Source organism: Triticum aestivum, chromosome 6D (assembly GCF_018294505.1).
Source record: "Triticum aestivum cultivar Chinese Spring chromosome 6D, IWGSC CS RefSeq v2.1, whole genome shotgun sequence".
Taxonomy (NCBI): domain Eukaryota; kingdom Viridiplantae; phylum Streptophyta; class Magnoliopsida; order Poales; family Poaceae; genus Triticum; species Triticum aestivum.
Window position 1 is genome coordinate 355,322,041 of NC_057811.1, and position 144,179 is coordinate 355,466,219.

Sequence of the window (144,179 nt, forward strand, 5' to 3'; positions counted from 1 at the left end):
TATATCCTTTGGCCGGACTGTTGGACTATGAAGATAGAAGATTGAAGACTTCGTCCCGTGTCCGGATGGGACTCTCCTTGGCGTGGAAGGCAAGCTTGGCGATTCTGATATGTAGATCTCCTCCCTTATAATCGACTCTGTGTAACCCTAGCCCCCTCCGGTGTCTATATAAACCAGAGGGTTTAGTCCGTAGGACAACAAATATCATACCATAGGCTAGATTTTAGGGTGTAGCCTCTACGATCTCGTGGTAGATCAACTCTTGTAATACTCATATCATCAAGATCAATCAAACAGGAAGTAGGGTATTACCTCCATCGAGAGGGCACAAACCTGGATATGCCAGGAATCCCACGCAGGCTGGCCGAACATAGTCTCTATATACTAAAGGGGTACAAACCAGTCAAGCAAACGCTGCGGCGATTTTCCGAACCCAAACGACAAGCTATGGGAGAGGAGCTAGCCAAGCTACTTGAAGCCGGGTTTATCAGAGAGATCAAACATCCGGACTGGCTAGCAAACCTGGTCATGGTGCCAAAGAAGAATAAATCATGGCGCCTGTGTGTCGATTTCAAAGACCTTAATAAGGCCTGCCCTAAAGATCCCTTCCCACTTCCTCGCATTGACAAGATTATTGATGCAACCGCAGGACACGATTCACTGTGTTTCCTCGATGCATACTCTGGATACCATCAAATTAAGATGAATGAATCCGACCAGGCCGCAACGGCATTCATCACCCCGTATGGGCCTTTCTGCTTCAACACTATGCCTTTCGAGCTCAAGAACGCCGGTGCCACTTACCATCGCATGATTCAAACATGCCTGGAAAAGAAAATCGGCAAGACTGTTGAGACATACGTAGATGATGTAGTTATCAAAACCAAGCATGTTGAATCATTGGTGGATGACTTACGCCTTACATTCGACAACCTCTGAACATATGACATACGACTCAATCCGGAAAAGTGCGTTTTCGGCGTTCCCGCCAGAAAATTGCTTGGGTTCATTGTGTCCAATAGAGGAATCGAAGCAAACCCAGCCAAAACCGAGCCCTGTCACAATTGGCAACACCAACAGACCTCAAGCAGGTCCAAAAACTAGCCGGGTGCATGGCAGCTTTGAGCCGTTTCATCTCCAGATTAGGAGAAAAGGCATTGCCATTGTATCACCTACTCTGACGCACCGACCACTTCGCGTGGACTGACGCTACAACAGCCGGACTGGAAGAAATAAAAACTTTGTTAGCAAGCAACCCAATCCTGGCCGCACCAAACGTCGGTGAACCTATGTTGCTCTACATATCCACAACTCACTAGGTGGTGAGTGAGGGAGTCCTGGATTAGGGGGTCCTTGGATAGCCGGACTATATCCTTTGGCCGAACTGTTGGACTATGAAGATAGAAGATTGAAGACTTCGTCCCGTGTCCGGATGGGATTCTCCTTGGCGTGGAAGGCAAGCTTGGCGATTCTGATATGTAGATCTCCTCCCTTGTAACCGACTTTGTGTAACCCTAGCCCCCTCCGGTGTCTATATAAACCGGAGGGTTTAGTCCGTAGGACAACAAATATCATACCATAGGCTAGCTTCTAGGGTGTAGCCTCTACGATCTCGTGGTAGATCAACTCTTGTAATACTCATATCATCAAGATCAATCAAGCAGGAAGTAGGGTATTACCTCCATCGAGAGGGCCTGAACCTGGGTAAACATCGTGTCCCCCGCCTCCTGTTACTATCCGCCTTAGACGCACAGTTCGGGACCCCCTACCCGAGATCCGCCGGTTTTGACACTGACATTGGTGCTTTCATTGAGAGTTCCACTATGCCGTCACCATAAGGCTTGATGGCTCCTTCGATCATCGGCAACGATGCAATCCAGGGTGAGGTTTTCCTCCCCGGATAGATCTTCGTATTCGACGGCTTCGCACTGCGGGCCAACTCGCTTGGCCATCTGGAGCAGATCGAAAGCTACGCCCCCGGCCATCAGGTCACGTTTGGAAGCTTGAACTATACTGCCGACATCCGCGGAGACTTGATCTTCGACGGATTCAAGCCCATGTCAGGTGCGCCGCACAGTCACGACAGGCATGAGTTAGCTCTGCGGACGGACAGTGTTCGGGAGATCCCACCTGCAGCTACTCCGGCCCTCGATCCGGAGCAGATTGCGCCGTCCGAGGACGGGTGGATGGACCCCACCACGGAGGCCGCACACTCAGGGGCGATAGAGCCGAATACTGACTTCGCCTCTTGTGAGACCCGTGTTGCCGGATACTTGGATTCGTCCCCGGCCACGGGCTCCGAACCACCTGCATCCATGCCAATCGAATCTGATTGGGCACCGATCATGGAGTTTTCCTCCGCGGATATCTTTCAGCACTCGCCCTTGGGCGATGTGCTAAATTCATTAAGGTCTCTCTCCTTGTCAGGAGGCCCTTGGCCGAATTATGTCCGGCTCGAACGGGAAGCGGACGACGAAGAAATTCGTTCCCCACCCACCACCCACTTAATAGCCATTGTCGACGATTTAACCGACACGCTCGATTTCGACTCCGAAGACATCGACGGTATGGACGACGATGCAGGAGAGGAACAGGAACCACCGCCCATAGGGCGCTGGACAGCCACTTCATCACACGATATATATATGGTGGATACACCCAAAGAGAACAATGACGAGGAACGGAAGGATGCAGCGAAGGATAGCTCCCTCGAGAAGCAACCAAAGCGACGGCGTAGGCGCCGCTCCAAATCCCGCCTCGGCAAAAACAACGATAACAGCGCAAGAAAAAATAATACCCCGGCCGACTCCAGAGGAAACGACGACCACACGGACCCAGCGACAGAGCAGGATGAACCAGTGGACGGCGAACACAGTACGGAGCCGCTGTCCGATCACGGCGACGCCGAGGATAAAGCTCATCAACCTCTCTCCGGAGAGGAAAACAGTCCGGACGATGATGCAAAGGCTTATTGCCACCGCGAGGAGTCTGAAGAAGCAAAGGCTTAAGGCCGCGCAGAATACGTTCAATAGTAGATGGAACAAAGTGCTTGACACTGAAGAAAAGTACGGTGGCAGTCACCACACAAAGAGCTATCCAAAGCGCAAGCTGTTGCCTGAATTCGATGATGAGGCCTTAGAGCCTACACAGCCAAAAAATAAAACGGCCGACCGGTCGGACCGACCACCTCGTGGCCGCGATAGGGCGGCTAACGAGGCCACACATAAGTCAGCACACGATTCACGCAAGGACATGCATAAAAAAGCCGGTGTGACAAGATCCATCTACGGATCTAGGAAGCACGCTCCAGCGCAGAATCAAAACCGAACACTACAACCGTCAGAACGCCATGACATATTCAAATACAGGGGTGCCGCGCACCCCCTATGTTTCACCGATGAGGTGCTGGATCACGAATTTCCAGAGGGATTCAAACCCGTGAACATAGAGGCGTATGACGGAACGACAAACCCTGGGGTCTGGATTGAGGACTTCATCCTCCATATCCATATGGCTCGCGGAGACGATCTCCACGCCATCAAGTACTTGCCCCTCAAGCTGAAAGGACCAGCTTGGCACTGGCTGAAGAGCCTCCCCGAAAACTCAATTGGAAGTTGGGAAGAGCTTGAGGATGCTTTTAGGGCTAATTTTCAAGGGACCTATGTCCGACCTCCGGATGCAGACGATTTAAGTCATATAATTCAACAGCCCGGAGAGTCAGCCTGAAAACTTTGTAACAGATTCCTCACTAAGAAGAATCAAATCGTCGATTGCCCGGACGCCGAAGCTTTAGCAGCTTTTAAGCACAGTGTCCAGGAAAAATGGCTCACCCGACACCTCGGCCAAGAAAAACCGAGGACAATGGCAGCCCTAACAAGCCTTATGACCCGCTTTTGCACGGGCGAAGATAGCTGACTGGCCCGTAGTAGCACCAGCGACCCAAGCACATCTGAAGTCAGGGATGGCAATGGAAAACCACGACACAGTAAAAGCAAGCATTGAAATAACAAAGACAGCCCAGACAACACGGTGGTAAACGCCGGATTTAGGGGCTCTCGACCCGATCAACGAAAAAAGCCTTTCAAAGGCAACAGAGATGGACCGTCTAGCCTAAACAAGATTCTAGACAAATTATGTCAGATTCATGGCACCTCCGATAAACCTGCAAATCACACCCACAGGGAATGCTGGGTCTTCAAGCAGGCCGGCAAGCTAAACGCCGAACACAAGGGGAGGGAGACAGCAAGTGAAGACGAGGATGAGCCTCCCAGCAAAACACTGGGGGACAGAAAAAGTTCCCACCAGAGGTCAAAACAGTGAACATGATTCACGTGACGACGAGGAGGAGCAAACACGCACTCCGAGACATATGCGCCGTAGAGCCCGTCACCCCTAAGTTCAACCCTTGGCCGGCCTGCCCGATCACTTTTGATCGTAGGGATCACCCGACTAGTATCCGGCACGGAGGATTGGCTGCCTTGGTGCTAGACCCAATAATTAACGGATACCATCTCACCCGAGTCCTCATGGATGGCGACAGTAGTCTTAATCTGATATATCAGAACACCGTCCGCAAAGTGGGATAGACCCAACGAGAATTAGCCAAAGCAATACTACCTTTAAAGGAGTAATACTAGGCCCAGAGGCCCGTTGTACAGGCTCTCTAGTACTAGAGGTTGTATTCGGTTCTCCCGACAACTTCCGAAGTGAAAAGTTAACCTTCGACATCGCTCCATTCCGAAGCGGCTATCAAGCACTACTCGGAAGAACAGCCTTCGCTCGTTTTAATGCAGTACCGCATTACGCTTCTCTTAAGCTTAAGATGCCCGGTCCACGTGGCATCATCATAGTTAGCGGAAACACTGAGCGTTCCTTACGCGCGGAAGAACGTGTGGTGGCTTTAGCAGCCGAACACTAAACGGCCTCTCCAACCAGAATAAATGGTCTGTCGTCAAGACCGCGGACACGGCTAGACGAGTCTGACGCACCACTAGCTGTAACAGCTTAGATAAACCTGAGATTGGTTTGATGGATATACCCCCATAGGTGGTACCAGGGGCTTCCCGCATATGACAATCGTGCTACACCCTTCCAGGATACGGCACAACGGAGACACAGGCGCAGACGTGCAGCAGGGGCCCGCTCAAAGGTTTCTTTTTTAGATTAAGACCCTATGTAAACCTTTCTTACTGTCTCTTGTTGCTTGACACCCCTCGGATACCTAACACAACCGTGAGGGATGCTGGCGTTGTTGGCATTTCTCCACATCAGACTAATGCACGTACCTGGAAATTCAGGGTTCAAGGGCGTTACTAAGCCCGGTATATGTTGTAAAGACCGAATACCTTAGGGAGTGTTCGGCGTCGCGAGTTTGGCCTTATATGCATCAGCTCCGAATCATGTCTTTGGTCAAATGTTGGGTTTGCCTGGCTCCCGTGTTCTGCTACCTTACGTTCCGCTCTATCGGCTAAGGCGGCACTGGGAGAACTGCTGCGATTGTGCCCTGGTTCATCTGGACGAGCACCTCAGTAGAGAAAGCTGAAAACTGACTGTCATGATAAAGCGCGAGACTGGTCAACCACTCGATGACTCATCGGAATCTTCGTGATTCCTCCGCATTAACGAAGGACCGGTTTCCCGGTCATGTACGTACGCGCCCCGTACTCGGATGCGCGCGGAAGTACCAGGGGCTATATAGTAGCCCCACTGTCAAACTCCTATGGTTAAGTGAAAGTGTTAAAGCAATATAGTCTGATTGCCTTGTTCGCCGCGCTACCACCTCCTTAATGGACCAAGACGTTGGATCAAGTGTGAACACACGCTTTTGCGAACACCCCGCATTATATGCGTGGGGGCTGAAGCCGACGACTGCAAACTTTCAGGTTATATATATATATACATAAACGACCGCACAGGAGGCATAATAATACTTTCAGGCAAAAGTATAAACACAGCCTTTATAATTCAAATAGAATTGCTCTTACAATCGGGATACATGTCACTCAAACATGACACTCTTCGAGCACTGAGCCTCTATTAAACGAGCACCTTCTAGGACTTCTTCAAAATAGCGCTCGGCCGATACCCGGCCTATGGCCGAACTCTGGGTTGCAATAACGGTGGCCTCCATCTCTGCCCAGTATGTCTTGACACGGGCAAGAGCCATCTGCGCACCCTCTATGCACGCCGACCTCTTCACAGCGTCGATATGTGGCACAGCACCAAGGAATCGTTGCACTAAGCCAAAATAACTATTCTGCCTTCGTCCTTCCGGCCAAAGATGATCCACAACAGACCTCATGGCAAGCCCGGACAACCTATGGAGCTCGGCCCACTCGGCCATTTGCTCATTTAACAACAGCGGACGCACTGGAACATTGAACTGCGACCAGAACAAATTTTCCACTTCGTGATCTTTTTGATCTTTGAAAAACTCGGTCGCATCAGCAGCACTCGCTGCCAAATCCAAGTACGCGTCTACAGAACTCCATAATTGATCCAGAAGGGCATACTTAGGATCTCCGAACGTCGTCCGCAACAAAAGGGGCTTCCCAGCCGCGATATCTCTGGCTTGACGTAGCTCCTCCTTTGTCGCTCTAATTTTAGAGCGGGCTTCCTTGGCTGCTACCATGGCTTTCTCCAGGTCTGCCGTCTTCGTTTTGCTTTCCTTTTCAACAAGCTCATAATGGTCGGCGGCATCTTTTAGCTCAGCCATCTTGGCTATTTCCTCTTTGCTTTGGCAATGCGCAGCCTGTTCGGTTCTTAGCTCTTCGACCGCCTTTAGGGCGGCCGCATCACTCCTCCTGGCTTGCTCCTTGGCTCGGGCAAGTTCCGCCCGAAGGGTCTCCACGGCGGCAACTCCATCTGCAGTTACAACATATTATAGATATTAGCATCATGTTCCTCTTAATATATGTTGACCACCGGAGAATACATACCCTGTGCCTCGTCAAGCTGCCTGTTTACAAGAACGATGTCGGCATCCGCCGCATCAAGTTGCCGCTTCAGTTCGGCAAACTCTCCAGTCCGGCTAGCCACCGGACCCTCAGCCGCCTGCACATGAAAGCGGCATGATCATTACCTGGGACTATGATCCTCTGTTTGCCGCCTTTTACGACAGCAACCAGAGTCTCAGGGGCTACTATCTGCATAGGGCACACCTAGCGTGTGCAGTACCGTCAAAAATATACATATTATTTTGCGTACCTCAAAGCCTCTCAGCAGGCTCATAAAAGCTTCATGCAACCCACTTTCGGCGGATGAAATTCTCTCAAACACCGTACCCATTAGAGTATGATGCACCTCTGAGATAGCCGCTTGCTCCAGAAGACTCATCAGTGCGCCCGGTCGTGCGCAGGACAGTCCCAGACTCTTTTTGTGGCTCTCCTTAGGAGCCGAATACTCCGGACTTCGGGTGGCCGAAGGGTTACCTTCTGGCCTTGGCGGGTCAGGAGAAATCCTCCGTGACGACACCTCAGGGTCGCCCGCCTCACGAGGCGGGGAGGCACGGGGAGGTGTTTCGCTCTCCATCATCTCCGGAAGAAGATCCCTCGAAGACGAACTCTGTCGAGAAGGGCTACGATCCGAACTACAAGACATACGTCTCGGTTATTGTCCTCGGAAATAAAGTAAGATATATTTACTATAAAGTGTTTTTGTTTACTTACAGCTCGGTGGAGGGCTGGTCCCCTTGCGGGCACTGTGCGGTAAGGATGCCCTCCGGGGCAGGGCCCCCTGACAAAGGTTTCTTCCCTCGTTTGGAAACCATTGTTTCCAAGTCTTCAGAGGCGGCCCTCTTCTTTCCTTGGGAAGAGGGAATGTTAGATTCTTCTCCCCGGTTATCCTCCTTCGCGGAGGCACTAATTCCCCCGGTTTGGATGAATAATGAGTGAGGCTCGCTTTCGGCTTCTTTGTTCCTCCCTTTATCTTCCCTGATGACGCTTGATAAGGCGCAAGCTCAAGCATCCTGGCTAGTACAGGATCCGGTGAGCCTTCGGGAAGGGGGGCCGAACACCTGATCATCTTTGCCTTTTTTATCCAGTCCTGGTCAAAAGGCGACTTTTGAAAATGATGTTGTGATAAATTAAAAACAACGTGTTCGGCCGCGGAATAACTTACTTGGGTGCCTGGACGATTGCAGTTCAGACCCGCATCCTCGGTGGTGTCCAGACACTTTATTCGTGATCCAAAGAACAATCCATACATCTCTTCGAGCGTCGCGCCGAAGAATTGCTGAATAGTTCGTGGTCCTTCCGGCTTGAACTCCCACATACGGAGAGATCAACGTTGGCATGGCAGGACCCGACGAACTAGCATGACTTGCATTACCTTGACAAGGCTGACATCTCCATTGAAGAGATCTCGGATGCGGCTCTGCAATGTCGGCACATCATTAGCTGGCCCCCAGTCCAGCCCTTTGTTGACCCATGACGCCAATTGTGGAGGAGGGCCCGGACGGAAGGCGGGGGCAGCTACCCACTTAGCGCTTCGGGGAGCGGTGATGTAAAACCACTCCCGCTGCCATAACTTGGATGTCTCCGGGAAGGAACCCTTTGGCCATGGAGCACTGGCGCCTTTGTTTATTATGGCACCTCCGCACTCTGCGTGTCGCCCCTCAATCATCTTCGGCTTCACATTGAAGGTCTTGAGCCATAAGCCGAAGTGTGGGGTGATGCGGAGGAAGGCTTCACACACGATGATGAACGACGAGATGCGAAGGATGGAATCCGGAGCCAGATCATGGAAATCGAGCCCGTAGTAGAACATAAGCCCTCTAACAAAGGGATCAAGACTAAAGCCTAGCCCTCAGAGGAAGTGGGAAATAAATATGACACTCTCGTTGGGTTCGGGAGTGGGGATGACCTGCCGTTGAGCAGGCAGCCTGTGCGAGATTTCGGCGGTCAGATACCTGGCTTCTCTTAGCTTCTTGATGTCCTCCTCTGTGACTGAGGAGGCCATCCACCGGCCTTGAAGGTTGGATCTGGACATGATTGAAGGTCCGAAGTGCTTAGCCTGAGCTTTGAGTGTTGGAATTCAAGGTGGGGGGAAGGGAAGGATCGAGCGCGAGAAGAAAAGGACAGGCCTTGGCCCCTTTATAAAGAGGCTGAATATCAAGCGTCCTCCGCGTGGCCGTTTGGAACTTGCCTAAAATCGAGGAGTCATACCAGCAGGCACGATTGGGTTACCCACACCCGTATTGATGAGAATCCCGTGAAAAGCGGGACACGATCTCTGCTTTGATAGGACGTGCCAACAAAACCGCCTCGCAACACGTGCAGTGGCAGGCTCGGAGAAACGGTTCGTCATGACCAGACCACGGCAGAACGTCACGTTATGAAAAGCTGTCAGCAGATTAGATTTGTGGAAATATTATTCTCTCTACGGTGGTATGTGGAATTTGTTTTGCAGAGCCATACACTATCCTCGTGTTCAAAATCTTCTATGGAGTATTCGGAGGAGGAACCCGCCCTGCAATGCCGAAGACAATCTGCGCGCCGGACTCATCGTCATTGAAGCCTGGTTCAGGGGCTACTGAGGGAGTCCTGGATTAGGGGGTCCTCGGATAGCTGGACTATATCCTTTGGCCGGACTGTTGGACTATGAAGATACAAGATTAAAGACTTCGTCCCGTGTCTGGATGGGACTCTCCTTGGCGTGGAAGGCAAGCTTGGAGATTCGGATATGTAGATCTCCTCCCTTGTAACCGACTCTGTGTAACCCTAGCCCCCTCTGGTGTCTATATAAACCAGAGGGTTTAGTCCGTAGGACAACAACAATCATACCATAGGCTAGCTTCTAGGGTTTAGCCTCTACGATCTCGTGGTAGATCAACTCTTGTAATACTCATATCATCAAGATCAATCAAGCAGGAAGTAGGGTATTACCTCCATCGAGAGGGCCCGAACCTGAGTAAACATCGTGTCCCCCGCCTCCTGTTACCATCCGCCTTAGACGCACAGTTCGAGACCCCGTACCCGAGATCCGTCGGTTTTGACACCGACAGTGAGTGCGGTGCTCGTCGTCGAACGAGAGGAAGAGGGACATAAATTCCCACTCCAAAAGCCAGTATACGACGTATAGACGGTCCTTACGCCATGCAAATCCCGATACCCACATTATCAAAAGATAGCGTATGCGGTCTTTATGGCATCACGAAAACTGCGACACTACTTTCAAGAGTGCTCGATCACGGTGGCTTCCGAAGTACCACTCAATGACATCATAAAAAACCGTGACGCCACCAGACGGATTGCCAAATGGGCCATTGAGCTCTTACCATTTGAAATAACATACAAGCCACGCCGAGCTATTAAATCTTAGGTGTTGGCTGACTTCGTCGCAGAATGGACAGAGGCCGAACTCCCTAGAGAGTACGACACATACTCCAACTGGGTGATGCACTTCGATGGCTCTAAAATGCTAGCCGGACTGGGGGCTGGTGTCGTCCTGACATCCTCCACTGGAGACACAGTCCGTTACGTGCTCCAAATATTGTACACGGACTCTAACAATGCAGCCGAATATGAGGCACTATTGCACAGTCTCCGGATGGCCGTCTCTATGGGCATTCAACGCCTCGAAGTGCGCGGGGATTCAAACCTCGCAATATCCCAAATGAACAGAGAATTCAACGCAAAATATCCAAAGATGGCAGCTTACCGCAATGCCATGCTCAAAATATCAGCTCGGTTCGAGGGGCTTGAGTTCCATCACGTTGCCCGAGATAGTAACCAAGCAGCGGACATCCTTGCTCGAATGGGCGCTAAACGCGACCCCATTCTGCCTAACACCTTTGTGGAGCAGCTATTTAAGCCATCCATAGTATGGCAGGACGAGAGCGGAACCACTAGTCTAGCGCCGAGCACGCCCCCAGATGCCAAACACGATTCAGATATCATCGGGGGCTCGGGCATAAAACCAACACCTTCCGCCCATGTAATCATGGCAGTAATCGCCCCATGGACCGAACCCTTCCTGGCCTACCTTAATAGGCGGGAGCTCCCTGAGGACCAGAATGAGGCTCGTTGCATCGTTCAATGCTCGAAAGCCTACAAGGTTCATGAAGGAGAGCTCTACAAGAAAAGTACTACAGGAGTCCTTCAAATATGTATCTCCGAAGAAGAGGGGCGACAGCTCTTGGCCGAAATCCACGCTGGTCTTGGCGGCCATCACGCTGCAGCTCGGGCCCGTGTAAGCAAGGCCTTCCGTACTGGTTTTTCTGGACTACGGCCCGAGCGGACGCACAAGACCTTGTCCAACGTTGTGTAGGATGCCAGATTTTCGCCAATCAAAGCCATATGCCGCCTACCGCCCTGCAAACAATCACCTTTACTTGGCCTTTTGTGGTTTGGGGGCTTGACATGGTCGGACCCCTTAAAGGGGGAAGCCATAAGAAAAAATACCTGCTGGTCATGGTAGATAAATTCACTAAGTGGATAGAGGCCAAACCAGTTAAAACGGCTGAAGCTGGACCAGTGATAGATTTCATATCCGGTGTCGTACACCGTTATGGTGTCCCACACAGCATCATCACCGATAACGACTCTAACTTTACAGCCGACGAGGTAAAAACTTGGTGTGCTAATCTGGGCATCAAGCTCGATTACGCCTCTGTGTATCACCCTCAAACAAACGGTCAAGTCGAACGGGCTAATGGCCTGATAATGAGCGGCATTAAACCCAGACTCATGCGATCCTTAAAGGAGTCAGATAAACAATGGGTTGAGGAGCTTGACTCTGTACTCTAGGGGTTGCGGACCACACCCAATCGCACGACCAGATACACACCGTTCTTCATGGTGTACGGCGCAGAGGCCATCTTGCCCTGCGATATTATTCATGACTCACCTTGAGTGCGCATGTACGAAGAGAGAGAAGCCGAGCTCGATCGGCAGGACGATCTAGATGGCCTGGAGGAGGAGCGCGATGTCGCGAAGGCCCGTTCTGCATTATACCAATAGCAGGCTCGGCGATACCAAAGCAGAGAAGTACGGGCAAAGACTTACAATGTTGGGGAACTCGTTCTACGCCTACCAGAGAAGAAAAAGGACAAGCTGGAGGAGCCTATCCCCTTCGCAATGCTCCGGATAATCGCTTGGAGCCAAACCCATGGAACGCTGCCTGGCTCCGAAAATTCTACGCCTAAGTCCGTACATATACCTTTTGTCTTGTTCCTTCTTTTCTCCTTTTCATCTTTTTCATTTTTCTTGTTTTTATACGAATTCCAGCTCGTGTTCGGACAAACCGCACACTTAAGAGGTATACATCCTTAAATGTACATACCCCACAATACCTGGGGGCTTCTTTTCACAGAAGCTTACTATTATTATTATTTTTCGAGCATCAAGCTCACCGTATATATGTGTCGTTTTCTCATATATGTCTTTTCTTCGCCATTATATGCACCTTTATGACTTAAGTTTTGGCCTAGCTGGGTTGCCTAGCTCCTGTGCTTATGCCCTAAGTTCCCGCTTGTTCGGCTAGTGCATAAAGCGAGCACCTCTGCGATTGTTACAGCCGGGTTATCCGGACGTGTACCTCAGATGGGTGAAGCCGAAAGCTAGCATTCTTAAGGGAATAATTGGTCGGCGGACAAAAGACGAACTGCCCTCGTTGCAATATAAGCCCCCAGAATATAACGTGTACTGTGATTTTTTAGCATCACAGCTCAGGCATGCGCAAAATGCATGCTGGCCCAGGGAGAGGAACCCTTAACGAAACTATTCTCTTTGGAAGATGTTTCTTACGATCAAATATAATATAACATAACTCCCCGAATACAACTTGTCTGTTCAAGCAACTATGACCAGACTGCCTGGTTTTCGAACATACTTTGGTGTTTATCGACGGTATAGTATTCGGAGACACTCCAAACCTTGGGTTTCGGAGGTTGAAGCAGAAGGTCTGCCATGACAATTGTTTTACAATTCGGCTGGAGATAAGTTTGCCGATAACAGTACATTGCTACTTGGACTCAAAGGTCTTCCTCCTCTAGACCATCTAACAGGTTGTCTAGTTTACAATCCTGTTGTGAAAACTTAGCGGCTATCTTTACTTGGTCGTACACCAAGCTAACAGGAATTTCTTGTCCATCTGGTCCTCGAGGTCCGACCCAGGCCATATGATTCGGATCAAGTCCGGTGTACCGCATTTTCACCATGGCCTAGGCCTCTCGTGCGCCTTCGTGGCATGCCGAGATCTTCCATAGCCCAAAACAGCGACAAGCTCCCTTGAATAAATTCACGAGTTACTCCATACTTCCTGGAGGAGAATCAAATGGCCATAAAGCCTTAGCGATATTCCTCATCGCCTTCCAAGCTCACTCATGCACTTTGGTCAGCTCTTGTAGCAGGTCGCCTTTGAATTCGGACACCTCTCCCTCGGGCCGCCCAGTCAGCACACCTACAGCAACAAACTTGTTAAGTTTTTCATCAGGGGACCGTATGAAAAGTAAGGTTAAAGAGCATACTGAATATGCCGCCTTTCAGCTTTCTGTTCTCCTTCAAGGCATCCGCCAGTTGGGCTCGTATGTCCTTCAGCTCTTTGGCTTGCCTGATGTTTGTGTCTTGTAGTTTGTTCTTCTCATTAATGGTCTATGTTAATACATGTTGACCAGCGGCTTCTTGCCCTTCGGCATGTTTTTTGTCCGCCTGAGCAGCCCTTAGCCTCTTGCCTAACCAGTCTGACGATCTTGCTGTTCCATACAAAAACAATGCATAGTAGGAATCATTGTGGGTACGGACTAATATTCTCCGGATACTGTTGTGCTTACCATGGGGTGCCCCCTTGGATTTCTTTAAATCTTCAAGTTCGGCGGTGGCAGCAGATAGCCTAGTTCGGCATTCTTCCAACTCCTGGGATAATGTGTTATTCTTCTCCGTGAGTACCTGATGACGTAACGACCCTTAAATCAGTTGGGCCAACTGCTTCAAGGCTCGGGGGCTACTGGCATATGATTATTAAATCTACACAAAAAGTTCTTATCCGCATATCCTTTGAAAGCTGGTGAGTGGCTCCGGCAATCCCATCCCAAGCAACTCGGATGTACGCATCCAATGAGCTGAAGGCATTGAACGCTTTCTTCAGTAAAATTTGGGTCGCGCATAGCCGCCCTTCGGCGCCGATGGTTCACTGCACTGTCCACTTCGGAGTTGGTGACAGATACATTATCCGAATCCTCGGGGAGAGGACAATTCGGCATTTCACCCGTATCAACCCTAGTCCTTGGGGCAGGGTCCGGGGTCGGATTGGTTGATGCATGACCAGCGAGGTCCCCGGATATAGTCTGGCATATGCTCTTCCTAAAGATGTGGCACAACAAGAAACGTCACAATTCAGTATGTCAGCCTAGTGCATATTAAAAACCATACCTCTTTGGTAAAGGTGGGGGCTCGGTAGTATCGCCGTCCACCTTTTTTTTGAAGACCCTCCCTGCACAGGCGTCACCCTCTTAAGGGACGCCTCCGATACGGCGTGGCGAGACGAGCGCCGCCCCTTTGGAGCACGAGATAGTGCGGTGGGTGAGGCGCAATCAGAAAACTCTTTTGGAGGAGACGTCTCCTGGGTAGTTACGTGGGAGGAGGGGAGAAGTCCGGGGTAATCGGCTATAATGGCCACTTCTGTGCCGTCGTAGCTCGCCTCATAGAAGACCCCCTTGAGGGAGTCCTGGATTAAGGGGTCCTCGGGCATCCAGACTATGGTACGAGGGCCGGACTAATGGGCTATGAAGATACAAGACCGAAGACTCTCTCCCGTGTCCGGATAGGACTCTCCTTGGAGTGGAAAGCAAGCTTGGCGTCGTGATATGAAGATTCCTTACTCTGTAACCGACTTTGTACAACCCTAGTCCCCTCCGGTGTGTATATAAACCGGAGGGCTTAGTCCGTAGAGGGCAGAAGAATCATAATCATAGTCTTACAGGCTAGACTCTTAGGGTTTTAGCCATTACGATCTCGTGGTAGATCTACTCTTGTAATACTCATACTCATCAAGATTAATCAAGCAGGAAGTAGGGTATTACCTCCATAGAGAGGGCCCGAACCTGGGTAAACATCGTGTCCCCCGTCTCCTGTTACCATCGACCTTAGACGCACAGTTTGGGACCCCCTACCCGAGATCCGCCGGTTTTGACACCGACATTGGTGCTTTCATTGAGAGTTCCGCTGTGTCGTCGTCAAGAGGTTCGATGGCCCCGTCAATCATCTACAACAATGTTGTTCAAGGAGAAGTCTTCCTCCCCGGACAGATCTTCGTATTCGGCGGCTTCGCACTATGGGCCAACTCGCTTGGCCATCTAGAGCAGATCGACAGCTACGCCCCTGGCCGTCAGGTCAGATTCGGAAGCTTGAACTACGTCGCGGACATCCGCAGAGATTTGATCTTCGACGGACTCGAGACCGCGGCAGCCGCTCCCTGTTACCGCGATGAACATGACTTAAATCTGTCATCGGACCATACCCAGGAGATAGCGCCTGCAACTGCTCTGGCCCTAGATCCGGAGCAGATCACGCCATCCGAGGACGGGAGGCTCAACCCCGCCAAGGAGGCCGCAGATTCAGCGGCATCGGAGCCGCACACAGACCCAACCTCAAGTGGGATCTGTGTTACCGAAACCTCGGACATGTTTCCGGCTACATGTTCCGAAGCATGTGCGTCCGTGCACGATGAGCTTGATCGGGCATCGATCGTCGAATTCAGCTCCGCGGACATCTTCCTTCACTCGCCTTTAGGCCACGTGCTAAACTCATTAAAAACACTCTCCTTAACGGGGGGCTCATAGCCGAATTATATCCGGTTCGAACTGGAGGCTGATGACAGAGAATTTCACTTCCCACCCACCGCCCACTTCATAGCCACTGTCGAGGACCTAACCGACATGCTCGATTACGGCTCCGAAGACATCGACAGTATGGACGATGATGCCGGAGAAGAGGAGGCCCAAAACCTGCCATTTACCGGACGTTGGACGGCCACTTCCTCGTATGACGAATACATGGTGGACACACCCAAAGAGAATAGCGGCGACGACAAGAAAGACCCAATCGAGGACAAACCTCCTGAGATACAACCAAAGCGCCGACGTCAGCGGCGCCGCTCCAAGTCACGCCATGGAAAAGACAGCAATACCGGCACCGGAGAAAACAATACTCCGGACGATGCCGAAGACAATGAAAACCCCGTTGAGGCAACTTCCGAACAGGACGAACGGGAAGACGGGCAAGTTAGCCTTGATGAACAGGCCATACACGAAGACTCGGAGGACATTAATTATCTTCCGCTCTCCGAGGAGGAGGTGAGTCTTGACAACGAGGATTTTATCGTGCCTGAGGAACCTCTCGAGCAGGAGCGCTTTAAGAGCCGGTTAATAGCCACTGCAAGGAGCCTGAAAAAGAAGCAGCAGCAGCTTCAAGCTGATCAAGATCTGCTCAATGATAGATGGACTGATGTCTTGACAGCCGAGGAACACAACCTCAAGTGCCCAACCAAATGTTACCCGAAGCGTAAATTGCTACCTCAGTTCGATGATGAGGCGCCGGAGCCTATGCCATCATCGAGCAATGCGGCTGACTGACCACCACGTGGTCGGGACAAAGCGGCAATTCAAGCCGAACACCAGCCCACCCCACCTCACCGCAAAGGCAGAGATAAAACAGCTCGGGGACATACCTACGACCTGCGGCAGGACTTGGACAGTAGAGTAGGTCAGCACAGATCGATCTATGGATCACGGGGACGCGCCCTGACACGCGACAACGGCTACTAGCCGGACGCAACAATCACACTCACGCCCGGGCCAAGAACCGCAGACGGACTCCATCCGAGCTACGTCGCGACGTGGCCCGATACAGAGGCACCGCACACCCCCTTTGCTTCACTGACGAGGTAATGGAGCACGAATTCCTAGAAGGGTTCAAACCCGTAAACCTCGAATCATACAATGGGACAACAGACCCCGCGGTATGGATCGAGGATTTTCTTCTTCACATTCATATGGCCCGCGGCGATGATCTCCATGCCATCAAATACCTCCCACTAAAACTCAAAGGACCAGCTCGGCACTGGTTGAACAGTCTGCTCGAAAACTCTATCGGCAGCTGGGAGGACTTGGAAGAGGCCTTCCTTGACAACTTTCAAGGTACATATGTAAGACCTCCAGATGCCGACGACTTAAGTCACCTAATTCAACAGCCCAGAGAGTCAGCCAGGAAACTCTGGACTAGGTTCTTAACCAAAAAGAACCAGATCATCGACTGTCCGGATGCCGAAGCCCTGGCGGCCTTTAAACACAACATCCGGGACGAATGGCTCGCCCGGCACCTCGGCCAAGAAAAGCCGAAGTCCATGGCAGCCCTTACGGCACTTATGACCCGCTTTTGCGTGGGCGAAGATAGCTGGCTAACCCGTAGCAATAACAATGCAAGCGAACCTGGCACCGCGGAAGCCAGAAATAGCAACGGCAAGCCCCGACGCAACAGACACAAGCGTCGAAACAACGGTGATAATACTGACGACACGTCGGTCAACGCCGGATTCAGTGGCTCCAAGTCCGGCCAGCGGAAGAAGCCGTTCAAAAAGAACAATTCGGGCTCATCCAGTTTGGACCGAATACTCGATCGCCCATGCCAAATACATGACACCCCCGACAAGCCAGCCAATCATACCAACAGAGACTGTTGGGTTTTTAAACAGGCCGGCAAGTTAAATGCCGAAAACAAGGAGAAGGGATTGCAAAGAAAGGACGATGATGAGGAGCCCCGTCCACCGAACACAGGGGGACAGAAGAAGTTTCCCCCTCAGGTCAAAACGCTGAACATGATATACGCCACCCACATCCCCAAGAGGGAGCACAAGCGCGCGCTTAGGGACGTCTACGCGATGGAGCCAGTCGCCCCAAAGTTCAACCCATGGTCTTCCTGATCGATCACTTTCGATCGCAGGGACCATCCGACCAGTATCTGTCACGGCGGTTCAGCCGCACTGGTCCTCGATCCAATCATTGATGGATTCCACCTCACGCGAGTCCTAATGGACGGTGGTAGCAGCATGAACCTGCTCTATCAGGATACAGCGCGCAAAATGGGCATTAATCCCTCAAGAATTAAGCCCACCAAGACTACCTTTAAAGGAGTCATACCAGGTATAGAGGCCCGTTGCACGGGCTCAATCACACTAGAGGTTGTCTTCGGATCCCCGGATAACTTCCAAAGCGAAGAGTTGATCTTTGATATCATCCCCTTTCGTAGTGGCTATCACGCACTACTTGGACGAACCGCATTTGCTCGATTCAACGCGGTGCCACACTACGCTTATCTCAAGCTCAAGATGCCCGGACCACGCAGTGTCATAACATTCAATGGAAACACGGAATGCTCCCTCCGTACCGAGGAGCACATCGCTGCGTTAGCAGCAGAAGTACACAGCGGCCTTCTCAAGCAGAACCTTAATTCGTCGGCCGAGCTCCCGGACACCGTCAAACGAGTCCGGACTACTCCGACGCTGGACAGCCCAGCTCGTCAAGAGCTCGACTAGCAATTTGGCCTCCGTCCCAGTCCCAACCAAGTGGCGGCATTCGTACCGCGCGTACATAACTACGCACTCAAAATACCATGGGCATAGACGGAGGCATAACTAGCCTGTGATCCATAATACGGCTCGACCGCTCCTGGACACACATACTTTCAATTTTTCTTTTTTATCCTTTTCAGGTTTCTTTTCCGCAGGCTTCTTCCGACGACCTGATCATCGGTCCTCTCGACAGGATGGGTACACCAAGATGGCAAGAAGCACTGGCGTACAAGGGAATTTCTAGGTGGTCTCTTTAACGATCACTCTACCTGTTTTCAGGACCCGCACGCAGCTCTCCCTTGGTCGTGGCATGTTAAATAGCCCGGTTTCTTATCGCACCACTTGTACAAATACGCTTTGACATATTAATCAAACTATAATGGAAACAGTTTGCGGCCCAACTTCTGCGACACTAGCCTACTACACCCTTTTTACTTTTTTGGGTAATCTTCTCAAGTTGTACCCGTACACTTTGGTACGCTTTACTCTGCCAAGGGCTTCATTGCGACCCATAATACGGCAACAAAGTCCAAACACTTTTTACAATATAGTTTGGCACCTCGAGTTTAGCATTATATGGATTGGCTCCGAATCATGTCTTTGGTCAATAGTTGGGTTGCCCGGCTCCTATGCTTACTACCTTACGTTCCGCTATATCGGCTAGGGTAGTAAAGGGAGAACTACTGCGATTGTGTCCTGGTTTATCTGGATGAGCACCTCAGTAGAGAAAGCCGAAAACTGACTGTCATGATGCGGCGAGAGCCGGTCAGCTCTTCGGGGGTTTCAAATCTTTAGCAATTTTTTCCGCATTATGCGATGAATCGTCTCTTACCCGATCAGGTGTTTACAGTACCCTAGTTCGGATACTAGGGGCTGCGCCTAAATTTTCATTGTCAAGCTCCTATGGCTAAGTGAGGGTGATAAAGCCACATAGCCTGATTGCCTGGTTCGTTGCGCTAAACACCTCCTTCAAGGACCAAACAATTGGATCAAGAGTGTTTAGATTCCATCCCGAACACCCCCGTACTACCTATGTGGGGGCTGAAGCCGACGACTGGCCAACTCTCAAAATTTCACAAACACGGCCGCACAGGAGGTAAAATATTAAACAAACATTATATTACATAGCCAAACTTGTTTCATAATACAGGGTGAGACAATATGAATGTATTCATTCAAAGATTACATCCTTCGTACATTGCTCCGCCACAATGCGGGATCCCTCCAGGACATCGCTAAAATATCGCTCGGGCGTGTGGTACTCCTTGCCCGCGGGCGGTCCCTAGGTCATGACCGTGATGGCGTTCATCTTAGCCCACTGCATCTTGACATGAGCAAAGGCCATCCGCGCACCTTCAATGCAGACCGACCGCTTGATGGCGTCAAGCCGAGGGCAGGCATCGACTAGCCGCTTCACGAGACCAAAGTAGCTGCTGGGTATGGCTTCGGCAGGCCACAGCCGGATTATTAAATCCTTCATGGCCAGTTCGGCCACCCTATGCAGCTCGACCAGCTGTTTTAGCTGATTGCTAAAGGGCACCGGATGTTCTGGCGCAAGGTATTGCTACCAGAACAGCTTCTCCGTTGAGCTCCCCTCTTCGGCTCGAAAGAATTCAGCAGCGTCAGAAACGCTGTGCGGCAGATCCGCAAATGCCCCTGGAGAACTCCAAATCCGGGTCAGTAAGAGATACCTCTTCTTCACAAACTTGCTTTGCATAATAAAAGCCTTACCCGCCGCGATCTTCTTGGCCTCTTGGGTTTCCTGGAGGGCGCCTTGGGCTTCGGCCCGGGCTTCTTGTGCGCTTTGGCGGGCCTTTGCGAGTTTGGACTCTTGGTCCGCATGCTGGCGCTCCAAGGACTCATATTTCTTCAAGGCGTCCTGGAGCTCCTGCTGGACCTCCCCAACCCTGGCCTCATGCTTTTTCCAGGCGGCTTGTTCCTTCGCCGCCCTCTCCTCGGCCTCGGTCAGCGCTTTCTTGAGGGTTTCAACCTCAGTAGCTGCTCCTACAAATATCATAGCACTATGGTTAGCACACATCATTTATTCTTTCCGAATATACACCAAGTCACCACATACCTCGCTTGTCCTCCAGCTGCCTTTTTACAAGGCCGAGCTCTTCTTCGGCCCTCTCCAGACTCTGCTTCAGTCCGGAGACCTCAGCAGCATGAGAGGTTGCAGCCAGCAATGACGCCTGCTTATTCACATAAGACATATTTAGTTAGTTTCCTGCGAAAATTACTTGATCCTCTGTCCGACTTTTCTTTCTGAACACCGGACAGTGTCTGAGGGGCTACTGTCTATACTATGGCTTTCTCTTTTGCGTAGCTTACCTCAAATCCTGTTAGCAGGCTGGTGCAGGCTTCGGTCAGCCCGCTCTTGACGAATTGAACCCTCTCAACCACCGTACCCATAAGGATACGGTGTTCCTCCACAATGGAAGCGCCTCGTAGCGCTTCCAGCAGATTATCCGGTGCCTCTAGATGGACAAAGGTCACCGGCGGTATAGGCACATCTCCTCCCTTCGAAGGAGGCTGCTCGCTTGACTCCGAAGCCGTGTAGGTCTCTGTGATGGTATCCGGCTGGGGGACGAATTGGATATGGCCCCCATCGCCAGTCTCCATGGGGGCTTTCTCCCCCATTTGTCCGGCGGCCGAGGAGTCATCCTCTGGCGCCACCCTGACGGCCTCCTGAACCTCTCCCTGTCTGGGGAAGGTCCTACGTGACAGCACCTCAGCGTCGCCCTTGGCCTGGGAAGAGTGAGCCATCAGTGGTGACTCGCTGGCCATCGCCTTTGAATCCAGCGAATCCACCGATGAGGACCGCAGGGAGCTGTCGTGGGCCGGACTGCAATTGCATAATTCAACATGTTAAAACTATGAAGTAGAGAGGTCGGATATATGGACGCATCAGGGTTTCTTAGTACTCACGATGCGGCCAGGGGCTTGTTTCGGGGGTGCGGCTCTGGGCTGCTGTCAACGTCCCACGCGGAGTTATCCGTGAGGGAGCTCCTCCCCCTCTTGGACGCCTCCGCCTCCAGATTTGTGGAGGCCGCCCTCTTTGTCCTTCCCCCCTCAGGGGGAGAGCTGCTTTCCTCCTCCTTGTCGTCGTCATCTTCGGCGGTGGAGGAGTGAGTCTCGTTGTCTTCGGACGTCATGTACGAAGTTCCTTTGCAGCGGGGCCACTCTGGACTCCCTTGGCCTTTTTATTGGCCTTCTTCTCCGGCGCCTGGTAGGGCGCCGGAACCAGCATCTTCGTCAGAAGCAGAATTGCTGGTTCCTCGGGCAGCGGAGCCGGACACCGAATCCACTCCGCCTTCTTTATCCAGCCCTGGAATAATAAATAGTGAGGTTTAGGTATCCTCCACGACTAAGCAAGTAAAGTATGCGCCCTGGAACGTGAAATACTTACCGCACTGGCGGGATGGGCCAGGGCGTGCCCGTGGTCCTCGGTTGTCTCCGGCGGCATCTCGTTCCCCTTGAAGAGCAACTTCCAGATATCTTCGTGCATGGTTCCTAAGAGCCTTTCCAAGGTCTGGTGCTCCTCCAGATCGAATTCCCATAAAGGGCAGGCCCAACTCTGGCATGGAAGGATACGGCGAACTAGCATCACCTGGATCACGTTGACGAGCTTGATGTTTTTGTCCACCATGCTTTGGATGCGCGTTTGCAGCGCTATCAGCTCGTCCGACGAAGACCAATTTGGGCCCTTCTCTATCCAGGAGGTTAGCCGCCTTGGAGCTCCGGACTTGAATTCGGGAGCCGCGGCCCAGGTGGCGTCGCGTGGCTCTGTGATATAGAACCACAATTTCTGCCACTCTTTACGGTCTCCACAAAAGTACCTTTGGGCCATGTGACATTGGGAATCTTGCTCACCATGGCACCTCCGCACTCCACGTGTTGGCCATCCACCACCTTCGGCTTCACGTTGAAGATCTTAAGCCACATTCCGAAGTGGGGTGGAATGCGGAGGAAGGCCTTGCACACGACAATGAATGCCGAGATGTTGAGGAAGGAGTTTGGGGCTAGATCGTGGAAATCTAGCCCGTAATAGAACATGAGTCCGCGGACGAAAGGGTGGAGAGGAAACCCTAACCTGCGGACGAAGTGGGGGATGAACACCACCCTTTCATTGGGTTTCGGTGATGGGGACGGTTTGCCCCTTGGTTGGAAGCCAATGGGTGATTTCTTTCGCCAGGTACCCGGCCTCCCGAAGATTGGTGATGTCCTTCTCCTTGACGGAGGAGGCCATCCACTTGCCTTGCGCTCCAGATCCGGACATGGTTGAGTGTTTTCTCAAGGTGGAAAAGATGAGGACTTGAGCGGTGGAGAGAATGGAAGGGGAGAGAGAGAAGGCGTGGGTGAAAGAGGGGAATCACTTATCTCCTTATAAAGGCAGTGAATATCAAGCGCCTCCCCACTCGCCTTAAAACTCGCCTGTTCCCAAGGGTCATGCAGACGACACGCTTGGATTACCCTCGCCCGTATTGATGAGAATCCCGCAATAAGGGGACACGATCTTTTCTTTGACAAGACGTGCCAGTGAGACCGCATCTCAAAGCGGCAAGCTGAAAAACGGTTCGATATAAGCACCGGGCGGTGACGTGACGTCACACTACAAAAAGTTGTCAGCGGATTGGACTCGTGAAATATTATGCTCTTTGCGGTGGTGTGTGGTATTTGTTTTGCAGAGCCGGACACGTTCGTTGAGTCCGAAGACTGCGCCTTGCAATGCCGAAGACAATTAGCGCACCGGACACATCGTCATTGAAGCCTGGTTCAGGGTCTACTGAGGGAGTCCTGGATTAAGGGGTCCTCGGGCATCCGGACTATGGTACGTGGGCCGGACTGATGGGCTGTGAAGATACGAAACCGAAGACTCTCTCCCGTGTCCAGATAGGACTCTCCTTGGCGTGGAAGGTAAGCTTGGCGTCCTGATATGAAGATTCCTTTCTCTGTAACCGACTTTGTACAACCCTAGTCCCCTCCGGTGTCTATATAAACCGGAGGGCTTAGTCCGTAGAGGGCAGAAGAATCATAATCGTAGTCTTACAGGCTAGGCTTTTAGGGTTTTAGCCATTACGATCTCGTGGTAGATCTACTCTTGTAATACTCATATTCATCAAGATTAATCAAGCAAGAAGTAGGGTATTACCTCCATAGAGAGGGCCTGAACCTGGGTAAACGTCGTGTCCCCCGTCTCCTATTACCATCGACCTTAGACGCACAATTCGGGAACCCCAACCCGAGATCCGCCGGTTTTGACACCGACACCCCTCCTTGAGCTCTATAAATATATCTGGATCTTCTTCATATCCGGGATCTAGGTCTCTAATGTGGACCTCTGGCTGCGGAGCGGGGCTGTGGATCCCCTCGACAACCTTTCTCCACTCCTGTTAAAAATAGCTGGATTAAATTCGACTAGTGCAACTCAGGAAGGAGATTAAGTGGAGCCGATGATCGACAAAAACTCACCCAGGGGATGGTATTGTACATGGAAAAACCTTCCCGACATTTCAAACGAGCGAAGTCCTCCATCTCCCCTTTAAAAGGATTGGCCAACATGGCGGCCAGGGCGGCAAAATTATCCGGACCCTTGCGACTGTAGTGGGAGGCGTCGTCCTCCCCGTTGTAATGCCACATGGGAAGCCCTCTGGATTGGATTGGCTGAACACATCGTGTTATTGAGATTGCCATTACCTTGATTATGGATAGTCTAGAGTTGGCGAGGACTCTGATCTTGCTTGCTAGCCTCTTAACCTCCGCACTGTCCTCTTCCTCCAGGCTTCGGGGATGCCAGCTGGTGCGCTTCTTCAAAGGAGCGGTGGAGAATTCAGGAAGACCACACCGGATTGGCTCCGGGAGAACAACGTTTTTGATGTAGAACCATTCCGAGGGCCACTCTTCGGACGCCTTCTTCGGAGTGCCGGACAGGTATCCTGTCCCGGCTATGCGCCATACTTCGGCGCCGCGCACCTCGAATATGGACCCCTTTTGGGAGCGGGGGACGAGGCAGAAAAATTTCCTCCATAGCTCGAAATGGGCCTCACAGCCTACGAATAGCTCGCAGAGACCGATAAAGCCCGCGATGTGCAGGATTGAGCCCGACGTAAGATTATGCAGTTGGAGGCGTAATACTCCAGGAGACCTCTGAGGAAAGGGTGGATCGGAAAACCTACACCTCTCAGCAGGAAGGAAACAAAGCACACCCGCTCCCCTTCAGAGGGATTGGGGAAATTCTCTGCCAGGGCTTCGCCATTGATGGATGTTAATCTAGCCCGAACGAGGACTAGATCCGCGGGAGGCAGGTATCCCTGTATCTGAAGTTTATTCAGCTGAGCGTGGGATACCGAACAGCTTTCCCAGTCGCCTTTTTGAGGGCCGTGAGGGCGTGAGGAGGAGCTAGGAGCGTAGGCCAGGTTTGAGCGATTTTTTGTGGGAAGATCTAAGGATTTCTGCGTAGTGTGGAATGGCATCTGAGATCTCATCTCTTTAAATAGACGCTTTCCCTATGCAGTCAAGGGGTTATTTGTAAAAGTGTTTAGACCCTTCGTATTCATCTGACACGTGGAAGCCAAGACGGTGGCGGCACGGAAGCTGAAGGGGATGATATTTAATGTAAAATCAAACTATTTGAGGTACAATGGAGAACTCGCCTTGCAAAGACGAAGACATAAAACCAGATGTGACATCGTCATTGAAGGCATGTTCGGGGGCTACTGAGGGAGTCCTGGACTAAGGGGTCCTTGGGCGGCCGGGCTATGTGATATGGGCCAGACTGATGGGCCGTGAAGATACAAGATTGAAGACCTTCCCTCGTGTCCGCTTGGGACTCTCCTCTGCATGGATGGCAAGCTTGGCATCCGATGTGTAGTTTCCTTCCTCTGTTAACCGACCTTGTACAACCCTAGCACCCTCCGGTGTCTATATAAACTGGAGAGTTTAGTCCGTAGAGGCAATCATAATCATACAGGCTATACATCTAGGGTTTAGCCATTACGATCTCGAAGTAGATCAACTCTTGTAACCACTATACTCATCAAAGTCAATCAAGCAGGAAGTAGGGTATTACCTCCAGTAAGAGGGCCCGAACCTGGGTAAACATCGTGTCCCCTGCCTCCTGTTACCTTCGATCCTCAGACGCACAGTTCGGGACCACCTACCCGAGATCTGCCAGTTACGGGCCCGGTCTGTGTAGTTGCTACCATCATCTTTCAACTTAGCTTTCTCTAGGAACGCATTAAAATTCAAGGGAACGGTAGCACAGGCCATTGATCTACAACAACATAGATATGCAAAAACTGTCAGGTACTAAGTTCATGATAAATTAAAGTTCAATTAATCATATTACTTAAGAACTGCCACTTAGATAGACATCCCTCTAGTCATCTAAATGATCACGTGATCCATATCAACTAAACCATGTCCGATCATCACGTGAGATGGAGTAGTTTTCAATGGTGAACATCTCTATGTTGATCATATCTACTATATGATTCACGTTCGACCTTTCGGTCTCAGTGTTCCGAGGCTAGATCTGCATATGCTAGGCTCGTCAGGTTTAACCCGAGTATTCTGCACGTGCAAATCTGGCTTGCACCCGTTGTATGTGAACGTAGAGCTTATCACACCCGATCATCACGTGGTGTCTTGGCACGACGAACTATAGCAACGGTGCATACTTAGGGAGAACACTTATACCTTCAAAATTTAGTGAGGGGTCATCTTATAATGTTACCGCCGTACTAAGCAAAATAAGATGCATAAAAAGATAAACATCACATGCAATAAAAATATGTGAGATGATATGGCCATCATCATCTTGTGCCATTGATCTCCATCTCCAAAGCACCGTCATGATCTCCATCATCACCGGCTTGACACCTTGATCTCCATCGTAGCATCATTGTCGTCTCGCCAACTATTGCTTCTACAACTATCGCTACCGCATAGTGATAAAGTAAAGCAATTACATGGCGATTGCATTTCATACAATAAAGCGACAACCAGAAGGCTCCTGCCACTTGCCGATAACTTTTACAAAACATGATCATCTCATACAATAACTTATATCTCATCATGTCTTGACCATATCATATCACAACATGCCCTGCAAAAACAGGGTAGACGTCCTCTACTTTGTTGTTGCAAGTTTTACGTGGCTGCTACGGGCTGCTAGCAAGAACCGTTCTTACCTACGCATCAAAACCACAACAATTTTTCGTCAAGTGTGCTGTTTTAACCTTCAACAAGGACCGACCGTAGTCAAACTCGATTCAACTAAAGTTGGAGAAATAGACACCCGCCAGCCACCTGTGTGCGAAGCACGTCGGTAGAACCAGTCTCATGAACGTGGTCATGTAATGTTGGTCCGGGCCGCTTCATCCAACAGTACCGCCGAATCAAAGTAAGACGTTGGTGGTAAGCAGTATGACTATTATCGCCCACAACTCTTTGTGTTCTACTCGTGCATATCATCTACGCATAGACCTGGCTCGGATGCCACTGTTGGGCAACGTAGCATGCAATTTCAAAAAAAAATCCTATGATCACGCAAGATCTATCTAGGAGATGCATAGCAACGAGAGGGGGAGAGTGCGTCCACGTACCCTCGTAGACCGAAAGTGGAAGCGTTAGGTTAACGCGGTTGATGTAGTCGAACGTCTTCATGATCCAACCGATCCAAGTACCGAACGTATGGCACCTCCGTGTTCAGCACACGTTCAGCTTGATGATGTCCCTCGAACTCTTGATCAAGTAGAGGGTCGAGGGAGATTTTCGTCAGCACGACGGCGTGGTGACGGTGTTGGTGATGTGATCCACGCAGGGCTTCACCTAAGCACTACGACGCTATGACCGGAGGAGTAAACTGTGGAGGGGGGCACCGCACACGGCTAATAGAACAATTGATGTGCCTTTGGGGTGCCCCCCGCCCCCGTATATAAAGGAGCCACGAGGGGCGCGCCATGGGGGGGAGTCCTACTTGGACTCCTAGTCCAAGTAGGATTCACCCCCCTTTTCCTTTCTTCCACCGGAGGGAAAAGTAAGGAGAGGGAGAGGGAAAGAGAAGGGGGGCCGCACCCCCTCCTCCTTGTCCTATTTGGACTCCCTAGAGGTGGGCGTGCACCACCCCCTCGCGGGCTTCCCTCTCTCTCCCTTAGGCCCATGTTGTCCCAACACTTCCCCGGGGGGTTCCGGTAACCCCTCGATACTCCAGTAAAATACCCGAATCACTCGGAACCATTCCGATGTCCGAATACAACCTTCCAATATATGAATCTTTACCTCTCGACCTTTCGAGACTCCTCATCATGTCCGTTATCTCATCCGGGACTCCGAACAAACTTCGGTCACCAAAACACACAACTCATAATACAAATCGTCATCGAACGTTAAGCGTGCGAACCCTATGGGTTCGAGAACTATGTAGACATGACCGAGACACATCTCCGGTCAATAACCAATAGCGGAACCTGGATGTTCATATTGGCTCCTACATATTCTACGAAGATCTTTATCGGTCAAACCGCATAACAACATACGTCATTCCCTTTGTCATCGGTATGTTACTTGCCCGAGATTCGATCGTCGGTATCTTCATACCTAGTTCAATCTCGTTACTGGCAAGTCTCTTTACTTGTGCCGTAATGCATCGTTCCGTAACTAACTCATTAGTCACATTGCTTGCAAGGCTTATAGTGATGTGCATTACCGAGAGGGCCCAAAGATACCTCTCCGATACATTGAGTGACAAATCCTAATCTTGATCTATGGCAACCCAACAAACACCTTCGGAGACACCTGTAGAGCATCTTTATAATCACCCAGTTACGTTGTGACGTTTGATAGCACACAAGGTGTTCCTCTGATATTCGGGAGTTGCATAATCTCATAGTCAAAGGAACATGTATAAGTCATGAAGAAAGCAATAGCAATAAAACTAAACGATCATTATGCTAAGCTAATGGATGGGTCTTGTCCATCACATCATTCTCTAATGATGTGATCCCGTTCATCAAATGACAACACATGTCCATGGTCAGGAAACATAACCATCTTTGATCAACGAGATAGTCAAGTAGAGGCATACTAGGGACACTCTGTTTTGTCTATGTATTCACACATGTACTAAGTTTCCGGTTAATACAATTCTAGAATGAATAATAAACATTTATCATGATATAAGGAAATATAAATAACAACTTTATTATTGCCTCTAGGGCATATTTCCTTCAATGCTTTCATGACACACCTGACATTTTCTCTAAATCAATAGGCATTAGTGAATTTGACATGAGTGCATTGATCCATGAAAAATGAGAGTGATTTTACTTGCAGTTTTTTATGTTACTTGTCTTTTTGCAACTATAAATTATTGCATTCCATCACTATTCTTTAAAGTCATATTTAAGTTACATCAGATAATTATAATTCATGTAAGTAGCATTTACAATCAAAAATATGTTGTTATCATTTACCTACTCGAGGATGAGTATGGGTTAAGCTTGGGATGCTAATACATCTCAAAAGTATCTACAATTTTCTGTTGTTTCATGCTATCTTTTTATATTTTGGCTCCAATTTTATTATTTTCTGTACTAACCTATTAACATAGTGCCCCATGCTAATTGATGTTTTGTGCATGTTTTTGGACTTTCGAGAAAATCAATTTACAGAGTTCCAAAAATTTCAGAAAAAGTTCTGAGTCATGAAGCTTCCAGAGGACCCGAGCCCCACCTAGGGGAGCCTTGTAGGCCCCATGTGACTGGGGTTGGCCGCATGGTGGACCCACATGGGGTCCCTAGTGCTCCGCTACACCCCCTCTCGGCGCTTATATTTTTTGTTTCGCTCGAAAACCATAACCATCAAGGCTCCCCTAGGTGGATCCTCAGCTGAGCGTGGGATACCGAACAGCTTTCCCAGTCGCCTTTTTGAGGGCCGTGAGGGCGTGAGGAGGAGCTAGGAGCGTAGGCCATGTTTGAGCGATTTTCTGTGGGAAGATCTAAGGATTTCTGCGTAGTTTGGAATGGCATCTGAGATCTCATCTCTTTAAATAGACGCTTTCCCTATGCAGTCAAGGGGTTATTTGTAAAAGTGTTTAGACCCTTCGTATTCATCTGACACGTGGAAGCCAAGACGGTGGCAGCACAGAAGCTGAAGGGGATTATATTTAATGTAAAATTGAACTATTTGGGGTACAATGGAGAACTCGCCTTGCAAAGCCGAAGACATAAAACCAGATGTGACATCGTCATTGAAGGCAAGTTCGGGGGCTATTGAGGGAGTCCTGGACTAAGGGGTCCTTGGGCGGCCGGGCTATGTGATATGGGCCGGACTGATGGGCCGTGAAGATACAAGATCGAAGACCTTCCCTCGTGTCCGGTTGGGACTCTCCTCTGCGTGGATGGCAAGCTTGGTGTCCGATGTGTAGTTTCCTTCCTCTGTTAACCAACCTTGCACAACCCTAGCACCCTCCGGTGTCTATATAAACTGGAGGGTTTAGTCCGTAGAGGCAATCATAATCATACACGCTAGACATCTAGGGTTTAGCCATTACGATGTCGAAGTAGATCAACTCTTGTAACCACTATACTCATCAAAGTCAATCAGGCAGGAAGTAGGGTATTACCTTCATTAAGAGGGCCCGAACCTGGGTAAACATCGTGTCCCCTGCCTCCTATTACCTTCGATCCTCAGACCCACAGTTCGGGACCACCTACCCGAGATCTGCTAGTTACGGGCCCAGTCCGTGTAGTTGCTACCATCATCTTTCAACTTAGCTTTCTCTAGGAACGCATTAAAATTCAAGGGAACGATAGCACGGGCCATTGATCTACAACAACATAGATATGCAAAAACTATCAGGTACTAAGTTCATGATAAATTAAGGATCAATTAATCATATTACTTAAGAACTCCCACTTAGATAGACATCCCTCTAGTCATCTAAATGATCACGTGATCCATATCAACTAAACCATGTCCGATCATCACTTGAGATGGAGTAGTTTTCAATGGTGAACATCTTTATGTTGATCATATCTACTATATGATTCATGTTCGACCATTCGGTCTCAGTGTTCCGAGGCTAGATCTGCATATGCTAGGCTCGTCAAGTTTAACCTGAGTATTCTGCACGTGCAAAACTGGCTTGCACCCGTTGTATGTGAACGTAGAGCTTATCACACCCGATCATCACGTGGTGTCTTGGCACGACGAACTATAGCAACGGTGCATACTTAGGGAGAACACTTATACCTTCAAAATTTAGTGAGGGATCATCTTATAATGCTACCGCCGTACTAAGCAAAATAAGATGCATAAAAAGATAAACATCACATGCAATCAAAATATGTGACATGATATGGCCATCATCATCTTGTGCCTTTGATCTCCATCTCCAAAGCACCATCATGATCTCCATCGTCACCGGCTTGACACCTTGATCTCCATCGTAGCATCATTGTCGTCTCGCCAGCTCTTGCTTCTACAACTATCGCTACCGCATAGTGATAAAGTAAAGCAATTACATGGTGATTGCATTTCATACAATAAAGCGATAACTAAAAGGCTCCTGCCAGTTGCCGAAAGTTTTACAAAACATGATCATCTCATACAATAACTTATATCTCATCATGTCTTGAACATATCATATTATAACATGCCCTGCAAAAACAAGTTAGACGTCCTCTACTTTGTTGTTGCAAGTTTTACGGGGCTACTATGGGCTGCTAGCAAGAACCGTTCTTACCTACGCATCAAAACCACAACAATTTTTGTCAAGTGTGCTGTTTTATCCTTTAACAAGGACCGGCCGTAGTCAAACTCGATTCAACTAATGTTGGAGAAACAGACACCCGCCAGCCACCTGTGTGCGAAGCACGTCGGTAGAACCAGTCTCATGAACATGTTCATGTAATGTTGGTCCGGGCCGCTTCATCTAACAGTACCGCCGAATCAAAATAAGACGTTGGTGGTAAGCAGTATGACTATTATCGCCCACAACTCTTTGTGTTCTACTCGTGCATATCATCTACGCATAGACCTAGCTCGGATGCCACTGTTGGGGAACGTAGCATGCAATTTCAAAAAAAAATCCTACGATCACGCAAGATCTATCTAGGAGATGCATAGCAACGAGAGCGGGAGAGTGCGTCCACGTACCCTCATAGACGGGAAGCGGAAGCGTTAGGTTAACGCGGTTGATGTAGTCGAAATGTCTTCATGATCCAACTGATCCAAGTACCAAACGTATGGCACCTCTGTGTTCAGCACACGTTCAGCTTGATGATGTCCCTCGAACTCTTGATCCAGTAGAGGGTCGAGGGAGATTTCCATCAGCACGACGGCGTGGTGACGGTGTTGGTGATGTGATCCACGCAGGGCTTCACCTAAGCACTACGACGCTATGACCGGAGGAGTAAACTATGGATGGGGGCACCGCACACGACTAAGAGAACAATTGATGTGCCTTTGGGGTGCCCGCCGCCCCCGTATATAAAGGAGCCAGGAGGGGCGCGCCATGGGGGGGAGTCCTACTTGGACTCCTAGTCCAAGTAGGTTCGCCCCCCCCTTTTCTTTTCTTCCACCGGAGGGAAAAGTAAGGAGAGGAGAGGGAAAGGGAAGGGGGCCGCACCCCCTCCTCCTTGTCCTATTTGGACTCCCTAGAGGGGGGCGCGCGTCAGCCCCTCGCGGGCTTCCCTCTCTCCCTTAGGCCCATGTTGTCCCAGCACTTCCACGGGGGGTTCCGGTAACCCCTCGACACTCCAGTAAAATACCCGAATCACTCGGAACCATTCCGATGTCCGAATACAACCTTCCAATATATGAATCTTTACCTCTCGACCTTTCGAGACTCCTCGTCATGTCCGTGATCTCATTCGGGACTCCGAACAACCTTCGGTCACCAAAACACACAACTCATAATACAAATCGTCGTCGAACGTTAAGCGTGCGGACCCTACGGGTTCGAGAACTATGTAGACATGACCGAGACACATCTCTGGTCAATAACCAATAGCGGAACCTGGATGTTCATATTGGCTCCTACATATTCTACGAAGATCTTTATCGGTCAAACCGCATAACAACATACGTCATTCCCTTTGTCATCGGTATGTTACTTGCCCGAGATTCGATTGTCGGTATCTTCATACCTAGTTCAATCTCGTTACTGGCAAGTCTCTTTACTCGTTCCGTAATGCAACATCCCGTAACTAACTCATTAGTCACATTGCTTGCAAGGCTTATAGTGATGTGCATTACCGAGAGGGCCCAGAGATACCTCTCCGATGCATGGAGTGACAAATCCTAATCTTGATCTATGGCAACCCAACAAACACCTTCAGAGACACCTGTAGAGCATCTTTATAATCACCCAGTTACGTTATGACGTTTCATAGCACACAACGTGTTCCTCCGGTATTCGGGAGTTGCATAATCTCATAGTCAAAGGAACATGTATAAGTCATGAAGAAAGCAATAGCAATAAAACTAAACGATCATTATGCTAAGCTAATGGATGGGTCTTGTCCATCACATCATTCTCTAATGATGTGATCCCGTTCATCAAATGACAACACATGTCCATGGTCAGGAAACATAACCATCTTTGATCAACGAGATAGTCAAGTAGAGGCATACTAGGGACACTCTGTTTTGTCTATGTATTCACACATGTACTAAGTTTCCGGTTAATACAATTCTAGAATGAATAATAAACATTTATCATGATATAAGGAAATATAAATAACAACTTTATTATTGCCTCTAGGGAATATTTCCTTCAATGCTTTCATGACACACCTGACATTTTCTCTAAATCAATAGGCATTAGTGAATTTGACATGAGTGCATTGATCCATGAAAAATGAGAGTGATTTTACTTGCAGTTTTTTATGTTACTTGTCTTTTTGCAACTATAAATTATTGCATTCCATCACTATTCTTTAAAGTCATATTTAAGTTACATCAGATAATTATAATTCATGTAAGTAGCATTTACAATCAAAAATATGTTGTTATCATTTACCTACTCGAGGATGAGTATGGGTTAAGCTTGGGATGCTAATACATCTCAAAAGTATCTACAATTTTCTGTTGTTTCATGCTATCTTTTTATATTTTGGCTCCAATTTTATTATTTTCTGTACTAACCTATTAACATAGTGCCCCATGCTAATTGATGTTTGTGCATGTTTTTGGACTTTCGGGAAAATCAATTTACGGAGTTCCAAAAATTTCAGAAAAAGTTCTGAGTCATGAAGCTTCCAGAGGACCCGAGCCCCACCTAGGGGAGCCTTGTAGGCCCCATGTGACTGGGGTTGGCCGCATGGTGGACCCACATGGGGTCCCTAGTGCTCCGCTACACCCCCTCTCGGCGCTTATATTTTTTGTTTCGCTCGAAAACCATAACCAGCAAGGCTCCCCTAGGTGGATCCTCAGCTGAGCGTGGGATACGGAACAGCTTTCCCAGTCACCTTTTTGAGGGCCGTGAGGGCGTGAGGAGGAGCTAGGAGCGTAGGCCATGTTTGAGCGATTTTCTGTGGGAAGATCTAAGGATTTCTGCGTAGTTTGGAATGGCATCTGAGATCTCATCTCTTTAAATAGACGCTTTCCCTATGCAGTCAAGGGATTATTTGTAAAAGTGTTTAGACCCTTCGTATTCATCTGACACGTGGAAGCCAAGACGGTGGCAACACAGAAGCTGAAGGGGATTATATTTAATGTAAAATTGAACTATTTGAGGTACAATGGAGAACTTGCCTTGCAAAGCCGAAGACATAAAACCAGATGTGGCATCGTCATTGAAGGCAAGTTCGGGGGCTATTGAGGGAGTCCTGGACTAAGGGGTCCTTGGGCGGCCGGGCTATGTGATATGGGCCGGATTGATGGGCCGTGAAGATACAAGATCGAAGACCTTCCCTCGTGTCCGGTTGGGACTCTCCTCTGCGTGGATGGCAAGCTTGGTGTCCGATGTGTAGTTTCCTTCCTCTGTTAACCAACCTTGCACAACCCTAGCACCCTCCGGTGTCTATATAAACTGGAGGGTTTAGTCCGTAGAGGCAATCATAATCATACACGCTAGACATCTAGGGTTTAGCCATTACGATGTCGAAGTAGATCAACTCTTGTAACCACTATACTCATCAAAGTCAATCAGGCAGGAAGTAGGGTATTACCTTCATTAAGAGGGCCCGAACCTGGGTAAACATCGTGTCCCCTGCCTCCTATTACCTTCGATCCTCAGACCCACAGTTCGGGACCACCTACCCGAGATTTGCTAGTTACGGGCCCAGTCCGTGTAGTTGCTACCATCATCTTTCAACTTAGCTTTCTCTAGGAACGCATTAAAATTCAAGGGAACGATAGCACGGGCCATTGATCTACAACAACATAGATATGCAAAAACTATCAGGTACTAAGTTCATGATAAATTAAGGATCAATTAATCATATTACTTAAGAACTCCCACTTAGATAGACATCCCTCTAGTCATCTAAATGATCACGTGATCCATATCAACTAAGCCATGTCCGATCATCACTTGAGATGGAGTAGTTTTCAATGGTGAACATCTTTATGTTGATCATATCTACTATATGATTCATGTTCGACCATTCGGTCTCAGTGTTCCGAGGCTAGATCTGCATATGCTAGGCTCGTCAAGTTTAACCCGAGTATTCTGCACGTGCAAAACTGGCTTGCAACCGTTGTATGTGAACGTAGAGCTTATCACACCCGATCATCACGTGGTTGTCTTGGCACGACGAACTATAGCAACGGTGCATACTCAGGGAGAACACTTATACCTTCAAAATTTAGTGAGGGATCATCTTATAATGCTACCGCCGTACTAAGCAAAATAAGATGCATAAAAAGATAAACATCACATGCAATCAAAATATGTGACATGATATGGCCATCATCATCTTGTGCCTTTGATCTCCATCTCCAAAGCACCATCATGATCTCCATCGTCACCGGCTTGACACCTTGATCTCCATCGTAGCATCATTGTCGTCTCGCCACCTCTTGCTTCTACAACTATCGCTACCGCATAGTGATAAAGTAAAGCAATTACATGGTGATTGCATTTCATACAATAAAGCGATAACTAAAAGGCTCCTGCCAGTTGCCGATAAGTTTTACAAAACATGATCATCTCATACAATAACTTATATCTCATCATGTCTTGACCATATCATATCATAACATGCCCTGCAAAAACAAGTTAGACGTCCTCTACTTTGTTGTTGCAAGTTTTACGGGGCTACTATGGGCTGCTAGCAAGAACCGTTCTTACCTACGCATCAAAACCACAACAATTTTTGTCAAGTGTGCTGTTTTATCCTTTAACAAGGACCGGCCGTAGTCAAACTCGATTCAACTAATGTTGGAGAAACAGACACCCGCCAGCCACCTGTGTGCGAAGCACGTTGGTAGAACCAGTCTCATGAACGTGTTCATGTAATGTTGGTCCGGGCCGCTTCATCTAACAGTACCGCCGAATCAAAGTAAGGCGTTGGTGGTAAGCAGTATGACTATTATCGCCCACAACTCTTTGTGTTCTACTCGTGCATATCATCTACGCATAGACCTAGCTCGGATGCCACTGTTGGGGAACGTAGCATGCAATTTCAAAAAAAAAATCCTACGATCACGCAAGATCTATCTAGGAGATGCATAGCAACGAGAGCGGGAGAGTGCGTCCACGTACCCTCATAGACGGGAAGCGGAAGCGTTAGGTTAACGCGGTTGATGTAGTCGAAATGTCTTCATGATCCAACTGATCCAAGTACCAAACGTATGGCACCTCTGTGTTCAGCACATGTTCAGCTTGATGATGTCCCTCGAACTCTTGATCCAGTAGAGGGTCGAGGGTGATTTCCGTCAGCACGACGGCGTGGTGACGGTGTTGGTGATGTGATCCACGCAGGGCTTCACCTAAGCACTACGACGCTATGACCGGAGGAGTAAACTATGGATGGGGGCACCGCACACGACTAAGAGAACAATTGATGTGCCTTTGGGGTGCCCGCCGCCCCCGTATATAAAGGAGCCAGGAGGGGCGCGCCATGGGGGGGAGTCCTACTTGGACTCCTAGTCCAAGTAGGTTCGCCCCCCCCCCCTTTTCTTTTCTTCCACCGGAGGGAAAAGTAAGGAGAGGGAGAGGGAAAGGGAAGGGGGGCCGCACCCCCTCCTCCTTGTCCTATTTGGACTCCCTAGAGGGGGGCGCGCGTCAGCCCCTAGCGGGCTTCCCTCTCTCCCTTAGGCCCATGTTGTCCCAGCACTTCCACGGGGGGTTCCGGTAACCCCTCGACACTCCAGTAAAATACCCGAATCACTCGGAACCATTCCGATGTCCGAATACAACCTTCCAATATATGAATCTTTACCTCTCGACCTTTCGAGACTCCTCGTCATGTCCGTGATCTCATTCGGGACTCCGAACAACCTTCGGTCACCAAAACACACAACTCATAATACAAATCGTCGTCGAACGTTAAGCGTGCGGACCCTACGGGTTCGAGAACTATGTAGACATGACCGAGACACATCTCCGGTCAATAACCAATAGCGGAACCTGGATGTTCATATTGGCTCCAACATATTCTACGAAGATCTTTATTGGTCAAACCGCATAACAACATACGTCATTCCCTTTGTCATCGGTATGTTACTTGCCCGAGATTCGATTGTCGGTATCTTCATACCTAGTTCAATCTCGTTACTGGCAAGTCTCTTTACTCGTTCCGTAATGCAACATCCCGTAACTAACTCATTAGTCACATTGCTTGCAAGGCTTATAGTGATGTGCATTACCGAGAGGGCCCAGAGATACCTCTCCGATGCATGGAGTGACAAATCCTAATCTTGATCTATGGCAACCCAACAAACACCTTCGGAGACACCTGTAGAGCATCTTTATAATCACCCAGTTACGTTATGACGTTTCATAGCACACAACGTGTTCCTCCGGTATTCGGGAGTTGCATAATCTCATAGTCAAAGGAACATGTATAAGTCATGAAGAAAGCAATAGCAATAAAACTAAGCGATCATTATGCTAAGCTAATGGATGGGTCTTGTCCATCACATCATTCTCTAATGATGTGATCCCGTTCATCAAATGACAACACATGTCCATGGTCAGGAAACATAACCATCTTTGATCAACGAGATAGTCAAGTAGAGGCATACTAGGGACACTCTGTTTTGTCTATGTATTCACACATGTACTAAGTTTCCGGTTAATACAATTCTAGAATGAATAATAAACATTTATCATGATATAAGGAAATATAAATAACAACTTTATTATTGCCTCTAGGGCATATTTCCTTCAATGCTTTCATGACACACCTGACATTTTCTCTAAATCAATAGGCATTAGTGAATTTGACATGAGTGCATTGATCCATGAAAAATGAGAGTGATTTTACTTGCAGTTTTTTATGTTACTTGTCTTTTTGCAACTATAAATTATTGCATTCCATCACTATTCTTTAAAGTCATATTTAAGTTACATCAGATAATTATAATTCATGTAAGTAGCATTTACAATCAAAAATATGTTGTTATCATTTACCTACTCGAGGATGAGTATGGGTTAAGCTTGGGATGCTAATACATCTCAAAAGTATCTACAATTTTCTGTTGTTTCATGCTATCTTTTTATATTTTGGCTCCAATTTTATTATTTTCTGTACTAACCTATTAACATAGTGTCCCATGCTAATTGATGTTTTGTGCATGTTTTTGGACTTTCGGGAAAATCAATTTACGGAGTTCCAAAAATTTCAGAAAAAGTTTTTCGTCATGAAGCTTCCAGAGGACCCGAGCCCTACCTAGGGGAGCCTTGTAGGCCCCATGTGACTGGGGTTGGCCGCATGGTGGACCCACATGGGGCCCCTAGTGCTCCGCTACACCCCCTCTCGGCGCTTATATTTTTTGTTTCGCTCGAAAACCATAACCATCAAGGCTCCCCTAGGTGGATCCTCAGCTGAGCGTGGGATACCGAACAGCTTTCCCAGTCGCCTTTTTGAGGGCCGTGAGGGCGTGAGGAGGAGCTAGGAGCGTAGGCCATGTTTGAGCGATTTTCTGCGGGTAGATCTAAGGATTTCTGCGTAGTGTGGAATGGCATCTGACATCTCATCTCTTTAAATAGACGCTTTCCCTATGCAATCAAGGGGTTATTTGTAAAACTTTTTAGACCCTTCGTATTCATCTGACACGTGGAAGCCAAGACAGTGGCAGCACGGAAGCTGAAGGGGATTATATTTAATGTAAAATTGAACTATTTGAGGTACAATGGAGAACTCGCCTTGCAAAGCCGAAGACATAAAACCAGATGTGACGTCGTCATTGAAGGCATGTTCGGGGGCTACTGAGGGAGTCCTGGACTAAGGGGTCCTAGTGCTCCGCTGCACCCCCTCTCGTTGCTTATTTTTTTGTTTCACTAGAAAACCATAACCATCAAGGAGTTTCTCTGTTTCCACCGCCGCACCTCTTTGGTCTGAAGAGATACAATTTGGATGTCTTGTCCGGTACTCTGCCGGAGGGGGAAATCATCTCGGTGGCCCTCTCATCAACATGAAGGCCACCATGATCTCTCGTGATTAGTTTCCTTTGGGATATGGGTCCATAGCAATATCTAGTGTAGGATCGAAATTATGTCTATAAGGGGGGTGATTAGACTACTTGACCAAATAAAAATCTATCCTTTTCCCAATTTTACTTATGGGCAGATTTTAGAAATTAACACAAGTCAAGCAATCAACTAACACATGCAATTCTAAGAGTATAGCAGCGGAAAGTAAAACATTGCATATGAAGGTAAAGGGAAGGGTTTGGAGTGTGCAAATGCAATGGAGACACTGAGGTTTTTGGCGTGGTTCCGATAGGTGGTGCTAACGTACGTCCACGTTAATGGAGACTTCAAGCCACGAAGGGTAACAGTTGTGCGAGTCCACAGAGGGATCCACCCACGAAGGGTCCACGAAGAAGCAACCTTGTCTATACCACCATGGCCATCGTCCATGAAGGACTTGCCTCAAGCGGGTAGATCTTCATGAAGTAGGCGATATCCTTGCCCTTACAAACTTCTTGGTTCAACTCCACATCACAATGGAGGCTCCCAAGCAACACCTAACCAATCTAGGAACACCACTCTCCAAAAGGTAATAGATGGTGTGTAGATGACGGACTCCTTGCTCTTGTGCTTCAAATGATAGTCTCCCCAACACTCAACTCTCTCTCATAGATTTGGCTATGGTGGATGAAGGATTTGAGCGGAAACCAACTTGGGGAAGGCCAGAAATCAAGGTTCAAAAGGTTGGAACAGAATATCTTGATCTCAACACATGAGTAGGTGGTTCTCTCTCAGAAAATGGATGGTGGAAGTGTAGGCACGTTCTGATTGCTCTCCTCACTGAGGAAGAACGCGTGGAGGGTGCTACTTCTTGAGCTTGCGTCGGTTTTTCCCTTGAAGAGGAAAGGGTGATGCAGCAAAGTAGAGATAAGTATTTCCCTCAGTTAAGAACCAAGGTATCAATCCAGTAGGAGATACAAGCAAGTCCCCAATCTATGCACCTGCAAAAACAATCAAACACTTGCACCCAACACGATAAAGGGGTTGTCAATCCCTTCACGGTCACTTGTAAAGGTGAGATCTGATAGAGATAGATGTAAAAGATTACTAAAACGTAAAATAAAATAAAAGTAAATAAATTGCAGCGAAGTATTTTTGGTTTTTTTGGGTTTATAGATCTGAAAATATAATATGTAAAATAGATCCGGGGGCCATAGGTTTCACTAGAGGCTTCCCTCTCGAAAGGAAATAATATGGTGGGCGAACAAATTACTGTTGAGCAATTGATAGAAAAGCGCAAAGTTATGACAATATCCAAGGCAATAATTATGCATATAGGCATCACATCCGTTTCAAGTAGACCGAAACGATTATGCATCTACTACTATTACTGCACACATCGACCGCTATCCAACATGCATTTAGAGTATTAAGTTCATAAAAACGGAGTAACGCCTTAAGTAAGATGACATGATGTAGAGGGATAAACTCAAGCAATATGATGAAAACCCCATCTTTTTACCCTTGATGGAAACAATACAAATACGTGCCTCGCTACCCCTACTTTGTCACTGGGTGAGGACACCGCAAGGTTGAACCCAAAACTAAGCACCTCTCCCATTGCAAGAAATAACAATCTAGTTGGTCAAACCAAACCGATAATTCGAAGAAAAATACAAAGATATCAAATCATGCATATAAGAATTTACAGGAGATTCAAATAATATTCATAGATAATCTCATCATAAATCCACAATTCATCGGATCTCGACAAACACACCGCAAAAGAAGATTACACCGGATAGATCTCCAAGAACATCGATGAGAACATGGTACTGAGGATTAAAGAGAGAGAAGAGGCCATCTAGGTACTACATATGGACCCGTAGGTCTGAGGTAAACTACTCACGCTTCATCGGAAGGGCAATTGGGTTTACGTAAAAGCCCTCCGTGATCGAATCCCCTTCCGGCAAGGTGCCGAAAAAGGTCCCAAGATGGGATCTCACAAGTATAGAAGGTTACGGCGGCGGAAAAGTATTTTGGTGGATGCTTCTGGTCGTTTGGGAATATTTCTGAACTTATAGGCCAAAGATTAGGGTTGGAGGACTCCCATGGGACCCACAAGCCAGGGAGGCGCCCCCCTGGGGCGCGCCCTGAGGGCTTGTGGTGCCCTCGGGACTCTGTTGCCTTCCTCTCCATGTCCTACGTGTGTCTTTTGGTCCAAGAGAAATCATCGTGAAAGTTTTATTCCGTTTGGACTCCGTTTGATATTCCTTTTATGTAAAACTCAAAAACAAGGAAAAACAGAAACTGGCACTGGGCTCTAGGTTAAGAAGTTAGTCCCAAAAATAATATAAAATAGCATATTAATGCATATAAAACATCAAAACAGATAATATAATAGCATGGAACAATAAAAAATTATAGATACGTTGGAGATGTAACAAGCATCCCCAAGCTTAATTCCTGCTCGTCCTCGAGTAGGTAAATGATAAAAACAGATTTTTGATGTGAAATGCTACCAAACATATTTATCCATGTAATATTCTTCATTGTGGCATGAATATTCAGATCCATAAGATTCAAAACGAAAGTTTAATATTGACATAAAAACAATAATACTTCAAGCATACTAATAAATAAATTATGTCTTCTCAAAATAACATGGCCAAATAAAGTCATCCCTACAAAATCATATAGTCTGGCTATGCTCCATCTTCATCACACAAAGTATTAAATCATGCACAACCCCGATGACAAGCCAAGCAATTGTTTTACACTTCAAGATTCTCAAACTTTTTCAACTTTCACGCAATACATGAGCATGAGCCATGGATATAGCACTATAGGTGGAATAGAATGGTGGTTGTGGAGAAGACAAAAAGAAGGAGATAGTCTCACATCAACTTGGCGTATCAGACGCCCATCAGTAGATATCAATGTGAGTGAGTAGGGATTGCCATGCAATGGATGCACTAGAGCTATAATGTTATGAAAGATCAAAAAGAAACTAAGTGGGTGTGCATCCAACTTGCTTGCTCACGAAGACCTAGGGCAATTTGAGGAAGCCCATCATTGGAATATACAAGCCAAGTTCTATAATGAAAAATTCCCACTAGTATATGAAAGTGACAACATAGGAGACACTCTATCATGAAGATCATGGTGCTACTTTGAAGCACCAGTGTGGAAAAATGATAGTAATATTGCCCCTTCTCTCTTTTCTCTCATTTTTTTTTCTTTTTTTCTTTTCGGTGGGATTCTTTGGCCTCTTTTATTTTATCTTGGCTTCTTTGGCCTCTTTTATTTTTCATAAAGTCCGTAGACTCATCCCAACTTGTGAGGGAATCATAGCTTCCATCATCCTTTCCTCACATGAGACAATGCTCTAATAATGATGATCATCACACTTTTATTTACTTACAACTCAAGAATTACAACTCGATACTTAGAACAAAATATGACTCTATATGAATGCTTCCGGTGGTGTACCGGGATGTGCAATGATCTAGTGTAGCAAATGAGATCAAAAAACGGACAAGCCATGAAAACATCATGCTAGCTATCTTATGATCATGCAAAGAAATATGACAATGATGGTATGTGTCATAATAAAACGGAACGGTGGAAGTTGCATGGCAATATATCTTGGAATGGCTATGGAAATGCCATAATAGGTAGGTATGGTGGCTATTTTTAGGAAGGTATATTGTGGGTTTAATGCACCGGCGAAAGTTGCGCGACACTAGAGAGGCTAGCAATGGTGGAAGGGTGAGAGTGCGTATAATCCATGGACTCAACATTAGTCATAAAGAACTCACATACTTATTGCAAAAGTTTAGAAGCTATGGAAACAAAGTATCTGATGCATGGTCCTAGGGGGATAGATTGGTAGGAAAAGACAATCGCTTGTCCCCGACCGTCACTCATAGGGAAGACAATCAATAAATAAATCATGCTCCGACTTCATCACATAACGGTGCACCATACGTGCATGCTACATGAATCACAAAATTTAACATAAGTATTTCTACCAATCCACAATTACTCACTAGCATGATCTAATATCACCATCTTTATATCTGAAAACAATCATAAGGAATCACACTTCTCATAGTATTCAATGCACTTTATATGAAAGTTTTTATTATATCCCTCTTGGATGCCCATCATATTAGGACTAAATTCATAACCAAAGCAAATTACCATGATTTTTAAAGACTCTCAAAATAGTATAAGTGAATCATGATAGTTCAACAATTTCTATAAAATAAAATCACCGCCATGCTCTAAAAAGATATACGTGAAGCACTAGAGCAAATTGCCTAGCTCAAAAGATATAAGTGAAGCACGTAGAGTATTCTAATAAATTCACGATTTAAGCGTGTCCCTCTCAAAAGGTGTGTACAGCAAGGATGATTGTGTCAAACTAAAAAGCAAGAACTCATATCACACAAGGCGCTCCAAGCAAAACACATATCATGGTGAGTAAAAATATAGCCTCAAGTAAATTTACCGATGGATTGAAGACAAAAGAGGGGATGCCTTCCGGGGCATCCCCAAGCTTAGATGCTTGGTTGTCCTTGAATATTACCTTGGGGTGCCTTGGGCATCCCCAAGCTTGAGCTCTTGCCACTCCGTATTCCATAGTCCATCAAATCTTTACCCAAAACTTTAAAACTTCACAACACAAAACTCAATAGAAAACTCATGAGATCCGTTAGTATAAGAAAATAAATCACCACTTTTGGTACTGTTATGAACATATTCTTTACTTATATTGGTGTAATATCTACTATATTCCAACTTCTCCATGGTTCCTACCCCTCGATACTACCCATAGATTCATCAAAATAAGCAAACAACACATACAAAATAGAATATGTCAAAAGCAGAACAATCTGTAGTAATCTGTGAACTTCGTATACTTCTGTAACTCCAAAAATTCTGAAAAATTAGGACAACAGTGGTAATTCATATATCAATCTTGTGTAAAAATTAGAATTTTATCACGCTTCTGTGATTTTTAACAATTCTGGCAATGAGCGCAAAAGTTTCTGTTTTTCAGCAAGATCAAATCAACGATATACCAAAGTATCCAAATGGCTTTACTTGGCTCAAACACTAATTAAAGACACCAAAATACAATTACTACAGAGGTAATAATGTGTATTTATTCAAGAATAGAAGCAAAAACTAAATAAAATTGGGTTGCCTCCCAACAAGCGCTATTGTTTACCGCCCCTAGCTAGGCATAAAACATAGATCTAGGTATTGTCATCTTTGGTATGCAATTCCTCAATTGCACATTTATAGTCCCTAGGGGCTTCTTTAGTTTTTGTTGGTGTTCTGGGAACGGGGGTCCCCAGACTTGCCTGCCTGCGGCCCACGGCGTGGCTCTGCGAGCGGGCCCGTACGGACCATCTTCACCAACAAACACTCAAGACCCTCGCGAGGGGCCAAGCCTCGCGAGGCGGACGACACAAGACCTCCTCGGGAGCGGCCCCCAGGCTGGCTCGCGAGGGGTGGAGAGATCAAGGCAAGGCAAACCTCGCGAGCTTCTCGTGACGTGAGCCATGACGATCAAGATCAGGCGGGCGCCAGCGCGCATAGTGTCCTTGTTTCCTCTTTGTTGCTAAGGAAGCAAGCGCAGGCGAGGAGTGCCGAGGCGTCAAGCAAAGGTTTCCATATCGGTGCAACGAGACCAAGACCAGCAGAACGACAAGACGGAGGTCACCATGGAGCCCAAGGTAGCGTCACCACCAGAGCCTTTTGCAGGCGAAGACTGCTTTTGTCAGGATAAGCTGTACTAGCTGTCCCCTTTCAAATTGGCCGTTGTTGGCTCCCTTCCCACTCAATATTTGGGGAGAGGACTAGGGCCACTATAAATAGGGCTAGGCACCACCGTAGGAGGCATCAGATCTCGACTGGATCGAATCCTCACCCACACAAGTTCACCAAGCACAAGAACACCTCAACCTTAGGAGGCCGTTCTTCCCTTGTACTGTTCATCCTCAGCCCGAGAGGCAATCCACCACCACCACACTAGAGTAGGGTATTACACCTCAGCGGTGGCCCAAACCAGTATAAATCTTGTGTCGCTTGTGTTGCGAGTTCGTCGAGTTAGTCCTTGAGATCTTAGCAAAGCAAGGACGTGGATCGCTAGGGGAAGATCTTCGTGCGCACCCCAGTGTTCGAACCTTGAGGGTTTTGCCGGAACTCGTGATCCGACATTTGGCACTCGAGGTAGGGGGTGCGCCGTAGCCTTCCTTCCATCAATCTGCGCTCCGCCACCACTGCGCTCTGCCCTCATGGCAGGCGCCTCGCTCCCGGCTCCGACGGCCGGCGCTGATGATGGGGTCAGGGGGCTCTGAGCCCTGGTCCCCGCCGTGCGGCAGGTGCGGTGGCCGCTTAAGTTCAAGCCGGAGATGCCGTCGTGCTACGACGGCGCGGCGGACGCGTCAGCTTTCCTGCTGGCATACGAGGAGGCCGTCCTCGAGGCCGGTGGTGACGACAAGGTCATGGCTAACTGGTTTCCCATGGCCCTCACTGGCGCGCCGCGCGCCTGGATGCTCAACCTCCCCGGATCCATGGTGGCATCTTGGGAGGAGCTGCGCGACCTCTTCACTGCGCGCTACGCGGCATCGACGCACCACGCGGTCGCGGCCCTACTAGGCGGCTCCCAAGCACCGCCTTCAGATCGCCATATCAAGCCATTCCTTCGCCAGATCGGTGCCGCTTCCAAGCGCTCGGGGGCTACGCCGGGCTGGGCTGCGCCCGAGGCCGACCTCACCTTCAAATCAGAAGACCACCCCGTCACCACCGCCGGCTCGGGTATGCTACCGATGCTTTGCACGCCCACCATCTGCAACGTGGCCGTCACCAAGACCCTCATCGACGGCGGCGCCGGCCTCAACGTGCTCTCCATCGAGACTTCAGCCTTTTGCATGTATCGCTCGAGCGGCTCAGCCTTAGCAAGCCTTTCTCAGGAGTTGGCGGTGGCACCGCCCACTCCCTGGGGCAGATCCGCCTCCCGGTCACCTTCGGCACGCGCGACAACTACCGCACCGAGCTGGTCGACTTCGACATCGCCCGCATCGGCCTCCCGTAAAACTCCATCCTCAGGTACCCAGCTTTGGCCCAATTCATGGTAGCAACCCATCCGGCATACAACCTCATGAAGATGCCTGGAAGCAAGGGTGTCCTCACCATCAAGGGGGACGCCATGGAGGCCATGGCGGTGCTCAAGCTTGCCCTCAAGACCGCCACAGCAGCACAGCCCGTCGGCGCGGGCGCCTCCAAGGCCAAGGGGGCCGCACAAACCAAGAAGAAACGGCTGTTCACCCAAGACAAGGCAGAAACAAAGCAGGTGCCAGTCGATGAGGACGGGTCCTCTGGAGCCACCTTTACCATAGGTGCCAACCTCGACCCAAGCCAGGAGGAAGCGTTGGTGAAGTTCTTGCGCGCAAACAAGGAGATAGTCGCATGGGAACCCAAGCAGCTGATGGGAGTCCCAAGAGAGGTGATTCAGCATCACTTAAGGGTGTGCCCCATGTACGCCCTGTGAAGCAGCGGGCGCGACAGCAGTCCACGGAGAAGCATGCCTTCATCGTCCAAGAAACCCGCAAGTTAGAGGCGGCGGGTGCCATTCGCAACGTCCGGTACCCCAAATGGCTGACAAACCCCGTCGTTGTGCCGAAGAAAGGCGGGAAGGAGTGAATGTGCGTCGACTTCACCAACCTCAACAAGGCCTGCCCCCAAGATCCGTTCCCGCTCCCACGCATCGACCAGATCGTTGACTCCACCGCCGAGTGCGACCTGCTGTGCTTCCTGGATGTGTTCTCAGGGTATCACCAGATCAAGATGGCGGTAGAAGATGTAGAGAAGACAGCCTTCCTGACCACGTGCGGGGTATATTGCTACACTTGCATGCCTTTCGGACTGCGTAACGCGGGCGCAACCTTTCAGCGGCTGATGCACATCGCCTTAGGGCGACAGCTCGGGAGAAACGCGGAGGCCTACGTCGACGACATTGTGGTGAAATCTCGGGAGGCCAAAACCTTGATCCAAGATCTGGAGGAGACCTTCGCGAGCCTAAGCCAGGTGAACTTGCGACTTAACCCGGAGAAGTGTGTGTTTGGTGTCCCTTCCGGCAAGTTGCTGGGTTTCCTCGTATCCCACAGAGGGATCGAGGTGAACCCAAAAAAGATCAAGGCTATTGAAGACATGAGCCCACCGCAGACCCTCAAGGAAATGTAGAAGCTGGCTGGTCGGGTGAGTGCGTTGGGGCGCTTCATCTCCAAGCTAGGAGAGCACGCCCTACCCTTCAAGCTGTTGAAGAAGAAGAGCCCATTCGAGTGGACCCCGGAGGCCGACCGAGCATTCCAACACCTCAAGAGATACCTGACCAGTCCTCCAGTGATGGTGGCTCCACGACCTCTAGAGCCCCTAGTGCTTTATCTTGCCGCCACTCCGTACTCCGCCAGCGTGGCTCTGGTGGCGGTTCAGGAAGAGCACCAAGCCAAAGGCGCGTTACGACGAGCCACGCCATCAGCCGGACTGACGCGAGATCAGGTAGACCCCGCAAGAGCCGTAGAAGCGTCGGCAGAAGACCAAGCTCGGCAGGACGCCGCCGCCAAGGTCCCTACAAGAGATCAAGTGTTGGAGGTTCCGCTACCTCAGGAGACACCCCAACTTCCGCAAGACACGAGCCTCACCACCGCTCCAGCTCTCGTCAAGCACCCGGTGTATTTCGTCAGCACGGTGTTGCAGGACGCAAGGGCACGATATCCCATGCCTCAGAAGCTCTTACTCGTGCTCTTGGTGGCCTCGTGTAAGTTGCGACACTACTTCCAGGGCCACCCCATCAAGGTCGTCTCGGCCTACCCATTGGAGAGAGTGCTCAGGAGCCCCAACTCTGTTGGAAGGGTCGCTGAGTGGAACATCGAGCTGCAGGCATTCTAGTTGGAGTTCAGCACTACCAGGGTCATCAAGGGAGCCGCGCTCGCTGATTTCGTGGCAGAATGGACGGATGCCCCGACTCTTGAAGTAGGTGAGGACCAGTCCACCTCGCCGGGAAGTGAGGCGCCTGAGGATGGGTCATGTATTTCGATGGCGCCTTCGCGCACTAGGGCGCGGGGGCTGGAGCAGTACTCATCTCGCCCACTCAAGAAAAGCTCTACTACGCCGTGCAGCTCTGCTTTCAGCGGGGCGAGAAGGTCTCAAACAACATCACAGAGTACGAAGGCCTCATAGCTGGCCTGAAAGCTGCAGCAGCTCTGGGGGTGAAGCGCCTCACCGTTAGGGGCGACTCGCAGCTCCTCGTCAACTTCTCCAACAAGGTATACGAGCCGAAGGATGAGCACATGGAGGCATACCTCGTGGAGGTGCGCAAGATGGAGAAGAAGTTCCTGGGCCTAGAGTTGCAGCACGTGCCCTGTGGCACCAACAAGGAGGCTGACGATATTGCCAGGAGGGCATCCAAGCGACAGCCCCAAGAGCCTGGCATCTTCGAGGAGTGGCTCTTCAAGCCATCAGTGGCACCACCACTCTCAAGGACGGCTCAGCCTCGGGAGGAACTCCCGCAGCCGCCTGCCACAGGGGCCCCAGCCTGTGGCCCGACTTCGGGAGCGCGCCTACTCTTGGCACTCGAGCCTCAGGAGGGATGCTAGACCAAGGAGTTCAAGGAATACCTGATGCAAGGGACGCTGCCGGAGAAGGAGGAGGACGTGGAGCGCGTGGCCCGGCAAGCCACGACGTACGGCATCCGGGACGGTGAGTTATACAGGAAGCGACCAAATGACGTTTCATTGCGTTGCATCTCCAGAGACTAGGGGAAGGAGTTGCTATCCGACATACATAGTGGGGACTGCGGGCACCACTCATCATCACGGACCCTCGTCGGCAAGGCATTCCGCAGCGGATTCTATTGGCCCACGGCGTTCAACGACGCAGCCGAGCTGGTGAAGTCCTGTGAAGCCTGCCAGTTCCACGCCAAGCAGACCCATCAGCCGGCTCAGCGCCTCCAGACTATCCCACTCACATGGCCGTTCGCGGTCTGGGGGCTGGATATCTTGGGCCCATTCCCTCGAGCGCCTGGGGGCTACCGCTACCTCTACGTCGCCATCGACAAGTTCACCAAGTGGGAGGAAGTGGAAGCCGTCCGCACCATCCCAGCTGGCTCCGCAGTCAAGTTCATCAAGGGTCTCGTGAGCCGTTCGGGGTCCCCAACCGCATCATCACTGATAATGGCTCACAGTTCACTAGTAATCTCTTCAAGACATACTGTGCTAACCTTGGAACGTAGATCTGCTACGCTTCGGTGGCGCACCCCAGGAGCAACGGTCAGGCCGAACGCGCCAACGCAGAGGTCCTGAGGGGCCTCAAGACCAGGACCTTCAAGAAGAAGCTCGAGGCCTGCGGCAGGGGCTGGTACAACGAGCTCCAGTCCGTGCTATGGTCTATACGCACCACCGCCACCAAGCCAACGGGCGAGACCCGTTCTTCCTCGTCTACGGAGCTGAAGCGGTCCTCCCTCACGAGGTCAAGCATCGCTCCGCACGGGTCCTGGCATTTGATGAAGCGCAACAGGACGCCATGCGGGGGATGGACCTCGTGCTGGGGGAGGAACACCGCCGCGAAGCCGCACTACGGGCGGCAAGGTATCAGCAGGCGTTGCGGCGATACCACTGCCGCAACATCCGCTCCAGGACGCTCGAGGCGGGTGACCTCGTCCTGAGGCGGGTCCTCTCCAGGGAAGGGCTGCATAAGCTCTCACCCATGTGGGAGGGCCCGTTCAAGGTCGTCCATGTCTCCAGGCCTAGCGCCGCGCGCCTGGAGACACAGGACGGGGTACCCATCCAGAACACCTGGAACATCCAGCACTTCCGGAAGTTCTACCCATGAAGAAGGCCCAGTGCCTGTGAAGAAAGGCCCAGTGCCTGTGAAGAAGGCCCGGTGCCTGTGAAGATCGCCGCCCGTGACACTCTCACGTAATAACGAGTGGGGCTGTACACGCCCCGGAGTCTCAGGAGTGCCGCCCTCGGGCCTCGGGGGCTCCCTCCCACGTCCAAGTGTTAGCACTTAGCTCCGCGCTGGTGAGAATACTTGAAGACTAGACTAGGTGCCGGACGCGGCTTTTCATTTGCTTTTCGCAGTTGGCTCGCCTCATTTTAATTGAAAGTTTTCTTCTGGAGTTCCTTGTTAGTTTGGTTCGTCGCTTTTTGCTGCTGTTTCCGGTTCCAGTTTAACCTGTTTTCTCTCTCTCGCATACCTCGTGAGGGGGCTAGGCAGGCGCCCTCACGAGCGTTTTTCCTTTCCTCTGCCCTTCGTCTGTTTTTTCGCGAGGCACCCTCGTTCGAGCCCACAAGCTGGCGCTCACCTCTTGATCCGTGACCCTTGGGTATCGCGATACGAAGCACCGGGCCAAGGCTCGGGTGAACGATAAGCCTCCCAGCGATGCTCCTAACAAGTTTTTTGCAGTTCCCTAGCACCCGCCGAATCAAGGAAGGCCTCCATAGGCACCAGGAAGTGAGTCCCTCGCGAAGAGGAGGCTACCCCAAGCGTGCCAAGCTAAGTTACCTCTACACAAAATAATGACACAGCATGGAAACAACAAACATAGCATAATGATTGGGAAATCATAGTTCGATACACGCCCCTCCGGGGCCCATACTGGTTTCTTTTGATGCAGAAAGGAAAGGAAGAACAAAATAAAGCGATGCTTGCCCCTACAGCGGTCCACGGATGCAGGCTCCTGGCGCCGTCCTGAGCTCAGCCAGACCCCTCCTCGCGCTTCACGGAGGCGCGGCGACAAGATGATCCACTACCGCCTTCGAAGCGAGCGCGGCGGCTGGTCGTAGTCACCGCTGCTGTTGCTGTCGCCGGGGGAAGAGCCACCGTAGCTTGATGAGACGCGGTCGGCACTAAGGGCGGGTTCGCCCTCATCCTCGTCTCAACCATCGCCAAGGCCGAGCACCTCCTCGCCGTCGTTCACCTCGGGGCAGCACCCGAAGCGGCGACCATCTTCCCCAAACACTCTCACGTAGATGGTCGCATCACCGTCGTACCTGAAATGGAGGGTGCACCGCCTGCCCAGGCCGCGCGCGCGCGGGGGCAAACATCTGCCAACCGCGGGCCAGAGCTATGTTGCCCGCGACGGAGACCTCAACCGCAACCCAAGAAGCTCTGCTGCAGCAACCGTCCGCCTGCAGCCAGAGCCTGCCTTGACCGGAGGCTGGCAGCTCGTTGGCGATGAAGCGCGGGAGCTGAAGCCAGTTGCCGGCCGGGTCCTCCGACCAAATGACGAACTCCGGCAACACCTCCACCGAGTGGAAGCGCGGCTGGGGAGGCCGTGCAACCATGGCGCGTCTACCTTCGCCGACAGGGCAACCACGACTGGAACGACCCCTGCGACACGAAGCGGCGCCACCACGGGAACGGGGGGCCGCGACGGGGGTCACGGTGTGCTTGCGGGGACGGCCACGTCCACGCTTGGGCACCGGGGAGCCGGGCCCCTCGCGAGGGGCCTTTTACTTCTCCGCGGCAGAGAACCTCTTCGATGGTGCCATCAGTGTCGGCGGTGGAGCAGAGGAGGAAGAAGCAAGCGGAACGGGAAGAGATGGGCAACGGGGGCTCGGCCCCCTCCTCATTTATAGTAGGAGAAGGCCAACCAGCGCCCCCCACGATCACAGGTAATGATGGTTTTCCTTGCATGTCACAGGGACTTGTCCAGTCGGGCAGTTGCCGAGGCAGCGTGGGGAAGCGGAGACGCCCACATCCAATCAACCGCCACGCGTCAACCAAGGCCGCAGGCTATTGGGGCCCGCGGCACTCCGCACTTGACATTTGGCTTCACCTCGAAGCCAAGCCCGAGCGCGCCTTGGGCCCGGGGGCTAGTCGGCGTTCTGGGAACAGGGGTCCCCAGACTTGCCTGCCTGCGGCCCATGGCGTGGCTTTGCGAGCGGGCCCGTACGGCCCATTTCACCAACAAACACTCAAGAACCTCGCAAGGGGCCAAGCCTCGCGAGGCGGACGACACAAGACCTCCTCGGGAGCGGCCCCCCAGGCTGGCTCGCGAGGGGCAGAGAGATCAAGGGAAGGCAAACCTCGCGAGCTTCTCGTGATGTGAGCCATTACGATCAAGATCAGGCGGCCGCCAGGCGGGCGCCAGCGCGCACAGTGTCCTTGTCTCCTCTTTGGTGCTAAGGAAGCAAGCGCACGCGAGGAGTACCGAGGCGTCAAGCAAAGGTTTCCATATCGGTGCAATGAGACCAAGACCAGCAGGACGGCAAGACGGAGGTCACCATGGAGCCCAAGGCGGCGTGACCACGAGAGCCTTTTGCAGGCGAAGACTTCTTTTGTCAGGATAAGCTGTACTAGCTGTCCCCTTTCAAATTGGCCGTTGTTGGCTCCCTTCCCGCTTAATATTTGGGGAGAGGACCAGGGCCACTATAAATAGGGCTAGCCACCACCGTAGGAGGCATCGGATCTCGACTGGATCGAATCCTCACCCACACAAGTTCACCAAGCACAAGAACACCTCAACCTCAGGAGGCCGTTCTTCCCCTTGTATTGTTCATCCTCAGCCCGAGAGGCAGTCCACCACCACCACCACACTGGAGTAGGGTATTACACCTCAACGGTGGACCGAAGCAGTATAAATCTTGTGTCCCTTGTGTTGCGAGTTCGTCGAGTTAGTCCTTGAGATCTTAACAAAGCTAGGACGTGGATCAGTAGGGGAAGATCTTCGTGCGCACCCCAGTGTTCAAACCTTGAGGGTTTTTCCGGAACCCGTGATCCGACAGTTTTATTGAAGATCACACTCCTAGGCAAGAATTCAAGAAATTCACTCGTAGCAATTGGTTCCTTAATAATGTTGATAAAATTAGGGTGAACACTTATCATCTTAAGATCCTCGTCTCCCTTAATAGAAGTTTCACCCTTATTCTTAGGAACATAATAATACTTGGCAGCCTTTGTAGGAGGAAAATTGGGAGTAGTTTTAATAGAAGCAAAATCGGAACCCATGTTGGTAATAATTTCTTCTAGCTTGCCAATTCTGGTAGAATCTTGATCTATCTTTTCATTAACTATGGGTTCTTTTTCCTTTAAATTCTTCAAAGTGACTCCTACTTTTGATGCATATTGAGTAATATGATTATGAATCTTTTTATCCAAGTTCTCAATATGCTCTATGGTAGAAATTTTATTCTCAATAATATCAAGTCTTTGCATCATATGTTCTAAAGTCAAAACAATTTCATTAATCATAAGAGGTGGTGAGCCTACCAAATCAATCATAGCATTATAAGCATCCAAGGTGTAGCTCCCCGAGAAATTTCCCCCGGCAATGGTATCTAGAACATATCTATTCCAAGGAGTAACACCCACATAAAAATTGCGAAGGAGAACGATAGTAGACTGCTTACGGGTAGATCTATTTTCAGCATTGCAAATTCTATACCAAGCATCTTTTAAATTTTCTCCCTCCCTTTGCTTAAAACTAAGAACTTCAATCTCGGGAGTACTAGCAATGGTGGAAAGACTAGCCATGAAAGCAAATCAAGCAATCTTGCACACGAGCAACCAAAAAGCAAACGACAAGAAGAACGGTAGAAGGGCGAATAAAAAGGCAAATCTTTTTGTATTTTTCTGAAAAGGTTTTAGAGGTGGGGAGAGGAAAACAAGAGGCAAATGGCAAATAATGTAATGCAATAGATGAGTGTTTATGATGGGTACTTGGTAGGCTTGATGTAGATCTCCCCGGCAAGAGCGCCAGAAATTCTTCGTGCCACTTCTTCAGCTTGTGTTGGTTTTTCCCCTGAAGAGGAAAGAGTGATGCAGCGAAGTAGAGATAAGTATTTCCCTCAGTTAAGAACCAAGGTATCAATCTAGTAGGAGATACAAGCAAGTCCCTAATCTATCCACCTGCACAAACAATCAAACACTTGCACCCAACACGATAAAGGGGTTGTCAATCCCTTCACGGTCACTTGCAAAGGTGTCTAATAGAGATAGATGTAGAATATTACTAAAACGTAAAATGAAATAAAATAAAAGTAAATAAATTTCAGCGAAGTATTTTTGGTTTTTTTGGTTCATAGATCTGAAAATATAATATGGAAAATAGACCCGGGGGCCATAGGTTTCACTAGAGGCTTCTGTCTTGAAAGAAAATAATACTGTGGGTGAACAAATTACTGTCGAGCAATTGATAGAAGCAAATTATGACGATATCCAAGGCAATGATTATGCATATAGGCATCACGTCCATGTCAAGTAGACCGAAATGATTCTGCATCTACTACTATTACTCCACACATCGACCACTATCCCGCATGCATCTAGAGTATTAAGTTCATAAGAACAGAGTAATGCCTTAAGTAAGATGACATGATGTAGAGGGATAAACTCAAGCAATATGATGAAAACCCCATCTTTTTACCCTTGATGGCAACAATACAAATATGTGCCTCGCTACCCCTACTTTGGCACTGGGTGAGGACACCGCAAGATTGAACCCAAAACTAAGCACCTCTCCCATTGCAAGAAATACCAATCTAGTTGGCCAAACCAAACCGATAATTTGAAGAGAAAGACAAAGATATCAAATCATGCATATAATAATTCAGAGGAGATTCAAATAATATTCATAGATAATCTGGTCATAAATCCACAATTCATCGGATCTCGACAAACACACCGCAAAAGAAGATTACATCGGATAGATCTCCAAAACATTGAGGAGAACTTGGTATTGAGGATCAAAGAGAGAGAAGAATCCATCTAGCTACTAGCTATGGACCCGTAGGTCTGAGGTAAACTACTGACGCTTCATCGAAAGGGCAATAGGGTTGACGTAATAGCCCTCCATGATCGAATCCCCCTGCCGCAGGGTGCCGGAAAAGGCCCCAAGATGGGATCTCACGGGTACAGAAGGTTAAGGCGGCGGAAAAGTTTTTTGGTGGACGCTTCTGGTCGTTGGGAATATTTCTGAATTTATAGGCCAAAGATTATGGTTGGAGGACTCCCGTGGGATCCACAAGCCAGGGGCGCCCCCTAGGGTGTGCCCTGAGGGCTTGTGGTGCCCTCGGGACTCTTCTGCCTTCCTCTCCATGTCCTACTTGTGTCTTCTGGTCCAAGAAAAATCATTGCGAAAGTTTTATTCCCTCTTGACTCCGTTTGATATATCTTTTCTGTAAAACTCAAAAACAAGGAAAAAAATAGAAACTGGCACTGGGCTCTGGGTTAATAATTTAGTCCCAAAAATAATATAAAATAGCATATTAATGCATATAAAACATCTAAAATAGATAATATAATAGCATGGAACAATCAAAAACTATAAATACGTTGGAGACGTATAAGAGGGGTATATATAGCCTCCACAAAAATCCAATCGTTACACACTTTTGACTCATCTTGGTGGCACCGATTAGAAAACTCGGTGGCACCGATATGTTCAAAAATATGAACGTTAGGAATCTCAATGGGACTGACTGAAACAAGTTGGTGGGACCGATGTGCTAGGTCTTAGGGCAAACATCATCTCCGTGGTGCCGATTGCACCAACTCGGTGGGACCGAAGTGAAGCAATAAGCAATAGAGAATATATGAAGCCAACTCGGTGAGGCCGATGGCATAAACTCGATGGGACCTAAGCGAATGCAATAGATCATAGAGCGCTGGTAAGGCCATCTCGGTGGGGCCGAGATCCGTATCGGTGTGACCGAATCACTCGGGTTTCTGGCAGTGGCTATGTCAAGAGAACTTGGTGGCTTCGGGTTGGAAGAATTAGTGGGGCCTAGTTTGGAATTTGGGTTTTGACATATTTGAATGGAGAAAGTGGCTGAGGGTTTTGGATCAATATCACTAAGCACTTGAGCAAGTAGAACATTAAGCAACACCTCATCCCCTTTTAATAGTATTGGCTTTCCTATGGACTCAATGTGATCTTGGATTACTTAAATAGAAATGAAGAGTCTTGAGCTTTTTCCAAACTTTTTCCTTATCATTTTGAGGGGTCCACATCTCTAGTCCATGCCAGGCCAATCATTGAACATCCTATAGTTCAATGAGCTCTTGTTATGAATTACCAAAACCACCCGGGGATTAGTTGCACTTTCAATCTCCCCCTTTTTGGTAATTGATGACAACATATAGATCAAAGCTTCCACAAATGATAAAATGAATGAAGTACATCATCACTTTGAGAAGTATGTGATAAGCAAGAGCTCCCCGTAAATTTGTGCATTATTAAAAATTTGTGTTTGAATGCAAATGCACAATCGATTAGGATCGTGGGTCACTCTTCCATGTCACATACATCTTGGTGGATCGCACAAAATGATATGAGTGAAATAACATGCACGCATCACCAAATACATAAATGAATAATCATACACAAGTAATCATAGAGATAAGCATAAATCACACATTAAGCATAGTATGATCAACCACACAACCAAACATAGTATCTCATGAGCATAAAAACAACCAAGTAGCAAAAAACAAATGGACATTGTAGCAACGGGCAATAAAAACCAACAGGCAAAATAACGAGACACTCTCTCTGAAAGCCTATGATCTATACATTTTCTCCCCCATTGTCAACAAGTTACCAAAAAGCTCAAAAAATTATAGTGCCATACGTCTCTCTAGGCATGATCCTCCGGAGCTCCTAAAAGGGTCTTCTGGCTTGTGGCTCCGGTGTTCGTAGATGGTGTTGAGAGAACTGCCTCTGCGAATGCTTTTGCTGAAGTGCGCTGCACTGGTGGTGTAGACACTGGAGGTGGCACTGTAGCAGTAGTGGCAGGTGCAGAGTGAGTAGGCCTCGTGTCTGCAACTGGCACAACTGAGGATCCGGCTGCCCTCGGCACTGTCTGAAACCTCTCCGTAGTGGTGTGCTCATTGCCTTCTTCAGTATCATCTCGAAGCTTCTCCACAATAGACTAGATCTATGTGACCTTGAAATTTAGATTGTACATCTTGTCCTCCACAATCCGCTCTAAGCTCTCCCGGTTCTTGGCTAAGTTGGCCAGACTTTGCTCAATCCTTTTTGTTGCTTCTAGCAGATATGTCATTTGGTCTTGCTTAGACTTGAGATTTGCTATTGGGGCATTGGGTGCAGTGGCTTCCTTTGCTGCCCTTGCTGCTGCTGCCTGAGCCTTCTCTTGAGACTCAACTAATGTAGGGTGTGAAGGATCCATCACCACTACATTTTCCTCGAACTCTGGCTCACGAGGAAGGTGCTCATGATTGATGTCGCTTGAAGCTACGTCGGTATTTCCCCAAAGAGGAAGGGATGATGCAGCACAGCGGCGGTAGGTATTTCCCTCAGATATGAAACCAAGGTTATCGAACCAGTAGGAGAACCAAGCAAAACAACATAAATAGCCCCTGCACAGAAATAACAACACCTTGCAACCCGACGTGTTAAAGGGGTTGTCAATCCCTTTCGGGGTACGACGCCAGAAACGGTGCGTGGACGGGAGAAAGTTGTAATAGATTGAAATAATATATCGCAAATAAAATAAAGTGCAGCAAAGTATTTTTGAATTTTTGGTTTAATAGATCTGGATAAAAATGCAAAGGAAAAGTAGATTGCAAACAAATATATGAGAAAGAAGACCCGGGGGCCATAGATTTCACTAGTGGTTTCTCTCGAGAAAAATAGCAAACGGTGGGTAAACAAATTACTGTTGGGCAATTGATAGAACTTCAAATAATTATGACGATATCCAGGCAATGATCATTACATAGGCATCACGTCCAAGATTAGTAAACCGACTCCTGCCTGCATCTACTACTATTATTCCACACATCGACCGCTATCCAGCATGCATCTAGTGTATTAAGTTCATAGAAAAACGGATTAATGCAATAAGAACGATGACATGATGTAGACAAGATCCATTTATCTATGGCGGTAGATATAGATCCCATCTTTTTATCCTTAGTAGCAATGATACATACGTGTCGGTTCCCTTTCTGTCACTGGGATCAAGCACCGTAAGATCGGACTCACTACCGGGCACCTCTTCCCATTGCAAGATAAATAGATCAAGTTGGCCAAACAAAACCCAAATATCTGAGAAGAAATACGAGGCTATAAGAGATCATGCATATAATAGATCAAAGAAACTCAACTAACTTTCATGGATATAAAAAGATATAATTGATCATAAACTCGAAGTTCATCAGATCCCAACAAACACACCGCAAAAGAGTTACATCATATGGATCTCCAAGAGACCATTGTATTGATAATTCAGTGAGAGAGAGGAAGCCATCTAGCTACTAACTACAGACCCGAAGGTCTACAAAGAACTACTCACGCATCATCGGAGAGGCACCAATGGAAGTGGTGAACCCCTCCTTGATGGTGTCTAAATTGGATCTGGTGGTTCTGGACTATTCGGCGGCTGGATGAATATTTTGTTGACTCCCCTAGGGTTTCTGGAATATTGGGGTATTTATAGAGCAAAGAGGCGGTCCGGGGGGCACCCGAGGTGGGCACAAGGCGCGCCCTGGTGGGTTGTCCCCTCCTCGGGACTCCCCCAGGTGCAACCAGGGCCCGTTTTGTTCCTTATGGCCCATAAAAATCATCGTGGAGTTTCGTGGCATTTGGACTCCGTCTGATATTGATTTCCTGCGATGTAAAAACATGGGAAAAACAGCAACTGGCACTTGGCACTATGTCAATAGTTTAGTACCAAAAAATGATATAAAATGACTATAAAATGATTATAAAACATCCAAGATTGATAATAAAACAACATTGAACAATCAAAAATTATAGATACGTTGGAGACATATCAGCATCCCCAAGCTTAACTCCTGCTCGTCCGCGAGTAGGTAAGTGATAAAAACAGAATTTTTTATGTGGAGTGTTGTTTATCATGTCATATCATATTCTTTTCTTTATAGCATGGACATTTGGACTTTTATGTGATTCAAAGCAATAGTCTAGTTTTGACAGAATATTTTAGATACTCAAGCATATCAACAAGCAACCATGTCTTTCAAAATATCAACGTTAAAATAAGTTATCCCTAGCCCATCATGCTCAAACATTTATCCATTCATGAAACACACTCGAATATTAGCTACACCCAATACTTAAGTATGATTATATTTTTCCTCGTTTGTGCTTTTGTAAGAGAAGATGGAGACTCAAATTCAAAAATAAAAATTGCATAAAGTAAAAGAAGGCCCTTCGCAGAGGGAAGTAGGGATTTGTAGAGGTGCCAGAGCTCAAAGCGAAAAATTAGAGATAAAAACATTTTTGGGAGGTGTATCTATCCCACCAACGAAAACGACATAGAGCTACGAACACTTTCGATGCTAGATATGCCATAGGCGGTTCCCAAATAGAAAATAAAATTTATTCCTTTTTCCACCATACTTTCACCTTCCATGGCTAACCGTATCCGCGGGTGCCCTCCATACCAACACTTTCCAAGGAATTTATTATTTGACAACATAAAATAAATTTATTTTTGCATTTCGGGACTGGGCATCCCTAAAACCTTTGCCTTACTCTTGTGCAATGACAAGTGAATAAACACTCATCGTGAGAATAACACATCCAACATGGAAAATATTAGCCACCCGTTACCGTTCTGCGAGCGAAACAAATACACAAAAGAGAAGTTTATTTTGAAAATTAGAGATGGCACATGGAAATTTGCTTAGAATGGCAAAAGAATACCACATATAGGTAGATATAGTGGACTCATGTGCCAAAACTGGTTTAAAGGATTTTGGATGCACAAGTAGAGATCATACTTAGTGCAAAATGAAGGCTATCAAAAAGATTGAGAAGCGACCAACCAAGAAACGAATAATACCATAAGAAAGCATTAAGCATAATTAGCACCGAATAATGCACCACAAGTAGGATATAATTTTCATTGCATGATTATTGACTTTCGTGCATGCATAGGGAATCACAAACCTTAACAACAATATTCTTACTAGAGCACAATTACTCATCAACATAACTCACATATCACATCATCATATCTCATAACTATTACTAAGAATCAAGTTTATTTTGTCCAATGATCTTCATGACATTCTTTTACTTTATCCTTCTTGGATATCTATCACTTTGGGACTAATTTTCATGTGTTGCTTTTAAGCTCAAACAAATATAAGTGAAGATCATGAGCATAACAAATTTTCTTTGTCTCAGAATAATTTAAGTGAATCAAGAGAGAATTTCTTCAAAAATTTACTAACTCTCAAATAAATCTAAGTGAAGCAAGAGATCATTTCTTCAAAAAAATACTAAGCACACCGTGCTAAAAAAGATATAAGTGAAGCACTAGAGCAAGTCCTAGCTCATAAAAGATTTAAGTGAAGCACAGAGAGCAATTCTAACAAGTCATGATATAATTTTGGCTCTCTCAAATAGGTGTGTCCATCAAGGATTGATTTCTTAAAACACAAAATAAAACAAACAAAGACTCATATCATACAAGACGCTCCAAACAAAACACATATCATGTGACGAATAAAAATATAGCTTCGAGTAAAATACCGATAGTTGTTGGAAGAAAGCGGGGATGCCACTCGGGGGCATCCCCAAGCTTAGTTGGTTGCTCATTTTTAGATAATAGCTTGGGATGCCGGGGCATCCCCAAGCTTAGGCTTTCACATCCTTCCTTCATCCATCGTAAGATAACCCAAAACTTGAAAACTTCAATCACACAAAACTCAACAAAACCTTCGTGAGATCCGTTAGTATAAGAAAGCAAACCACTAGTATAAGTACTGTATCAAACCAATTCATATTTTCTTTTTGTATTATATCTACTGTATTCCAACTTTTCTACGGCAAAAACTCATCAAAGAAAACCATAGAGCCATCAAAATAAGCACACAACACAAAGAAAACAGAATCTGTGAAAACAGAACAGTCTGTAGTAATCTGACTTTTGCGAATACTTCTGGAAAAAATTCTACAAAATTAGGAAGACCAGGGTAATTTGAATATTAATCTTCTGCAAAAAGAATCAGGGCAAAATCTCTTTCTGATAAAAAATGAGAATTGTTTTCGTGAGCGCAAAGTTTCTGTCTTTTTCAGCAAGATCAAACAACTATCACCCAAGAAGATCCTAAAGGCTTTTCTTGGCACAAACACTAATTAAAACACAAAAAACACAATCATAATAGTAGCATAATTGTGTTAACACTCAAGAACAGAAAGCAAAAAGCAAAAATAAAATTTATTCATTGGGTTTCCTCCCAACAAGCGCTATAGTTTTACGCCCTTAGCTAGGCATAAAGCATGGATCTAAGTTTTGTCATCCTTAGTTCGAGATCCATAAGATGCCCTGATGATTGATTCATAAGGTGGTTTGATTTTTGTTCTAGGAAAGTGTTCCATACCCTTCCTCAAGGTAAATTGGAACTTTATATTGCCTTCTTTCATATCAATCACGACACCAATAGTGCGTAAAAACGGTCTACCAAGGATAATTGGACAAGACAGATTGCAATCAATATCAAGAACAATAAAATCTACGGGCACATAATTTCTATTTGCAAGAATAATAACATCATTAATTCCTCCCATAGGCTTTTTAATAGTAGAATCCGCCAAGTGCAAATTCAAAGAACACGATTCAATATCGATAAGACCAAGCACATCACATAAAGATTTCGGAACTATAGAAACACTAGCACCCACGTCACGTAAAGCAAAACACTCACAATTTTTAATCTTGACTTTGATACTAGGTTCCCATTCATCATGCAATTTTCTAGGAATTGAAACTTCTAATTCCAATTTTTCTTCCAAAGCTTTCATCATAGCATCAACAATATGTTTAGTAAAAAGCTTTGTTTTGTTCATAAGCATGGGGTGAATTTAGGATGTATTGCAACAAAGAAATACAATCAATCAAAGAGAAACTATCATAATTAAAGTCTTTATAATCCAAAAGAGTGGGTGCATCACTAACTAAAGTTTTGACCTCTCCAAACCCACTTTTATCAATTTTCTCAACAAGATTTTCACCCTCCGAAATATTGGGACGCCTTCTACCTAAAGTTGACTCTTCTCTAGTCCCTTTTTCATCAATCTTATCTTTACTAAACAAGGAATCAATAGAAGAAACACCAATCATTTTAAGATCTTCATCACTTTTGCAAGAATAATCACTAGAAAGAGCTTTCTCTAAAAATTCTCTTTTAGCTCTAAGCATAGCAGTTCTTTTCTTACTTTCATCTATAGAAACATAAAGGGCTTTAATTGATTCATCAACTTTAGGCACCAAAATTTTCAACTTGAGGTTTTCCACATCATGGGCAATTCTATCAACACTTCTAGACAAATCATCGATCTTATTCAACTTTTCTTCCGTGGAAGTGTTGAAAACCTTTTGCGTGTTGATAAATTCTTTAATATTATTATCAAGATCAGAGTTATTCTATTGTAAGATTGATTTACATAGGAATTACATAATTATTAGAGGAATTACTAGGAAAAGGCCTAGGATTAAAATTTCCTCTATAAGCATTGTTGTTGAAATTATTGCGAGAAATAAAATTCACATCAATAGCATCACTATTTTGCTCAATCAAAGTAGACAAAGGCATATCATTAAAATCAATAGGAGCACTTTTACTAGCAACCAATTTCATAAGAGCATCAACTTTTTCACTCAAAGAAGAAATTTCTTCAACCGAATTAACTTTTTTACCAGTAGGAGCCCTTTCGGTATGCCATTGTGAATAATTTCCCATGATATTATCTAGCAATTTGGTGGCTTCACCCAAAGTAATTTCCATAAAAGTACCATCTGCGGCGGAATCTAAAAGATTACGAGAAACAAAATTCAACCCCGCATAAATTTTTTGTATGATCATCCAAAGATTTAACCCATGAGTTGGGCAATTTCTTAGCATCATTTTCATCCTTTCCCAAGATTGTGCAACATGCTCATGTTCAAGTTGCTTGAAATTCATTGTCTGGGTTCTAAGGTAAATAAGTTTTGCGGGAGGAAAATACTTAGTGATAAAAGCATCTTTGCACTTATTCCAAGAATCGATACTATTGCGAGGCAAAGAAGAGAACCAATTTTTTGCAGAATCACGCAAAGAAAACGGAAATAATTTCATCTTGACCACATCATTGTCCACATATTTTTTCTTTTGCATATCGCATAATTCCACGAAGGTATTAAGATGGGATGCGTCATCCTCATTAGGAGGACCGGAAAATTGATCTTTCATAACAAGATTGAACAAAACAGTATTAATATCACAAGTCTCCGCACTAGTGGTGGGAGGAGCAAGCGGAGTGCCAATAAAATCATTGTTGTTGGTATTTGAGAAAGCACATAACTTGGTGTTCTCTTGAGTCATGACGACTACACAACAAGATTGCACTCAAAACAGATCTGGCATAAAAACGGCGAACGGAAAAAGAGAGGCGAATAATACGGCAAATTTTTGTGAAGTGGGGGAGAGGAAAACGGGAGGCAAATGGCAAATAATGTAAATTGCGAGGAGATGAGATTTGTGATTAGGAACCTGGTTATGTTGAAGATCCTCCCCGGCAACGGCGCCAGAAATTCCTTTTGATGCTTGAAGCTACGTCGGTATTTCCCCAAAGAGGAAGGGATGATGCAGCACAACGGCAGTAGGTATTTCCCTCAGATATGAAAGCAAGGTTATCGAACCAGTAGGAGAACCAAGCAACACAACATAAACAGCCCCTGCACACAAATAACAACACCTCGCAACCCGACGTGTTAAAGGGGTTGTAAATTCCTTTTGGGGTACGGCGCCAGAAATGGTGCGTGGACAGGAGAAAGTTGTAATAGATTGAAATAATAGACCACAAATAAAATAAAGTGCAGCAAAGTATTTTTGTATTTTTAGTTTAATAGATCTGAATAAAAATGCAAAGGAAAAGTATATCACAAACAAATATATGAGAAAGAAGACCCGGGGGCCGTAGATTTCACTAGTGGCTTCTCTCTCGAAAAATAGCAAACGGTGGGTAAACAAATTACTGTTGGGCAATTGATAGAACTTCAAATAATTATGACGATATCCAGGCAATGATCATTACATAGGCATCACGTCCAAGATTAGTAAACCGACTCCTGCCTGCATCTACTACTATTACTCCACACATCGACCGCTATCCAGCATGCATCTAGTGTATTAAGTTCATGGAAAAACAGAGTAATGCAATAAGAACGATGACATGATGTAGACAAGATCCGTTTATCTATGGCGGTAGATATAGATCCCATCTTTTTATCCTTGGTAGCAACGATACATACGTGTCGGTTCCCTTTCTGTCACTAGGATCAAGCACCGTAAGATCGAACCCACTACCGGGCACCTCTTCCCATTGCAAGATAAATAGATCAAGTGGGCCAAACAAAACCCAAATATCAGAGAAGAAATGCAAGGCTATAAGAGATCATGCATATAAGAGATCAAAGAAACTCAAATCACTTTCATGGATATGAAAAGATATAATTGATCATAAACTCGAAGTTCATCAGATCCCAACAAACACACCGCAAAAGAGCTACATCATATGGATCTCCAAGAGACCATTGTATTGAGAGTTCAGCGAGAGAGAGGAAGCCATCTAGCTACTAACTACGGACCCGAAGGTCTACAAAGAACTACTCACGCATCATCGGAGAGGCACCGATGGAACTGGTCAACCCCTCCGTGATGGTGTCTAGATTGGATCTGGTGGTTCTGGACTCTGCGGCGGTTGGATGAATATTTCGTCTACTCCCCTAGGTTTTCTGGAATATTGGGGTATTTATAGAGCAAAGAAGCGGTCCGGGGTGCACCCGAGGTGGGCACAACCCACCAGGGCGCGCCTGGGCCTCCTGGTGCGCCATGGTGGGTTGTCCCCTCCTCGAGACTCCCCCAGGTGCAACCAGGGCCCGTTGTGTTCCTTTTGGCCCATAAAAAATCATCGTGGAGTTTCATGGAATTTGGACTCCGTCTGATATTGATTTCCTGTGATGTAAAAAACATGGAAAAAACAGCAACTGGCACTTGGCACTATGTCAATAGGATAGTACCAAAAAATGATATAGAATGACTATAAAATGATTATAAAACATCCAAGATTGATAATAAAACATCATGGAAAAATCAGAAATTATAGGTACATTGGAGACATATCAATGATCAAGTAGATATGTATCTCTACCAACCTTGGAGTTGATAAGCACCTCAATGTGAGGGGCATATCGACAAGACCTTTTCTGGTCAGCAGTAGCCCTCTTGACCGTCTCAACAATTAAGCTCAGAACTTTTAAATTTCTAAGGTGGGGTGTCAAACAAGTGAAGCAAATTGATAGAGTGGCCATGGATCATCCTTTCATCTCTAGATTTGGGCAAAAGAGTGAATCTCAGATTGGTGTTTGTTGCGGCCAACCCTGCTAGCAAATGCTTGACTGTCGGGGTAATTGACCACGGGTACCCCGAAGACGACAAGACAATATTTCAAGACATCGGGGCTAGCAAAGCCCCTCTGTCCGTGCTCAGGCCTCCCCAGACGCCCCCTGTCCGACTGCACGGGCCGACTCGCCACCCGACACGGCAGCCGTGCAGCAGGAGGCTCGCCGCCGCGAGCTGGGACCCTGCGTGCAAGCCGAGAATCATCCCCCCCCCCCCCCCCCGCCGAGAGCATGGCGCGACATCCCAGGCGCCGACAGGCGGCGCCCATGACAGACGAGATCAAGAGCCGGCTGCTAGCCGTAGCCGCACCCACATCATGATCGAGCGCGACCAAGATGGCCGCCCACGAGCAGTGGAACGGCGGGACGATCGTCTGCCTCCCCCGCGCAGGGAGAGGCGCGCCTCCCCGCTGCCTGTTGAGCATCCGACTCTCGTAGGCCGTCTAGGTCCCCGTGAAGGAGTCAGAGAGAACGACGCCCGCCACTGGATCGACTTATTGGCTCGGTCCCTGGCGTTAGAATAAGAAGACGCAATCGCGGCGAGCCCTTCCCCAAAGGGTTCTCGCTCCCTCGAGACACTGCCAAGTACAACGGCTCCGTGAAGCCGGAAGACTGGCTGGTTGAGTACTCCACCACCGTCAACATAGCAAACGGCAACAAGCACATTGCCGTGAAGTACGTTCCGCTCATGCTCCAGGGCACGACCCGGATATGGCTGAACAGCCTCAAACCCTACAGCGTCAACAGCTGGCTAGACTTCACCGATGCCTTCATCTGCAACTTCACCAGCACATACAAGCGGCCGCCCAAGCCCCGCCAGCTCTCCTTGTGCGTCCAAGGTCCGACTGAGTACACCCGCGACTACCTAACGCGGTGGGCCGAACTACACAACTCCTGCGAAGGGGTGCATGAGGTGCAAGCCATAGAGTTCTTCACAGCCGGGTGCAGAGATGGCACCCTGCTCAAGCACAAGCTCCTCTGCGACGAGCCGACTACCCTCGACGAGCTGCTGATCATAGCAGACAAGTACGCCACGGCCGACTCCTCCATGAAGTCGGAGTTGCAAATAGACGCAACCGGGAAGGTGACCCCTCCGGCTCCTCGGACGCTAGCTGGTGACTCCAGCCGGCAACAGCAGCCGAACGACAACAAGCGCAAGGCCCCGCAGCCGGCTTCCACCAGCCGGCAAGTGGCAACAGTCGAAGACCATGTAACACCCCAAGTGTCATGCTACAGTAATCACCTGTTAATGGTGCCATGTCATCAGGTTACTGTTGCTAATCTTCACTTGATCCAAATCACCATTCAAATTCAAATCCAATCTAAAGTCAAAAATTCTTTTTGTCAGACATGAAATCTAAAATGTTCATCTTGTGGCAAATAATCATTTTTTAATATTGGTGGTGGACCAACATTTTTGCAAGGTGTTTAAATGGCCTAAACCAATTAAAGCAGTGGCTAAAACAATAGATTAAATGACTTTTTAATTTATAAAAATTGCTACCTTTTTCACAAAGCCTCACAATCTTTTTGTGGCAATGCAAAATAATTCTTTGGAATTGTTTTAGCCAGTGGCATAATTTTGCAAGTCATTAGTGGCTAAAAGAAAAATGCAAAAGCTGCTGAAAAAGAAAAACAAAAAAAGGAGAAAGAAAGGGGGGGAGAGAGAGAGAGCAACCCCCCTCCCTGGACCGAACCCACCTGGGCCGGCCCACCTAACCCACCCGAGCCAGCCCAGTTGCCCCCTCGCAGCGGTCTCTCTCCCCCCGCCCTGTTCCTCGGTCTCAGACCGCAACAGGGGCGTCACCGCTGAACCACCTCGCCGGCCACGCCGCTACAGGCTCCGCGGGGAGGATAAGGACGCCAGCGACGACCCCCCTGCCTCCTCCGAGAGATCTTTTCCCCCCTTCCCCACGAGCTACTGCTTGCCCTCTCCGCCTCTCCCATTCCCCACCGCATCCGAGCGCTGCCGTGGCCCTGCCGCCGTAACGCACGCGGTCCCCGACACCGCCTCGCCTCTCCTCCGCGCCAAGAAGGACCGCCTCGACCTCCTCTTCCTCCCCAACGAATCACCCGAGCAGGAGCGCCTCTGCATCATCCCCTACGTTGCCGTCTTCCTCCTCTTCTCCGAAGAGCTTCGCCGTCGATTCCGCCGCACCGAGCCCTCCTCGAGCACGCTTGAGCACATCTGCAGGAGCACTGTGAGCCTGCGCTTCTTTCCCCTCTCTCTCCCGAGCTTTTCCGACGCCCGTAGCCCCGTTCCCGTAGCTCGCCCGAAGAACCTCGCCGCCGACGAGCTCGGCGCCATGGCCATGGTCGCCTTCACATGCGGCCGAGCGCCGCATCGTGCTCCTGGGGTTCCTAGTGGCCCAACGCGCGCGTCTGCTGCTCTCACCGTGCCCCGCAGCCCCCTGTTCACCGCTCACCAGAAAGCCACCACCACCTGACTCGCCGTCGGTGACGTTCTCGGCCGTCCCCGGCCACGCCACCACCTCCATTCGACGCGGTGTGGACTGGTCGTTCGAACGGGCCAAACCACAGCCCCGGGGATGCCCTGTGGGCGAAACCCGAAGCTCACCCGCGCCTCGCCGCCGCATTGGAGCTCGCCGGAGCCCCTCTCCGGTGCCCTGCCGACGTGGCTGACCGGGCCCCACCCCTGGCTCGCTGCCAGTGGGCCCCACGGGCCCCAGTTGACTGGGTTGACCCAGTCGACTGCTGACTGGGCAGCGGAGTGCCACTGACATGCAGGCCCCACTGCTTAATTAAGCTAATTAAAATGTTTTATAATTAAAAATAATTAGTTAAGCTAAATAGTCACTCACATGTGGGGCCCAGCTGCTAATTAGCCATGTTTAATTAAAATAACCCCCTGTCAGTCCACTGTCGATGACAGGTGGGACCCACTGGTCAGTTTGACCTGGTCAGCCGTCCTGTTGACCGCTGACTTCACAATGACGTCATGTTGATGCAATATTCCTTTTCTGTTAATATTAATAATTCCAGAAAATACCTTAACCTTTAGAAATTCATAGTAATTAAACAGTTACTCTGATGAAAATGTTTTCTACATGAAAGTTGCTCAGAAAAATCCAACGAATCCGAATATGCGGTCCGTTCATCTGTCACATGCCCTATCATGCTCAACTTGTTACTTTCCCCCCCTTTTCCTTTGTCCGAAATCCACCTAACGTCGGGAATTCATCCTCGGATGTTTATCCCCTCCGTCTGCAACGTGTAGTACTATGTTAGGTCGACCCTAGTTTTGCTTATCGTCATGTCATGCTTAGCGTTGCATCTGTGTGCTTATATTTACTGTTTCTTCCCCCTCTTCGCTTCGATAGACCCCGAGACCGATGCCGCCCCTGTGATCGACTACGTCGACGATGACCCCTCCTTGCCAGAGCAACCAGGCAAGCCCCCCCCTTGATCACCAGATATCGCCTATTCTTCTCTATACTGCTTGCATTAGAAGAGTGTAGCATGTTACTGCTTTCGGTTAATCCTATTCTGATGCATAGCCTGTCATTGTTGCTACAGTTGTTACCCTTACCTGCTATCCTACTGCTTAGTATAGGATGCTAGTGTTCCATCAGTGGCCCTACACTCTTGTCCGTCTGCCATGCTATACTACTGGGCCGTGATCACTTCGGGAGGTGATCACGGGCATACGCTACATACTTTATACTGTTACATTACTTATGATACTGTTCGGAGATGCGGGCTGAAGGGGCAGGTGGCTCCATCCCGGTAGAGGTGGGCCTGGGTTCCCGACAGCCCTGGACTGTTACTTTGTGGTGGAGCGACAGGGCAGATTGAGACCACCTAGGAGAGGGGTGGGCCTGGCCCTGGTCGGCGTTCGCGGATACTTAACACGCTTAACGAGATCTTGGTATATGATCTGAGTCTGGCCATTTGGTCTATACGCACTAACCAACTATGCGGGAACAGTTATGGGCACTCGACGTCGTGGTATCAGCCAAAGCCTTCGTGACGTCAGCGACTGAGCGGCGCGCGCCGAATTGGACTGGAACGCCTGCTAGGCTAGGTCTGCTTCCGGCCGCGTTCGCAACGTGCAGGTGTGCAATGGGCGATGGGCCCAGACCCCTGAGCCATAGGATTTAGACCGGCTTGCTGACCTCTCTGTTGTGCCTAGGTGGGGCTGCGACGTGTTGATCTTCCGAGGCCGGGCATGACCCAGGAAAGTGTGTCCGGCCAAATGGGATCAAGCGTGTTGGGTTATGTGGTGCACCCCTGCAGGGAAGTTTATCTATTCGAATAGCCGTGATCTTCGGTAACAGGACGACTTGGAGTTGTACCTTGACCTTATGACAACTAGAACCGGATACTTAATAAAACACACCCTTCCAAGTGCCAGATACAACCCGGTGATCGCTCTCTAACAGGGCGACGAGGAGGGGATCGCCGGGTAGGATTATGCTATGCGATGCTACTTGGTGAACTTACCATCTACTCTCTTCTACATGCTGCAAGATGGAGGTGGCCTGAAGCATAGTCTTCGACAGGATTAGCTATCCCCCTCTTATTCTGGCATTCTGTAGTTCAGTCCACCGATATGGCCCTTTACACATATACCCATGCATATGTAGTGTAGCTCCTTGCTTGCGAGTACTTTGGATGAGTACTCACGGTTGCTTTTCTCCCTCTTTTCCCCCTTTCCCTTCTACCTGGTTGTCACAACCAGATGTCGGAGCCCAGGAGCTAGACGCCACCGTCGACGACGACTCCTACTACACCGGAGGTGCCTACTACTACATGTAGCCCGCTGACGACGACCAGGAGTAGTTAGGAGGATCCCAGGCAGGAGGCATGCGCCTCTTTCAATCTGTATCCCAGTTTGTGCTAGCCTTCTTAAGGCAAACTTGTTTAACTTATGTCTGTACTCAGATATTGTTGCTTCCGCTGACTCGTCTATGATCGAGCACTTGTATTCGAGCCCTCGAGGCCTCTGGCTTGTATTATGATGCTTGTATGACTTATTTTATTTTTAGAGTTGTGTTGTGATATCTTCCCGTGAGTCCCTGATCTTGATCGTACACGTGTGCGTGTACCATTAGTGTACGGTCAAATCGGGGGCGTCACAAGTTGGTATCAGAGCCAACTGCCTGTAGGAATCCCCCTTCCACACTCCTTTGCCGAAGTCGAGGCTAGACATTGCAAAAAATTTACTAACATGGCTGTGTGTCTTACGTTTACACGTCGCCATTGGGTGGTAGTAGGATCTTTTATTCCTCGACCTATACTCTGGGACTCTGACATCTCTTCTATTCGGGTTAAACGATTTTACTAACTCTGACTCTAGGTTCTCGATAATACTGTCTCCCGGAGAGCCCCTTATTACAGATGATCACCTGCTGTGCCAGACGATTCCGAAGATACTCTCTGATGTTTTCTCGAGACCCTTGTGCCCTTCGCCCTTGCATTACCTTCCATCGATAAATCCTTATGGATAAATACTTACACCTGTCCTTCTTACTTTCATTCCCAGCTGCTCTTGTTATTACAAGATGCATCAAATTATTCTTCGACTTTTAATAATCTCTTCAACCACCGCCTTACAGATCTTGCCGCATGAATACCCCTAAGGATAAATTCCTCGCATTTATCGAGTATCCGTTCATTCCCAGTTGTTCATGTGTTTTGCAAAAGACTTCGAAATATCATTCGATCTTCCGAAAATCCTGAGCAGCCTATTGCTCTTGAAATTCTTGTTTGCTGCATTATGATTAATCCCATAAGTCTGGTAATTTATTGGCATCCTTTGACATTATCATTCTAAGTCCATTGATTCAGTATGTTGCAAATGCTCGCAATCCTCAATCAGATCCTATGATTCATCATTCCCGCTCAGATATCATTTTGAACAGGAGCTGGTTCTCGACCAATCAAGTTGTCGTCGAAGGTACCCCTAAGCCTACTCAACTTATCCATCCTTAATCAGAGCGTTTGCTTTTGATCCCTTGGTTTGGAAATTTTAATTCCTTTTGCATTTGAGCTTGACTTAGTCAGTTGTTTCTATAATCAGATCTCCTTGCATTCTTTCTTCTTCTGGTTGAGTACCGATGCTCACATCAAATCCCTTAGGGTCCGCCAGGTCCTTTGTTGGATTTTGTCCGACACCGTCCTTCGTATTCATTAACCTTGTGAGCTTTTCCTCAGATACATAATGCCTTTGGTAAATTGTATCCCCTGCTTTTGTCAACCATGCTCTGCTCCCGAGCTTGAGTTATTTACTCCGAAGTTTGTGGTATATATTCCTAGATGCCCCAATGGGTTGAACCATTACCTTCCCTAATCGGTGCGAACCCGAAAGATTTCATGGGTCATACTTATCTGGTATTGTACCAGGTAAAACGTTCAACAACTAATGTCATTTTCGAAATACGAGAGGTGAATGGAAGGTTATGCATGGAGGAAGTGGGAGTCGACCTTGAACCTTTGTGTTCATGCCCATGGACACGATGTAGATCCTATCATGGGAACTTCTTGTAATAATAGCTATTTCCTTGATATAATATCCTTTGGTATCGGAGAATTGATCCTTTGCAATTGTGGTTCCGACCATATGTTCTTCTTTGATCCCATTTCTCGGGCAAGTTTAAGCACTTGTCTTCTACAGATCAATGCATCTCCTCAACCTCTATTTTGATATTCCTTCGAGTATTACCCCTGGTATCTCGAGGATATCATGCCATTGCACTACATCTTATGAACTTTTGATGAAGCACTACCTTTTCCTGTCATTGTCACTTCACGGGTTCTGGGTTGTTTATCAATCGAGAACACCGATAAGTGAATCGATTCCACACTCCGATTCAATAACTCTAAATAATTTTCGTTGCTTATGAGTTTAATAATCATTCAAGCCGTTCCTAGCATTATCGGCTATATCATTATCATGCTAAATTTTAACTGTGCTACCTGGTCCTTCCTCCCGGAGCACAATTTTCGGCGATGAGCTAAACTTACGTCGATCTTCCTCGTCATATCATTTTGCCGTAACAACAAGCTTGATTTCGAGTTTGTGTCGTATCCGTGGTTCCAATAGACTTTTGCTTCATCCTTCCTATTGCTTGGTGTCGTTGCTCCTCAATGGCATCTTCATAGAGCCTCTCGACAAATGTGTCGTGATCATCATCAACATTTTGACTTATGTTGAGATGACAATTGAATTCATGGTGAGAAATACCATCCGTGACCTTCGATGATTTGAGTTATCATCGACAAGCCCCCCTTGTCTTCTTTTCAGCACATGTTTAATCATGTCCAATTGTTCCTTGAGTATTTCTTGTGATCTTCAACTCCAACCCCTACTTGTAACACCATGTTAATGCTACCTCGAAGCATGACTGAGGTATTCCGAATATCAACAAGAACATTGGAAGCACATTGTCGAATGTTTCTTGATCTATTATCCAAACACCGTTGTATGGGTAATATCATGATTCTTCGCTCGCCCCCTTTATCTAAATGCTTTTGAACTTGCTGTCATATCATGTATATCCTGCTCCGCTTCCCCTTGGGAAGGATATACTCCCAATTCTTGTGTGTAAACACATTTTCCGTTCCAATGATCTGATTAATCTAATGATCGCCTTTTCCTTCCCATTGTTTAGTTTAACCTTTCTTATGATCTATATGATCTAAGCAGTAATATTTTTTCTGCTTATGTCAACACCTTGGTGTAGAACCGTGTCAGTAAGACCCTGTTACTATAGTTGATGACATTTCAGTAGCCACCGATGGACGGGAACTTTGCCTATTGGTCCGCCTCGTACAACGAGCAGGAAAATAGTTCTCTCCGTCCCTCGCCCTTGGTACCATCGTTGTTGACAACATAACTGACTGTCTATCATCTGACATGCCTTGCTATCGGCCCCCTTTCTACTTTTAATAGACATGGTGGGCTCATAACCCACAGTTCCACAGGATCGAAACCTGACTCTCCTGTACAACCTTGATGCCAAAGTATCTTATGCTCTTGGCTTTGTGTGTTATCACGAGCCACCCCCCCGAGGGATGATCTATTCCCGATGCTCTGAACGCCTTCTCACGCTCTGTTCAGGTATCGATCGTTTGTCCATTCGCTCGAAACTTCTTATTGTACCTTCATATTTTGCTCTCGACGTTTTCTTAAATTTCAACTCGAGGGATACTTCTGTCACATTCCCTGCATTGTTCACCAGACAATTAACCCTATATGGGTCAGTTATCCTGAAGTTACTCTTTACTTCACCACTTAAATCTCGGGACGAGATTTCTTGTAGTGGAGGAGATTTGTAACACCCCAAGTGCCATGCTACAGTAATCACCTGTTAATGGTGCCACGTCATCAGGTTACTGTTGCTAATCTTCACTTGATCCAAATCACCATTCAAATTCAAATCCAATCTAAAGTAAAAAATTCTTTTTGTCAGACATGAAATCTAAAATGTTCATCTTCTGGCAAATAATCATTTGTTAATATTGGTGGTAGACCAACATTTTTGCAAGGTGTTTAAATGGTCTAAACCAATTAAAGCAGTGGCTAAAACAATAGATTAAATGGCTTTTTAATTTACAAAAATTGCTACCTTTTTCACAAAGCCTCACAATCTTTTTGTGGCAATGCAAAATAATTCTTTGGAATTGTTTTAGCCAGTGGCATAATTTTGCAAAGTCATTAGTGGCTAAAAGAAAAATGCAAAAGCTGCTGGAAAAAGAAAAACAAAAAAAAAGGAGAAAGAAAGGGGAGAGAGAGAGAGCAACCCCCTCCCTGGACCGAACCCACCTGGGCTGGCCCACCTAACCCACCCGAGCCAGCCCAGTTGCCCCCTCGCAGCGGTCTCTCTCCCCCCGCCCTGTTCCTTGGGCTCAGACCGCAACAGGGGCGTCGCCGCCAAACCACCTCGCCGGCCACGCCGCTACAGGCGCCGCGGGGAGGATAAGGACGCCAACGACGACCCCCCTGCCTCCTCCGAGAGATCTTTTCCCCCTGCCCCATGAGCTGCTGCTTGCCCTCTCCGCCTCTCCCATTCCCCACCGCATCCGAGCGCTGCCGTGGCCCTGCTGCCGTAATGCACGCGGTTCCCGACACCGCCTCGCCTCTCCTCCGTGCCAAGAAGGACCGCCTCGACCTCCTCTTCCTCACCGTCGAATCACCCGAGCAGGAGCGCCTCTGCATCATCCCCTACGTTGCCGTCTTCCTCCTCTTCTCCGACGAGCTTCGCCGTTGATTCCGCCGCACCGAGCCCTCCTCGAGCACGCTTGAGCACATCTGCAGGAGCAATGTGAGCCTGCGCTTCTTTCCCCTCTCTCTCCCGAGCTTTTCCGACGCCCGTAGCCCCGTTCCCGTAACTTGCCCGAAGAACCTCGCCGCCGACGAGCTCGGCGCCGTGGCCATGGTCGCCTTCACATTCGGCCGAGCGCCGCATCGTGCTCCTGGGGTTCCTAGTGGCCCAACGCGCGCGTCTGTTGCTCTCGCCGTGCCCCGCAGCCCCCTGTTCACCGCTCACCGGAAACCCACCACCACCTGACTCGCCGCCGGCGACGTTCCCGGCCGTCCCCGGCCACGCCACCACCTCCATTCGACGCGGTGTGGACTGGCCGTTCGAACGGGCCAAACCACAGCCCCGGGGATGCCCTGTGGGCGAAACCCGAAGCTCACCCGCGCCTCGCCACCGCATTGGAGCTCGCCGGAGCACCTCTGCGGTGCCCTGCCGACGTGGCTGGCCGGGCCCCACCCTTGGCTCACTGCTAGTGGGCCCCACGGGCCCCAGTTGACTGGGTTGACCCAGTCGACTGCTGACTGGGCAGCCGAGTGCCACTGACATGCAGGCCCCACCGCTTAATTAAGCTAATGTTTTATAATTAAAAATAATTAGTTAAGCTAAATAGTCACTGACATGTGGGGCCCAGCTGCTAATTAGCCATGTTTAATTAAAATAACCCACTGTCAGTCCACTGTCGATGACAGGTGGGACCCACTGGTCAGTTTGACTTGTTCAGCCGTCCTGTTGGCCGCTGACATCACAATGACATAATGCTGATGCAATATTCCTTTTCTGTTAATATTAATAATTCCAGAAAATACCTTAACCTTTAGAAATTCATAGTAATTAAACCGTAACTCCGATGAAAATGTTTTCTACATGAAAGTTGCTCAGAAAAATCCAACGAATCCGAATTTGCAGTCCGTTCATCTGACACATGCCCCTAGCATGCTGAACTTGGAAACTTTCCCCCTCTTTTCCTTTGTCCGGAATCCACCTAACATCGGGAATTCATCCTCAGATGTTTATCCCCTCCGTCTGCAACGTGTAGTACTACGTTAGGTCGACCCTAGTTCTGCTTATCGTCATGTCATGCTTAGCGTTGCATCTGTGTGCTTATATTTACTGTTTCTTCCCCCTCTTCTCTCCGATAGACCCCGAGACCGATGCCGCCCCTGTGATCGACTACGTCGATGACGACCCCTCCTTGCCAGAGCAACCAGGCAAGCCCCCCCTTGATCACCAGATATCGCCTATTCTTCTCTATACTGCTTGCATTAGAAGAGTGTAGCATGTTACTTCTTTCGGTTAATCCTATTCTGATGCATAGCCTGTCATTGTTGCTACAGTTGTTACCCTTACCTGCTATCCTACTGCTTAGTATAGGATGCTAGTGTTCCATCAGTGGCCCGACACTCTTGTCCGTCTGCCATGCTATAATACTGGGCCGTGATCACTTCGGGAGGTGATCACGGGCATACGCTACATACTTTATACTGTTACATTACTTATGATACTGTTTGGAGATGGGGGCTGAAGGGGCAGGTGGCTCCATCCCGGTAGAGGTGGGCCTGGGTTCTCGACGGCCCCCGACAATTACTTTGTGGCGGAGCGACAGGGCTGGTCGAGACCACCTAGGAGAGGGGTGGGCCTGGCCCTGGTCGGCGTTCGCGGATACTTAACAGGCTTAACGAGATCTTGGTATATGATCTGAGTCTGGCCATTTGGTCTATACGCACTAACCAACTACGCGGGAACAGTTATGGGCACTCGACGTCGTGGTATCAGCCGAAGCCTTCGTGACGTCAGCGACTGAGCGGCGGGCGCCGGATTGGACTGGAACGCCTGCTAGGCTAGGTCTGCTTCCGGCCGCGTTCGCAACATGCAGGTGTGCAATGGGCGATGGGCCCAGACCCCTGCGCCGTAGGATTTAGACCGGCGTGCTGACCTCTCTATTGTGCCTAGGTGGGGCTGCGACGTGTTGATCTTCTGAGGCCGGGCATGACCCAGGAAAGTGTGTCCGGCCAAATGGGATCAAGCGTGTTGGGTTATGTGGTGCACCTCTGTAGGGAAGTTTATCTATTCGAATAGCTGTGATCTTCTATAATAGGACGACCTTGAGTTGCACCTTGACCTTATGACAACTAGAATCGGATACTTAATAAAACACACCCTTCCAAGTGCCAGATGCAACCCGGTGATCGCTCTCTAACAGGGCGACGAGGAGGGGATCGCCGGGTAGGATTATGCTATGCGATGCTACTTGGTGAACTTACCATCTACTCTCCTCTACATGCTGCAAGATGGAGGTGGCCTGAAGCGTAGTCTTCGACAGGATTAGCTATCCCCCTCTTATTCTGGCATTCTGCAGTTCAGTCCACCGATATGGCCCTTTACACATATACCCATGCATATGTAGTGTAGCTCCTTGCTTGCGAGTACTTTGGATGAGTACTCACGGTTGCTTTTCTCCCTCTTTTCCCCCTTTCCCTTCTACCTGGTTGTCGCAACCAGATGCCGGAGCCCAGGAGCCAGACGCCACCATCGACGACGACTCCTACTACATCGGAGGTGCCTACTACTACATGTAGCCCGCTGACGACGACCAGGAGTAGTTAGGAGGATCCCAGGCAGGAGGCCTGCGCCTCTTTCGATCTGTATCCCAGTTTGTGCTAGCCTTCTTAAGGCAAACTTGTTTAACTTATGTCTGTACTCAGATATTGTTGCTTCCGCAGACTCGTCTATGACCGAGCACTTGTATTCGAGCCCTCGAGGCCCCTGGCTTGTATTATGATGCTTGTATGACTTATTTTATTTTTAGAGTTGTGTTGTGATATCTTCCCGTGAGTCCCTGATCTTGATCGTACACGTTTGCGTGTATGATTAGTGTACATTCAAATCAGGGGCGTCACAGACGAGCAACAGGAGGGACAGCCCGGCCCCAAGCGCCAGAAGGGCGGCAAGATTGCTTGGTTGCTCGCCTTCTCCTACGAGGAAACCCTTGACGCACCCTACAAGTTCCACAGCGGCGCGAAACCATCCAACCGCACCACTCGGAAGTGCCACTGGCTCACTCGCATTGCCAAGGGCAAAGGCCTACCTCCTCCTCTTGCTGGCCCGCCGGCTCCGCCTCCTCAGCAGCCGGCGGTCCTTCCAGTCGGCGCAGTTCAAGATGAGTTCCTTGAAGAGCATGGAGCCTACATCGTCTTCACCAGTGTGGCCATGACAAGCACAGTCGACAGCAGCAGCATCGTGAGGTGAATGCTGTCGCATCAGAGGTCCCCCAGCTCATGCATTGGTCCGAGAAGCCCATCACCTGGAGCCGTGCCGATCACCCGGCCGTAATACCATCACCGGGTTCCTATGCAATGGTGCTGGAATCAACCTTCGCAACTGAGAGATGGGCGTCCCGTTTCTCCCGGATTCTGATAGACGGCGGTAGCAGCATCAACATCCTCTACAGCGACACCATGGAGAAGTTGGGCATCAAAGAGAAACAGCTGCAGCACAGCCGGATTGTCTTCCACGGCATTGTGCCCGGCCTGTCCTGCTCTCCAATCGGCAAGATCAAGATAGATGTTCTGTTCGGAGACAAAGATCACTTCCGCCGCGAGCCGATCTGGTTCGAGGTGGTTGACCTGGAAAGCCCCTACAACGCGCTCCTGGACTGGCTAGCTCTCGCCAAGTTCATGGCGGTGCCCCATTATGCCTACCTCAAGATGAAGATGTCGGGTCCCAAGGGGATCATCACCATTGCGGGCGACTACAAGAAGTCGGTCGCATGTGCCACCGCCAGCAGCTTGCTGGCCGAGTCCCTTGTCATTGCTGAAGAGAAGCGACTCCTTGACCGGGTTGTGGCCATGGCCAGCAAGCAGCCGGACCTGTCGCCAGACCCCAAGGAGTCGGAGACCCAGGGCTCCTTCCAGCCGGCCAAAGAGACCAAGAAGATCCCCTTGGACCCGGAACACACGGAGATATTCGCTGTCGTAGGGGCCCACCTTGACAGCAAATAGGAAAGCGAGCTCGTCGATTTCCTCTGTGAGAATCGGGACATCTTCGCATGGTCTCCCAAGGACATGCCAGGTGTTCCGACGGATTTCGCCGAGCACAAGCTACATGTCAGGCCGGATGCAAAGCCGGTCAAGCAACCCCTACGCCGCCTATCAGAAAAGAAGATAAGAATTTTTGGTGAAGAGATAGCCCGGCTTCTGGCAGCCGGCTTTATCATGGAAGTGTTTTTCCCACAGTGGCTCGCCAACCCAATCCTTGTACTGAAGAAGAAGAACAAGTGGCGCATGTGTATCGACTACACCAGCCTCAACAAAGCCTGCCCTAAAGACCCGTTTGCTCTGCCTCAGATAGATCAAGTGATAGACTCCACAGCCGGATGCGAGCTGCTGTCTTTCCTTGATGCCTACTCTGGCTACCACCAGATCAAGCTCAACCCGGCCGATCGGCTGAAGACCGCCTTCATCACACCATTCGGAGCCTTCTGCTACCTGACCATGACATTCGGCTTGAGAAACGCCGGTGCCACGTTTCAGCGTTGCATGCAGAAGTGCCTCCTCAAGCAACTCGGCAGGAATGCCCACGTCTATGTAGACGATATTGTGGTGAAGACGGAGAAGTGAGGCTCCCTCCTGGAGGATCTCAAGGAGACCTTTGACAACCTGCGCCGTTTTCAAATCAAGCTTAACCCAGAAAAGTGTGTCTTCGGAGTCCCAGCTAGACAGGTCCTTGGTTTCCTTGTCTCAGAACGCGGCATCGAGTGCAACCCTGTGAAGATCAAAGCCATTGAGCGGATGGAGGGACCCACCCGGCTACGAGACGTCCAGAAGTTCACCGGGTGCTTGGCATCCCTCAGCCGTTTCATTAGTCGGCTGGGCGAGAAGGCTCTCCCCCTGTATCGGCTAATGAAGAAAACCACTCACTTCGAGTGGAACGACAAGGCGGACGAGGCCTTCCTCCAGCTCAAGAACATGCTGACCATGCCGCCTGTCCTGGCGGCACCGGCTGCTAAGGAGCCCATGCTCCTATACATCGCCGCCACCAGCCGGGTGGTCAGCACTGTGATCGTGGTCGAGCGCCCAGAAGATGGCAAGGCACAGCCGGTCTAGAGGCCCGTCTACTACCAGAGCGAGGTGCTGTCGGCCTCCAAGCAGAACTACCCCCACTACCAGAAGATGTGCTATGGCGTGTACTTCGCCGCCAAGAAGCTCAAGCAATACTTTCAAGAGCACTCCATCACGGTCGTCTGCACTGCCCCACTTGCCGAGATAATAGGGAACAGAGATGCATCAGGCCGGGTGGCGAAGTGGGCCATCGAGCTAGCCCCCCACACCATCCTCTACCAGCCCCACACTACCATCAAGTCCCGAGTGCTGGCCGACTTCCTCGTCAACTGGGCCGAGACCCAGTACCTGCAAGCCAGCGCCGGACTCTACCCATTGGTGGATGCACTTTGATGGCTCGAAGATGCGCACCGGTTTGGGGGCCTGCGTTGTCCTCACCTCTCCCAAAGGCGACAAGCTCAAGTACACACTGCAGATTCAATTTGCCGCCTCCAACAACGTGGCCGAGTATGAGGCACTCGTCCACGGGCTCCGACTGGCCAAAGAGATTGGCATCCGCCGAGTGCTGTGCTATGGCGATTCAGATTTGGTGGTCCAGCAGTCGTCCGGCGACTGGGACACCAAGGATGCAAGCATGGCGAGCTACCGCTTCCTCGTCCAGCAGATCAGGGGATACTTTGACGGGTGCGAGTTCCTCCATGTACCATGGGCCGACAACAAGCAAGCTGATGCCCTGGCACGGATTGGCTCCAGACGTCAAGCAATACCAGCCGGTGTCTCCCTTCAGTGCCTGCGCAAGCCGTCTATCAAGCCTTCGCCAGAATCAGAGTCCATCTTCGTGCCGGCTATCCCCGGAACAGTCGGATCTAGCTTAGGGACCGCAGCAGTCGGCCCGGGGACTTCAGCAGGCGACTCGGGGACTGCAACAGTCGCACCCAGCCCGGGGACTTCAGAACTAGGCCCGAGGGCTCCAGCAGGCGACCCAGGGACTTCGGCAGGCGACTCGGGGACTGCATCAGTCGCACCCGGCCCAGGGACTTCAAAACCCAGCCCGGGGGCTGTAGCAGCTGGCCCGAGGACTTCAACGACACAGCAAGCGGCGGCCGACTCCAACCCGCCACCTCCCAGCCCAACTGCCTTGGTACTAGTGGCCGTGATGACAGTGGTAGAAGCACCATCGTGGGCGCAGCCCATCCTCAAATTCCTGGTGAGCAGAGAGCGACCAGCCAACGAGATTTTGGCCCGGCAAGTGCAAAGCCGGGCATCAGCATACACAATAGTGAACAGAGAGCTCATCAGGCGGAGTGTGACTAGCGTCTTTCAGCGCTACGTAGAGCCGGAAAAGGGCAAAGCAATCCTCAGAGATATTCACCAAGGTGAGTTCAGCCACCTCGCGGCCTCCAGATCCCTTGTCGCCAAAGCATTCCGCCACGGATTCCTCTAGCCGACTGCTTTGGATGACGCCAAGGACTTGGTCAAGAAGTGCAATGGGTGCCAACGCTTCAGCTCTAAGCAACACCTGCCGGCTTCTGCACTCAAGACCGCCCCTCACCTTCCCATTTGCCAACTGGGGGCTGGACATGGTGGGCCCGTTCAAGACAGCACGCGACGATTTGACCCATCTATTGGTTGTCGTGGACAAATTCACCAAATGGATTGAAGCAAAGCCTATCAAGAAACTCAATGGTCCAACTGTCGTGACCTTCATCACAGATATAACCGTCCGGTATGGCGTACCGCACATCATCATCACCGACAATGGCAGAAACTTCGCCAAAGGCGCCTTGGCCCGTTTCTGCGTGACGCAGGGCATCCGGCTCAACTTAGCGTCTGTTGCCCATCCAAAGTCAAATGGCCAAGTCGAGCGAGCAAACGGCCTCATCCTCTCCGGCATCAAGCCCCGACTGGTCGAGCCGCTGGAGCACTCGGCCGGCTGCTGGATCGAAGAGCTACCAGCCGTGCTTTAGAGCCTTCGGACTACGCCGAACAAAGCAACAGGCTTCACTCCCTTCTTCCTTGTGTACGGGGCCGAGGCCGTCATCCCAACTGACATCGAGTTTGAATCACCTCGTGTCACCATGTACACGAAGGCAGAGGTGAAGGAGGCGCGAGAAGACGACGTCAACCTGCTGGAAGAGGCCCAGCTGTTGGCACTCAGCCGGTCCGCCATCTACCAGCAGGGCCTGCGCCGCTACCACAGTTGGAAGGTCAAGCCACGATCCTTCCATGAGGGAGACCTTGTGCTCCGGCTGATCCAGCGAACATCCGGCCAGCACAAGCTCTCGGCCCCTTGGGAACGACCTTTCGTCATCAGCAAAGCCCTGGGCAATGACTCCTACTACCTCATCGACGCGCAGAAGCCCAGGGCACGCAAGAGGGACGACTTCGGCAAGGAAACAGAGCGCCCATGGAACACAAACCTCATTCGAAGATTTTACAGTTAATACAATATGTATCACGCTACCTTTTGTGTTATGCAAAGAAAATGGGTCCCTCGAGGAGAACTCGGGGACTACCCTTTTATCTATATGGTAAGATTATGCCTGTAAATGTGTTATTCCATTTCAGCACCCGGCACCGGGTCCGACCAGTCGGCCCGGGGGCTCGCCACCTTGTCCTATGTTGATGCCACCAGCAGTCGGACAAGTGGTGTGCTGAAATCTAGGCTCTCTCTCACCTTAAGCCACAGCTCGCAGAGCGACTGTCCGGCTGGCAAGAGCTTAAGGCAGGAAGCGGTGTGCACATGAAAAAAGGCTAAGGAAAAAACATCAGCATAGGCCAAGCCGGCTCCTCACCTCACCGTACGGCTGCTGAGCAGCCGACCGACCGACTTCTCACTTGACTCGCTACATTCTAAGCGGCTGAAGTACTTGTCTATCCTAAAAACGGCCAAGTCCCTGACCCAGCCACAGACCGCAGAGCGGCTATCCGGATGGCAGGGCAGCAGCCAAGGGAAGGCGGCAAAGGAAAAAGCCAAAAAGAACAGAAAGGCAAAATCAAGTTAGAAACCACAGAGCACAAACTTGTGCGAGAATAAATTAATTTACATAGCAAAGGCTCATAGCCACCTTTCAACATAGTCTGAAAGTACCCCCCAGTGGGTGGAATTGTGCGAATTTAACTTGTTCGATTCAAGAGATTACAAAACAGGAAAGATAAAGTGGCCGCCTAGGCCAGAGGAGCAGTAGGGGGAGTCGATAGGTCGGCGGAGGCAGAGGTGCCGGTTGGTGGAGCGGCCGACTGGTGGGACTCGGCCTGGTCGGCGCTGGCAACAGTCGGCACGGCATCTCGCGGGCCGCTGGTAGAGGCTCGATCAGGCTGAGGACGGCTGTCTGCTCCGTCGTCCGGTACGATGTCTTCGCCGTCCTCGTCCTCTTCATCGTCACCCTCGTCGCTGGAGGCGATTTCCTCTGCCGAGTCCTCCTCATCCTCCGGGGTCACCCTGAACCAGTTGGGCGGCACCTCAGCGCCCTCCTCGTCCAGCTCGGGGATGAAGACGGTGGTGTTGGCATACTCGGCGATTGCCGCTGAGGCTGGGTGAGCGCGCGGTCCACTGCTGCCAGCTCCGGTCTGGCGTCCTGACGGAAGGTGGCCAGCTGGGCCAGATTCAGCCTCGGATACCAAGCCTTGGCGAACTGCAAGGCTGTCCGAGCGCCCGCCCGTGCCGCGGTGACCTTCCAGGCCTCGAAGCACCCGGCTGCTACCTCCAACCAGTTGGTAGTCTGATTGGGGGTGCACGGGACCTGGGCGTCTGGCCAGAGGGCGGCAAGCACCTGAGACCCGGCACGCTGCAGGCGGCGAATCAGACGGCGGGCCGGGTCCACGCGCGTCTTGATGGCCAGGAGTTGCTCGCCAAGGTTCCGGGGCGCGTTTGGCGGAATGTCGGCGCCCGTCTTCCTCCGCTGATCGCACCGCGCCTCGATGGCCTAGCTGACGGCGACAGACTGACCCGGAAAAAAATATGCTCAAGAAGAGGAGGTAAGAAGTTAGAAGCCAGAAGCCGGCCTGCGCGGCAGTCGGTGGCCGAACAAAGGAAGATATGATTTACCCTTGATCATGTCGTCAATCTCGTCGTAGGCATCCGTCAGGAACTTCTCCTTCTCGACCCAGTTCGAGCGTCGAGTCTCGAACTTGGCCCTGAGGAGGCATTCGCCTTCATTCAGCTTCTGGAGCTCCGCCTTGTGCCGCTCTGCCTGGTCTGCCGGCTCCTTGGCCAGACGGCCGCACTCGTGAGCCGCCTGGCTGCGCTCTTCTCCCTGGTGTGGAGCGTGGATTCAGCCTCGCCCAGGCGCTTCCGCAGATCTGCGGCGGCCCCTGCAAAGACAAGAAAGAAAATGTCAACACAAACCAAAGACAAGGAGTCGTCGGGAGATCCGGCCCGACTACTCAGCAGTCAGCCCGAATCTCGGGGGCGACACCCAGCTGGTGCGCTGATGCGCCCCGCGAGAAAGAAGAATGGAGTGCTTACTCTAGCTCTGATTCAGGTCGCCGGTCCGCTTGGCCAGCTCCTAATGCTGGGAGTTGTAGGCGGCCATGCGGAGGTTGTGGTAATCCTTTAACGAAGACAATAGAAGAAAAAACAAGTCAGCACTCGGAGCTTACCATAAAATTCCGAGCCGCCTGCTCAGGAGCCGACCCGGAACTCGGGGACTACACACAGAGGGTGCGCTGGCGCGCCCCCATGGAAGATTGCAAAAATTGAAAAACAAGAAGCAAGTAACGTACCCGGACGGCTGCCCGCGTTGCCAAGAAATCCGGCATTTGTTGCTGGAGGGAGGCACCTTGGGTGTTGAACTGGGCCAAGACGTCCTGCACGACCACGTTTAAGACACCCGTGCCGCCCCAGTCGTCCTATCCAGTGGGGCAGCGCTGGTGGTCTCGGTGACGGGCGCCACCGAGCTAGCGGCCCCGGTCTCCATCGGCCTTGGCACCGAGATCGCCTTTGCCGGGCGCTGGCGCGCCGGAGCGCGGGGAGTCGGACCCACCACCAACTCACCGCCAGATGGCGGCACCGGAGGCACTTTAGGCCGGCTGTACTACGCGTCGGCAATTAGCGTGCGCAGAGGCACCTCCGCCTCCAAGATGACGGGGTCCGCCTCCCTCCTCTCCAAGGCTGGTTGGTCAGCACCAGTCCCTCCAGTCGGCGCCTGGCCCTCCGGCACCAACGGCTCCGCGTGCTGCGGTCCGGTGGCTTCCGGAGCCCTGCTGCGGGACACCTCCTCCTCCTGCGCCTTGGCGGCCGCGTTCGCCCGCTCCTGGGCTGCCGCGTCGGCTTGCGCCTTGGCCGCCTCGTTGGCCCTTTCGCCGCGTCGGCCTCCTTCGCCTCCACTCGAGCCGCAGCGTCCCGCTCCTGCTGCACCTCCAGCGGGTTCCTCTTCGTCGCCTCCTGAAGGGCGGCGATCGGGTCCACGCGACGCGTATTGGCGGAGCCGTCTGCCACCCCAACTACCGAGCCCGATGGGGCTCGCGACAAGGAAAGCGGGGCCCTCCTCGGCGATGCAAGAAAAACTAAGAAGGAGTTTGCGAGAAAGGAAGAAAAGCAAACGCGAGAAAAGACAAAGATACTTACGCAGATACCATCGGGCGCTGCTTCGGGCCCTTCTGGAAGAGGGCCGCCTTCGCGGAAGCCTCTTGCCGTTTGGTCGCGGCGGCCGAGGTCTTGACCTTCTTGGGCCGGCTGCCGAACAACCCGGCGTCGGCCCGGCGCTTCGGCGCGCCGGCTGCTGCAGTCGGCGCGGCTGAGGAGCAGGCGCCCGCCCTGTCGGCACCAAGGGCGCGGCGCAGCTCATCGTCCTCGTCCTTGTCGTCCGGCCACTCCCCGGGGCCACCTTCTGAGGAGCCGCCTGCTATCTCACCGCCATCACCTGTGGCGTCGTCCTCCTCCATGGCAGCCGCCCCCAACTCGGGGTCGTCTGCATTGCTTTCCATGCGGTCCGCCATATACTGATGGCCTGGGACTAGCGCACCGTCTGCCGTCTGGCCCGGGAAGCGCTGCATCGTGGCCGGGTGGTCAGGAGGCAAGAAGAAACTGAGCTAGCAAAGAAAGGAGAACCAGAAGACTTACCGCAGGTGGCGGATTTGCGCGGCTGTACGGCTCCTTGACGAACCACCACTCTGTCTCCGACAGCTTGCAGTCAGAGAAGAAGTTCACCAGTCGAACCATCTACACATCCGGCAGCACCTTGGTGCACATCCAGCACGGGTCGCAGCGCCCGCTCATGTTGCTGATGATGTGGGGCCAAGCTTGAATGGGTAGCACCCGACGCTCCACAAAGGCGGCCAGCAAATCAGAGGCCCTGAGGCCCTCCAACTCCGTCATCTCCTGGAGCCGCGCGAGAGCGGCGGAAGAGGCGGCCGACAGGTTCTTCGGCCGGAATTTCTAGTTGGCGCGGGGCTCGTAGTCCATCGTCGAGTGGATGTTCTCGATGTAGAAGTATGACTTCTGCCACAGCTTGGCTGACTGCAACAAGGCAAGGTCCGGGAAGCGGACCCCCAGAACCCGAACACCGTACCGCAACGCAGGCCCCAGACTGGGCCGCCTCGTCCTTGGCGGCGGTGCCCAATTTGAGATAGAAGAGCTCCCCCCATAGCTCGAGGGTGGGGAGCACGCAAACATATCCCTCGCAGAGGGTGACAAATGAGGAGAGCAGCACCACCGTGTTCGGCGTGAGATGGTGGGGCTGCACTTTGTAGAAGGTGAGGAACGAGCGGAGGAATCCGCTCGCCGGCAGGCCAAAGCCGCGGAGGAAGTGTGACCGGAAGACGACGCGTTCGCCATCCGCCGGCACCGGCGAGATCTCCGCCTCAGGAGGAACGCGCACCTTTACATGCGACACGCGGGGCAGCCGCCGTGTCTGGCGAAGGAACGCGAGGTGATCCTCGTGGACGTTGGAACCGTCCCAATCGCCGTAGCGCCCGCCGCACGCCATGGATGCAGTTGCTCGACAGTGGCGCAGCGCGGTGGCGAGCGAGCTGTGCCGCAGCGGGTCAGAGAGGCCCTGCGACGGTAGCTACAGAGGAGCTCCGGCGGCAAGCAGGGGCGCGGCAGCAACAAGAAGAAACAGAGGAAGAAGAAGACGTAGGGCGACGGGGCGTGCGTGTGTTCTGCCGCCCCCTCCTCCCCGTACTTATAGCCCCCCGGCGGTAGAGCCGAGGGGGCGAGACATGGGGGGGGCGAGATTAACTGCGCCCACTCCCCCCATGACCCCGCATCTACCGCGCCATAACAACATGTATTTAACGCACCTGGGAAGCGCAACCACCCGCTTCGGCCGCAGTGGATCTGCCGCATGTCGAGGCCCTGTAGTGGTGGGCCAGGGCCTACGGCGACGTCCCATCGCTCGCGTGGGCTGGCAGGCCGGCCAGGCCTGCTGACGCCGCGTGGTGGACGAGCAACGGGCGGCAAAGCCCACCACCCAGATGGCTCGCCACCCGGCCCCCACCAAGACGATTCGAATTCACCAGGCGGCTGGCCTGGCCAGGGCCGGCTCCTAACAGCCGGTATCTCCAGAAGGCGGATGCAGCAAAATTACCAGATCACTCTGAGTAGGAAGCTGCTGAGGCTCCTCGATTTTTAGCCGCGGTGCCCCACCAGCTTCGGGGACTACTGTCGGAGTAAATGACCACGGGTAGCCTCATCGGCCCCCCATGGTATTTCAAGACATCGGGCCTAGCAGCGCCCCTCACACCTCCCGGAAGCACGATTGGCTTTTTGGGCCGGCTGGTCGAAGAGGCCGGCTGCTAGCAGGCGGCAAGACCACAGAAAACGGCCGCAAAGGGGCCGACTCCTAGCAGGCGGCCCCTCAACCCTCAAAGTTTGCGCCCCATTGCCACGACGAGACCGGGCGTGGCTATAGTGCAACCTGCCGCCCGCGAATCCAGGGCGGATCATGGCTACAGTGCGGTGTAGCAGGCGGACACTCCTCGCCCGGCGCGACACTGTAGCCATGCGGCCTGTGACATCACCTACGCCAGAGGAAGCCATGCTCCCACGACGGGCGGTCCGTACGGCCCGTTGGCGGCGGGCCCTACCTGTCCACGAGCCACCAGAAGGCGGCGAACCCCCAGCAGGCGGCAACAAGGGTGGGCCGACTCCTAGCAGGCGACCCTTCTCTCCCTTGGAGTCTGCGCGCCATTAACCAGATGAGACGGGGAGTGGCTACAATGAGCGCCCGCCAGGCGGCGGGACTGTAGCCATGCCCCCCCCGACAAAGCCTTCGTCCTCAGGGGCGAGGCTACAGTACAAAGCAGTCAACATGGCCCTACCTGTCAGCCAAGATAACGGCAGCCGGTGGGACCCACCAGGCGACGGGCCCCTGCAGCCGGCGGAGAAGCCGGCGACCAGAGACACTGACGGCTGGGTCCTACACCAGGCCGGATTACCATTGTACCCCTGGGGGTAGGCCTATATAAACCCCCCAGGCTTCCCCATGCAAGGGGTTCGCGGAAGGACAGGCAATCCGGGCACGCAGAGCCGGCGCGGGACAGCTGCGGGAGGCGGCCGAAGCCGGTGAGCAGGGAGCCAGCACGCGCACGGGTCGCGGAGCCGACTCGCGGGACAGAGCAGGGCGCGATGCGCCGGAGAGGCGTCCAGGCTTGCAGGCAGTCGGACCCGAACCTGGCAGTGGCCGCGAGCTGGACGGGCGGGATGGGGCCGCGGCGAGAGCGGAAGCCGGCCACCGCGGCGGCAACCGACGGGGGTGGGGAGGCATGCGAGGGGAGCAGAGGCACAACGCGCTGTGGGGATCGGGAGGGAGAGCTCACACGCAGGGCCTGCATGTGCCGAGGCAGCGGCCTCCAGAGGAGCCTCGCGGGCAGTGCAGGGGCGCAGCGCAGCTGGGGCGGTGCTGGACGGCACCGGCGGAGCAGCGCGCAGGGGCGGGCAGTGCGGCGGAGCAGACGTGGAACACGGGCGAGCAGAGGAGGACGCGCGCGAGGCTGCCCACCTGCGTGAACAAGGGCCAAGGTAGCTAGCTTGCTAGCTTAGCAAGGCCAATCGAAAGGTAGCTAGCTAGCTTGGGCATGAGTGTGTATCTGGCTTGCTTGCTAGCGGATGGTGGAGCTCGACGCAGCGTGGAGGGGAGCGGATGCGAGCGATGCGCGGATGGACACGGCCGACCGAAGCGACGCGGCACGGCATGGCGCGCGCATGGACGAACGGCCGGTGTCGCAGCGGTGGTGACAAAGAGGCCGAGGCCGACGATGAGGACGCGCCGTTTCGCGCGGTCGCTCCATGGACGGGGCGATGTCGATCCCCCGAGCGCTACCGGAGAGATGGCGCGATGTCGCGGCGGAGATAACAAAGATGGCGAGGCCGATGAAAAGGGCGTGTCGCCCCATGCAGTCGCCCCGAGGGCGCATTGGTCGAGCCCCCCAGCGCTACGGGAGAGACGACGGCGACGCCACGGTGATGATGACGAAAAGGGGTCCCGCCCGGACCACGATTCCAGCGGCAGCTTGCCCCACGGTGTGTGCCAAATGTGGGGGATATCTAGCGACATATGCCAAGGGATGGCTTATCATGGAGGGGGTCAAGAGTACGTCGCCGGGCTCTAGCAGCGGGAGTGAGTGAGATCGCATACGCCTACGAATCTTACACAGGATCGGGGCTCTCCGTGGAGATAACACCCCTAGTCCTGCTCTGCGGGGTCTCCGCATGATCAGTATGGTCAATAGCGTAGTTACAAGATGGCTCCTTGAGCTATTCGGCTAGAGGAGGAAGAAGGGCAAGGCTAGCTCTACTCCTCTCTCTATGTGGATGTGTATGATCTCTAAGGTTGTGAACCCCTTGCATGGGGAAGCCTGGGGGGTTTATATAGGCCTACCCCCAGGGGTACAATGGTAATCCGGCCGGGTGTAGGACCCAGCCGTCAGTGTTTCCGGTCACCGGCTTCTCTGCCGGCTGCTGGGGCCCGCCACCTGGTGGGTCCCGCCGGCTGCCGTTATCTCGGCGGACATGTAGGGCCCGCCGCCTGCGGTCCATGTTGACTGCTATGTACTGTAGCCTCGCCCCTGATGACGAAGGCTTTGTCGGGGGGAGCGTGGCTACAGTCCCGCCGCCTGGCGGGCGCTCACTATAGCCACTCCCCGTCTCATATGGTTAATGGAGCGCATACTCCAAGGGAGAGAAGGGCCGCCTGCTAGGAGTCGGCCCACCCTTGTTGACGCCTGCTGGGGGTTCGCCGCCTTCTGGTGGCTCGCGGACAGGTAGGGCCCGCCGCCTGCGGGCCGTACTGACCGCCCGTCGTGGGAGCATGGCTCCCTCTGGCATAGGTGATGTCACGGGCCGCATGGCTACAGTGTCGCGCCGGGCGAGGGGTGTCCGCCTGGTACACCGCACTGTGGCCACGATCTCCCTGGATTCGGAGGCGGCAGGTTGCACTGTAGCCACGCCCGGTCTCGTCGTGGTAATTGGGCGCAAACTTTGAGGGGACGAGGGGCCCCCTACTAGGAGTAGGCCCCTTCGGGGCCGTGTTCTGTGGTCTTGCTGCCTGCTAGCAGCTGGCCTCTTGGACCAGCCGGCCCAAGAAGCCAATCGTGCTTTCGGGAGGTGTGAGGGGCGCTGCTAGCCCCGATGTCTTGAAATACCATGGGGGGCTGATGAGACTACCCATGGTCATTTACTCCGACATTGACTGACCCAAGCTTGTGAGTTTCCAAATCATCATCAGAATGAGCTTGTACATATTTGCCATTTTGTTGTGGTCCATCCTGGGCTTCCCATATACATCAACATCATCTTGATCTTCTTCAGGGGCATTCAGAAGAGCAGCCCACTTAGAGATTGATGACTGGCACCTTTTACCCTCAGTCATCCATCTGATCCTCCCATCTGGATAGAGGTGTGCCATGGAGTAAAACTGCATGATCATCTCATCATTCCACTTTGTAAGCTTCTGACCAACAAATGCATCTACTCCCGCAAGACTGAAGCTCTCATGAACGTGGCGGAAGTAGTCTTCATTTGCATCGATGTACTTCCAGTCCACCCACTTCATGTCACTGACAATGGGCTTCTTATCAAGTAGCACTGGCTCATAGGCTGTCCTCCTCCTCATAGAATATGGATCCACTTTCCTCCATTCTCTCAGACCCTTGTCCTTCCTGAGCATCATGTTCTCTACAACTGGATGAGCATCATCATGATCTGGAATCTTGGGCTTCAATTTTCTAAGACTTAGTGGCTCATCATCATCTTGAACTTCATGCATTGGGGCCTTGTTCTTCTCAGCAGCTGGAATGTTTCTAGTTGACCTCTTGAGAGGCATGCTAGATGTGTTATTCTCAAGATGAGTGTCTATTCACTTGTCATTGCACGAGAGTACGACAGTAATAGGGATGCCCAGTCCCGAAATGAAAAAGAAATTTACTTTATGTTATCAAATAATAAATTCCTTCGAAAGTGTTGGTATGGAAGGCGACCGTGGATACGGCTAGCCCTGGATTGCGAAAGAATGGTGGAAAAAGGAATAAACTTTATTTTATGTTTGGGAACTGCCTATGATATATCTAGCATGGAAAGTATTGGGAACTAATCAGTCGTTTTCGTTGACAGGAAAAACATGTCTCTCAAAAAAATGTATCTCTCAATTTTTTCTTTGAGCTCTCGCACCTCTTCAAATCTCTGCTTCCCTCTGCGAAGGGCCTATCTATTTACTTTATGAAATTCTTATGTTTATTTGAGTCTCCATTTTCTCTTATAAAGCACCAACTAGGGAGCACTATGATCATACTTGTGCATTGGATGTAGCTAATATTCGAGTGTGTTTCATGAATGGATCTATGATTGAGCATGACGGGCTTGGGATAACTTTCTTTAGTGTGGATATTTTGAAAGACATGGTTGCTTGTTTATATGCTTGAGTATTGAAGTCTTCATGTGAAATATAGACAATTGCTTTGAACCATCTAAAAGACCAAATGTCCATGCTACAAAGGAAAAGAATATGTGATGAACATGCTAGGCAACATTCCACATCAAAAATTCTGTTTTTATCATTTACCAACTCGAGGACGAGCAGGAATTAAGCTTGGGGATGTTGATACGTCTCCAACATATCTATAATTTTTTATTGTTCGGTAAGCACGAAGGGAAATTAAACAATGTATGGGATAAAGAGTTACTCTCTGATACGTCTCCAACGTATCTATAATTTTTGATTGTTCCATGCTATTATATTATCATTCTGGGATGTTTTGAAATCATTTTATAGAAACTTTATATCATCTTTTGGCACTAACCTATTGACATAGTGCCCAGTGCCAATTGCTTTTTTTGCATATTTTTTTACTTCGCAGAATATCAGTACCAAACACAGCGAAACTTTTTGGAGTTTTTATTTGGACCATAAGACAACTTGGGAGCCAAGGAAGCACCAGAGGGGAAGCATGTGGGGCCCACAAGACACCAGGGCGCGCCAGAGGCCCATGGTGTGCCCTGATGGGTTGTGGGGCCCATGGGGGTCTCCTCCACCGCCTCTCAGCTCTATAAATACCCAAATATTCCAGAAACCATAGGGGAGCAATAAAAACATAATTCCAGCCGCCGCAAGTTCCAGAACCACGAGACCCAATCTAGAGCCCTATTCCGGCACACTACCGGAGGGGAACACGATCACGGAGGGGTTCATCATCCTCATTGGTGCTCCTCCGATGATGCGTGGGTAGTTCACCATAGACCTATAGGTCCGTAGGCAGTAGCTAGATGGCTTCTACTCTCTTTTTAATTCTCAATACAATGTTCTCCTAGTTGTTCTTGGAGATCTATTTGATGTAATGACTTTTTGCGGTGTGCTTGTTGGGATCCGATGAAGTTTGAGTTTATGATCAGATCTATATCCATGAATATTATTTGAGTTTTCTTTGATCTCTTATTTGCATGATTATTTATAGTCTCGGTTTATTTAGATCTCTGTTCTCCTTAATGGGAAGATGTGCTTTGTGATGGGTTTGATCTTGCGGTGTCCTCACCCAGTGACAAAAGGGGTAGCAAGGCACATATGTATCGTTGCTATTAAGGATAAAAAGATGGGGTTAATTCCTACATGAATAGATCTTGTCTACATCATGTCATCGTTCTTATTGCATTACTCCATTTCTCCATTAACTTAATACACTAGATGCATGCTGGATAGCGATTGATGTGAGGAATAATAGTAGTACATTCGGAATCATTTCGGTCTACTAATCTTGGACGTGATGCCTATATACATGATCATTGCCTTGGATATCGTCATAAATATTTGTTCTTCTATCAATTGCCCAATAGTAATTTTTTTACCCACCGTATGCTATTTTCTCGAGAGAAGCCACTAGTGAAATCTACGGCCCCCGGGTCTATCTTTTATCATATTGTTTTCAGATCTATATTTCCAAAACCCAAAAATACCTTGCTGCACTTTTTCTTTACTTGTTTTATTTTGTGTTCTTGCTAGATCTATTTATCCAAACTCATACAATTTAATCAATCTTTTCACCGTGGAGGGATCGACAACCCCTCTTACGCGTCGGGTTGCAAGTATTTGTTCTTCGTGTGCAGGTACCATTTACTTGTGTTGCTTGGTTCTACTGGATTGATAACCTTGGTTTCATAACTGAGGGAATTACCTACCGTAGCTATACTGCATCATCCCTTCCTCTTCGGGGAAATATCGACACAATTTCAAGCTACATCAAAAGTTTCTGGTGCCATTGTCGGGGAGACATCATCGACATCTATCGAGTTAATTGCACAGAAGTACCATAATTTGGGCATTACAAGCAGATTGGTACCAATATTGGTAATTTTTATGTGTCAATACCAACTCTGGGGCGAGGCGTTGCAAAAGAGGCTAAAACGGTTGTTTATACGTATTGACAGCCGAACTTACCGCTTGGGCCCGTGCTACCTCTTGAGCACTGCGTTGGTTTTCCCTTGAAGAGGAAAGGGTGATGCAGTAAAGCAGCGTAAGTATTTCCCTCAGTTTTTGAGAACCAAGGTATCAATCCAGTAGGAGGCCACGCACGAGTCCCTCGCACCTACACAAACAAGTAAAATCCTCGCAACCAACGCAATAAAGGGGTTGTCAATCCCTTCATGGTCACTTACGAAAGTGAGATCTGATAGATATGATAAGATAATATTTTAGGTATTTTTATGATAAGGATGCAAAGTAAAGAAAGCAAAACAAACGGCGCCAGAAATAACTTGTTGACGGGAGATTAATATGATGGAAAATAGACCCCGGGGCCATACGTTTCACTAGTGGCTTCTCTCGAGAGCATAAGTATTACTGTGGGTAAACAAATTACTGTTGAGCAATTGACAGAACTGAGCATAGTTATGAGAATATCTAGGTATGATCATGTATATAGGCATCACGTCCATGACAAGTAGACCGACTCCTGCCTGCATCTACTACTATTACTCCACACATCGACCGCTATCCCGCATGCATCTAGAGTATTAAGTTCAAAAGAACAGAGTAACGCTTTAAGTAAGATGACATGATGTAGAGGGATAAACTCATGCAATATGATATAAACCCCATCTTGTTATCCTCGATGGCAACAATACAATACGTGCCTTGCTGCCCCTACTGTCACTGGGAAAGGACACCGCAAGATTGAACCCAAAGCTAAGCACTTCTCCCATTGCAAGAAAGATCAATCTAGTAGGCCGAACCAAACTGATAATTCGATGAGACTTGCAAAGATAACCAATCATACATAAAAGAATTCAGAGAAGATCCAAATATTGTTCATAGATAAACTTGATCATAAACCCACAATTCATCGGTCTCAACAAACACACCGCAAAAGAAGATTACATCGAATAGATCTCCACAAGAATCGTGGAGAACTTTGTATTGAGATCCAAAGAGAGAGAAGAAGCCATCTACCTAATAACTATGGACCCGAAGGTCTGAGGTAAACTACTCAAACATCATCGGAGAGGCTATGGTGTTGATGTAGAAGCCCTCCGTGATCAATGCCCCCTCCGACGGAGCGCTGGAAAAGGCCCCAAGATGGGATCTCACGGGTACAGAAGGTTGCGGCGGTGGAATTAGGTTTTTGGCTCCGTATCTGGTAGTTTGGGGGTACGTAGGTATATATAGGAGGAAGAAGTATGACGGTGGAGCAACGTGGGCCCCACGAGGGTGGAGGGCGCGCCCAGGGGGGTAGGCGCGCCCCCTACCTCGTGCCTTCCTGGTAGCTTTCTTGACGTAGGGTCCAAGTCCTCTGGATCACGTTCGTTCCGAAAATCACGTTCCCGAAGGTTTCATTCCGTTTGGACTCCGTTTGATATTCTTTTTCTGCAAAACTCTGAAATAGGCAAAAAAACAGCAATTCTGGGCTGGGCCTCCGGTTAATAGGTTTGTCCCAAAAATAATATAAAAGTGTATAATAAATCCCTAATGTCCAAAACAGAATATAATATAACATGGAACAATAAAAAATTATAGATACGTTGGAGACGTATCAAGCATCCCCAAGCTTAATTCCTGCTCGTCCTCGAGTAGGTAAATGATAAAAACAGAATTTTTCATGTGGAATGCTAGTTGGCATAATTTCAATGTAATTCTCTTAATTGTGGTATGAATATTCAGATCCAAAAGATTCAAGACAAAAGTTTAATATTGACATAAAAATAATAATACTTCAAGCATACTAACTAAGCAATTATGTCTTCTCAAAATAACATGGCCAAAGAAAGTTATCCCTACAAAACCATATAGTCTGGCTATGCTCTATCTTCACCACACAAAGTATTTAAATCATGCACAACCCCGATGACAAGCCAAGCAATTGTTTCATACTTTTGTTGTTCTCAAACTTTTTCAATGTTCACGCAATACATGAGCGTGAGCCATGGACATAGCACTATATGTGGAATAGAATGGTGGTTGTGGAGAAGATAGTCTCACATCAACTAGGCGTATCAACGGGCTATGGAGATGCCCATTAATAGATATCAATGTGAGTGAGTAGGGATTGCCATGCAACGGATGCACTAGAGCTATAAGTATATGAAAGCTCAACAAAAGGAACTAAGTGGGTGTGCATCCAACTCGCTTGCTCATGAAGACCTAGGGCATTTTGAGGAAGCCCATCATTGGAATATACAAGCCAAGTTCTATAATGAAAATTTCCCACTAGTATATGAAAGTGATATCATAGGAGACTCTCTATCATACAGATCATGGTGCTACTTTGAAGCACAAGTGTGGTAAAAGGATAGTAACATTGTCCCTTCTCTCTTTTTCTCTCTTTTTTTGGGCCTTTTCTCTTTTTTATGGCCTTTCCCTTTTTTTAGTCCAGAGTCTCATCCTGACTTCTGGGGGAATCATAGTCTCCATCATCCTTTCCTCACTTGGGACAATGCTCTAAAAAATGATGATCATCACACATTTATTTACTTACAACTCAATACTTAGAACACAATATGACTCTATGTGAATGCCTCCGGCGGTATACCGGGGTATGCAATGAATCAAGAGTGACATGTATGAAAGAATTATGAACGGTGGCTTTGCCACAAATACAATGTCAACTACATGATCATGCAAAGCAATAAGATAATGATGGAGCATGTCATAATAAACAGAACGGTGGTAAGTTGCATGGCAATATATCTCGGAATGGCTATGGAAATGCCATGGTAGATAGGTATGGTGGCTGTTTTGAGGAAGGTATATGGTGGGTGTATGATACCGGCGAAAAGTGCACGGTATTAGAGAGGCTAGCAATGGTGGAAGAAAGAAAGTGCGCATAATCCATGGACTCAACATTAGTCATAAAGAACTCATATACTTATTGCAAAAATCTACAAGTTATTGAAGCAAAGTATTACGCGCATGCTCCTAGGGGGATAGATTGGTAGGAAAAGACCATCGCTCGTCCCCGACCGCCACTCATAAGGAAGACAATCAACAAATAAATCATGCTCCGACTTCATCACATAACGGTTCACCATACGTGCATGCTACGGGAATCACAAACTTTAACACAAGTATTTCTCAAATTCAAAACTACTCAACTAGCATGACTCTAATATCACCATCTCCATATCTCAAAACAATTATCAAGTATCAAACTTCTCATAGTATTCAACACACTCATAAGATTTTTTTTTCTAATATTGAATGCCTATCATAATTAAAGCAAATTACCATGCTGTTTTGTAGGACTCTCAAAATAAACTAAGTGAAGCATGAGAGAACAAAAGTTTCTATAAAACAAATCCACCACCGTGCTCTAAAAGATATAAGTGAAGCACTAGAGCAAAAGCTATATAACTCAAAAGATATAAGTGAAGCACATAGAGTATTCTAACAATTTCCGAATCATGTGTGTCTCTCTCAAAAGGTGTGTACATCAAGGATGATTGTGGCAAACTAACGAATAAAGACTCAAATAATACAAGATTCTCCAACAAAAAACACATATCATGTGGTGAATAAAAATATAGCTCCAAGTAAAGTTACTGATGGAAGTAGACGAAAGAGGGGATGCCTTCCGGGGCATCCCCAAGCTTTGGCTTTTAGGTGTCCTTAGATTATCTTGGGGTGCCATGGGCATCCCCAAGCTTAGGCTCTTGCCACTCCTTGTTCCATAATCCATCAAATCTTTCACCCAAAACTTGAAAACTTCACAACACAAAACTTAACAGAAAATCTCGTGAGCTCCGTTAGAGAAAGAAAACAAAACACCACTTCAAGGTACTGTAATGAAATCATTCTTTATTTATATTGGTGTTAAATCTACTGTGTTCCAACTTCTCTATGGCTTATAAACTAATTTACTAGCCATAGATTCATCAAAATAAGCAAACAACACACGAAAAACAGAATCTGTCAAAAACAGAACAGTCTGTAGTAATCTGTAACTAATGCAAACTTCTGGAACTCCAAAAATTCAGCCAAAATAGGAAGACCAAGACAATTTGTTTATTGATCAGAAGAAATTGGAATCAATATTTTATCACGTTTAGGTGATTTTTAACAATTATTTTTGTGAACAGAAAGTTTCTGGAATTTTCAGCAAGATCAAATAACCATCATCCAAGAAGATCCTATAGGTTTAACTTGGCACAAACACTAATTAAAAAATAAAAACACATCTAACCAGAGGCTAGATCAAATATTTATTCCTAAACAGAAGCAAAAAGCAAAAAACTAAAAATAAAATTGGGTTGCCTCCCAACAAGCGCTATCGTTTAACGCCCCTAGCTAGGCATAATAGCTAGGATAGATCTAGGTGTCGCCATAATAATACGATAGATCATTAAAACTCATTTCATATTCTCTACGTTCAGCAGCAAGTTTTCTTTGAGGCAAACAAAAGTAATCAGAAGGGCTAAATTTAATGGCACAAAAGTCCCCAAGATCAACTTTAGGAGGTATAGGTTCCTCCTTCGGCCATTCGTATTGCAAAACCAATTCATCATTATAAGCATTCTTTTCACAGAACTTTGTGAGCCTATACTCGAGAGAATATCCTAGCTCGTTATTTTGAATAGCCAAATCATTATTAAGTTCAGAAATTCTATCAACTAGAACATTGGTAGGAACCCTTTTTCTAAGATTTTCATTGAAAGCAACATAGTCTAGAGATTGAAAACGCGTTATTTCTTCTTGATCAAAGAGGATAGCCTCTATGGGAGGACGGCCAGGGTCCACCCTATAATGCACAAAGATTTCTTTGGCCTCTTTTATTATAAATCTAAACTCATGAGCCAAAAAGATAGTAGCGGCACGCTTGACAGAAGAATGCTCAATATTATAAAATTCTAGGAAAATCCCTTGTATGCAAGGATGCATGTGCATAAATTGTCTTTCAAGTTCAACTACAAGCATGGCGATAGCGTCGGCAAGACTACTAGTTCTATGAAGAATAGAACAACCCATAGAAGGCAAAGCACCGGCACAAGTAAAGAAATCTTGGATAACTCCTTTTCCAATAATATTACCACTACCAATTCAGAATTTTTTGTATGTAAGACAGGGGGTTCTTCAGCAGGAGCATCGGAATTTTCCATGATATTATTATTGTCCATATCGACAATAATTTCCCCAATTTCAGACATAACGGCAAAAAGTGCAAGGGACAAAAAGGAAAGAGGAAGGCGAACGGAAAAGAGAGGGCGAATAAAACGGCAAGGGTGAAGTGGGGAAGAGGAAAATGAGAGGCAAAAGGCAAATAATGTAATGCGGGAGATAGGGGTTTGTGATGGGTACTTGGTATGTTGACTTTTGCGTAGACTCCCCGGCAATGGCGCCAGAAATCCTTCTTGCTACCTCTTGAGCATTGCGTTGGCTTTCCCTTGAAGAGGAAAGGGTGATGCAGTAAAGCAGCGTAAGTATTTCCCTCAGTTTTTGAGAACCAAGGTATCAATCCAGTAGGAGGCCATGCACGAGTCCCTCGCACCTACACAAAGAAATAAAATCCTCGCAACCAACGCAATAAAGGGGTTGTCAATCCCTTCACGGTCACTTACGAAAGTGAGATCTGATAGATATGATAAGATAATATTTTTGGTATTTTTATGATAAAGATGCAAAGTAAAGAAAGCAAAATAAACGGCGCCAGAAATAACTTGTTGACTTGAGATTAATATGATGGAAAATAGACCCGGGGGCCATATGTTTCACTAGTGGCTTCTCTCGAGAGCATAAGTATTACTGTGGGTAAACAAATTACTGTTGAGCAATTGATAGAATTGAGCATAGTTATGAGAATATCTAGGTATGATCATGTATATAGGCATCACGTCCATGACAAGTAGACCGACTCCTGCCTGCATCTACTACTATTACTCCACACATCGACCGCTATCCCGCATGCATCTAGAGTATTAAGTTCAAAAGAACAGAGTAACACTTTAAGTAAGATGACATGATGTAGAGGGATAAACTCATGCAATATGATATAAACCCCATCTTGTTATCCTCGATGGCAACAATACAATACGTGCCTTGCTGCCTCTACTGTCACTGGGAAAGGACACCGCAAGATTGAACCCAAAGCTAAGCACTTATCCCATTGCAAGAAAGATCAATCTAGTAGGACAAACAAAATTGGTAATTCGAAGAGACTTGCAAAGATAACCAATCATACATAAAAGAATTCAGAGAAGATTCAGGTATTGTTCATAGATAAACTTGATCATAAACCCACAATTCATCGGTCTCAACAAACACACCGCCAAAAGAAGATTACATCGAATATATCTCCACAAGAATCGTGGAGAACTTTGTATTGAGATCCAAAGAGAGAGAAGAAGCCATCTAGCTAATAACTATGGACCCGAAGGTCTGAGGTAAACTACTCACACATCATCGGAGAGGCTATGGTGTTGATGTAGAAGCCCTCCGTGATCAATGCCCCCTCCGGCGGAGCGCCGAAAAAGGCCCCAAGATGGGATCTCACGGGTACAGAAGGTTGCGGTGGTGGAATTAGGTTTTTGGCTCCGTATCTGGTAGTTTGGGGGTACGTAGGTATATATAGGAGGAAGAAGTACGTCGGTGGAGCAACGTTGGCCCCACGAGGGTGGAGGGCGCGCCCAGGGGGTAGGTGCGCCCCCTACCTCGTGCCTTCCTGGTAGCTTTCTTGACGTAGGGTCCAAGTCCTCTGGATCACGTTTGTTCCGAAAATCACGTTCTCAAAGGTTTCATTCCGTTTGGACTCCGTTTGATTTTCTTTTTCTGTGAAACTCTGAAATAGGCAAAAAAACATCAATTCTGGGCTAGGCCTCCGGTTAATAGGTTAGTCCGAAAAATAATATAAAAGTGTATAATAAAGCCCATTAATGTCCAAAACAGAATATAATTTAGCATGGAACAATCAAAAATTATAGATACGTTGGAGACGTATCAGCCCGCCCGCCAGGTGCCACGTTGTCCAGTGCGCGCATGCCCGTGTGCTGACTCGGATGAGGCCGGATCGAACCGGTTTACCCTCGGTCGCTCGTGTCCTCCTCTCCCCCGAGCCCTCTTCGCCCCAGCGGCTGCTCTGCTCTGTGAGACCATGGCGTCGATGGCTCCGGCAGGCGACGAGGGCGGCGTCGACGTCAGCGGCGGTGGCTACCTCCCCCGCTTAGGCTTCGACGCCTCAACAGGAGGAATAGACGGCGGTGGCGGCTACTCCACCTCGAAGTACTCTAGCGAGGACAAAAATTTTGTGGAGCCTGTGTTGTTGATGGACAGAGGTTGCGGATGGCGCATATTTGGGTGGCGAACCCTACCACAGCCCATCAGTGGACTCATGGAATCAGTGGTGTGCTGTAAGTTCTCCAATCTTCCTTTTTTGTTTACAAATTGGGGATTAGGGTTAGGTTTTTTTTTGCATCCATGTCTCTTTTAGCTCCAAATTGGTACTGATGTATTGATTCACACAGTTTACTAGCTAGGAAACAATATTCAGTAACTAGGATTAGGGCTAGGTAGACAGCAACAATATTCAAATTGGTACTGATCTATTTACATTGTTTGTTCTGACTCCAAATTGGGATTAGGTCTAGCTTAACTAGGCAGCAGTATTCTGTAACTATCATTAGGTTTTGCTGTCATATTCTCAGTTGGCACTGAGATACTTATTTACATTGTTTACTATCATTAGGGTTTGCAGTCATATTCTCAGTTTATTCATAATTTGTTTGATTTGTAGTAATTGTGTTTACTGGAATTATTGACTAGGGTTAAGTAAATAATTCATCCATGTATATTCTTTAAATACAAAATCTCAGCTTATTTCAATGTATATTAACCAAAAGTGGTAAAACTCATTACTGAACCGAGAATAGTAAAACAAAGCTTTGTTTATATGTTAACTAAAATTGTGTTTTAGGCTTAGGTTAAACTTGGGTACTAAATAGTGCATATATATATATATCCTTTGTAGCCTATCTGTTAAGTAAATTTATTTATTATCCCTAGGTTAAATTGTTTACCATTATTTTGTGTTATTTCATTTTGCAGTTTGTATGATGACATTTTGGAGGTTAGGATCCATCTTGATGCTGGAGAAATGTTGGAGCTGAAGCTCTGCAATTTAGATGTAACATATCTGAATATAGTGGAAGTTATGGAAACCCAAGGATTTAGTGTATATGATATACTGTATCACATTGAGAATCTAGGCTTAGGGGAGAAAGGGTTGGAGTTGGTAGAAAGTAATTCAGAGTTGGAAATCATAAAGAGGCAGAATAAGGAGGCTAAGGTTCTTAATATGCTAGTGAGGGCATGTCCACCTCCTGTTAGCCAGTTTCAGAGGCGAGAACTTTTCCCAATTGTGTATGAAGAGCCTGTGGTATATGATCTTAGTGAGCCTCCAATCTATGTTGTTGATCAAGAAGGAATTGTGTTCGAAAGTCAGAGTAGCAGCTCCAGTGCAGCTCATGCTACTGGTGTTTGCACACAAGAGAGTAGGAATTTAAAAGGAAAGCTGAAAGCATTTTTGGAAGTAGAAGAAGATGAGGGATATGGATATGAGGGTAGTGGTGCTTCTGACTCTGATTCTGAAGGTGAAGATGGCAGTGACCAAAACCCTTCTTACATGGGTGATGCTGATGACATGGAGATGGAAGAGGGAAAGAGACAGAGAGAGGAGGAAGAACTAGAAGAGGAAGGAACAGGTGATGAAGAATCAGAGGAGTAAGAAGTGGTGCATTATGAGGGTGACATAGAGGTTGAGGAACTATTTGAGCTGGAGGAAGATGACACATTTGCGGCAGAGGAAGAAGAGATTGTAGAAGTACATGCAGAGAAGAAGAAGAAGCCGAAGCTTCCAGTTAGGAGAGGGCCAACAACAAGGTCACATTCAAGTGTATTAGAAGAGGAGTTGCCTGATTTCAAACCTTCATCTGATGAAGAAGAGAAAGGTTTGTTGAAGGAGGTTGGTGATGATGGTTTTGAGCCATTATCATTTGTCCTTCCAAAGAAAAGGAAGAGCAGGGCAAAGAAGAGGTCTGCTAGAAAATGGTTCAATCAAAAAAATGGATCAACCACATCAGCAATTATGTCTGTACATGTGTTTCAAGGATCAACATCAATTCAGAGAGGCTTTGTTGAACTTACACATCACTCAGGCTAGAAACTTCAAATATCACAGAAATTCAGATCAAAGGATAATTATTCAATGCAAACAAGAACATTGCAAGTTCTTTATTGTGGCAGCAGCTATAAAAGGGGAAAATACTTTTGTAATTAAGAAGATGAGAAGTAAGCACACTTTCCCTACTGTATAGAGACAACCAAGGCCAGTGCCAAGTGGCTTGCAAACAAATATGAGTCATTATCCAGATCTGATCCAACTATTGGTATTCAGACTTTGATTGCTGCCTGCATGGAAAACTCAATGGCATATAGGGCAAAGAACCTAGCTATTAATGTTGTGTTAGGATAACACAAGAAGCAGCATCCTAGGTTGAAAGATTATGCTCAAACAGTGATGGATACATACCCTGGGAGTAGAGTAGTAGTCACAACTGTAACTCCAACAGCCACTGAAAAAATTCCCCATCCAGGCCCAAGATTCCATGCCATGTTCTATTGCATCAATGGAGCAAGGGAGGGGTTTCTCAAGGGGTGCATACCATTCATTGGTCAGTTTCTTTACGTTGTGTAATAGTTACATATTGTTTCACCTTTAAATGCATTTAAATGTGTGAGATGTTGATTTTGCTTGCTCATGCAGGTGTTGATGGGTGCCTTATTAAGCTATCTACTGATGCACAGCCAGTTGCTGCCACTGGTAGAGATGGCAACAACAATATATACCCACTAGTATTTGGAATTGTGGGGCAAGAGGACACACCTAGCTAGTGTCGGTTTCTGGACCAACTTAAAATGTGCCTAGGAGGAGAAGTGGGACAATTTGGTCCACATACAATAATGTCTGATAGACAAAAGGTATGTGTATGCATATTTTTTATCTGCTAGACATTAGCTTACCTTGTGCTTATATGATTATTAGATGCTAGACAGTAGCTTAGCCAGTTAATTGTGTGTACCACGGCCTACCAAAATGCAGTGAATGTTGTCTTTCCTAACTGCAACCAAAGATTCTGCCTTAGGCATATATATGCAAACTTCCAAAATGCTAGGTTTAGGGGGGAAGATCTGAAGAAGTGTATGGATAATGATGCCTATGCATATAGTGAACACAAATTTAACATTGCAATGAATGACATGAGAGCTGAATGCGAGGAAACTTGGAAGTGGCTTTGTGCAATACCCAAGAAAACATGGACAAGGCATGCATTTGACACCAACTGCAAGACTGACCTAGTAGTTAACAACTTGTCTGAGGTGTTGAACCAGTATATCCTAGATGTTAGGAAGAAACCAATAAGGACAATGTGTGATGGAATAAAGGATAAGAAGATGGTGAGGTGGCATAGGAACAGGGAGATTGGAAAGACAGCTAGATTGGAGATAACACCCCATTACAGTGAGAAGTTAAAGGATGAGAAGGAGAGGGCCAAATATTGCAAACCTATTCAAGCTGGTGTGAACTTATGGTAGGTTACAAGTGGGCAGCAAACACATGCTATGAACTTGGAGCGTCACACATGTGGTTGCAGAAAATGGGACCTCAGTGGCATCCCATGTAACCATGCCATCTCAGCAATAAACAAGGGCAAAAGATTTCCAGAGGATTATGTCAGCAAATTCTTCAAGAAAGAATTCTATGTGGCAGCTTATGAACCAATGATCTATCCAATTCCTAGTGAGCATGATTGGACAAGGACCCCTGGTCCAGACATTGAACCAACTGCATTTAAAGTGAAGAGGGGAAGAAAGAAAGAGAAGAGGATCAAGGGGAGATTTGAAGTTCCAAAGCCAAAGGACACATCAAGAATAGGGACTATAACATGTGGCAATTGTGGACTCCAAGGCCATGGTATACAAGCTGCATGAAAAAGTTGAAGCCTGAGCTGGCTTTGAGGAAGAACAAACATGTGGTAATCCCCTTTGAAGTACTAACATGTTTTCCTTCTTGTACATTACATACTTGTACTATTTGCTAACTGATTTCCATGTTTATGCAAGCCTACTACAAGGAATTCAAATGCTGGTGCTAATGCTCCTACACCACCACCAAGAGCTTCTGATCCAGCTCCTACAGCAGCACCAACAGCTGGAAGAGGAGGTGCTGGAAGAACTTCTGGTGGAAGAGGATTTGGAAGAGGTGCTACAACTGCTCAATATGGAACATGTGCTACTAGGAGAGGTGCAGCAAGAGGTGCTGGGAGAGGTGCTACTGCTGCTCAATATGGAACAGGTGCAGGAATAGGTGCAGGAAGAGGTTCAAGGGCATTCTCTGTCCCAAGGCAATCTGCTGCCTCCACATCTACTGCTCATCAACCTTATGGTGGTACTCATAGTGGATGGATTGCCTTCTTCGCTGCTAGTGGTAACCACCAAATGGCAGATGTGCCATGTAATGTTGAAAACTATGATAAATGTGATGTTGTTTGCTGGTGCTCTTGCTACTCAGTCTACTTCAAGAATTAATGCCATTTATGGCTTTTGTTCATGTGGATGGATGGATGTATTTATTAGTTAATGTCATTTCTGGCTTTTCTTCATGTGTGTTGATGCATCTTATGAGTTAATGTCTACAATGGCTTTTGTTCATGTGGATGGATGGATCTATTTATTAGTTAATGCCATTTCTGGCTTTTCTTCAGGTATGTTGATGCATCTTATGAGTTAATGCCTGGAATGGCTTTTGTTCACGTGGATGGTTCTTTTTATGATTGATATGTTGATGAGTACTCATTATATTGTTGGATAGAGTAACTCTGTTGGATATGTTGTTATGGTCTAGGGTGCATGTTTACATTGCTGGATATATTGTTAAGGTCTAGGCTAAAAAAGAAGCACTTAGGGTATAGGGTGGCTCGGGGTAGACGGAACCACCAAAAGAATCATTTAGTGTATAGGGTGGCTAGGGGTCGACGGGACAACCAAAAAGTAGCACTTAGGGTATACGGTGGCTCGGGGTCGACGGAACCACAAAAAAGTAGCATTTAGGGTTTAGGGTGGCTCGGGGTCGACGGAACCACCAAAAGAAGCATTTAGGATATGCGGTGGCTCAGGGTCGACGGAACCACAAAAAAGTAGCATTTAGGGTTTAGGGTGGTCGGGGTCGACGGAACCACCAAAAACAAGCATTTAGGGTATAGGGTGGCCTAGGGTGGACGGAACCACCAACAAGAAGCAATTAGGGTCTAGGGTGTCTAGGGTCGATGGAACCACCATAAAAGTAGCACTTAGGGTATAGGGTGGCTCGGGGTCGATGAAACCACCAAAAACAAGCATTCAGGGTATAGGGTGGGTCGGGGTCGAAGGAACCACAAAAAAGTAGCATTTAGGGTTTAGGGTGCCTAGGGTCGACGGAACCACCAAAAGAAGCATTTAGGGTATAGGGTGGCTAGGGTCGACGGAACCACCAAAAGTAGCACTTAGGGTATAGGGTGGCTCGGGGTCGACGGAACCAAAAAAAGCATTTAGGGTATAGGGTGGCTCGGGGTCGACGGAACCACCAAACACAAGCATTTAGGGTATATGATGGCTCGGGGTCGACGGAACCACCAAGAAGAAGCAATTAGGGTCTAGAGTGGCTACGGTCGATGGAACCACCATAAAGTAGCACATAGGGTATAGGGTGGCTCGAGGTCGACGGAACCACCAAAAACAAGCATTTACGGTATAGGGTGGCTCGGGGTCGACAGAACCACCAAAAAGTAGCACAACAAACTTTGTGTAGATCAAGAAATTTTAATCCAACATTGCTCACAACTAACAAAGAGAACCAACTTAGGGTGCAAATAGAACATTATAACATACAGTTGGCTTGCTTGAGTTCAAATACAAAGAGTACCAACATTGCTCACAGCTAACAAAGCATGGTATTGAAAACCCAAGGAAAAGAAGGGGTGGCAAAACTCCCCTAGTGGAGACAGAGGGAACAACAAGTGGCAGGATTAGCAAAGATAATGCTTGTTCCAAGAGAAATTCTTGTTCAAACAATAAATGTTTACCATGTAATGCTATGCCTCCTATACAAACCAAAGCAGTGGTTAAGAATCACACAAAATCTTTTTCTAAGGTGGCTGATGGAGATCTAGAGAACAAGCTGGCAAAAAAGCAGAAGAATAAGCAGCCTTTGAGGGAATTGGGCAAGGTGTCCTTGGCCATGGATGAAGGATCTGATGCACCTGTTGACAAATGATAAGTTCAATCAGTAGTACAAATAGTAGTGGTAGTTGCTCCACATTAAGAACTGTCACTACTGCTACTTTGGACAAAACTGGTAAGATGATTTTGGATATGTATGAGATCTATCTCTCCTTTTATAAGACTGCATCCTTGCTATTCAATGTTAAGTTATGGGCTGCTATTTTGTTCATTTGATGTGATCACTGTTGTATTGAAATGTTGAACTGGTTTGCTTCTAGTCTGATAAGCACAAACTCTACAAAGTTTAGTCATGAGTAACAATAGAACTTGGAATATCTTGAACTAGAATATTATATGTTTAAATGTTGAGGCCAAATTGTTAGCATTGAAGCAGAAAATTGAATAAAGTGCATGCTCCATTGCTTATCTTCAAGAGACTAAAAGAGAGACTTTTGATCTTGCATATATTAGAAACTTCTGTCCCACAAGGTTCAATAAATTTGAATATCTGCCCTCTATTGGAGCCTCAGGTGGCTTGCTGGTAGTTTGGAATGGAGCTCTATTTACTGGTGAAAAAATCTTCCAGAACAGATTCTCATTATCCATATAATTCACTAGTCACTTATCTAATCAGAGCTAGATTTTGACAAATATCTATGGCCCCTGTGAGCACAATGACAAAGTTGTTTTCATTGACTGATCTTCTAATATTCATATGCATCCAGATGTAGACTTGATTGTCATGGGTGATTTCAATTTTGTTAGAGACCCACAAGATAGAAACAGGCCAGGAGGCGATGTGAATGATATTCTACTTTTCCATGAGGCCATCAGCAACCTCAGCCAGATTGAACTGCCTATGAAAGGAAGAAAATATAGTTGGAGTAATATGTAGGATAACCGTCTTTTAGAGAAGCTGGACTAGTTTTTCACTTCAACATCTTGGATGACTTCTTTCCCAGATAGAGTGGCCCACCCTCTAGAAAGGCCAATCTCTGACCATGTCCCTTGTATGATTAAAATAGGGACTATGATTCCTAAGGCTAAGATTTTTAGATTTGAAAATCATTGGCTTCAGCATAGTGAATTCAGGAACATTGTTATCAATGCTTGGAACATTCCAGTGGGGCACACTGATGCTGCTAAAAGTATCAATGCAAAGCAAAAAAATTGAGAAGAGCTCTTAAGAAGTGGGCCAAAAGCCTATCTTGCTTGAAGAAAAAAATTGATGACATTAATGCTGGGATTTTCCTGCTAGACCTATTTGAAGATTATAGGGCTCTAACTGATTTGGAATGGAACTACATAAACCTTCTCAAAGAAGAGTTAATGATCTTACTACAGAATTAGACAATTTACTAGAAGCAAAGAGGAAAGATTAAAGGAGTCAAATTTGGTGATGAAAATACCAAAAAATTCACACAAAGGCAACAATCAACCACATACATAACTACATTGTTGTGCGACAAAATCAAGAGCAGGTGGAGTTTACTAATCATGAAAATAGCAACAATTCTCTGGAAAGCATTAAAGAAAAGAATGGGGACTGCACAAACCACAGTAATGCATTTTGACCTCCCATCCCTATATGGCAATATTGAGAACCCCAGTATGTTTGCTCACCTGGAGGAACCTTTCTCTGATGAGGAAATCAACCAGGTGGTTAAAGGCCTTCCCTTAGATAAATCACTTGGGCTAGATGGATTCAATAATGAATTCTTTAAAGCTTGCTGGGACATTATTGGGCCTGATGTCAGGAGATTGATACATGAGTTCCTTTAAGGAAATGTTAACTTGGAAAGCATCAATACTTCTTTCATTACATTGATACCAAAAGTGTCAAGCCCTGCTACTCCTAATGACTTCAGACCAACTTCTCTTCTCAATAGCTACCTCAACATTATTACAAAACTGCCTGCAAACAGGTTGCAGAAGATTATCTTGAACCTGATACACATTAACCAGTATGCGTTCCTACAGAATAAATCAATTCATGATTGTCTTGGATGGGCTTATGAATACATACATCAGTGTCACAGATCAAGAAGAGAATGTGTTGTGCTAAAATTGGATTTTTAAAAGGCCTTTGATACCATTGACTTCAAGGCTTTACTGAGCATTCTGCAGACCAAGGGCTTTGACAGTAGATGGATCATGTGGATGAAACTACTTTTCCAAAGTGCCTCATCTGCCATATTATTAAATGGAGTTCGAGGAAAGAAATTTTTATTGCAAGCAAGGAGTCAGACAAGGGGATCCATTATCACCTCTTCTCTTTGTCATTGCAGTAGATCTATTGTGAATAAGCCTAAATAAAGCAATGTGACAATGACTCATCTCCCCACCTTTGAACTTCAACACAGCTCTAGATTTCCCAATTGTTCAATATGCTGATGACACCTTGGTGATGATGCAAGCTGACACAAGGCAACTGTTCTACTTGAAAGCTCTGCTCAACACCTTTGCAGATGCTACTGGTCTTAAAGTGAACTATAACAAATCAAATCTCATCCCAATCAATATGTCTGAGGAGAGAGCTGCGATCATGATAAACACCCTCAACTGCAAGAGGAGAAGCTTCCCAATAACATACCGAGGAATGCCTCTCATCCTACAAAAACCAAATGTGGAGCAGTGTATGCCCCTTGTAAGGAAAACTACCAACAAACTCATGGGACTTGCTGAAGGAAATATGCCCTAGAGGCAATAATAAAGTTATTATTTATTTCCTTATGTCATGATAAATGTTTATTATTCATGCTAGAATTGTATTAACCGGAAACATAATACTTGTGTGAATACATAGACAAAAAGAGTGTCACTAGTATGCCTCTACTTGACTAGCTCGTTGATCAAAGATGGTTATGTTTCCTAGCCATAGACATGGGTTGTCATTTGATTAACGGGATCACATCATTAGGAGAATGATGTGATTGACTTGACCCATTCCGTTAGATTAGCACTCGATCGTTTAGTATGTTGCTATTGCTTTCTTCATGACTTATACATGTTCCTCTATGAGATTATGCAACTCCCGTTTACCGGAGGAACACTTTGTGTGCTACCAAACGTCACAACATAACTGGGTGATTATAAAGGTGCTCTACAGGTGTCTCCGAAGGTACTTGTTGGGTTGGCGTATTTCGAGATTAGGATTTGTCACTCCGATTGTCGGAGAGGTATCTCTGGTCCCACTCGGTAATGCACATCACTTAAGCCTTGCAAGCATTGCAACTAATGAGTTAGTTGTGGGATGATGTATTACGGAACGAGTAAAGAGACTTGCTGGTAACGAGATTTAACTAGGTATTGAGATACCGACGATCGAATCTCGGGCAAGTAACATACCGATGACAAAGGGAACAACGTATGCTGTTATGCGGTCTGACCGATAAAGATCTTCGTAGAATATGTGGGAGCCAATATGAGCATCCAGGTTCCGCTATTGGTTATTGACTGACGACGAGTCTCGGTCATGTCTACATAGTTCTCGAACCCGTAGGGTCCGCACGCTTAAAGTTCCGATGACAGTTATATTATGAGTTTATGAGTTTTGATGTACCGAAGGTAGTTCGGAGTCCCGAATGTGATCACAGACATGACGAGGAGTCTCCAAATGGTCGAGACATGAAGATTGATATATTGGAAGCCTATATTTGGATATCGGAAGTGTTCCGGGTGAAATCGGGATTTTACGGGAGTACCGGAGGGGTTCCCGGAACCCCCCGGGGGTTTAATGGGCCATAGTGGGCCTTAGTGGAGAAGAGGAGAGGCGGCTAGGGTAGGGCCGCGCGCCCCTCCCCCTCTAGTCGGAATAGGACAAGGAGAGGGGGGCGGCGCCCCCCCTTTCCTTCCTCTCTCCCTCCTCTTTCCCCCTTCTCCTAATCCAACAAGGAAGGGAGGGAGTCCTACTCCCGGTGGGAGTATGACTCCTCCTGGCGCGCCTCCTCCTGGCTGGCCGCCTCTCCCCCCTTGATCCTTTATATACGGGGGCAGGGGGCACCCCAAAGACACAACAATTGATTTGATCGTTTAGCCGTGTGCGGTGCCTCCCTCCACCATAGTCCACCTCGATAATACTGTAGCGGTGCTTAATCGAAGCCCTGCGTCAGTAGAACATCATCATCGTCACCACGCCGTCGCGCTGATGAAACTCTCCCTCAACACTCGGCTGGATCGGAGTTCGAGGGACGTCATCGGACTGAACGTGTGCTGAACTCGGAGGTGCCGTGCGTTCGGTACTTGATCGGTCGGATCGTGAAGACGTACGACTACATCAACCGCGTTGTACTAACGCTTCCACTTTCGGTCTACGAGGGTACGTGGACAACACTCTCCCCTCTCGTTGCTATGCATCACCATGATCTTGCGTGTGCTTAGGATTTTTTTTGAAATTACTACGTTCCCCAACAGTGGCATCCGAGCCAGGTTTTATGTGTAGATGTCATATGCACGAGTAGAACACAAGTGAGTTGTGGGCGATATAAGTCATATTGCTTACCAGCATGTCATACTTTGGTTCGGCGGTATTGTTGGATGAAGCGGCCCAAACCGACATTACGCGTACGCTTACGCGAGACTGGTTCTACCGACGTGCTTTGCACACAGGTGGCTGGCGGGTGTCATTTTCTCCAACTTTAGTTGAACCGAGTGGGGCTACGCCCGGTCCTTGCGAAGGTTAAAACAGCACCAACTTGACAAACTATCGTTGTGGTTTTGATGCGTAGGTAAGAACGGTTCTTGCTCAGCCCGTAGCAGCCACGTAAAACTTGCAACAACAAAGTAGAGGACGTCTAACTTGTTTTTGCAGGGCATGTTGTCATGTGATATGGTCAAAGCATGATGCTAAAATTTATTGTATGAGATGATCATGTTTTGTAACCGAGTTATCGGCAACTGGCAGGAGCCATATGGTTGTCGCTTTATTGTATGCAATGCAATCGCCCTGTAATGATTTACTTTATCACTAAGCGGTAGCGATAGTCGTAGAAGCATAAGATTGGCGAGACGACAACGATGCTACGATGGAGATCAAGGTGTCGCGCCGGTGACGATGGTGATCATGACGGTGCTTCGGAGATGGAGATCACAAGCACAAGATGATGATGGCCATATCATATCACTTATATTGATTGCATGTGATGTTTATCTTTTATGCATCTTGCTTTGATTGACGGTAACATTATAAGATGATCTCTCACTAAATTTCAAGATAAAAGTGTTCTCCCTGAGTATGCACCGTTGCCAAAGGTCGTCGTGCCCAGACACCACGTGATGATCGAGTGTGATAAGCTCTATGTCCATCTACAACGGGTGCAAGCCAGTTTTGCACACGCAGAGTACTTAGGTTAAACTTGACGAGCCTAGCATATCCAGATATGGCCTCGGAACACTGAGACCGAAAGGTCGAGCGTGAATCATATAGTAGATATGATCAACATAGTGATGTTCACCATTGAAAGCTACTCCATTTCACGTGATGATCGGTTATGGTTTAGTTGATATGGATCACGTGATCACTTAGAGGATTAGAGGGATGTCTATCTAAGTGGGAGTTCTTAAGTATATGATTAATTGAACTTAAATTTATCATGAACTTAGTACCTGATAGTATCTTGCTTGTCTATGTTGATTGTAGATAGATGGCATGTGTTGTTGTTCCGTTGAATTTTAATGCGTTCCTTGAGAAAGCAAAGTTGAAAGATGATGGTAGCAATTACACGGACTGGGTCCGTAACTTGAGGATTATCCTCATTCCTGCACAGAAGAATTACGTCCTGGAAGCACCGCTAGGTGCCAAACCTGCTGCAGGAGCAACACCAGATGTTATGAACGTCTGGCAGAGCAAAGCTGATGACTACTCGATAGTTCAGTGTGCCATGCTTTACGGCTTAGAACCGGGACTTCAACGACGTTTTGAACATCATGGAGCATATGAGATGTTCCAGGAGTTGAAGTTAATATTTCAAGAAAATGCCCGGATTGAGAGATATGAAGTCTCCAATAAGTTCTACAGCTGTAAGATGGAGGAGAATAGTTCTGTCAGTGAGCATATACTCAAAATGTCGGGGGTATAACAATCACTTGATTCAACTGGGAGTTAATCTTCCGGATGATAGCGTCATTGACAGAATTCTTCAATCACTGCCACCAAGCTAGCAGAGCTTCGTGATGAACTATAACATGCAAGGGATGGATAAGACGATTCCCGAGCTCTTCGCAATGCTAAAAGCTGTGGAGGTAGAAATCAAGAAGGAGCATCAAGTGTTGATGGTTAATAAGACCACCAGTTTCAAGAAAAAGGGAAAAGGGAAGAAGAGGGGGAACTTCAAGAAGAATAGCAAGCAAGTTGCTGCTCAAGAGAAGAAACCCAAGTCTGGACCTAAGCCTGAGACTGAGTGCTTCTACTGCAAGCAGACTGGTCACTGGAAGCGGAACTGCCCCAAGTACTTGGCGGATAAGAAGGATGGCAAGGTGAACAAAGGTATATGTGATATACATGTTAATGATGTGTACCTTACCAGAGCTCGCAGTAGCACCTGGGTATTTGACACTGGTTCTGTTGCTAATATTTGCAACTCAAAGCAGGGACTACGGATTAAGCAAACACTAGCCAAGGACGAGGTGACGATGCACGTGGGAAACGGTTCCAAAGTCGATGTGATCGCCGTCGGCACGCTACCTCTACATCTACCTTCGGGATTAGTATTAGACCTAAATAATTGTTATTTGGTGCCAGCGTTGAGCATGAACATTATATCTGGATCTTGTTTGATGCGAGACGGTTATTCATTTAAATCAGAGAATAATGGTTGTTCTATTTATATGAGTAATATCTTTTATGGTCATGCACCCTTGAAGAGTGGTCTATTTTTGATGAATCTTGATAGTAGTGATACACATATTCATAATGTTGAAGCCAAAAGATGCAGAGTTGATAATGATAGTGCAACTTATTTGTGGCACTGCCGTTTAGGTCATATCGGTGTAAAGCGCATGAAGAAACTCCATACTGATGGACTTTTGGAACCACTTGATTATGAATCACTTGGTACTTGCGAACCATGCCTCATGGGAAAGATGACTAAAACGCCGTTCTCCGGAACTATGGAGCGCGCAACAGATTTGTTGGAAATCATACATACAGATGTATGTGGTCCGATGAATGTTGAGGATCGCGGCGGGTATCGTTTTTTCTCACCTTCACAGATGATTTAAGCAGATATGGGTATATCTACTTAATGAAACATAAGTCTAAAACATTTGAAAAGTTCAAAGAATTTCAGAGTGAAGTTGAAAATCATCGTAACAAGAAAATAAAGTTTCTACGATCTAATCGTGGAGGAGAATATTTGAGTTACGAGTTTGGTCTACATTTGAAACAATGCGGAATAGTTTCGCAACTCACGCCACCCGGAACACCACAGCGTAATGGTGTATCCGAACGTCGTACTCATACTTTACTAGATATGGTGCGATCTATGATGTCTCTTACTAATTTACCGCTATCGTTTTGGGGTTATGCTTTAGAGACGGCCGCATTCACGATAAATAGGACACCATCAAAATCCGTTGAGATGACGCCTTATGAACTATGGTTTGGCAAGAAACCAAAGTTGTCGTTTCTTAAAGTTTGGGGCTGCGATGCTTATGTGAAAATGCTTCAACCTGATAAGCTCGAACCCAAATCGGAGAAATGTGTCTTCATAGGATACCCAAAGGAGACTGTTGGGTACACCTTCTATCACAGATCTGAAGGCAAGACATTCGTTGCTAAAAATAGATCCTTTCTAGAGAAGGAGTTTCTCTTGAAAGAAGTGAGTGGGAGGAAAGTAGAACTTGATGAGGTAACCATACCTGCTCCCTTATTGGAAAGTAGTTCATCACAGAAACCGGTTCCTGTGATGTCTATACCAATTAGTGAGGAAGTTAATGATGATTATCATGGAACTTTAGATCAAGTTGTTACTGAACCTCGTAGGTCAACCAGAGTAAGATCCGCACCAGAGTGGTATGGTAATCATGTTCTGGAAGTTATGTTACTAGACCATGACGAACCTACGAACTATGAAGAAGCGATGGTGAACCCAGATTCCGCAAAATGGCTTGAGGCCATGAAATCTGAGATGGGATCCATGTATGAGAACAAAGTGTGGACTTTGGTTGACTTGCCCGATGATCGGCAAGCCATTGAGAATAAATGGATCTTCAAGAAGAAGACTGACGCTGACGGTAATGTTACTGTCTATAAAGCTCGACTTGTTGCGAAAGGTTTTCGACAAGTTCAAGGGATTGACTACGGTGAGACCTTCTCACCCATAGCGATGCTTAAGTCTGTCCGAATCATGTTAGCAATTGCCGCATTTTATGATTATGAAATTTGGCAAATGGATGTAAAAACTGCATTCATGAATGGATTTCTGGAAGAAGAGTTGTATATGATGCAACCGGAATGTTTTGTCGATCCAAAGGGAGCTAACAAAGTGTGCAAGCTCCAGCGATCCATTTATGGACTGGTGCAAGCCTCTCGGAGTTGGAATAAACGCTTTGATAGTGTGATCAAAGCATTTGGTTTTGTACAGACTTTTGGAGAAGCCTGTATTTACAAGAAAGTGAGTGGGAGCTCTGTAGCATTTCTGATATTATATGTGGATGACATATTGCTGATTGGAAATGATATAGAATTTCTGGATAGCATAAAGGGATACTTGAATAAAAAAATTCAATGAAAGACCTCGGTAAAGCTGCTTATATATTGGGCATCAAGATTTATAGAGATAGATCAAGACGCTTAATTGGACTTTCACAAAGCACATACCTTGACAAAGTTTTGAAGAAGTTCAAAATGGATCAAGCAAAGAAAGGGTTCTTGCCTGTGTTACAAGGTGTGAAGTTGAGTAAGACTCAATGCCCGACCACTGCAGAAGATAGAGAGAAGATGAAAGATGTTCCCTATGCTTCAGCCATAGGCTCTATCATGTATGCAATGCTGTGTATCAGACCTGATGTGTGCCTTGCTATAAATCTAGCAGGGAGGTACCAAAGTAATCCAGGAGTGGATCACTGGACAGCGGTCAAGAACATCCTGAAATACCTGAAAAGGACTAAGGATATGTTTCTCGTTTATGGAGGTGACAAAGAGCTCATTGTAAATGGTTACGTTGATGCAAGCTTTGACACTGATCCGGACGATTCTAAATCGCAAACCGGATACGTGTTTACATTGAACGGTGGAGCTGTCAGTTGGTGCAGTTCTAAACAAAGTGTCGTGGCGGGATCTACGTGTGAAGCGGAGTACATAGCTGCTTCGGAAGTAGCAAATGAAGGAGTCTAGATGAAGGAGTTCATATCCGATCTAGGTGTCATCCCTAGTGCATCGGGTCCAATGAAAATCTTTTGAGACAATACTGGTGCAATTGCCTTGGCGAAGGAATCCAGATTTCACAAGAGAACCAAGCACATCAAGAGACGCTTCAATTCCATCCGGGATCTAGTCCAGGTGGGAGACATAGAAATTTGCAAGATACATACGGATCTGAATGTTGCAGACCTGCTGACTAAGCCTCTTCCACGAGCAAAACATGATCAGCACCAAGACTCCATGGGTGTTAGAATCATTACTGTGTAATCTAGATTATTAACTCTAGTGCAAGTGAATGATTGAAGGAAATATGCCCTAGAGGAAATAATAAAGTTATTATTTATTTCCTTATATCATGATAAATGTTTATTATTCATGCTAGAATTGTATTAACCGGAAACATAATACTTGTGTGAATACATAGACAAACAGAGTGTCACTAGTATGCCTCTACTTGACTAGCTCGTTGATTAAAGATGGTTATGCTTCCTAGCCATAGACATGGGTTGTCATTCTATTAGGAGAATGATGTGATTGACTTGACCCATTCTGTTAGCTTAGCACTCGATCATTTAGTATGTTGCTGTTGCTTTCTTCATGACTTATACATGTTCCTATGACTATGAGATTATGCAACTCCCGTTTACCGGAGGAACACTTTGTGTGCTACCAAACGTCACAACGTAACTGTGTGATTATAAAGGTGCTCTACAGGTGTCTCCGAAGGTACTTGTTGGGTTAGCGTATTTCGAGATTAGGATTTGTCACTCTGATTGTCGGAGAGGTATCTCTGGGCCCACTCGGTAATGCACATCACTTAAGCCTTGCAAGCATTGCAACTAATGAGTTAGTTGTGGAATATGTATTACGGAACGAGTAAAGTGACTTGTCGGTAACGAGATTGAAGTAGGTATTGAGATACCGACGATCGTATCTCGGGTAAGTAACATACCGATGACAAAGGGAACAACGTATGTTGTTATGCATTCTGACCGATAAAGATCTTCATAGAATATGTGGGAGCCAATATGAGCATCCAGGTTCCGCTATTGGTTATTGACCGGAGACGAGTCTCGGTCATGTCTACATAGTTCTCGAACCCGTAGGGTCCGCACGCTTAAAGTTTTGATGACAGTTATATTATGAGTTTATGAGTTTTGATGTACTGAAGGTAGTTCCGAGTCCAGGATGTGATCACGGACATGACGAGGAGTCTCGAAATGGTCGATACATGAAGATTGATATATTGGAAGCCTATATTTGGATATCGGAAGTGTTCTGGGTGAAATCAGGATTTTACCGGAGTACCGGAGGGGTTACCGGAACTCCCCGGGGGTTTAATGGGCCATAGTGGGCCTTAGTGGAGAAGAGGAGAGGTGGCTAGGGCAGGGCTGCGCGCCCCTCCCCCTCTAGTACGAATAGGACAAGGAGAGGGGGCGGTGCCCCCCTTTCCTTCCTCTCTCCCTCCTCTTTCCCCCCTTCTCCTAATCCAACAAGGAAGGGAGGGAGTCCTACTCCCGGTGGGAGTAGGACTCCTCCTGGCACGCCTCCTCCGGGCCGGCTACCTCTCCCCCCTTGCTCCTTTATATACGAGGGCAGGGGGCACCCCAAAGACACAACAATTGATTTGATCTTTTAGCCGTGTGCGGTGCCCCCCTCCACCATAGTCCACCTCGATAATACTGTAGCGATGCTTAGGTGAAGCCCTGCGTCGGTAGAACATCATCATCGTCACAACGCCTTCGTGCTGACGAAACTCTCCCTCAACACTCGGCTAGACCGGAGTTTGAGGGACGTCATCGGGCTGAACGTGTGCTGAACTTGGAGGTGCCGTGCGTTCAGTACTTGATCGGTCGGATCGTGAAGACGTACGACTACATCAACCACATTGTGCTAACGCTTCCGCTTTCGGTTTACAAGGGTACGTGGACAACACTCTCCCCTCTCGTTGCTATGCATCACCATGATCTTGCGTGTGCGTAGGGATTTTTTTAAATTACTACGTTCCCCAACACTTGCCACCTTCATGACACAAGCAGGAAGACTATTACTAGTGAAGCCCATCTTTGCTTCACTACCAATCTTCTTTATGTGCTGCTTGGATATCCCTGAGACAATCAAGAAACAGATCATTAAATATCTTAGGCACTGCCTTTGGAGAGGATCCGATATGGAAGATCATAGACCTGGTTTAGTCAAATGGCAGACTGTTTGTAGGCGAAAGAATCAAGGAGGGCTGGGAATCAAGGATCTGAATACTCACAATAAGGCTCTGCTGCTGAAAAACCTGCATAAGTTTTACAACAGGCAAAATATACCTTGGGTTAACATTATTTGGGAAGCTTATTACAGTGATGGACATCTTCCAGGAGATCAAATGAAGGGCTCATTCTGGTGGAGAGCAAACTTAAAACTGATTGATCTATTCAAATCTATGGCCAAATGTAACCTGGGTGATGGAAAATCAGCTGCATTTTGGTATGATTTCTGGTCCTCCAATTGTCTGCACCACAAATTTCCAGAGATCTTTTCTTTTGCAAGGGATACACACATTACAGTTCACACAGCTCTGCAAACTGAATTCATGGAAGACCAGTTTCACCTACCATTTACAACACAAGCATACCAGTAGTTCCTGCAATTAGAAGATATCTGTGAAGGCATAAAAACATTGTATCACATTACTTCCATAGATACCTGGAGTTACATTTGGGGATCCCAACAATTCTCCACTGAGAAAGCTTATAATGTCATGATTGGTATAATAGCTACTCCACCACACTTCCAATGGATCTGGAAAAGCTCATGTCAGCCAAAGGACAAGATCTTCTTCTGGATGGGTTTGCATGATACAGTGAATACAAGGAATCTGCTCAGGAGGAAAACTTTCTACTTGGAATCATATAACGGTGCTCTCATGAGATGTCAACATGAAGAAACATTATTTCGCCTGTTCTGGGAAGGCCCTTTTGTAGCTAGATGTTGGGATTTTGTATGCCCAAACAGAGATGCACCAAAATCAATCTGGGAAGCTCTACAGGACACAACAAATAAATTGGGATTACCATTTGCCATGGAAATTGTTATCCTAGCATCCTGGGACATTTGGATAACTTGATTTTTGAAAACATACAGCCTTCATTCCACGGCTGGAGAGCAATCTACATCTGGAACTCAAATTCCTAAAGTACAAAATCAAGGAAAAATATGTTGCTCTGTTCAACACATGGCTGGATCTCTTGACCTGATGGTCACCTAGTTTAGCTTGCTCTTTTTCCTCCTTTCTTTTTATTCTTCCTCTTTTGTATTCCTTTTTCTTTCTTCTCTTCTCTTCTTTTATTTATTTCTTTTATTTATTAGGCTTTCCTCAAGCCTTTTGTAACATTTTGTACTTCTTCCATTTGGGCTTTTTTAATATATAAAAATAGAAGTGGGGCATTGCCCTACTGTGTACAGTAAAAAAACAAAGCATGGTATCTCAGAAATAACTTACTATATTATAACATACAGTACCATGGTTCACCAATACATACTGGAGTTCAAATACATAGTGGAGTTCAAATGCTGCCATTTATCCTTTGCTAGCAAAGGATGGACAACATAAATAATTGATACATACACACCCAAAGTTCACAATTTGTACAACCATACATTACACAAGCATAGTTAACAAGGTCATTACACAACCATACTTCCCAAAAGGTCAGCAATGCCCGGTGATCTTCATGAACACCTTGTTCATTCCTCTAACATGGCTTGGATCCCATTGATCTTCTGCTTTTCCTCTCCCTTGATGAGCTTAGCAACATGAAGCTTTAACTGTACCCTCTCCTCACTAAACTTCTCCTTTCCCTTTAGTAGATCAGCAACCTAAAGCTTCAACCCTAGCTTCTCATGGGTGAGCTTCTCCTCACTTTTTTTCAACTCTGCATTTTGAAACTCCATTTTAATCCTAGCTTCAGTCAGCACTTCCTTCTCTTTCCTGTGTTTCAACTTCAAGTTCTGGATGACAGTTGCTTGAGCTCTTGTCAAGTTCACTAGGAGATCATACTTTTCCTGAAGCTTCTGGTGATCTGCATCTTTCTTTGCGATCTCTTCCTTCATACCAGCCACCAGCTCACTTCTAAATTGCTGCTAATATGTTAGGTTAGATTGCAGATAACTGAAATCTATCACCCTGTTGATACGTCTCCAACGTATCTATAATTTTTGATTGTTCCATGCTATTATATTATCTGTTTTGGATGTTTAATGGGCTTTACTAAGCACTTTTATATTATTTTTGGGACTAACCTATTAACTGAAGGCCCAGTGCAAATTGCTGTTTTTTTGCCTATTTCAGTGTTTCGCAGAAAAGGAATATCAAATGGAATCCAAACGGAATGAAACCTTTGGGAGAGTTATTTTTGGAACAAACGTGATCCAGGGGACTTGGAGTGGACGTCAAGAAAGAAGCGAGGAGGCCACGAGGCAGGGAGGCGCTCCCCCACCCTTGTGGGCCCCTCGCAGCTCCACCGACCTACTTCTTCCTCCTATATATACCCATATACCCCGAAAACATCCAGGAGCACCACAAAACCCTATTTCCACCGCCGCAACCTTCTGTACCCATGAGATCCCATCTTGGGGCCTTTTCTGGCGCTCCGCCGGAGGGGTAATCGATCACGGAGGGCTTCTAGATCAATACCATAGCCTCTCCGATGATGTGTAAGTAGTTTACCACAGACCTTCGGGTCCATAGTTATTAGATAGATGGCTTCTTCTCTCTCTTTGGATCTCAATACAAAGTTCTCCTCGATTCTCTTGGAGATCTATTCGATTTAATTCTTTTTGCGGTGTGTTTGTCGAGATCCGATGAATTGTGGGTTGATGATCAAGATTATCTATGAACAATATTTGAATCTCCTCTGAATTCTTTTATGTATGATTTGTTATCTTTGCAAGTCTCTTCGAATTATCAGTTTGGTTTGGCCTACTAGATTGATCTTCCTTGCAATGAGAGAAGTGCTTAGCTTTGGGTTCAATCTTGCGTTGCTCGATCCCAGTGACAGTAGGGGAAACGACACGTATTGTATTGTTGCCATCGAGGATAAAAAGATGGGGTTTATATAATATTTCTTGAATTTATCCCTCTACATCATGTCATCTTGCCTAATGCGTTACTCTGTTCTTATGAACTTAATACTCTAGATGCATGCTGGATAGCGGTCGATGTGTGGAGTAATAGTAGTAGATGCAGAATCGTTTCGGTCTACTTGTCACAGACGTGATGCCTATATACATGATCATGCCTAGATATTCTCATAACTATGCACTTTTCAATCAATTGCTCGACAGTAATTTGTTCACCCACCGTAATACTTATGCTATCTCGAGAGAAGCCACTAGTAACCTATGGCCCCCGGGTCTATTTTCCATCATATAAGTGTCCAATCTATTTTACTTTGCAATCTTTACTTTTCAATCTAGATCATAAAAATACCAAAAATATTTATCTTTTTATCTCTATCAGATCTCACTTTTGGAAGTGGCCGTGAAGGGATTGACAACCCCTTTATCGCGTTGGTTGCAAGGTTCTTATTTGTTTGTGTAGGTATGAGGCGACTTGCGTGCAGTCTCCTACTGGATTGATACCTTGGTTCTCAAAAACTGAGGGAAATACTTACGCTACTTTGTTGCATCACCCTTTCCTCTTCAAGGGAAAACCAACCCAGTGCTCAAGAGGTAGCACCTGTCCTCCTGGAAATTCATAAGTTCATGCACATCTTGAACTAACTTGTCATAGTTGGCTTCCAATTTCTTTTTCTCTTCTGTCAGATGGTGAATCTTTAGAGCACTTTCAAGATTGCCATTCCTCCTAGCAATCTTGGCATCTTCATACATTTCCCAAAGCTTCAACAATGCATTATGCGTTGTTGGGGGCCACTGGTGATCAACCCATTCAACAAACCCACAGTTTTGACCTTCTTGGAAAAATAACAAAGGCAACAGTGAGTTTAATGCCATGGTTAGTACAATTCATCTAAATATATAAGATCCGTAGCACATTTAGTAATAACACATGCAACAGTAAGTTCACAGCCTTGCTAAATACACTACATTAGCATGTGGTCTTCAAACTAACAACACATGCAACTGCCTACAAGAGCAATACTTAGTTCACAGCCTAGAAGAGGATATGCATCTCTAGTAACACAATAGCTACTGGGAGTAGCCCACTCCTCCTCCATCTAAATATATAGTTAGTTTACAGCATATGCATTATAGCAATACACTAGCTAATGAGAGTAACTACTGTCAACAGTAAGCAATAGTTACTTATTGGGAGTAACAGATCAGCTAATGGAGGGGCTAATGTGAGCACTAAGCAACATTGCATTTGGCAACAAGTATAAAGGAAGAGCATGTGCACACAACAGGAGCACATATTTAGCAAAATTGCACTCGAGTAAACTTAATATTGAGCATTCCTACAATGAGCACTACACTAGGGCATATAAGACTAACAAATTGACCATAGACATAGCTGAATCACACTTAGCAGCAAACAAGACTCTGCCACTATCAATGAACACAATCCTGTACATAATCAAAGTAGGCAAGAAACATACCAGCTCTGCACATGCTAAGAACCTTCTCCCAGTGTCTGTTCCTTCAAATGCAACCAACCTCTCTGATGCCTTGCCATGCTTCTTACAGAACACCATAAGATCTAGCTCAAGCCCCTTGTACTCCGGGTCCTCAAGTGAATAGGGGACCTGCAGAAGCAAATCTAAGTTAACACCATGTGCAGACGAGGAGGAAACCACATCAAAGCAAATCCCCAGATCAAAATCAAGCTAAACACAAAAATCCCCAATTCTCAAACCCTAACCCTAGCTCCAATGAACTCACCTGGTTGAGTCCATCGGTGGAAGAGGAGGAGTGAATGTGTGAGAGGCTTGAGGTGTCCTCACTGCTTTCGTCCTCGAAAACCATGGCTGCGGCAGTGTGGTGTTACGGCCGGCGGGCGGGGACACAGGCAGCGGTGAGGGAGCGAGGAGCGAGGAGGAAGAGGAAGAATGGAGCGGGGGGTGGCTCGGGCCGACAGCTATCGAGGGTAAAACGGTTCGAGCCGGCCTCGTCCGAGTCATCACGCGGGTACGCACACACTGGACAGTGTGGCACCTGATGGGCGGGCCAAGCGGTCAGTTCATCCCTCAATACGTATAAACAGTCGTTTTAGCCTATTTTGCAATGCCTCACCCAGAGTTGGTACTAACACGTAAAAATTACCAATCTTGGTACCAATATGCTTATAATGCCCCAATTTGTGGTACTTCTGTGCAATTAACTCACATCTATCAGGTTCCTAATCACAAATCTCATCTCCTGGGAATTTACATTAATTGCCATTTGCCTCTCGTTTTCATTTCCCCCACTTCTAAAACGTTTTTGCGGAAAGGACAAAAATATTTGCCTTTTTATTTGCCTTCTTTTCTGTTTGTCTTTTTTATTGTTTGCCATGTGCCTTCTATTTGCTTGCGTCTTTGCATGCTAAAAATATACTGATATGGATCCTCATCCACTTGCTAATCTTCTTAAAAGATCCAATTATGATGAACCAATTGCTAGTGAATTGAGTTCACTAGATTATATTTATGAAGTTTTGCTTGAAATTCGTGAATCTGAAAATTGTGATGAAGTGATTGATAAAGTGATTCGTGATATCTCTTTCAATGAACAACTTGATTGCGATGAAGTTATTATAAATTCTATTATTGTCAATTGTGTTAATGATATGTGAAACCCCAAGCTTGGGGATGATGATTTTTTTATGTTCACTACTTATTGCAATGATCATGATTGGGGTGATAATGTTTCTTATGATCTTGAAATTTTATTCAAGCCACATGATGAATATGATATTGATGTTTGCAATAATATTGAAAGTGGGTTTGGAAGAGCGTCAACTTTAGGTAAAAATAATCCCACGTATTTGGAGAGTGTTCAGTCTTATGAAATTATTGATAAAAGTGGGCTTGGAGAGGTCATGACTTTGCTTGATGATAATCCCACTATTTTGGAAGAGTGTCAACTTTGCATGCATGTGGATCATGAAGAGAATATTTTATTTGATAGCTATATTGTTGAATTTGATTACGGTCCTACATGTAATTACTATGAGAGAGGAAAAATATGGTTGTACAAATTTTCATGTTACTAAATCACCTCTCTTTACGTTGAAATTATTAATCCTTCCTTCTTCCTATTTGCATATGCTAGAAATTACTTGTATTGATAAAAAAATCCCTATAAAATGCCTATGCATAGGAAGTATGTTAGACTTAAACTTGTTTTTCACATAATACATGATGCTCTCTTTGTGCTTCAATTTTTTGTCTTTCATGTGAGCATCATTAAAATTATTATGCCTAGCTAGGGGCATAAAACAATAGTGCTTGTTGGGAAGCATCCCAATGAATAAAATAATTTTTTTCTCTTTTTATTTCTATTTTTTTGTGTTGACACAATCATGCTACTGTTATGATTGTGTTTTTGTGTTTTAATTAGTGTGTGTGCCATGTAAATCCTTTGGGATCATGTTGGGTGATAGTTGATTTGATCTTGTTAAAAAACAGAAACTTTTGCGCCCAGTAGCTGAATTGTTAAAAATCACAGAAGCGTGATAAAATTCTGATTTTTGTACACAATATTTATATAAAAATTTCCTACGTTGTCCTAATTTTTCAGAATTTTTGGAGCTCCATAAGTATGGTCAAAGTCTAGATTACTACAGACTGTTATGTTTTTGACAGATTCTGTTTTCGTTGCAATGTGTGCTTATTTTGATGAATCCATGGATTGTATCGGGGGGTATAAGCCATGACAAAGTTGGAATACAGTAGGTATAATGCAATAATAAAATATGAATGGGTTTGCAACAGTACTTAGAGTGGTGATTTGCTTTATTATACTAACGGATCTCACGAAGGTTTTGTTAAGCTTTGTGTGATTGAAGATTTCAAGTTTTGGGTGAGATCACGATGGATGAAGGAATAAGGAGTGAAAAGAGCCTAAGATTGGGGATGCCCATGGCACCCCAAGTTAATATTAAAGGAGAACCAAGCAACTTATCTTGGGGATGCCCCGGAAGGCATCCCCTCTTTCTTCTAACGACCACTAGTAAATATACTTGGAGCTATATTTTTATTCATCACACATCATGAGTTTTGCTTGGATTGTATTATAGGAGTCTTTGCTTGTTTTGCTTTTTAGTTTGTCACAATTATCCATGCTGGACACACCTATTTGAGAGAGCCATAATGATGCTATGATTTGTTAGAATTGCTCTCTGTGCTTCACTTAAATTTTTTGAGCTATGGAATTGATCTAGTGCTGCACTGATATCTTTTTCAGCACGGTGTGCTTTAATTTTTATGAAGAAATACTCTCATGATTCACTTAGATTTATTTGAGAGTTAGGAATTTTTTTCGAAGAAATTCTCTCATGCTTCACTTATATTATTTCGAGAGATGAAAATCTTTATGCTCATGTTCTTCACTTAAATTTGTTTGAGCTTGTCAAAAGCAATGGCAATATATGAAACTAGTCCCAAAGTGATAGATATTCAAGAGGGATAGAAATAAAACTTTCATGAAGATATTGGACAAAATAAACTTGATTCTTTGTAATAGTTTTGAGATATGATGATCGTAATATATGAGTCATGTTGGTAAATAATTATGCTTTAGTAAGAATATTGGTGTTAAGGCTTGTGATTCCATATGCGAGCACGAAAGTCAATATGTATGCAATGGAATTACATCCTACTTGTGGTGCATTGTTCGGTGTTAGTTATGCTTAATGCTCGTTTTTGAGAATTTTCGTTTCTTGGTTGGTTGCTTCTCAATCTATTTGCTAGCCTCTATTTGCATTAAGTGGGAATACTGCTTGTACATCCAAAATCCTTAAACCAGTTATGCCATATGAGTCCATGATACGTCTCGACCGTATCTATAATTTATGAAGTATTCATGCCATGTTTACAACAATTTTACATGGTTTTGGTATGATTTGGATGGAACTAACCCGGACTGACGCCGTTTTCAGCAGAACTACCGTGGTGTTGTTTTTTGTGCAGAGATAAAAGTTCTCCAAATGCAATGTAACTATTTGACAAATTTTTAGGAACAACAGAGGCACTAGAAGCTTCGTGGGAGGACCAGAAGGTGAAGGTGGTGAGCACAAGACACCTGGGTGTGCCAGGAGGCCCAGGCGCGCCCAGGTGGGTTGTGCTCACCTCGAGGCCTATTTCGCGTGTAACCAACGCCAAATATCCTGTAAATACAGAAACCCCCAGAGATAACCCTAGATCGGAAGTTCCACCACCGCAAGCCTCTGTAGCCACGAAAAACCAATCTAGACCCTATTTCGGCAATCCGCCGGGGGGGGGGGAGTCATCACCGGTGGACATCTTTATCATCCCCGCGTCCACCATGATGAGGAGGGAGTAGTCCACCCTCGGGGCTAAGGGTTTGTCCCAATAGCTATGTGTTTAATCTCTCTCTCTCTCTCTCTCGTGTTCTTGATTTGGCACGATCTTGATGTATCGCGAGCTTTGTTAATATGGTGTTTTCCCCTCTATATCTTGTTGTGACGAATTGAGTTTTCCCTTTGAGATTTCATTATTATCGGATTGAATACTTTGATGGATTTGAGAGCACTTGATGTATGTCTTGCTATGAATACCCGTGGTGACAATGGGGTATCATATTGATTCACTTGATATGTGTTTTGGCACTCAACCCGCGGATTCCCGAGGTGACATTGGGGTAATCTATGCATAGGGGTTGATGCACGTTCTCGTCTTTGTTTCTCTAGTAGAAATCTTGTGGCACTCTTTGAGGTTCTTTGTGTTGGATTGAGTATTATGAATCTGAAATTGATTGATGCATACCGTATAATCAACTCATAGATACTCGTGGTGACATTGGAGTATCTAGGTGACATTAGAGTTGGTTGATGTGTATCATATGGTGTTGTTTTAGTACGAACTCTTAGATTGATCGATTGGAAAGGATAACTTGGTGTTATTTTAGTATGAACTCTTGGATAGATCGATCGGAAAGGCTGACTTTGAGGTGGTTTCGTACCCTACAAACATTTTTTTCTTATGTTCTCCGCTAGATAAGAACTTTGCAGTGATTCTTCATCGCATGTTGAGGGATGGTTATATGATCCAATTATATTAGCATTGTTGGGAGATTGCACTGGCGAAAGTACATACCCTAGGCTTTATTTTCAAGCATTGCAATACCGTTTGTGCTCACTTTTGTTACTCGCTACCTTACTATTTTTATTGTTACTATTACAAAAATCAATATCTACTATCCATATTACACTTGTATCACCATCTCTTCGGCGAACTAGTGCACCTATAAAATTTACCATTGTATTTGGTGTGTTGGGGACACAAGAGACTTTTTATTGTTTGGTTGCAGGGTTGTTTGAGAGAGACCATCTTCATCCTGCGCCTCCCACGGATTGATAAACCTTAGGTCATCCACTTGAGGGAAAATTGCTACTGTCCTACAAAACTTTGCGCTTGGAGGCCCAACACAAGTCTACAAGAACAAGTTGTGTAGTAGACATCAAGCTCTTTTCTGGCACCGTTGCCAGGGAGGTGAGTGCTTGAAGGTATATCTTTAGATCTTGTAATTGAATCTTTTAGTTTCTTGTTTTATCACTAGTTTGGTTTATAAAAGAAAACAACAAAAAATGGAATTGATGTGGTCTCATATTGTTCATCTTCATCATGTCTTTCTTGAAAATGACGGAAAGGAAAATTGTGCTAAATTGATAGAAGAAGAATTCAATAAAATGATTGGCATGAATGATGAGAATGATTGCAATGTTGCTAGTATAAATTCTTCGAATATCCATGATGCTAGTGATATGCAAAGGCATAAGCTTGGGGATGCTATATTTGATGAAGATGATATTTTTAGTCCCCGAAGTTTTGATGAGAAAATTTATTATGATGATAGCATGCCTCCTATTTATGATGATTATATTGATGAAAGTGGGTTTGTAAGAGTGTCAACTCTAGGTAGTATTGATCCCACTATTTTGGAGGGTGTTGAATCTTATTGTTATAATTATGAAAGTGGATTTGGAGAGGTCATGACTTTATTAGTGAGAATTCCACTATTGCGGAAGAGGTTTCAATTTACTATAATAAAAAAGTTGCTATCTATGATGATTACGGTGATGACATGTATGCTATACTGAATAATGATTACTATGAAACTTGTCATCATGATTTTATTTTTCAATCTCATGATAGTTATTTTGTTTAGTTTGCTCCCACTACTATTCATGAGAACAAATTTTCTTATGTGGAGAGTAATAAAAAAATTATGCTTGTGGATCATGGAAAGAATGCTTTATGTGATAGTTATGTTGTTGAATTCATTCATGATGCTACTGAAAATTATTATGAGAGAGGTACATATGCTTTTACATATCTCACTAATCTCAAGTTTCCTCTCTTTTTGTTGAAAGTATTGAAATCATGCTTCTTGTGCCTTCCTATGCTAGTTGATTCTTGTTCCCATAAATTTTTTGCTCACGAAATCTCTATGCATAGGAAGTGGGTTAGACTTAAATGTGCTTGCCATGTGATTCATGATGCTCTTTTTCATGTTTCAATTACTATTCGTATGTGAGCATCATTGAAATCATCATGCCTAGCTAAAAAGGCATAAAAGAAAAGCGCTTGTTGGGAGACAACCCAACACTTTTACATACTGCTTTTGTGTGTTCACATGATTAAGCTATTGTAGTAATCATGTTTTATTGCTTTTGTTTCAATAAAAGTGCCAAGTAAATCCTTTGGGATAGTGTGGATGATAGTTGATTTGATTCTGTGAAAAAACAGATACTTTTGCGCCTAGTATCAGAATTATTAAAATTCACTGGAACGTGCATTTGATCTGAATTTTTTACACATGCACTACTAGGGAAAACCCTAGTAGTAGTGCAGGTTTTGAGGCTATCAGCAGCGCGGGCACCCGCGCTACTACTACGGCGCTACAACTAACTGTTAGTAGTAGTGCGGTCTGTACCCGTGCTACTACTATTGACTATATCAGCAGCGCTTTTCCTGAACGCGCTACTATTAGTTAGCTGTAGCGCTTTCCTAGCCCCGCGCTACTTCTATATCTTTCATCACCCCCCCCCCCGCTTCCTATCCCGTTTCAGTTCCAATAAACTGCAATTTCCAGATACTAGTTACTACTAGATATCAATTTCATAAAGCATTATAGGTATTAGGTAGTACTCCCTCCGTTCCAAATTACTCGTCGTGGTTTTAGTTCAAATTTGAACTAAAACCACGACGAGTAATTTGGAACGGAGGGAGTACTAGATAACAATTTCATATATAGTCAACATGCATCCTCAAGCGGTACTAGGTGATATCGACGATGATCATCATATGTAGTTCTAGATGATATCGACGACGATCATCATATGTAGTTCTAGATGATATCAACGACGATCATCATATGTAGTTCTAGATGATATAGCCACACACACATATGTTGTTCTAGATGATATCGACGACGATCATCATCCTCAAGCCTGGGCGGTGGGTGTTCCTGATAGTAATTAGGATGGCCTGTCCAACACGAAGATTCTTGCCAATGAGGAATCTCTTCCACCTAACCGAATTTAAATGTGTGCGACCGTCCGTGTCCATGCGGTAAGTACAGGTGGTGATGGAGCCCCTTGCGGTAAGGTGTAGTCCAGCTGAGACTTCTTCATCAGGCTCGATACCACAACTCACAGATTGGCTCTTTGGCAATTTCTGAATAAGAAAAACATATCAATTAATAAATAGCCTCACACATACTTTTGCAAATATATTTCTATTAAGTATAGATATCTACAATTTCAAAAGACATAGTACTACACATTTGTACTAAGCATGAATTCTACTAATAAGTATATATGGATTATCTACACTATTAATAGCTCCCTGGATTCTACACTAATAAGCATGTGATCGGAGTCTACACTAAAGCATAATATCGACTAGATTCCACACAGCATATCATTGGACTCTACACTAAGTATATCATCGGATAATTTGCATTTGTAAGTATAACATACCATATCATGCCGATCGACCATGGTACTTGTCAGGCGGGTCACAAATGACACCCCGACAAAGTCATCACGTGGCAGAATTATGTCCCATAGGTTGCACACCTCCTCCTCGCTCAGCCTCATTCTTTGAGCTACGATGGCTTCATGAAGTGGGTCCTCATCATCTTCATCGAGTGGGTCCTCATTATCTTCATCATCTTCGTCATCTTCATCTTCTTCCACCAGGTTGATATAAATGATAGCCAGCTTGGGTCTTTCTGCTCTCTAGGAGAAGCTGATCAACTCACCACCAGTAAGACGCATGCGGGCGAGGAAACGGGCCCATCCATCTCCTCCAATCTGCGACATATTGTGTCCTTTCTCGACCTCCATAGTGTACGACCCCCAGGAGCCTCAAATGTCACAGTGTCTCCTGTCATCTTGTTGAATTTCAACCTCACATTGCATGGGACGATATGTGTAAAAAAGCAAAATGACACAATGCAGTAATGCCAACACTAAAAATAAAAATAGTTGTTACATTTCATATAATTTCTTACCGCTGCATGACAAAAACTCGGCTGGAAGTAGATGCCGAACAGCTTGCCAGTTACAAGGCTGCTGGCGCACCTTGACTTTCACAGTTGACATGGTGGTGGTGTTGCCATTTTCCTAAAGCAATATGAGCAAAGGATTAACGATCCACTTCATAGGAAAGAAAAACAGTAGCATGTGATATTTTTGGTTCTTTTTCAGTTATATTTTCATAGCTTACTAACACCTTCTACCAAGAAAAACTTTTCACAAATATCTACCAAATCAGGGTACCGCCTACCAAGACATTTCATCTAATTTGGCCCCTATTGCCTAAGATAATTGATTAAAAAAACAAGTGGAAAATTTACCTAAATTGGCACCTACAATTTGCCCAAAAATAACCTATTACAGAAAAACAAAGCATCTAGCTATCCATGTACAGAAAAAAATAACAATAAAATGGTGCATTTCTTTCCAAGCATCTACCTAGGTGGTGCCAAATCTTCAGAGCTATCAACCAGCGTACTAAATCAACTAAATCAAAATGTTCTATAAATTAACTAGCCTACTAAATAAACTAGCCTACTAAATCAACTAAATCAAAATGTTCTAAATCAACTAAATCAACTAGCCTACTAAATCAACTAAATCAAAATGTTGCATATGAACTGGCCTACTAAATCAAAATGTAGCAGGGAGGAGGGGTTGTAGATGGAGGAGGGAGAAGGAGGGGCGACTGGAGGAGGGAGGAGAGAGTAGGACGGAGGAGGAAGGCAGAGCGAGGAGGGTGCGGCCGGCTGCGAGTGGAGGGAGGACGGAGGAGGAGGGTGGTACCGAGTCCAGCGAGGAGGAGGAGGTGACGGCGGCGCAGAGAGAGGAGGGGTAGGCGAGGGTGGCCGGCGCGGAGGGGTTGAGTGTGAGTGGATCAGAGACAGGAGAGTTGGGGGTGGGAGATAGAATGGCTTAGCAGTAGCGCGCTATAGGGAAAGGTGCTACTGCTAAACGACCTAGCAGTAGCGCCTTTCACAAAGAACGCGCTACAGCTATGTGTCAGCATGTAAAAATAGACATAAAAAATACATTGATAAGCAATGATCTTTTTCTGTACAATCTGATTTGTCAACATGAGTCCTCACCGATTTAGGAACCATTGAAGACTCATATTGCGGCCACAAATTTTACACATAGAGTTCAATGAAGACCAAGTGCTTGTGATAGTTTGAGAAGTAACATATTTAAGGTGGTAGAAACCCTCTTCGCGGAGCAAGGTGGGACTAAATTTTTGTATTAAACTTAGCAGTAGCGGGTATTACGGGAATGCGCTACTGCTATGATCTGTAGCAGTAGAGCTCTTTGTTTTAACGCGCTGCTGCTAAAACTAGCTTCGTGGCGTGGTCGTGGCAATTATAGCAGTAGCGCGGCTTACGGAAGGCGCGTTACTGCTACTTTTATTTCAGCAGCGAGTTCAGCTGGAGCGTGCTGCTGCTATATTTTAAAACACGCTACTGGTAAGATTCTGTGTACAGGCTTTTCCCTAGTAGTGATGCTTGATATGCAAATTTCCCACATTGTACTAATTTTTCAGAATTTGTAGAGTTTCAAAAGTATGAGAACAATTCAGATCATTACAGACTGTTCTGTTTTTTGACAAAATCTATTTTAATGGATAATTTGCTTGTTTCATTGTTTCTATGGCTTATATTGGTCAATATAAATTGTGGAAATGATAGAGTATAGTACACGTTGTGAGAGAACAATTATGAATCTTGTCTTTGACATTACCAAGTGAATGGTTTGCTCTTTATCATACTAACGCATCACATGAAGTTCCGTTAAGTTTTGTGTGATTGAAGTTTTCAAGTTTTGGGTGAGATATTGATATGAGGAGAATAAGGAGTGACAAGACCCTAAGCTTGGGGATGACCAAGGCACCCCAAGGTAGTATTCAAGGAAGATCCAAGCAACTAAGCTTGGGGATGCCCCGGAAGGCATCCCCTCTTTCGTCTTCAACATTATCGGTAACCTCACTTGGAGCTATATTTTGATTTGTCACATGATATGTGTTTTGCTTAGAGTGTCATTTTCTTTTGTTGAAATTTGCTTTCTTTTATTTAGAATAATGTTTTGCATCTTTTATTTCAATAAAAGTGGCAATGATATCCTTTACCATGCTTTTTTTCAAGTCTATATGTTGCTGTTTCAAAACAGAAAGTTTATCACTCTTGCAAAAATTCCCGAGAAAAGTCAGAATGTGATAAAATGTTGATATTTTTTGCACAATAATATATGATGATTTTTCTACAGTGTGTTATATTTTCAGAATTTTTGGAGTTAGAGAAGTATGAATCTTCTTGCATTCTTTACACACTGTATTGTTTTGACATATTGCTGTTATTTTTGCGCTGTTTGGATAAGTTTGCTTGTTTAATGATTCTATTTGAGGATAGGAGTATTAAATATGCAGAGGCATTTAGTATGCAATGTTGAATAGTAATTTTAGTGATTTGCTACGGTATACAATGATAAGGTTATTGCATTGATTTAAACTAACTTATCTCATGAGTTCTTGTTGAGTTTTGTGTGGATGAAGTTTTTAAGATTTAGAGAAACCGTGATATAGAAGGAATTAAGGAGACACAAAAGCTCAAGCTTGGGGATGCCCAAGGCATTCCAAGAGAATATTTCAAGAAGTCTCACGCATCTATGCTTGGGGATGCCCCGGTAGGCATCCCACCTTTCTTCATCAACAATTATCGGTTAGCCTCGGTTCAGCATGTCGGATTCGGGGACCCGCAGACCCACAAAGGTTCGAACTCTGGGGCGTGTGCGAAGGACTCAACCTCTCAGGCGTGCCAACGCGTCGCCCTATAGCCTAGCCTTGCCGGATTCGCGTGAGCAGGGAAGAAGATGAACACAACAGTTTACTTTGGTTTGGGCCACCTTGCAGTGTCAAACCCTACTCCTGCTTTGTGGTGGATTGGCCTCACGAGGAGGTTTAAGGATAAACTAGTACAATGGATGAGCTACCTCACGAGGGCTCAAGTGGTGAGGGTGGAATGGACTCGATCCGATCACCCCCCTATGGTGGTGGCTAACCTATATTTATAGTGGCATTGGTCCTCTTGCCCCAAAACGTAGGCGGGAAGGGATCCCACAGCGGCCAATGTAAAAGGGGACTAGTAGTACATCTTATCATGACAAAAGGTGGCCTTCGCCTACAAAGCTTCTGGTCATGACGCAGTGTTGGGCTCGGCGATGACATCTGTCCTGCCGACCATGGCCTTGGTCTTGTAGCACCAGAATGGAAACCTTTGGTAGATTCCTCGGGAACCCACGCCTGTCCTTGTCTCCTTAGCACCAAAGAGGAAACAGCCTCCTCTGCGCCTGCTGACGCCCGTCTGGCCTTGGTCGTCATGGCTTGCGTCACCGTAGCCTCGTGAGGCTTGTACCTGCATAGAAATCTCCGCTCCTCAGGAGGCAGCCTCGGGAGGCCGCTCCCTCTGGAGGTCTTGGTGTCGTCTGCCTCGCGGGGCCAGGGGGCCCTCGCGAGGGTCTTGTCTTGGCAGTCTTGCAGATGGGCCGTACCAAGCCATCAAGGGAGCCACGCTGTGGGCCGCAGGAAGGCAAGTCTGGGTACCCTGGTTCGCAGAACACCGACAGTAGCTCCCGAGCCCAAGGCGCACTCGGGCTTGGCTTCGAGGCTAAGGGCCGTAGGCCCCAATCGCGTGCAGGCGAGGCTGACACATGGCGCTCAAAGCGGGGCGGACGACTTCGCTTGCGCACGTCGCCCCGGCAACTGCCCTAACTCGACAACTGCCTGGTGCATGCAGCGGGGCCACCATTGCCCGAAACATGGAGGGGCGGCAGTTAGCCTTCCTCCGCCTATAGGAGGGCGAGGGAAATGGAGCCCCCAGTCCATCTTCATCTTCTCGCCAGCTTCCTCTCCTTGCTCCATCGCGTCGCCACCTTGCCGAGGTGTCTATGGCACCAATTAGGAGGTTCTCGGCCGAGGAGAAGGGCAATGCCCCGCAGGAGGAATCGGGGTTGCTTCCGCTAAGAAGAGACGCGGTCGCCCACCGCTGTCCAAACCTGGAGCGAGCACACTCCGCCGGTTTTCCCCGTCAGGGCAAGCGTTCGCGCACAGGGCCCCGCTTGCGGGGATAGCCGCGGAGTACGAAGCCAGGAAGGAGAATGAGCAGTGGCCGTGTGGCCACCTCACCCATAGGCCTATACCGATGACACGGCCCGCGAGTTCGTGGTGTGGGTGGCGATGCCGCCGCGCACATGGATCCAGCTCCCGGGATCCTTAGCGGGGGGAAATACCGCAGAGGGGGCCCGTGGAGCTATGGCTGCAACATGATGGTTGCTGTGGCGAAGCCTCGCACGCGGAGGTTAAGGCAACTGCCTCTGGAAGTGTCTTCATGACTCACGGATGCGGAGCGATCGCCCACGCGTGCAACTCAGAGGGGAGGCACGCCCTCCACTTCAAGTACGAAGGGGCATCGACCCTCTTCTTCAAGGTTTTCGGGGAGGACGGCGAGCGGCTGGAATGCTATCCTGGGGGCAGCAACCGTGGCGGCGATCTTCCTGCTGGCCGGCGAGGGGCGAGGCCCCTGGTAATGAACTTGCCCTTGGCCTTGTCCGCGACACCTCAAGCAGCGGCGGCACTTCCCCCGGAGAGAGCTCAAGTGATGATGACTACGTACACCGAGCCGCCACGCCGTCGCACCCGAGCCTAGGAAGAAGACGCGACGCGAGGGCCTGCACCTCCCGAGCAGCGGTCCTCGCTGGTCTTTTCTTTTGCTCCGTTTCATGTATCAGAATCATGAAGGGCCCCGTGGGGGCATGTAAGGACCATGGCGCTCGCGCCTTTATTATTAACATGTGCAGTTCATGCTCTTGTCTACGCTCACGTCTCCCGATTGGGCATTGGTCCCCTTTTTTGATCTCGCGACAGCGTGTTGCTCTGCGTCGGCAAGACCCAGTCCTGAGGTGAGCTTCAGCCATCGCTGGTATGCCAGGTCGCGATGCTGTGTTCAAGGCCAGGAGATGAGCGACCCGAGGTCCGGTAAGAGCCCCTGAGGCGTGATGCTCAGAGGTCCCCCTTGGCGCCCAAGCGACTATCGAAAGATTAAACAAAAAGGGGGAGTCCCTTGCCCGAGCGGGGTCGTGAAAGAATTAAACTTCAGTAGCAAGGCTTATGCTGGTGTGCGCAGGATAATTTAGCTTGGCAAGATCATTGTTTGCGGCGGTTCCTTTGCCGCGGAGGCAAGCTTCCTCGGGACTTCTCGACCCTGTGCGTGTTTCCTGCCTTGCAACAAATTAGAAGAGAAAACCCTGCTAGGGGCACGTGAGGGGGCCGACGCCCATTATATTCGAAAGGGTAAATGATCGAACGCCTGCATCGACGGGCCTCACCCTTTCCCTTGTGTCCCCCATGAGCCTGGCGATTCCTCTCCCTTTGCTCATCATAATGCTCTACGTCATCAAGACCCGGCCCTTGAGCGGGGCTGAGCCGCCGCTGGTATACCATGTCGCGATGCCGTGGTCAAGGCCAGGGGGTGAGAGCTCGAGAGCCAGTAGGAGCTCCTGAAACACAATGCTCAGGGGTCCCCCCTTTTCATGTGCAAGCAATTTGCGTAGGAGAGGAATGGCTCACCTCGCGGTGGTGCTCAGTGTAGGCCATACCCGTCGCCATACTGGATATAGGACAAATTTCACTTAGCCTTTGTGAAATGTCGGAGTTGGCGTGCCGTGGCCATGAGGCCTGGTCTCCTGAAGCCCCTGCAGGTGACTTAGTCACAGAACGCCAGGGGCGGCACGCATTTACAGATCTACTCGCGGTCGTTTCGTGGGAAGATGTAGGCACTAAGGACCTGGTGAGGTGACGTGCACGGGACCGGACCGTGAGCCAGAGCTCAGTCTCTTAGATTTATCAGCACTGCAGGGATGGACCCGAGCACAAGCGCCGTGCCGGTAGCCCCCTCACACGGGACATTCTGGAGGAGAGCTGCCAACGCGCGAGGCCCATAGGGGCGACTCCAGGGGTAATGCATAACCAGTCGCAAGGTCAAAAGCCAGAATAGCTCATAAAACATAATCAATCCAGGGTACATGAACTGAAGTAACATAACTGGGAGAAGCGGTTCCTGATAGCCTGAGGATAACGAACCCCGGGGGGCGCCCTCAACCGAGCTAACCTAAAAGTCACCTGGCACCGGGGTTGTTGAAGCGTCGAGGTAGCTGAAGATGCGTGCCGCAGAGATCGCTCCTCATGAGGCTGTAGGCTTCGGAGGCCTAGGAGGCTCGCGAGGCCCAAGGGGCTCACGAGGATCCAGGGCATCCCGAGACATGACCGCCATTTGCCTGGCCTCATGAGATGCCATAGCGCGTTGCGCGAGGCGCTGGAACGTGGCGCCTGCGTTCCGCAAGCCGAATGGCATGCAGACGCAGATGCAGGGGTAGTCCCCACTCCGACCGACATGGGACTGCCAGAAGAGCTCCTGACAAGTGGCCCTATTGAGCCCGGGATGTTCACGCAGATGCGTAGCTTGCCGCCCATGTCAGGGGCGGGGCTGCACTCGGTGGTGCGGGGCGTCACTTGCCACGCACGGCTCGCGCCTCCTTAAGTTCCTCAATTGCCTTGGTGATGAATTCCCTTGCGCCTAGCGCCTGGTGCCTTGCTCGTTGCTCACGGGGGCGCGAGTTAAGGCACGCCTCCAAGTGGTACCCGAGCACCTCCCTCGTCACGCTAGTCAGGTCAGATGCCCTCCAGACGAGAGCTCCCGAGCCCATCCTGAGGGGGGCGCCAGGCACGCCTTCCTGTGCGAGAGGGAAAGGTGCCCCAGCAGTGGGCGCAGGGCCTGAGGTGCCGTTGGCAAGCACCCCAGCCTCCTGACGACCCTTGAGGAGGAGGTGCTTCTTCTTCTTGGGGATGGCCTCGGGAGGCAAGACGATGCCTTCGTCGTCAGAGTTCTCAAACGCCGCAGCTTGGTAGGCATGCTCGAGGGAGCACACCGCATCATTTTCGTCGTAGGTGACCGTGATGATGTCGCCGCACCCCGGCATCTTGAGGACGTTGTAGCCATGGTTGGTTGCTGCCATGAACTTGGCCAGGGCCGGATACTTGAGGATGGCATGGTACGGGAGGCCAGGGCCGCATACTTGAGGGTGACTTCAAAGTCGATGAGATCGGTGTGGTAGTTGTCGTGCTTGTCGAAGATGACTGGGAGGCGAACCTCGCCCAAGGGGACGGTGGAGCTATCGGTCACCCCTGAGAAAGGCTTGGTGGGCAGGAGCTGGTCGTAGGGCACTTGGAGCGTCTCGAGTGTCTTGACAGAGAGAACATTGAGCCCTGCGCCACCGTCGATGAGGGTCTTGGTGATGAGGACGTTGCTGATGGTCGGCGTGCAGAGCATCGGGAGTACGCTGGCGGCGGTGGAGCACTTAAGTTGGTCCGTGGAGTCGAAAGTGATGTCGTGCTTGGACCACCTGAGGGGGCATGTCGCTTCAAGCATCAGGAGGGCCGCATTCACCTCGCGAGAGAACTGCTTGAAGATGCGATGTGAGGCGGGTGCCTGAGCACCGCCCAGGATGCAAGCAATCGCCCGAGGCTCCTGGAAGCCCCCAGCCACATCATTCCGCCGATTGTCGTCGTTTCTCCTTGGCGGCGGCGGAAGCGGAGGGAGGCCCGCATTACCCTGAGGGCGGTCCTCACGAGGCTAGTCTCGCCAAGGACCGTCACGAGGCTGACCCTGCGAGCGGTCCTCGCGAGGCTGATCATGCCAGTCTTGACAAGGGTCGCGGTTATCCCAGTGGCCTCCGCCGCGGCCTCCTCCAAGACCGTAGCTGCGGTCGCCGCGCTCGGGGCGACAGCCGAGGCGCCCGTCGCGGATCACCCTGAGCTCCTAGCAGTCATCGGTGGACCATCATGGTCACGGCCGCGCTTCATCTCAGGCTCGGCTGCGAGCACAGCAGGGCCCTTGGGCTTTGCCTCCTTGGCTTTGGCCTTCTTGTCTTCAGGATCGGCCTTGAGAAGCTCCAGGAGGAAGAGGCGGCCTTCCGCAGCCCTCACGCACTTGTTCGCCAGGTTGAACATCTCCAGAGCTGAGCACATTTCCTCGTGGATGGTGAGCTCCTCCTTCATCTTGACATCTCGGACGCCATCAGTGAACATTGAGATGATGGCCTTGTCCGACGCCCTCGGGATCTTGAGGCGAACATTGGTGAAGCGTTGTATGTACTTGCACAGAGTTTCACCCGGCTACTGCTTCACGCGCTGCAGGTCACCTACTGCAGGCACGCGGTCGCGAGTGCCTTGGAAGTTGGGGATGAAGCACTCGCGAAGCTCGCCCCAGGAGAAAATCGACCCCTCTAGGAGGTTCAGGAGCCAAGAGCGCGTGCCGTCCTTGAGCGCCATGGGGAACCAGTTCGACATACTCATCACTGCTTGCCGCTTCGATGCTCAGCAAGTAGAGTTGGAGGAACTCCGCAGGGTCGGGGGTTCCATCATAGCGCGGAGGCAGATCTGGCTTGAATTTGCCGAGCGAGACGACGCGACGCAACTCCAGGGTGAAGGCGCGGCAACCCGCCGCGCTCGGGGGTGCACCGCGCACGGGAGGAGCTCGGTCTTGGTGCCCATGAGCCACAGGCTCCAGCGGCGCGCGGTCTTGGTGCTGGCCTTGAGGTGCTGGGAGTGCGCGCGTATCGGCCTACGGATGCTGCACCACCTGGCAGCTTGCTTCATCCCTTGCCGATGCTCCGCGCCGTGGGTCACGCGGCGGTGCATCACGCCTGGGCTCTGGGTCGGCTTCGCGCCGAGGAGGTGGAGGAGGTGCGCTGTGGGCCACGTCACCCTCCTAGGATAGCGAGGGAAGAGGCGAATGGGACGGTGCAGGGGCCTCGACGGCGGTGTTGACTAGCTCGATGATGCGTCCAAGCGAGCCGTTGTACAGGTTGTTGGCGGGGCGGCAGCGCAGGAGCTCACGCGCAATGAGCAGCGCAGCCTGCTCGTTCACCGGCCCGTGGCGAGCATGGGAGGACGACGTCGTGGCGGTGGTAGGCGATGGAGTGGCGGTGCGGCTATCGCGCCTTACAGAAGGCGGTAGCGACTAGTCTTGCTGCTCATGAGCCGCAGGATCAGAGGCAGCATTGGCCACGGGGGAAGCAGAGTGGGGAGGAGCGCCGTTGCCCATGGGTGTCGTCTGAGCGACATGAGCGGCCCGGCGCACGGCGTAGACACGGCGTGCATCGGCCATGGGAACAACAGAGCGGAAGCGATGCGGAGGCGGAAAAAGGACCTCGACACGCCCCTACCTGGCGCGTCATATGTCGGATTCGGGGCTCCACAGACCCACAAAGGTTCGAACTCAGGGGCGTGTGCGAAGGACTCAACCTCTTGAGCTCGCCAACGCGTCACCCTATAGCCTAGCCTTGCCGAATTCGCACGAGCGGGGACGAAGAGGAATATAGCAGTTTACCCAGGTTCGGGCCACCTTGCGGTGTAAAACCCTAGTCCTGCTTTGTGGTGGATTGGCCTCACGAGGAGGTTTGAGGATGAACTAGTACAGTGGATGAGCGGCCTCGCGAGGGCTCAAGTGGTGAGGGTGGAATGGATCCGATCCGATCTCCCCCCTATGGTGGTGGCTAACCTATATTTATAGTGGCCTTGGTGCTCTTCCCCCAAAATGTAGGCGGGAAGGGATCCCACAGCGGCCAATTTGAAAGGGGACAAGTAGTACATCTTATCCTGATGAAAGGTGGTCTTCGCCTGCAAAGCTTTTGGTCGTGACGCAGTGGTGGGCTCGGTGATGACATTCGTCCTGCCGATCATGGTCTTGATCTTGTAGCACCAGAATACAAACCTTTGGTAGATTCCTCGGGAACCCACGCCTGTCCTTGTCTGCTTAGCACAAATTAAAAGAGGAAACTGCCTCCTCTGCGCCTGCTGGCGGCTGCCTGGCCTTGGTCGTCATGGCTTGCGTCACCGTAGCCTCATGAGGCTCGTACCTGCATTGAAATCTCCACTCCTGAGGTGGCAGCCTGGCGAAGCTGCTCCCTCCGGAGGTCTTGGTGTCGTCCGCCTCGCGAGGCCAGGGGGCCCTCGCGAGGGTCTTGTCTTGGCAGTCTTGCAGATGGGCCGTAGCAGGCCATCGAGGGAGCCACGTTGTGGGCCGCAGGCAAGCAATTCTGGGTACCCTAGTTCCGAGAACACCGACAGAGCCTAAGTCTTTGCTTTTTCACATGATGTGTGCTATTCTTGGAATGTCATTTTATTTTGTTTTGCTTGTTGTTTTCATAAAATACTTAGATCTGAAAGTTTTAAATTAGAGAGAGTCCTCAATTAGCTACCCATTTACTTAACTTCTCGCTTGATCTTCACTTATATCTTTTTGGAGTAGTTTGTCTTTTACTCTTGTGCTTCACTTATATCCTATGAGTAAATTATTGAATGAATTGAATATCATGAAGTTGAAATTATATGTTCATATTATGCCTATTAGTAGCTTCACATTGGGTTTAGAAAGTGAAATCTTTTGAAGCTTGACAATCACAATATTGGTCATACAAGCAATTCATGAATGATTAGTATAAGGAAGAGAACTTTCACATGCAAATATATTAGCTTGGACATCTTCTATGATTGTGAATACCCATTTTATTTTCAAACTTGAGCAAATTAGTTGAAGTTGGACAAGGAAGACAACATAATGACTTATGGTTGTGTATATTTGCATAGAATTTATATTGTCATGGATCCTCCAACATGTGGTGTTTGCCTAGGATCTTTTGTTAGCCAAAAATTCCTACTAAGTAGAGATACTACTTGTGCATACAAAAACCTTTAAACCCTGTTTCTTGCCATGAGTGTCCACCATACCGACCTATGGATTGAATAAGATCCTTCAAGTAAGTTGTCATCGGTGCATAAAGCAAAAAAAATTGCTCCGAAATATGTTTGATCCTTTATTGTAAGTGAAAATTGAGCATTGTACGAACTTGTGATGGCAAAGTAATAAAAGCGACAGACTTCATAATAAAGGTTGCTATCATAAGGGCAATTTAACGTGACGTTCCTTTGCATTAAGAGTTTGAGTATCCAAATAAAAAGCGCATGACAACCTCTCCTTCCCTCTGCGAAGGACCTATCTTTTACTTTTCAGTATTTACTTTTATGCAAGAGTCAATAGTATGCATTCTCATTTCAACCTCAATTATTCCCTAGTTGGCAAGCATAATGTGGTGGGGAAAGATCTAGGCACATATGACCAGTCAAATATATTTGATCATGAATTATTATTGTTGACAATTATCTCTATGATAAATGAGTTGGGAGGCGAAACATTAAGCCTCTATCTTTCTCTGTGTTCGATGGAAGCCATTTGTTCTAAAAAATATGCTTTGAGTACTAGCAATCATATAAGACTATATGATGATTGAGTATGTGGAGCTCTTACTTAGACTCTGTTGAATATGTTGAATTGTAATTGTTTGGTGCCTAAGAATATACGTTGTCGAGTTTCAAGAGAATTCATTGTTTGAACCTTAACATGTGAATTGGTTGCTACTTTAACATGATGAGTTTTATGAGAAAGAGTTGATGTTATGATGCTAGGAAAAGTGATTGAAATTATCATTGATCAAAATTATGCACTTTGCTAGCATTCATACTTCATAAATTATTTCTTTTATCATTTACCTACTCGAGGACGAGTAAGAATTAAGCTTGGGATGTTGATACGTCTCCAAAGTATTCATGCCATGTTTACAACAATTTTATATGGTTTTGGTATGATTTTGATGGAACTAACCCGGACTGGCGCTGTTTTCACTAGAACTACCGAGCTGTTGTTTTTTGTGCAGAAATGAAAGTTCTCCAGATGCAACAAAACTTTTTGATGATTTTTTTGGAACAAAAGAGGCACTAGAAGCTTCATGGGAGGACCAGAAGGTGAAGGTGGTGAGCACAAGACACCTGGGCACGCCAGGAGGCCCAGGCGCGCCCAGGTGGGTTGTGCTCACCTCGAGGCCCATCTTCGCGTGAAACCAATGCCAAAAAATCATATAAATATAGAAACCCCCAATAATAACCCTAGATCAGAAGTTCCGCTGTTGCAAGCCTCCGTAGCCATGAAAAACCAATCTAGGCCCCATTCCGCACGCCGCCGGAGGGGGAAATTATCACCGGTAGCCATCTTCATCATCCCGGCAGCCACGATGATGAGGAGGGAGTAGTCTACCCTCGGGGCTGAGGGTTTGTACCAGTAGCTATGTGTTTAATCTCTCTCTCTCTCTTGTGTTCTTGATTTGGCACAATCTTGATGTATCGAGAGCTTTGTTAATATAGTTGGATCATATGGTGTTTTCCCCTCTCTATCTTTTTGTGATGAATTGAGTTTCCCTTTGAGATTCCATTATTATCGGATTGAATACTTTTATGGATTTGAGAGTACTTGATGTATGTCTTGCTATGAATACCCATGGTGACAATGGGGTATCATATTAATTCACTTGATATGTGTTTTGGCACTCAACTCGCGGATTCTCGAGGTGACATTGGGGTAATCTATGCATAGGGGATGATGCACGTTCTCGTCTTTGTTTCTCCAGTAGAAATCTTGGGGCACTCTTTAAGGTTCTTTGTGTTGGATTGAGTATTATGAATCTGAAATTATTTAATGCAAATCGTATAATCAACTCACGGATACTCATGGTGACATTGGAGTATCTAGGTGTCATTAGAGTTGGTCGATGTGTATCATATGGTGTTATTTTAGTACGAACTCTTAGATAGATCGATCGGAAAGGATGACTTGGTGTTATTTTAGTATGAACTCTTGGATAGATCGGTCGGAAAGGATATCTTTGAGGTGGTTTCGTGCCCTACAAACAATTTCTTCTTATGTTCTACGCTAGATAAGAACTTTGGAGTGATTCTTCTTCCCATATTGAGGGATGGTTATATGATCCAATTATATTAGCATTGTTGAGAGATTGCACTAGCAAAAGTACGGACCATAGGCCTTATTT